The sequence below is a fragment of the Tenrec ecaudatus genome, chromosome 6 (genome assembly GCF_050624435.1).
Source record: "Tenrec ecaudatus isolate mTenEca1 chromosome 6, mTenEca1.hap1, whole genome shotgun sequence".
Classification (NCBI taxonomy): domain Eukaryota; kingdom Metazoa; phylum Chordata; class Mammalia; order Afrosoricida; family Tenrecidae; genus Tenrec; species Tenrec ecaudatus.
The window spans coordinates 136,638,547-136,782,725 of record NC_134535.1 but is presented as its reverse complement, the minus strand read 5'-3'; the positions used below and the strand labels follow the sequence as shown (position 1 = coordinate 136,782,725).

The 144,179-nt window shown below is 40.0% G+C and overlaps 1 long non-coding RNA gene across 1 annotated transcript; it reads left to right on the top strand.

Annotated features, from left to right (window-relative positions):
• Positions 1–40,078: 40,078 nt before the first annotated feature.
• LOC142451275 (uncharacterized) lies at positions 40,079–128,975 on the top strand. The gene is made up of 4 exons (XR_012784978.1): positions 40,079–40,171; positions 46,742–46,875; positions 46,979–47,034; positions 128,436–128,975. It is a non-coding gene; the product is annotated as an uncharacterized LOC142451275 (long non-coding RNA).
• Positions 128,976–144,179: the final 15,204 nt, after the last annotated feature.

Sequence of the window (144,179 nt, the reverse complement as noted above, 5' to 3'; positions counted from 1 at the left end):
CTGAGTGTTCCAGCACATTTTAAATGCGGTTTTAATGGTAAAATTAGGTGCCTTGGCTGATATTTGGGTCGGCTTATACTCGAGTATATACGGTAGGGACATTATCTGCTGTCAGTTTGGGACTTGAGAGGATTAAGAGTGAAGGGGTGGGACTAGTTTGTCAATCAGGTCATAGCCAATGAGGCCTCTGTGGGCATGGCCTTTTCCTAAGGATTCTGGGAACCCCTGTATTTCTTCCCTGGAGGCAGGAGACACACTTTCTCTCTGCTCACTCCTTTGGAGACTCTCTCTTGGCTCACTCCCTGAGAGACTCTCTGCTGTCAAGGCTGACTTCCTGTGAGACATCCCTGAGGATAAGCCACATGGACCTACTCTGATGCAGCCCTGGTGCAGGAGAACCCATGTGAAGACCCCTGCCAGCGCTGAGATGCTCACACCACCCCTGGATCCAAAGACTTTCTACCCACTGGCCTGTGATCATCCTGCATTCGGCATCATTGCATGTGTTTTGTGAGTTAGAAGAAGACTTTATAGCTTGGTTTTGGACATATGGGCTAATATCGAACTTATGGACTTTTTCCGGACAGGGCTGGGATATTTTCTCAATGTTCAATTCCTCTTGTATATAAACCTCTTTCTTATATGCATTTGAGTTTCTATGGCTTTGTCTCTCTAGTCTACCCAGACTAACACAGTCAGGTTGTAGTCTTCTGCTGATTCACACATCTGAAAGCCTACGATCAGCAGGTCAAAGAGCAGACTTTGGTCTGCAGGTGTGGACGAATCCAAGATTGAAAGGTGGATGACTGGGTACTGATTTCTCCCATAATTGTTAGGCATTACAGAAAAGCTCTGGCTCAAAACCAAAGAACTGTTTATTAATGAGCCAAAATCAGGACCCAGATCCAACAAGAACTAAGCAAACTCTCCCACGTGTCTACTTACGTTGGGTACAGGCCAGAGACTTGACATCTCTTCAGAGAGGATTTCTATTTTACTGTCAAAACACACATTCATGACCTGGCAGAGCTGATATAAAACCTTAACTGTCACACTGTGCCTAATGGTGGTTATTGAAAATCTTGAAAGCGATTTCTACAAGTTGAGATTTCTTCATACTAAGTCCCCTTCTACTACAATTCTGAAGGCCTGATCTTGATTCAACTTTAATAAGTGGTGCTTGTGATATATTTCCTGAATAACTAAAATATACCAGAATTTTCTGGATGCATTCCAAGGGGTTTAATTCTTTACTTGTTTGATTACCCATTCTTTAAGCAGCACACATTTAATCAAAGCTAGGTCAAAACCAGAAAACAAGAATTATTTCCAAATATAGAACCTGATCAGGACTCAAGCCACGTCTGTCTGGGGTGAAAGAGATAATGGATATCCTTCTTGGGCTCCAACTCAAAAATGGGTTCAAGGAGATGTCTATAGTCTAGTCAAGGATAAATCTCCAATGTATCACATAAATGGTGGGATTCAAGTAAACTAACAATTAGTGCACTGCCCTAATGACTTTTAATTATACAAAATCTATTTAATGAAAGATAGTTCATTATTTCATACAGTTAATACTTACATAAGAACAATAAAAGAGGCACACAGAGCTAGGTTGTTATAAAATTTTGAAAGTATTATTGAAAAATATTAAATAGTACCTGACAAATAATTAAATTGTAATTTAAGATATTTTCATATTGCTTCTTTAATAGCGTCCTCATTTGCAATATTCTTCACTTTTATACAACCATCATCAGCTGTGTGATTTATCCTTAACCGTCTTTTCACTGTAGAGATAGGGTTCCATTCCGTTAATGGTAGGCCAATTAGACAATAGTCGTTTTAATTGATATACTATAAACAGGCAACTTCTGTTTTCTAAACATTATGTTCATCTTCGAAAAGCTACCTGTTTCTGCTGAGCTCACAGCAATTATTGTGACAATATATTTTGCTCTGTGAACCCTTTCAGGAATTGCATAATTCCCTCACAATGTCTCATGGGAATTAGAGGTGTAACATAATGCTGAAATGAAGGACCACGTGTCGCCCTCTGGTTGGTTTGTTTCTCTTTATGCTACATGTTTGCTGAAGTAAGAAACACAAGGGAATAAAAAATGCAGCATTTTATCAAAAGCATAATGAGTTTTATACAATGAATAAACAAATGTTACAAGCATAGTTCTGTCTATTTTTTATAAGTATGGATGGAATGAGCAGAAGGAGAAAATAAATGTGTGATTTCCGCATCGAGTGACAGATTACAAGTTTTTCTCTTCGAGAGACCCCTGATCGCACATGCCATTTAAAAACCAGTTCCACAACTCAACGGCAGCAACAAATGGGGACTGGTCCTCCTGGAGTGGTGTGGACTGGCTGAATGAACTACATCCCTGGCATCACAGTCACGTCTTTTGCAGCACCATGAATCCCTATGAGATTTTAAATGGGTGACTCTTAAGACAAAATGACTTACCCAAATGTGGTAGTTATATCATCTGGTGTCAGTTTGAGACTTGAGAGGATTAAGAGTGAAGGGGTGGAGTCTAGTCTGTCCGTCAATTGGATCATAGCCAATGAGGCCTCTGTGTGGGCATGACCTTCCCCTGAGAATTCTAGGAACTCCTGTGTTTCCTTCTTGGAGGCGGGAGACTTTCTCTCGCTACTCACTCCCTTGGAGATACTCTACTGAGAAGATGCATGGTGATACACCCTGGGAATTGAAGAAGCCAAATGGACCTACCCTGATGCTGCCTTGGGAAATGGAGGAGCTACGTGGAGACCCCGCCAGCGCTGAGATGCTTGCAATGCTACTGGATTCAAAGACTTTCTATCCACTGGCCTGTGATCATCATGCATCCGACATCATTGCATGTGTTTTGTGAGTTTGAAAAGGATTTTATAGATTGGTATTGGGCAATATGGACTAATATCAGACTTATGGACTTGGACTGAACTGAGTTGGGATACTTTCTCAATGTCTAATTACCCTTTATATAAAACTCACTCTTATACACATACGAGTTTCTATGGATTTGTTTTTCTAGTCAACCCAGACTGACACACCAAAAGTCATCTTTATTCAGGCTAGTTTTGGATTCTCAAAACATGTTGTGTTTCAGACTGTAGACTGCCTCATTTTCAGATGGAAAACTCACCTGTTTCTCCTGAACAGAGGGATGACTTACTTTTCACACTATGATTTGGTATGCATGTATTGATCTTGTCCCATGTTCAGAAAAATGGCATCTTGCATGATCAGTAGGGAAGTTTTCATAGGGGATATATCTTAAAGTCATCGTTAAAACATAGCTCGTTCCAACTGTGCAGGCTTGCTGGGCAAGGAATGGATAGAGCCAATTTGAGCTGGTCCTAATAAGCCACTGTTTCACCAAACAACTTGGATAAAGTGAGTTTAAACCTATCTGAGCTGGCTTCACTGTCAAGTTGATTGCAACTGATAGCGACCTTACAGGACAGAGTAAAACTGTCCCCTAGGGTGTCCTATGCTGTAAACCTTTAGGGAAACATGATACCACCTTTTCCACCTGTGGAATAGCTGGTAGATAGGAACTTCCAACCTTTCTTTTGGTTAGCAGTCATGTGCACCAGTTCTCAGTGGCTAAATGTTAGAAGTAGATGTAAGAAGCTTGAAGGATTTTTTTCCCTAAGTCCCTAGGTATTTTTTAAATGTTACTTTAGAACTTATGCTATAGTTAAAATTTCTAGTTTATCTTCATAATTCCTACTTTATTAACTCTTGTTCTAAAAAGGCAACTATCATGGAGAGAGTATTGCTCACTTTCTTTAGGGCATAAAGATATAAATCAAAAATGATTCTCAAGAGAAAATGTTAATTCTCATACTTATTAAGGCATGGCTTAATGTTTATATCACTTGAGTATTTTGTATTAGATTTTAGTGGCAAAATATGACAAATATTTTCATGAATAAATTAAAAATATATAATATTTACTAGCGAATGCTTGCTTATATAGAATATTTACATAATAAGGTAAATGCATATTTAACATGTTTAAAAGCTTTCAATTGCATGCAGAATTTATAAGTAGATCCAATATGTTCGGTGGTTTAATGACAACATATGGTAAGTACAATGTCATTGAGGTTGTCATTTCTTAGCAGTTTTACTGCCACATAATTCACGTGTCACACAGTTTAATAATTCAATCATATTAAAGAATAGTGGTGTAATCACCACCACAATCAATTCAGAACATTTTCTTCTTTCTTGTATTCATCGTTGTTAGGCCCCACATTCCCACTGACCCTCCCGCCATGACCCTACATAATTATTAATGTAGTTACTCTCTCTATAGATTTACCTGTCCTGGGTTTTATATACAGAAAATCATACAAAATAAAAATAAAAGACAAACAATAACAAATGCAAACAACCATGACAAAAGAGGGAAAAATTTTGATCCAAAAAAGCAGAAACCATTAAAAACTGAAACAACCTTAAAATGGGTCAAAAGGGAGATCAAATGATAAAGTGTTACGTTTAACTTAACTACATCTACAATAATTGACTTTAGGTTCTATGTGTCTGATAATAAGGCTATGGTCAGCGGGTTTTCATAGAAGGCTTAATCCTTGCAAATGGATTTTGGCATCCAATGTCATCCATAATCTTCTGCAACTGGGTAGTCAGAATTTAAGCTCTTATATCTCCCTGCCTCTGGATTTCAATATTATTATTTGTAACCCTTGGATCACACAGCCTGGTGTACACCTTCCATGTGGATTTAGTTTGTCTTTCACTTAGATTTTTTGTTTTAAAACAAGCCTTTAAGACCTCAGATGCTGTTCTTTCTGATAGCTGGGCACCATTTGCTTTCTTCCTCACACTTTTCTGTAGCACCCACATCTTCAGTGATTCCTTCTTGAGGGTGGTATCCAGTAAGGCAATGTCATAAAAATGGATTGTTCTTAGATTAGGGCTAGAATTAAGAGAGAACCGCAAGTACATTCATATAACTATGGTTTATATGTATATATATCTGGTTCATTGTAGAGATATCATTTTATAATTGAGAACAATTATAAATCATCCACATGGGGCATAAAGCAATTCTATTGAAAGTGTCATTAATTTAGCCAGTGATATAGAATATAAAGCACTGTTGAGAAAGGAAATTTTACATGTACAGGCCTGCCTTTCATACCGCAATACATGAATTGTTGACTTGTACCGATTAAAAGCATGAGTTACGGGACACAACCAATAACTGTTGGATAAAGGGCAAAGTTTTCAATAACACCCATTTGCAAGAGCAGAACCCAGCCTGCCAGACTAACACATCATAAAAAAACAAAGAAAGTACAACAATAGTAAATACATGGTGATTCCAGACTGCCTTCCTGGAGCACCTTCAAAACAAGCAAGGGATCCTAACTAAAGTTCAGTGAGCAGCAATTCCAAATTCTTGAGCTAGTGGTCTGCTTCTTACACTAAGGCAGTCCAGCCTTCAACCTAGGGAGGATGTCAGGTTCTTCAATGTACTACAGGTTATTTTAAGTGAAAGCTCAGTTCGCTTAGTGGATTTCCCCATTGAGTCCTTCTGGTGTGGCCCATCAAGGATGCTGTGAGCCTGGAAAGAACAGACTCTAGAGTCCTACTTGTCTATAACATTCAACTTGGGTCTCCAAGGTTTGGAGAAAAACTAGATGGAAAGTGTCCCATTGGTTATATAATACTGGGTAAATTCTCCCCTTGGGGTTCTATATAATCATTGTTACGCATTTTTCACAATGTCAGGTGGTCCCACCCAGTCTTTGCACCAACAGAATTGTAATCACCTTCTCTGAGACAGACTTGTCCACCTCCAACATGCCTTGACTTGAATGCCAGTAATCATTCTTTTAAAAGAATTGGTGATTTGGCATAACCTCAGAATAATGTATGACAGCAACTGATTGGCATTCTCCTTCTCCCTCTACTTTGAGAAACTGACCCCCGCTGAGGCAAAATCTCCCGTGATCAAGTGATTTTTTTAAGATGTACAAATAAAGGCGGTGTACAAATAAAGATGTACAAATAAAGGGAGATTAAGATGGACAAATAAAGGGGACTTCGTGGTCAATAGGCAGGTTCCTTACTTGTTGCTTAGGAGACAGGATTAGAAGATCATACGACCTAAGACCAAAAGCCTGCCTTGGTCTTGGTGTTTATTCTTACAGTAGGGAACTCATAAGTCATTTGACATTTTGCAATTCATTGATTTCATTCAGCATAAAGGTTTCTATGTCCTTTCTTGTCACGGGGTGTTTCATTGATTTTTTTTGTTTGTATTTTTAAGGAATGCAGAGGATGCCATTGTGTGTATGTATCAGAGTTTCTTTATTCTACCGATGGGCATTTGGGATATTCCCACTTCCTTGGAAATGTAAACGGTGTTGCTATGGACCTGGGAGAGCATACATCTGTGTTGTCTTTTACCTCTTTGGAGTATATTCCCAGTAGAGGTATGGTGGTCTTCTGGTATTTCTCTTCCTAGTTGCTTTAGGTACCACTTATAATACTTTTCACAATGGTTATTTATACGTATTTGCAAGCCCACAAGAAGCAAAAAAAAGTTTCAATCCCTCTCAACCCTCCCCAGCATTTGCTGTAAAGTTTTTTGTTTTTTTTTTTTAAATTGGGCTTTCATTGTGGGTGTAAGGTGGTATTATTGTTCTGATTTGCATCATCTGGATGACTAGTGATTGTGACCATGCTCCCATGTGTCACTTTTGTGAATTGTCAATTCATGTATTTCACCTCCTTTAAATTGGATTATTTTCTTTCTTCAAGTGATGCAGAATTTTATAGATTTTAGAAATTATTCCCTTGTCTGTTTTGTCATCGCTAAAGATTTTTTTTCCCATTCTGTTGGCTCTAATTTCACTCTTTGATGAAGTCATTTGATGTGCATTTTTCCCCAATAGGTCCCAATCATCACATCTGTTTTCCGTTCTGTGTGCTGCATCTTTTATATTTAGTAGTATATGTATTCCTGCAATAGGGACCTTAAATTCATCCCAATTTTCTCACTGACAAGCCAGCCCTATAGCTCTGGGGTTAGTGTTTAGGTCTCTAATTCATCCTGAGTTCGTTTTGTGCATGGTTGAGGCATAACCCCCTTTCATTTTTATTCTGTATCATTTTCTATGTGTTTCCTTTATCCTTTAGCTCTGTTTTTTCCCAAGTAAAGTGGATTTTTTAACGTTCCAAAGAGACTAGTGAATTGATTTCTCCATCCTTTAAGGGGAAATCAGACTGACAATGAACAACTTTCTTTGGCGACATATAAAGCACCTTATAAACATTGCCTCATTAATCCTTATACCAATAATGGGGAAACATTAATGTCCCAGTATTTCAAGTGAGACAAAAATCAAGAGATCTTGTTTCAAATCACGTGCTAACTCAGCGATCAAGTCTATCATAGAATTTTGTCGTTTCTGTTGCCAACGAGCATTGCTGTCACCTGGGCATTCTGATATCAAAGTAAGAGAGAGGTCTTCGGAACAGTCACTGATTATTAAGAAGTTATCAAGGAAACACAAGGACAGTAATGCTAACTTTTGGCTTCCATGGAGTCAAAGGGACAAGACTTAACCTTGGCAAAGGAGCCCCCACAAGTAAAGAGGAAGGAACTGTAGGAGCAGATCACAGTGGCATCCAAGAGTTAATCAAACATGAGATCTTTGGGTACATTACAATAAAAATTATACAAGAAAAATACTTAGAATTATTTTGATGGAGACTTTAGGCATGAGATAAATCTGGAGAAGTGGAAAATACTCAAATATTTGACAAGATAATCATAAAGGATTGTAATGAAGTAGAGAATCTATCAGTGTTTGAAGAAATTAATGTGTCTGTTTGGAAAGCTCCCTGATGAATTTGTTTGCAAATAGATGAATTGGATATATACATATGCTGAAAAGAGATGGGGATGACCGATGATGACAGTAGAAATACTCGATGGCGTTCGTTTCACCTTAGTAGAGCTACAACCTGGCTAATATCTCATTGCACACAGTAAATTGGTTACTATTGCTACTTATATTTTAGAGATGAGACAGCTGAGCCACAGGGAAGTTAAGCAACTTAATTAATTATGTGTTAATCATGTTAGTCAAGTTAATCATATGTAGAAAGATAGTATGAACTTATGAGAACTATTTCTGAAAGATAAAGTTCAGAAGCTGTCCAGATTTTTAATAAATAAAAGAAGTACTAATAATCAAAAAGGCAAATCATGTGGAGAAAGAAGAGAAAGAGAATGGCCAAATCTTTTTGGGAAGATGGAATTAAAAAAAGGAAGTTCTTAACCTGAGCTAAGGGAATCAGCTAGATAACTGATATAAAACTAAATCCAACCTATTGTTATCTAATTTGGACTAGCCACCCTATGTCAATTTGTACAGGAATGGGCAGCTGGTTGGTTTGATCAGCTGAGCTTATCTACTTCACAGTGTCACCAGTGATCCTTAACTGTTATAAAGGACCTGGCCAATAGTGGCTCCTTAATATTTCTGTCTAACCAAACTCATCGCCATTGAGTGGATTCCAACTTAGAGACACCCCAGAAGACAAGTTGGAATTGCCCTTGTGAGTCTCCCTGATTGCCACTCTTTATGAGAGCCCTATCTTTCTCCCAGTGGAGCAGCTGGTAAGGTTTTGAACTGATGACCTTATAGATCACAACCTGAATTGTAAACACAATGCCACCAGGGGTGCTAATATTTATGTATATTTCTTTCTAAACAATTAACTCACTGCTATTGATTGATTCCAACTCATTGCAACCCTACTGGACAGAGTGGAACTACTCCTGTGGGCTTCTGTGGCTGTAAATATTTAAGAGTATGGAAAGCCTCATCTTTCTTGGGTGCAGCAGCTGGTGGGTTTGAACTGCTGTCCTTGTGGTTAGCATCCCACTGTCTAAGCCACAATGCCAGCATCCCAGTGAATTGAAGAGGATGTCACCAGCTAACATAGAAATGCTTACAAAAATAGGTAAAATTCTACAGTGTCTAAAAGACTGCCACTTTTGAATGTACTTAATTGTCCATTAGGGCCCCTGGTGGCATGGTGCTTACAATTTGGGCTGCCATCGAGCAGGCCATCAGTTCCTAGCCACCAGCTGCCCACTGGAGAAAGACAGGGCTCTCATAAAGAGTGACAACCAAGGAGACTCACAGAACGAGGGGACAAAGCTAGCTCGGGGGAAATCTTGAAAGGGAATGGTCACAGTCTCTGGAATGTGCAACCTGTTGCCATAAGCAAGTCTGATAGATTTAGGACCTTTTTAGCCAGAGCTAGGATCGCAGTCCATGCTAGGACAAAGTACATTATAGTATCAATTTTCTTTCATTCAGTGGGCTATTTATTGTCATAGATGAGGGCACTCGAATGCCTTCTTGGGCAGAGTTCAGCCCTAGAAAATGGGTCCTGAAAAGAGTCCCGCAGATTGGTTGGGTACCAGAGATTAGGGCATAGAGCCAATCAGGGACTAGCCAGGACAAAATGTATATAGCGGATTTATAGCTCAATTTCACATATACTGAGATAGATTACACATTTAAGTTATCAGATGAGGAGATCTCACTATTTAGGAGGGGAGGAAATCTCTAAAATCTCAGGCTAGGCTCTCAAACCCAATCTATGGGCTAGCCATGGCTCTGAGCCTGTGTGCTATATTAACTGGTATTCTGGGTTCTAGTACTCATTGCATGGAAGAGCTATATAGAACTCACAGATTCAAAGATTTTTTTTAAAGGATGTGACCATGCTATGTGATAAAGCAAGTGAGAAATGTCCAAGACACAAAGTCTTCCATCAGGACATGTTACAAAGTTTGTTCTGGGCTGCTGCCTCAACCCAAAAACGTTCAGCTCAAGTTCTGTGGGTCAGCCAACCCAGTCCCTGAATTAAGTATCCAGAGGCAGTCTACTCCTGTAAGCCTCAGCACAAAGGGACTCAGCTCTACTTTATTATGTCAGCAAGCCCAGCTCCCCCAAATAACAGAGACCCCCCCCCCCCACTCTACAATCCAGTCTCCTGCCCTAACCTTTGCATGCTCCATGGGCTAGGAAGTCCACCGCTCACTCGTGCTGTGGCTTCTGGCTTTGCTGCTGCTGCTGCTACTGCTACTGCTCTGCTCTGATGGTACAGCTGCCTGCTGAATCCAGAAGGTTCGCTCCACAGGGGTCTAGGGGCCAGAGGACACTGCTCTCTTGCTTCTTGCTAGTGGTGAGGTTCTCCCCTTCTCTGTCTCAGAGGGCTCATTTTATGTGCAGCAAAAAAGCATTTCAGTGCATCTGTTCACAATTACATGTGAATCCTATCGGTATCTTCCCCCGTCTTCTTTCTAGACTCATGCAGGAAAAAGTGGGAGTTAGAAACTTCGACTAAAAAAGTCACATTGAACAATTCACTGCCCCTTCATACGTAGGTAGTACACCTTCTGATATTATTCTCGAAGGAGGGCTCGAAGGCAATCCCAGGACCACTCAATGATGACTAAGGTTAGGCTACTATATTGAGTCTAGGGTAAGGTGACCAGATTTTAACATTAGTAAAGCAGGACACCATTGATGGGGGGGAGGAGGGGGGTTCTTGATTAAAAATTTAGTTTATATGGAGCAACAAAAATTTTCATAGAATGCAAAAATAGTATTGTAATATATTTTTAAAATTTCAATGTAAGTACAATTTACAAATGTAATACATTAAAATTATGTATAGTATTATTTTATTCTTTCGCATATTTCTCATTTGAGTGAATTATTTTTAGTAGATTGCTGTCGTTGTTTAAAAGGTCATGAAATTTTTCACAAGAATTTGTTAAATTATATTTAACACATAAAATAACTTTCAATGTCTCAACACTTAATTGTGATTTTTCTGATGTTTACACTTTATTTACCGTAGAAAAATGCGTTCAGTCGCAGCATTAGTTCCTGGTAAGGACAGCGTGCATTCCACAATTTTTAGTGCATTATTGTATGGCACATGGTTTGTTTCAAAATGATGAAACATTTCTAACCATTTGTTCTCTATTGTGACTTTTGCTGATGCCCCTTTTCCTTATCAATATTTTTTAAAATAATGATACCTCATTAAAAAGATCATTTTAGGAAATATTACTTTTTGGAAATTTTTTAGTAATATGATCGATTGAGTTTTTGCAAATCATTCCAATTAAGTTCTTGTTTTAATGTAACCCAATAAAAATGTTCAATATCATTGTAATGTACCATCCACTCTTCTAAATAATCTATGTAGTTACTATAGAACTTTTTAATGTGATTCATGATTTCTGCATGATTTATTGTACCTTGTTCTTCTAGCTGGCTTATACTATTATGGATAGTTAATGGAAGAAAATTATTTTCTAATTGCTCATGACACTGAAATTTTAAATTATTAACTTCATTTGCTACTTCGATTACCAAAATTTTGTCACCTTCAATAAGTTTTATTGCATTTTGAAAAAGAGCTGCTTGATTGTGTACAAACTCTAGCCAAATTTTTGAAGATTCTTTTTCAAAAAACTCTTTTAAAATTCTAGGACATTTATTCTGTGATAGAAAGTAGGATTTCGAAGGATCGTATATTTTCAAAATTCTTTTGGTGGCTGGCCAAAGAGCTAACCAGCGCGTTTTACTGTACCCAAGTATTTTCTAATATTAGACTTCCGTAGTTTCACAAAATTCTTTAAGCATTTCAACGTGCACAGTGTATATATAGAAATAAAAATATATTTTAATAACAATATTTCCCACATCTTCGGGCAACAAATCAGCCGCTGTTTGAAAAGTATTATGTATTATGTGCACTGCACAACCAACACCAAAAAAGTTTGATCAAGGTTTTTGTTTAATTTATTAAAAATATTGTTTGTACCTCTTCTTGCTTTTCCTCCAAAATTTGCATCCGTGTTGTCTGCACAATATGCAATCATTTTATGTTTAAAATTTTTTCCCAAAATATTAATAATGGAACTGAAAATTATTTCAGAAGTTTTGCCCGCCACAGAAATGAAATCTAAAATTCTAATTTTTATTCCAGTTTCTGAATAAAAAAATCGAATAATGGTTAGAAATAACTTTAAATCGTTATGATTCGATGCATCAGAATATATGGATATAAAATTAATTTTTTTCTAGATTTTTGTTTAATTCTGAAAATGCATTTGGAGAAAGCACATTACACACAATTGCTTCAGATTTTGTTCTAGCATAGGCAAACTTTTGTTGATTAACACTTTGACAACTTGTGATGTACAGTCCATAGATCTGAAGGAATAATTGTGATTAATAGCATGAAAAGACATAAGTCCTTCTGCTAATGCTAATTTCTTTTCTTTGTCTCCACAAGTTGTTTTTGAAAAAAAATTCCTGTATTTTGGAGGAAGATGCAGCAGTATTTAAATATCTTTTATCTTTCTGTTCTCCAAGTGCTTTGAAATATCATTCTTTCCGCCTGCAAAATAGAAAATTCACCATTACATTTCTCACACTCTACCATGTAATCACTTTTGGTATTTCTAATAAAAGGAAACTTACTTCTTAGATCATTGTTGAATTTGCATCCTCTTTTCTTACACATTATGTTAAAAATCTAAAAAAATAATTTAAAATTATATTAAAATTATTATATACATATTGCTTAAAAACACAGCAAGTAGGTACATAATTATATGAACATATTTTATAGTTAGTTTATGAATTAATTTGATTGTTTAAAGTAACTATATTTTAAAAATTATTTTAAATTTAATCCTATATATTCTTATTTTACCATAGGAGTGAGTTCAATTCCAGATGTAAAAGATGGCTAGGGGCTATCGTCTGGTGGGGCCCACCGGTTAATTACATAGAAATGTAAACCAGAATGCCAAATATTTGTATGGCCCAGAGGTGATACTTATGTATGTCTACATGTATTCCTTAATAATACTGACATAGATTTGTTGTTTTATACTCTCTAATATAGAGTATTTTTTACCTTGTTCATAGCTATGATTCATTATTTTTCATTCTTAAGCAACTACTTAAAATACTCCAGAGCTACTGCTGTTCAATCTCTTATATTAAATTTTTATCTCTAGAAATAGTTCCTTTTTCAGTTGGAATTTTAAGGTTCTTAGAAATAAAGATTAGAGTGTGGAAACATTGCCAATTTAAAAGTGCATCTTAAAATGGGAAGAGTTTCAAAATTGGTTAAGAAGCAGCTCGTATCCTGAAATGGAAAGGGCTATCATATATTACAACATCTACAAGTGAATTTGGCATTCCCTATACAATTCTCCAGGTCTAAGAAATAGAGGACTCTATTTCTATAATGTGTTTGATTTCTTGACCTTTCAAGTAAAGTTAAATTTACTTAGAGTGGTCATCAATGTTCTTTAGACTCTATTCCTAATCTTATTTCCAAACTTATTTTTATGAATATCTTTGAAGCTAACCTTTGCTATAGTGGAATTACACCATGTACATTTCTATAACCATAATCCTCACTTCCTTATTTCTGTACATAGACTTGAGCTGCCCCTTCCATTTGGGACATAGTCCTCTCTCAAGGTCAAAAATCTCACTCAACTCTTAAGGTAGGTGGTGTTTCTGTACCAAGGGAGATAAACAACTCTTTTTTGACAGCTACTAAACAATTTATAATCAAAGCAGTCTGGATACCACGTTTTGCAAAATACTGGTTTATGAACTTTTTCAGGCAAAGTAATAGACACCCCAAAGAGATCCCTATCCTAATCTTCAGGACTAGTGAATATGTTACACTAAATAACAGAGAAGAATTATTTTGAAAATGAAATGTTTGCTGTTGACCTGGATATAAAAAGATTACCATAGATTATCTGTTTTAAAAGATTAAGGAAAAATTCATCTCTGAAAGTTCCAGAGGGACACTGTAAAGATTTGAGAGTCAGAGAAGGACATGTGATGATGGGGCAAGTTACCAATAGACAAGATAAACACGACGTGTGTGTGTGTGTGTGTGTGTGTGTGTGTGTGTATGTGTGTGTGTGTATCTAGGGAATAAATGTCATACCTTGGCGACAGCGGGAAGGAAGGGGTTATAGAAAGGGGGAACCAATCTCGGGGATCTACATGTAACCTCCTTTCTGCAGGATGGGCAACAGGATAGTGGGTGAGGGGAGTGTAGGATAGGATAGAGTAATAATTTATAAGTTATTAAGGGTTTGTGAGGGAGGTGGGAGTGGGAAGGGAGGGGGAGGGAAAAAGGAAAATGAGGAGCTGATTCCAGGAACCCAAGCGGAAGGCGAATTTTGAGAACGATGAGGGCAACAAATGTATAAATGTGCTTTACTCAATTGATGTATGTATGGATTGTGATAAGAGTTGTATGAGCTCCAATAAAATGATTTATTAAAAAGAAACACACACACACACAACCACATCAAAGATTCTGCGTTGATGACTGGCTGGCATCTGTCTCTCTCCCAGTCCACAGGACCATCTTACAGAATTAATGTGTCTTCAAATGTCCAATTCCTGACAGGGACTGGGTACCCAGTGAAGACGGTAAGCATGGGTTTATTTGCTCACTGAAGAACTCACAGCCTGTGCTGATAGAAGCAGAAATCCGAGTGATTTGATGTGAGAAGACATAGTCCACTGGCTTGGAGTTGGAGGAAAAGGGCTATTCACCAAGAAAGGCAGGAGGCCACCCTCATTCGCTGCCACCAAAGTGGTTCCACTTGTCACCACCCTGTAGGACGACGGGGTCAACCTGCCCCGCGTGTTTGCAAGATTGTAACTCTCTGCAGGAGTAGAAAGCCTCATCTCTCTCCTGTGGACCTGCTGCCCACCAAGCCACCCGGTGGTCTCTAGAAGCTGAAAAAGGAAGGGCTTTCCCACAAAATTTATACTGAAAGCCAACCTCATTACTCCTTTAATCTCCAGACTGAAGGAAAAGGAATCTGTGAGGCTTTTAACTACGAAATTTGTAACAATTTGTTACACTCTTCATAGAAAGCTAATATATGCACTAAACAAGTACAATCGCCCTTATAAAAGTTCTTTATCTTCCCTTATTAAATTCCAGCTCCCAGTATTAATTTGTTTATACTTCTCTAATAACCACGAATCATTTGTTATAGTTTGTATTGCATTAATACTAAATTTTTGTAGCGAGGAGGCATTTTGTTCTTAGTTTTTATACCTGCTCCAATAGCCAGCAATAGCAATAGCTAATAGCCATTCAATAAATACGTAGTGAAAGAGTGTTAAATTCTTATTTAAAGACTAATTCTTTTGTAGAGCATAATTTCCTTTGTCAGAGTGTGAAGTCATTCTTTCCAAATAGTAGCTACTTTAAAACTAAAGTAAAATAGAAACAAAAAATGAAGAAAGGAAAACTTCCCTTAAAACTTAACTGAAAAGGCCTTTTACAGTAACTTTTAAAGCAACTATAAAATCTTTATTCCTATAAGAGAACTGAAGGCAATATTAGCCTTGTGTTTTACATTAAATTTGATCGTGGGTTGTGGATACTTGACAAAATAAAGGGCAATCGCATATGCATTTTGCTACTGCTATTGTGGTTAAAGAGAGCTTTCTGGCATAGTGGGTCTTGCATTGGCTTGGTAATCAAAAGGTCAGCATTTCAAATCCACCGGCCTGTGTGAACGAGAAAGATCAGGTTTTCTACTCCCCTAAAGATTTCGAGCCTCGGAACCCCCCTGGAGCAGGTCCCCTCTATTGTATGGAGCTGCTTTGAGTCGGAATGAAGTAGATGGCAGTGTGTTTAGAGCTGTTAAAACATTTTTGTCTAGACCAAGAGTGCTTTTCAAGTGTGGCCCCAAAGGGTTTCTGCCCTGTTAGCCAGCCAAACTCTTTCTCTTTTTGTTTGAAAAGCTACTATGGGCCAGCTTTGTTTTTCTGTTTGAGTTCTTCAGTTAATATATTCTTGATCAAATATGCTTAAAATATATAATGCTGTGGATTGAATTGTGTCCACCTAAAATGTGTATTAAAATCCTGATCTCTGAACCATAAGTATGACCTATTTGGAAATAGGCTTTATTTATCAAAGAGATCATACGAGAGTCATGCTGGACCTAAATCTAATCAATTTTGAGTTATATCAGAGCAGAATAAAAATAGAAAGACACACACACGTACACATATGGAAGAGGAGAAGAAGATATCCGGCTGAGCTAGGTGCATTTAAAAGTCTCGGAATCCAATGTTTGCTGGAAGCAATTAGAAACTCATATAGACCGGGAACGAACTTGTGTTAGAGTCATACCTGGAATTCAGCTGCCAGTGTCCTAAACTGTGGAAACTGAAAGTCTAGTCTTTGCAGCTACCTGACTTATGATATTCAAGGTACCACTATTGTAACTAAGACAGTTAATGCCAATAATTTTGTTTTATAGTTGTCAAATATTCTGTGGTACATTTAGATATTTTAAAGTTCTTATTTATAGCAGAATTTGAAAGATTTGTGAACCAGATTGCCTGTATGTGTGTTGGCTCCATTTAGTTTAAAATCACACTTTAAGTTATCAAATCAGTTGAGTTTCTGTAATTTATGTTCACTTTAGATTCCTCATAGTGACAACTGATGGATAGCCCTTGAATGATTTTTTATTACAAGACAAGATTGAATATGACTTGAAAATCAGTATTTTTATCAAGTCTGCACAATACCTTTTTTAAATTTGAAAATTTTGTTTAATTTTTCTATTTCTAATACCAGTTGACAGTAATTATCTTAAGGTACTTAAAGAATAAGCCATGATACTGTATCATATGATTGATGAGATCATTTAATGGACTAATTATTATTATTATTGTCATTTTTTCCCTTTACTATGGCTCTGTGACAACCATACTCATTGATGTGACTAATAACATCAACAATAAATATATATTTCCATTATATAATAGAGGCGCTGTAAAGGAGAAACAAGATACTAAGTGTTCATGCCAATAAGCATTTGTGACAGTCACTATCAATTGAGCTAGTGGTTAGGATGAAAGCTATTGTTTCTAAGGAATCTTGCTAATAGGGTGAAGTAAAAGCAATTACACAGCAGTCACATGTAGTGTGCATATTTCCTGAATAATTAAGGATACACTTGTTTTTATAGGTACAGGTAAAGTGCTATGGGTGATAACTAAATTTATTTTAGTTTGGTAAAAGAAACAGCCAGATTGGCAATATATATTCTCGCTGTTTAATACATTTTTTAACAGGCAAAATGGTAAAATATCTTCAGAAGAATGAGTACTGTTTTGAGTTTTACTGCTCTATAATTTTATAAACTGTAAATTTTAAAATCTGTGAAAGAGATTGAAGAGGAAAGTTTCAATATTTCTAGGGAAAAATACACCCATTTTAGTAGTTGTGTTAGGCAGGGTTCAATAAAGAAGCAGAACCAGTGACATAGATATATGATAGGTAGATAGATAGAAAGAAATATAGAAAGAAAAATTTATATCAAGGAAATGACTCACACAGTGTAGAAGTGGAAAATCCAGTTGACTCAAATTTGTAGACCCAATGCTAAGCTAGAGACTTTTGATTACTCATATCGTTGCAAGTGATGATGATGAACCAGGAAGTAGGAAGATGAAGTAATCACAGTCTGTTGGATGTCAGCAGGTCAGGCTTGTGCTTGCAGAGGCAAGTAAATCCAAAGTTGGTAGATCAGATAAGAGATCAAATGGCACATCACTCATAGCTCCTGGGATCATCAGGCAATATGGCAGACCCTTGCCTAAAGTCCAAAGAACCCAAGAGCAACAGATAAAATGCAAGATGTAAGCTCAGCAGAAAAAATGAATGTGCTTAGCATAGCTTCTATTTATATATCAAGTAGACTATACCCCTGAGGAAACAACATTTGGTCCTGTAACCCAAGTCAGGGGTTGCAATCTAATCTCATCTCATAGCTACTTTGCTGCTCACTGCAGATCTCATAATAGAGTTGATTACATTATGTTAGGTAACATGGAAAAGCCTTACTGCCAAAGCATGGTGCAGCCAAGTCGACACAAAACCTAACAGTAGTCATAGTTCTTGAAGATTTTCCTTGAAGATTTTCAGGACACAAGAAAACAGATGCACTACAATGTTCCAAACACTATTATAAATAATCTACATATATCATCACAATTTATTCTCACAATAATTTTTTAGGGCAGTGGGCTTTTCTTGTTACTGGATGTAATCAAGTTGGCTCTGATTTGTAAAGACCCTGTGTACTGTCAGCCCTGTGGACCAATGGGTTTTATTTCCATGAACTCTAGAAATCAGTGATCAATCACATAAAGCAAAAGAAATAAAAAGGAGGAGCAGAAAAATAAAAACAAATAAATGATCAAAACAATCCCTCAAAAGCTAAGAGGGAGTTTAAAGTTCTATGCTTATTAGTAGTAGTATTTATGCTATATTATATAAGTAAGCTAGTGATGATTTGAAGAATACAGGAAGATGTGCATGGGTTATATGTAAGCACTATGCCATTTTATATCAGGAACTTGAACAGCCACAGCTTTTTGCATCTGCAGGTATACTGTAACCAATCCATGGAGGGGGAGGACACTGAATGAGAACTGGACAACAGAAGGACACATTTCTGGGTCCTGCACTATTCCTACATCACTGCTATGTTTGACCCCATTGTTTCTGCCATTGTGACAGTCCATCTTGCTGAGGGACTACCTCTGTTTTGCTGCATCTCTACTTTACCACGCATGATACCCTTCTCCAGGGACTGGTCTCTCTTGAAAACATGTCTAGGACGAGTCAACCAGGGTGCCCTATAGCACTGAGGAAACACACAACATTCCTCTAGTGCTTTAATGCTTCCTCCCTTCCCACTGTCATGACCCCAACTCTACCTACTAATCTGGCTAGACCAGAGTGTGTTCACTGGTATAGATAAGTGTTTTCAAGACATGGAATCCAGGACAGATAAATCTCACAGAGACATTAATGGGAGTATCAATACCATGAAGCTAGGGGGAAGGTTGGGGGAGAATGGGGAGAAAGGGGAATAATCACAACAATCAACATATAACACCCCCCGGGGGTGGGGATAAACAACAGAAACATGGGTAGTAGATGGTGTAAGATATGAAAAGAATAATAATTTATAATTTATGAAAGGGTTCACCGGGGTTGAAGGTTGGGGGAGGAAGAGAAAGAAAACTAGCTGATACCAAGAGCTCAAGTAGAAAGAAAATGTTTTGAAAATGTTGATGGCAACATATGTACAAAATGCTTGATACAATTGATGTGTGGTTTGCTATAAGAGCTGTAAGAGAACCCAATAGAGTGATAAAAAAAGAAGAGTAACCTTGAAAAAAACAAAGTACATGAGACAAAGTCTAGCCATCCTTGACTCAAAGGAGCATTCTGGCTGTACTTCTTCCAAGACAGATTTATTGGTTCTTTTGGCAGTCGATGATTCTTTCAGTCTTCTTTGGTGGGGTTGGTAGTGGATCCAGGTAAAATAAAATCTATTACAATTTCCCTATTTTCTTGTGATGGTTTGTGTGCCCATCAATATTTTGCCCACATTATTTTCAATATTGCCCCTTGAGGCTTGAGTATTTTTTTCTGCTTCAGAAAATCTGAATGAATGTTTCTTTACCCTTGATTTCTATATACAGCTCTTTAACATTTTGCTATAATACTCTGCTTTTTCTTTTGTATTTTCTCTTTGGAATCTCTGTTTAGCTCATGTCCTCCAGTTAGTTTAGCGAGTCTATAGCCAGGAGCAAGTATGGAGGCATTTTCTTAACTTCCATTTGTTCTTTTCTTTCTTTGCTCGTTAGTGATTATTTCCTTCCTTTCTGTAGTATGTCCTCAATGTTTATTTGGTCATCAGTCAAGATTACTCATCATGTCAGAGTTATTTTGTGTCTGGACATGAAATTCAGGTAGGATATATTAAGGGCTCTGTTTGGTTATCTAGATTTATTTTGATTTTCATTAGCTTCAACTAGAACTTGCATGTGAACTATGTGTGGTCTCTGTTGTAGTAGGCCTTTGGCTTTGTTTGGACGGATGTATTAAGATTTTCTATGGTCTCTTGTGACAGATAGAACTGATTTTATTTTGTGTATTCCATGTGTATCTGGTGTGGTCCATATGTATGGTCATCACTCATGTATTTGAAAAGAAGTTTCCAATGTTTTATGTCATTCATTTTGAAAAAATCCTATCATGCAATTTCTGGCCTTGTTCCTACCACTAACATGATGTTTGCTATTTACTGATCTTTTTATTTCCACTTTTTCATTCCAGCCATCAATGATTATTAATGCATCTTGATTGCATGTTTGATTAATTTCAGACGGCAGAACTTGATAAAAACTTCCAACTGCTTCACCTTTAACATTAGTGGTCGGCGCATTCATTTGAGTAGTGGTATCTTACCTCATTGCCTGCAGGTGTATGAGCATTGTCCTGTGACTACCATTGCTGTACTTCAAACAGATCTTGACGTGTTCAATTTGACCATGATTGTGGTACAATTCTGCTTCAATTTTGCATCCAGGCACAGTAGACCATGAGACTGTATGATTGAAAATACTCATTATCAGTTCATTTAAGCTTAGACTATTGATCGTTAAGAATGCTCTTTTATCTTTTGACAAGTTCTAGTTTTCCCGGATTCATACATTCTATTTCCCACCTTCCAATTGCTCATGGATTTTAGAAGAGATTTTTTTGTTATTTTGAGTTGTGCCACATCAGGGAATGGCCCCAAGGCTGTCCTCCATCCTATTGTTTGTTATGTGTGGCTGAGCTGTGAGGAAGCATCTCTTCCCCAGTTACATGGTGAATGCTTTGCAACCTGAGAAATGTATCTTCTGACAAAACATCAGACAATGCTGTACTGCTTATTATATGTTTCAATTGGTCACATTTTCAGAGTAGACCATTATATCTTACTTCCTCGTCTGTCTCAGTCTAGAAGCTCTATTGAAACCTTCCACCATGTATGATCCAATTGGCAGTAGAAATAAAAGTGGCATAGCTGTCAGAATTCCAACAACAATGATATTTTGGGACTCCAAAGTGACCAAAGGAACATATTTTAAAGACGTTTTAGGAAAATAAAATATTGCATGAGCTAGCCAGACAAGCTGGATTATATGATTGGAAGATTGAAAATGAGGAGGAATTGAAGCACTTGCTGATAAAAATTAAGGACTGTAGCCTTCATTACGGATTGCAATTCAATGTAAGGCAGACCAAAATCCTCACAGCTGGATGAATTGTTAACATCATGGTAAATGGGGAAAAGGTCAAAGTTGCCGAGGATTGATTTGACTTTGATCCATAATCAGTTCTCATGGCAGCAGCAATCAAGAAATCAAAAGATGTGTTACACAAGGCAAATCTGCTACACAGACCTCTTTAGAATATTGAACAACAAGGATGTTACTTTGAGGACTGACCCAAGCCATGATTGTCCATTGCCTCATATGCATGTGAGAGTTGGACAATGAATAAGGAAGCCCATAGAAGAGCAGATGCATTTGAAATATGGTACTTAAGAATACTGCTGAAAGTGTCATGGACTCCAAGCCAGTCAAACAGATCAGTCTTGGAAGAAGTAAGGCCAGAGTGCTCCTGAGAGGCAAAGATGGCAAGTCAAGTCTTGCAAACTGTGGCCATGTTGTCAGAAGAGGTACATCCCTGGAGAAGAACATCTTTTTTAGTAAAGTAGAGGGGTGGCTAGAAAGAGGAAGACCTTTAAGAAGATGGCGTGACGCAGTGGCGGAGTCAATGCGCTCAGGCAGAGGAACAATGGTGAGGATGACGCAGGACCTTGCAGTGCCTCATTCTGTTGCTCTGGGTTGGAGCTGACTTGATGTCACCTAATGGCAACATTAGCAAGTTAAAGGCTAAACAATCTATCAGTAATTTATTTTCCAATAGCATTATTCACCTGTTCATTCTTTGTGGCTGTAAAAAGCTTTCTTGAATAATCGTTTTTTGCACTGGAAAATCTTTCGCCATATACCCTCAGCCTTGATTTTGCTCTTTCAGTCTTTTTTATTCCTCAAACTGCAGAATATTGAAAGAGAGTACAATTCAATCCTCGTGGATACTGTGGTACTAATGTTTTCTGCCATGGTGACACACCTGTGAAAAGATATGGGTAATGTCTAACCTGTCAATCAAGTCATAGACTAATGATTTCTCTTTGACAATGTGTCTTATTTATAAGAGACCCTGTGGATACCACATCCCTCTCTCTTGCCCATCTCCTTCCTGCTTTTGAGGCTGGTGGCCCATGTAAATGTTAATGTAACACTATTAGGATACAGGTTCTGTATCATTCATTTCATATATTTAAAGTGTATGATAAAATGTATTTTAGTATATCGAAAAGTTATGCAGATGTTGTCATGGTAAAGTTTATCATATTTTCAGCCAATGCAGAAGTCATTTTCCATTTTGCCCAAGCATTTTCTCCTCACCTCAGGCAACTACCTATCTGTTCCTTAATTTTTTATGAGATTTTCCCATTTTAGATATTTCATATAGACATACATTTTTGGTGTCTGACTTCTTTCATTTAACATAAAGTTTATGATTCCCCCATGTGTAGCAAGAATGAGTACTTGATTATTTTTTATTGCTAAATAATATTCTGCACTGTGGACATAGCATATTTTATCTGTCCATACCTTTGGGGATAGGTATTTTGGCTATTTCCACTCTTTTTGGTGCTATCAACGATGCTGCCTCAACACTTCTGCACACATTTTGTGTGGAAATCCATTTCTTTCTCTTGGTCTATAGCTGGAGGTCGACTTTCTGGGAAACATGATCGCTCTATCTTGAACGTTTTTTGAAGAACTCCGAGGATGTTTCTAAATTGGTTTCAACATTTTCCGTTCTCCTCAGCAGTGTATGTATGAGAGCCAAATTTCTTCCCATCTTTGCCAACACTGATTACCTACCCTTTCTATTATAGAGCTTCTGTTTAGTGGGAAAGGGTCCTGCTAACCTCAGGGTCAGTTGTTTGAAACCACCAGCTGCTTTATGAGGGAAAGATGAGGCTTTCTACTTCCGTAAAGATTTACAATCCGAGGGACCCACAGGGAAGTTTCACCCTATCCTTTAGGGTCACCATGAGTTGGAATCTCCTAGATGGCAGTGGAGGAGTTGTGAAATGGAATGTGATTTACATATATCCCTGATGACTCATGATTTGGAGAATATTTTCATGTAATTATTAACCTTTTTGTATGCTCATTTAAGAAGTACCTATTCAAATACGGTTTGTTTTAAAATTAGGTTATTTTTCATTTTTACCAAGAACTTGTAATAGTTTTGGCATACTCTAGTTACAAATTCCTTATCAGATACAGGATTTGCAAATATGTTCTTCTGTCCTGTGGGTTATATTTTCATTTATTTGGTGGCACCCTTTAAAAATAACATTTTTTTAAAGTTTGATCAGGCCTAATTTTATCTATATTTTTATTTTGTTGTTTTTGCTTTTATTACTATAGTGATAAAGCTTTGCCTAATTCAAGTACACTATTAGGATTTACTCCTTTTTTATTTTCCAAGAGATTTATACTTTTAGCTCCTACATATAATTCATTTTGAATTTTTGGTACAGACAGTCTACAAATTGTCATAAACATACAGAAAAATTTAATCCAGGGCTTTAAACTTGCTTTGTCATTGCTGTAGGAGTTAAACAGGAAAAGATCAGACTTTTTATAGCATGCATGACTAGTCAAGGTGACCAGAACAGGAAACATTACAGGTGGAAGCCCTGGAGTGGGAGACTTGGAAGAGGTATAGGTAGGCCTTCTAGAAGAGAACCACACATAGGAAGCATCACTGTCTATTGAGATCTTTGAGTAGGGCACTGCCTTGTTTGAAGCTCTGCTTCAGTGTCATGTCAATACCATCACTTTGAAATCATTGGACCAACCTCTAAGCACAGTACATTCATTACCACAATCACCTTCAGTTGCTATGAATGCAGCTTTTAAAATATTGAAAATGCTTCTAGCTTTTCCTTGCTCTAAGGTTGAATAAGAACTATATACACCTGTTTCAACTGACCTACAAATTCTAAAAGAAGCAATATTAATGGGGTTGCCTGTATACCGCGAGAAAGTGATCCAACTTCATTCTTTTGCACGTGAATATTCAGTTTTTTAAGGATTGATTTTTTTATTATTCTGTTTCCCCATTGGATTTTGCACTCTTGTTGGAAAATAAAAAAAAATATAAAAGTAAATGTGATTTTTAATTTATCCATATATATATTTGACTATCCTTTTGAGTATGCCACAGATGTGCTAATTAGTGAAACTTGGAACTACATCTCAGTTATCTACTGCTGTCATAATAAAAAATATAAGTGTGTAGCTTTAAAGAGTAGCAATTTATTTTCTCACTATTCCAGAGGTGAAAAATCTAAATTAAGTTCCTGGTTGATGACTTCTGTAGGCCTCCCTTCTGACTTCTGGTAACTGCCAGCATTCTCTGGTTTTCCTGTGTGCTTCCAATGCATCTGTGCTTCATTCCTTTCTATTTGTGCTCCTGGCTATTCTGTTTGTTATGTAAAACATGACTCCAATGTGATTAGGCTTAGGATCCATGCTATTCTGATATAATCTCACTGACGTAATAAAAGAAAACCTCCTTTTGATGATAGACAATTAGCTGGTGATCAGATTGAATGATGGAATTTTGCAAAACCATCAATTTCTTCATTTCCAGCAACTTAAATGGTTATTATTCATGTAGGCCTCACCAGATGGAATACACAGGTATCAAATTAACTACATCTGTGGGAAGAGATAATGGATTAAGCTTAATATGAACAGCCAAGATGAGAACAAGTGCTAACTGTATTTATATGTTAGCTCACATTGGCATTGAAAAAACAATGAAAACAAGTCCATGACAGCCAAAATTCAACTGTGAGTATATCCCACCTGAATTTAGGGACCATCTCTAATACAGAATTGACTCATTGAACACTAATGACCTGGTAAACTGTGGGATGGCATCAACAACATCAAACATGAAGAAAGCAAATTTCATTAAAAAGACAGGATAAAGAGAAAAGATCAAAGTGGATGTCAGAAGGGGCTCTGGGACTGGCTCCTGATAGAAGAGTCTCACTCTCAAACTCACTACCATCGAGTCAATGCTGACTCATAGCAATCCCTGTGGATTTCTGAGACTGTAACTATTTATGGGAGTAGAAAGCCCAGTCTTTTTCCTTTGGATCTGCTGGTTACTTTGAACTCTCAACCATGTAGATTACAGCCCATTGCGTAATCACTACACCACCAATGCTCCATTGATAAGAGAATACAAAGTATTATAATTAAATGAGCAAAGACAAGAAATTAGAAAACAAAATGGAAAAATATGCTTAGCATATCTCTATGAAATGGAAAAAACTCACGTCTTGAGTTTTAATATTAAAATATTCTATGGGGGGAAAAAACATCAAAAGAATGAGGAAGGCTCAAGTACTCCCTCAATGCAAGAATGCTTTGTTCTATGAAACAGGCATTTCATGATGCTCACCTTCCCAACATGACCACTAAAGACAAAGTGGTGCATAAGCAAATGTGAAGAAAGCTGATGGAGCCCAGCTATCAAAAAATATAGCATTTGGGGTCTTAAAGACTTGAAGGTAAACAAATGGCCATCTAGCTGAGAAGCAACAAAGCCCACATGGAAGAAACATACCAGTCTGTGTAATCACAAGGTGTCAAAGGGAACAGTTATCAGGCATGCATCAAAGAACAAAAAAATCAAATCATTGTGAATGTGGGGAGTGCAGTTTGGGGACCCAAGACCCATCTGTAGGCAACTGGACATCCCCTTATAGAAGGGTTGCAGGGAGGAGGCAAGCCAGTCAGGGTGCAGTGTAGCAAGGATGAAACATACAACTTTCCTTTAGTTCCTAAGTGCTTCCTTCCCCCCCTACCCTCCACTATCATGATCCCTATTCTACCTTACAAACCTGGCTAGACCAGAGGATGTACACTGGTACTGATAGGAACTGGAAACACAGGGAATCCAGGACAATGATCCCTTCAGGACCAGTAGTGAGAGTGGCTATACGGGGACGGTGGAGGGAGGGTGGGGTAGAAAGGGGGAACCAATTACAAGGTTCTATATATAACCTCCTCCCTGGGGGACAGATAACAGAAAAGTGGGTGAAGGGAGACATTGGACAGTGTAAGATAAGACAAAATAATAATAATTTATAAATTATCAAGGGTTCATGAGGGAGTGGGGAGCAGGGAGGGAGGGGAAAATGAGGAGCTGAAACCAGGGACTCAAGCAGAAACCAGATATTTTGAGAATGATGATGGCAACAAATGTACAAATGTACTTGACACAATGGATGTATGTGTGTATTGTGATAAAAGCTGTAGGATTCCCCCAATAAAATGGTTTTATAAAAAATGTGGAAGGAATACACATTTAATGTATCAAGAAGAACTGGTCAATATTAAACCATTTCAATGATACTGAAGGAAACAGTCCAAGTTCTACTGAAGGCATTAGCCAAAAACAAAGATCCAGGAATTGATGGAATATTGAAACAAATGTCTCAACAAACTAAAGAAGCACTGGAATCAATCTCTGGCCTATGCCAAGAAATCTGAAAAACAGTGTCTTAGACAAGTTATGGGAAGAGATCTGTATTTGTGTCCATTCCAAAGAAAGGTTATTTAGCAGAATGCACAAATCAGTGAACAATATCATTAACAGTTGTAGAAAAGCATTGTGAGGGAGCTACCAGAAATTCAAGTCCATTCAAAAGAGGACCTGGACTTAGGGATATCATTGCTAACAGCAGATGGATTTGATTGAATGAAGAGATCAGCAAAAATTTTAACTTATATTTTATTGACTATACAATAGTGCATCATAACAAACTGGATGGATTGTAACAATCTATGGATAATATTTCCAAGAATAGAAATTCCATAGCACTTCAACACGCTTCTGTATAATCTGCAAATTGACCAAGAGACAATTGTTTGAATAGAACAAGGATATATTATGTGTTTTAATATCAGGAAAAGTATGCGCGAGGGTTATATACTATGAGAATTTCTGTTTGCTGTTAAGTTGGCTGGGGCAGGATCCTCCCATGATGTGATAACATAATGTAATAACCTTCCTGATGGAGTCTTACGTGAACAGCCAAGCAGTTGTGGGAAGAATAAAGTAAACTCTTTCCCCATTAATTAAGCTTAAGATCTGACCCATGAGCTTGAACTGCACAGGACCTACCTGCTTCTATAACTGTATGAGCCACCTTCTTGATATAAATTTCTTTTTTTATATACACAAAAATAAGCATCATTGGTTTTGCTTCTCTGATTTATATCCCATCACTGTACCTATTCAACCAAGAAGCTGGATGATATGAAAAAGAATGAGACACCTAGATCGGAGGAACACTTATTAACAACCTTTGAGATGTAGATGACAAAACCTTGCTTGCTGAACTAAAAGAGGACTTGAAGTACTTGCTGATAAGGCTCAAGGACTGGATCCTTCAGTACAGAATTTAATTCTATGTAAATAATACCCAAATCCTCACAATGGCAGCAATAGACAATACTATGATAAAGGAGGAAAGATTGAAGCTGTCAAACATTTCCTATTGCTTGGATCTACAATCAATATCCATGAAAGCAGCACTCAGGAGATCCAATTGTGTATTGCATTGGGAAACTCTGCTGCCCAAGAGCTCTTTAAAGTGTCGAGAAGCTAGGATGTCACCTGGTGGAGTAAGGTGTACCTTCCTCAAGCCGTGGTTTTTTCGGTTGCCTCATGTGCATGTGAAATAAGAAAGGCTGAAGAAGAATTGATATATTTCAATTATGGTGGTGGTGAAGAATATTAAAGTACTATTGTCTTTCTGAAGAGCGAATAACTCTGTCTTAAATCAGAATGCTCCTTGCAATCAATGCTAAGACTCTGTCTCACATCCCGTGCACATGCTATCAGGAGAGACCAGTCCCTGGAGAAGGATGTCGTGCTGGTTACAGAGGAGGAACAGTGGGAGAAAGGAAAACCCGGGAAATGGATAGACACGGTGGCTGAAGGAATGCACTCAGATGTAGCAGCAAGTGTGAGGTTGGGGAGGACCGGATCATCGAATGCACTGTTGTATGTGGGTCATTAGAAGTTGGACAACCTCACTGCACATAACAAGCTAACGACATCATCTCCTCCCAAGAAAAGCCTGCCTATCTACTTTTGAAAAATCATTGAGGGTAAACTCTTCGACACACAATCATATATGTACTCACTAAAATGACAATGAGTCAGCACTAATTTATGGTAATTAGTTAGGTTAGGTTTATATATAATTATTTTTATGGGTTTTTTTTTCTCGGGGTTCCATAGAACTGCTCAAGCTGCCATATCAGAAATGGAATTTCTGAACTAGATTTTCAGTCCTTAATGAAAGTTTATCAATGATTCTGAATCTGATAATAGCCTGGTGTGGTAATAATTTCTTTCAGAAGAACTTACACTAGACTAGTCCAAATGAGGTGGAAATCATTGGTGTGCCTAATAGCCAACTCTTCTGAGATGCTGATCTACTCCATTTTCCTCCGCCTCCTCCTTTGAATAATTCCTTAATGTCCCTGGGGCCTCCCATTTGCTGCAATGCCCACAGAGCCTTTTAGATCTTTGAGCACGTGTCTCATGTGGTTGGTGGGTGGCATTTAGTCCAAATCTGAAGGTCAGGCAGCAGTGAGCCACAGGCAGGGTCCAGAGCCAGAAACCAAAGATGTCCAAAACTCACCACAGGTTTCTTGCTTCTACCAAAGCTCAGCCAGCAAATAAAGGTCTGATTTTGCAGGTGAGGTTATGTGTGTTATAACTGTATGATGGAACCAGTATCCCTATAACGCCGAGTGTGACATTTTCGTAACCTTTAATTAAATGTATATATATATATATATAGATAGATAGATAAACTATGAAAGTAAAGAATAAAAACAAAATTTTTTCCTGAAATTAAAAATTCTTGTGTTTTATGGTTAAATATCCAAGGAAAACAAAGGATGTTTTTAAAATCACACTCTCCATCAAGGTAGAGTAGGGCTCAAGGAAACCAAGGGCATGGCTTGATTCACCCCTTCAACAAAAAGCCAAGTCTAACTCCCACTATAGTACTGCCCCCTGGTAGAGAGAAGACCTCCAACAAGGGACCATGACCACAGGCATATAAAGTCCAGAAGTGGGAATCGTGGCTAGAAGTTACCATCTTAATTGACTACAACTCACCCTGTTTGGTGGGGACTTGGACTCAGTAACCTTATAGGTTATTTATTTCCATACTAAGGAAACCATGGGGAGAACTAGCACCCAGGCAAACAACACAACAACAACAGCAAAAGGAAGCAATATTGAACCCTACCTACCTAATTACTCTTAATCTCAGCACACCTTCACACTTTTGGGGGTACTTGCTTTCAGTTTGATGAGCTTACATGTTGCTCTTTAATTAGACAGGAATCCCTCATGAGTAGTGGAAACATGAACATTAATCTCCATGCTATGTAAAGGACTAGTATATATTTAAATATGCTTACAGGAATGCCAAGGAAACAAAAGATGTGGATTCATACCCTGTACTAAAGTCGAGTCTTTTTTTAAAGATAATTTTATTGGGGGCTCTTATAGTTCTTATAACAATCCGTACATCGATTGTATCAAGCATATTTGTACATCATTCTTTTCTAAACATTTTCTATTTGAGCCCTTGGTATGAGTTCTGCTTCGCACCCCCCACCCTTGTGACCGCTTGATAAATTATAGATTATAAGTATTTTTATACCTTACAATGACCAATATTTCCCTTCCCCACTGTTTCTGTTGTTCCTCCCGCTCTGGGGGTGGAGGGGGTGATTTTATGTCAATCATTGTGATCCATATTAATCCCACCCTTTTAGGCATGAACTGGGACCTGGAGACTTAGGGATGAAAGAGTTAGATTCTTTTTTGGCAGTAGCTGGTCATTTCCAGATGAGAATGTCTACCATTGTTATTGCTTGGCATTTTAAGACACGATGTATTTTTCAGATGAAAACACCTAAATTTTTAGCTATTGTCAGCAAACTTTAAAAAATAAATAAAACTTTCCAAATGCTTGAGGTTTAGCACAGCATGCTTGTCTTTTTGTCTGCCCAGGAGATAAGTTGAAGATGTAATTTAATAATATGTCTTCCTCAAAGGAGGGAAATCATCTTTCAGTGGGCAACAAGTGGATAGCTTGCATGAACTCAGGAAGCCTCTATAAACCGGGGTGGGAAGATAGGCTCCCTATTGGGCCACTAAGCACAAGGTCAACCGTAGAACCCACTGCTGCTAGGGGCAACCAGGAGCCTTTCTGCTCCTGTCAAGATCTGTGACCTCAGAACCCCCAGGGGCAAGTCTACTCTGTTGTTAGGGTTGCTCTGGATTGGAATTGACTTCAGGGTAGTGAGGTTTGAGGTTGTTTTGGAAACGGGTGGAAAGCTGTACAGAACTGAAGGATTGTCTTACGTTTTTCTAAATTAGGTTGTTACAGGCTTGATTTGAATACTAAAAATGAACTTTATGATACAAGTAATTCTATTGTGCTTTCTTGGACAATCATTTATAATACACTAAATTCAATATTGTGGATAAAATATCTGAATAAAAATATACTCAATGTTGAGCTTCTTTTCTTGGTCAAAATCTCCCCCATTCTACTGTTGCATTGTATATGTTTTGAATGAATTGACTAGTAGGCATTTTTTCATAGTTCTTTTGGGATGTAATATAAGAATTTATTGTTATCAGTTGTTATGAGAAAAACATATAATTCTGAACTAATGACCTGAGAGCTAAAGAATAAATGCTACATTATAAAAAACAAGTTCCCAAGGACATAATTATGTTATTACTTGCAAACAGAGAGTTTCTGGTTCATTAAGTTAGAAAGGGGAAAAAAGTATAAATGATAAAGGTGAAAAATTTATTTTTTCATTGTTCATGTCTTTTTCCCCCTTGACCAATAAAAAACAAGCAGGAGGTTTTTTACACTAAATGAAAATGTAAATGGTGAAGCTTTCTTAAAGCCAGCTTCATGTGTCTGTTCCCATAGTTTGATTATGTGGAATTTGACCTTTATTTAAAGAGCATCTCTGTTGAATGATAATTGATGGTGCTTTGAGTGAGAGTTTATGACAGTACTTCTACTTATTAAAAATATTTTCCTTAAGGTGAAGATGTTTCTTTTTAACTTTTGTCCTAGCTTAACCTTTGGAAAGATCGTGTGAGCTCAGTTGCATTTATAGATTTAATTAGCATATTGTAGGCTTTTCCTGGTCATTAATAAAGATTTGGGGGATGACTAGATTTAGTCCTAATCCTGATAACTCACAAGTTTATTTCACTTGGGAAGTCATTCATTCATCCTTTTTATCTTGCTGGGTTTGAGCTTTATTTAATTATAGTAATTCAAACCCATTAAAATTTTAAAATTTTCTTTATATAAAGGTAGTCTCCTAATTACTAATTTACCGGCATTACTTGTGACCCTATTAGAAAACGACAGTGCTTTGTTTTACTTATTCAAGCACGTACCCCCTGTTGGGTTTTGTAGTCTTATGAGGTTAAACCCAATGGTAAGATAATGACTGACTAAAAGTAATAATATAAAAAAAAAAAGATTCCAAGGCAATCAGCCCATTCTGCTGCCTATAATTTAGAACACATGAACCTTCTGTAAGGTTGAGGTGTCGATCAGCATAGTAATTTATCTAATTCTTTTGCTGTGTGACTTCTCTAAGCATATCTTATTTGATACTACACAGGCAAGAAGGGAATTTATAGTGTAGTTAACCTATCCATATGCTTCCTGTGCAGTATCAAATTAACTCTCTATTAATATCTGCTTGACTCTACCCTGAAACACACACTCCATTATCTATTTTCAAATATTTCTGAATTAAGCTTGTATACAACCTTATCTGGTTAATTCCTTAAGCCACTTGACATTGGAAGGAAGAAAGGTAGTAGAGGGAATAAAAGTCAGATTGTGCACAATTCCTCTCTACAGCCCTTAATAGCCGTAGACTTCCTAGCTGTATCCTTGCGGAAGTTGCTTAGGCTCTTTGTTCCTCTCTAAAATGGGAATTAAAATAAGAGTTGCTGTTATTTCCCATTGAGTCAAGGTATAACAGAATGATACGTAAACATGAACGATTGAAGCAGTTCCGGGTTTTATGCCATCTTCTTGATCATTGATATATCTGAGCTCATTGATTAGCAATTGTGTCAATTCTTTCTGTGTTGGTTTCCCTTGTTTCAGTGACCCTCTGTTTACCACACATGACTTCCTTTGGCAGAAACTAGTCTTTTGATATTGTTATGTCGGCAGTGAGCAAGCTATGTGCTATGTGGCCATTAGTCATTAGAGAGCTGAGAATCAAAATAATGAGATCTATCTCCCACAAGCAATTATAGCAAAGTTCAAAACGAAAAGCAACAAGTACTGGTCAGAGTACGGGGAGATTGGAGCTCCTCACAGCCTGGTGGTGAGACTATACAATGGTGCGAGCACTGTGGAAAAGGTCTGAATTTTCCTTCAAAAGAAGTAGAAATATCAGATGATCTAGCAATCTTGCCACTAGATTTATATACCGGAGACATGAATTGATATATGCATGCTAATACTCACTGTGTTATTCACAGTAGCAAAGATGGAAACAACCTAAGTGCCCCTTAATGGATGAATGGATAAACAATTGTGATACGTACACACAACTCTAAGATTGATGAATCCATGAAACACCTCATAACACACATCAACCTGGAGGACATCATTCACCAAAGGACAAATATTGTATAAGACCACTATTATAAAATTTCAGGAAAAAGTTTCTACACAGAAAGAAACGTTCTTTAATAATTACCAGGGATGGAAAAAGGAAGGAGGGAAATCACTAGAAAGTAGACATGTATTAACTTTGGTTAAGTAATAGGTGATAAATTTTGTATTGTTATACTTTGCAATTCTCAACAGAACTGGGTTTGTTTTCTATAATTAGAGTTATTATGAGAGTTAAACAAGTTAATATGAGTCAGTCACTCACTTAAAATACTGTCTAATGGAAAATAAGCACTCCATAATTATTATTGTGCCTTGTAGACTTATTCTTATGTCACATCAAAGTAGACGCTTCCCTGTTCATTTGTCACCCATTTCTCCATTGTGTCTCTCGTAGTAATTCAACTTTATTCATCATGGACAGTTTCAGGCTGTTGAAAGAGGTCTGTAATTCTACCCCTATTCTCCTACCCTCCGGACTCTCCAGGTTTAATCCAGTCATACGACTTGTCATGTAAGTGTTTCACATTATAGATTGTTGGAAAGAACTCCTTAGAAATAAGAATCCATCAAGCTTTCAACTATGATTGTCACTTTTAGGTCATTATGTGGTTTCAAAATTTGTATGGACTAACGGGATGTTGGACATCTCCACAGCTTAAATCCTAATGGATCCTTACATGCGTACTTCACAGCCTACCTCTTCTGGTTGCTTTTGGCCTTGCCACCCCTGCCTTGGATGGTACTGTATTCACTTTTCACATACATGTTTTTGAGAGTAAGCTGATATCTGACATGACTTGACTTTTTTTGTAACATTTTTTTTCCCTTTTAGAGGGGCCAGAAATACATTTACCTCTCTACAGTCATGTTAATACTGCCAACTAAGCTGTATGGAGCATCCATTATATGCTATCACATGTATCGACTTAATCTTCATAACCACTCTACAACATACATATAATGTACATATATAAAGATAATTTTAATATATATATACTATACATATACAACATAGCTACTAAATATGGGAACTAAGACATAGAGAGAGAAAGTAGCAGCAATAAGAGGTGGATTCAGTTTCCGTTCTGGGCGGCCTGACTCTAGGATCCAGAGATGCAGCTTTGTCTATTTACTTGGCACAGCTACTGGGTGCCGTTGTACCATTAGGAGGCGGTCTCATGCAGGGTTAAGTGTATCTCAGATTGTTGCTTCATGTTTGTAAGTGGGAGCAAGCAGGACATGTTACTGGCACTCCGATGTTATGCCTTCACGGCGTCGGTAAAGCACAGAAGTGTACATATGACACAGATTTAATCAAGGAACTAATAGAAATTATTTAAACCAGTAAATTATATACACTTAGTGATTGTGAAGGGGTGAGGATATTCATGGCTGTTACTAATCTCTGAAATGAGAAAAATTCAAAATGAATAAAGAAGCATCAAAATGCTATGTTATTGTTAGATATTTATACTTTACAAGAGGGCTCTGAACTTAGTAAAAAAAAATAAATGATGGCCAAATTGTATCTATTGAACAAGGGCTGTGTTATGCTGGGCTTCTTTCTCCTTGACTTTTGCGGCTATTTTGTTTAGTTTCTCAATTGGTACTGCTCCTTTCCCCAAATAACTGGCTTTACTTCTATGTAACTGAAGTTACGGCATGTCGTCATTTTGGTGGAAAGAGATAATTTGTTGTTTGGATGAAGGAGGAATAAAGCCGCTTGATAATAGCTTTTCAGATTACCTGGGAAAGGCAGTCCTCAGAATACGAACACCAACTTACTGTGCAACCTGCAGTCACTAACAGACTATAAAGCCAGTGGATTTAAATTTTTGACTTACATACAATAGTTCTTGGTGACAAATGGCCACTGCTTTGTGATGCTCATCAGAGCATTCTTTGTTTTATTAATTTACTAATATGTTCAAGATGTTGTAGTGTATCTGGAAAGTTTCTTTTGTGTTTCTATATAAGAATACAATCATTTAAAGTACTAATGTTTGATGATAAATGAACATAACTTTTATATAACTTAGACTTAAAGAGATTTAGGAGCAGAACTTGGTTCAAACAGTACATTTTTGCTCACCTCACCCCTACTCCCATAATGACTGATTTTCACTTTCCAGCAAAACCTCTTCTAATGAGTATCTCTGGATAAGACACTCCATCATTGCTGCACGCAAGGTGGTGACATCCAGCTGGACAGCTAGGATGGGGGAAATGGCAGAAGGTGTTGGAAAAGTTTGATGAAAAGTACAGCTTCCTGTTAATCCTCCTGGAGGAGAATGTCTTAAAACTCTTAAAGTGGTTTCCTGTTGCAGGTAAACTCGTAAAATGTAAGTAGCACTGGGTTTTGATTGAATGAAGACAGATGTTACAGATGCAGTCTCATTTCCAGACAACCCGCAGCTATTTCGTTCCTCTGGCTGTCAGTGGGGCAAACACAGGACATGAGTGTTAGTTAAATATCAGCCCTAACATGTAGGTATAAGCAAGATAGTAAAGCCAATGCGTGTGACCAATAGAAAGGAAAGTTATTTTCGAGGCAATGCTTGAAATTTAAAAAAAGAAGTGGGTTTGGATGAGACTCCTCCCCATGTCTTCTATTTCATTTGTGGTTTTTTTAATACACATGGGTTAAATATAGTGTTAGACATACCTAACACATTCTTGTAAATACTAATGATGTGATGGGGTGGCCCAAATAAAGCTTTAGGTCGTTTTACAGTCGTGTCTTTTTACTCTTTGACATATGTGTAGGATAGCATTCCATCCCCACAAAGATCTTGTCATTTCTGAAGTGATTGTTGGTTGCCGTTCAGCCAGTTTGGGTTCAGGGGTCTTTACATGTGGGGTAGCCCTGCTCTACGGGGTTTACCGGCTTGTCTGTGGAGGGGCCTCTAACTGGGTTTAAAGCAGGGACTAAGACTAATTTCAAATGGCCTGTTCATGACCCATGAAAATAAGGACAGTATACAGATCGCAGAGCAACCAAATCTCTCAAGGTGTCAGATTTTGACCAGAGTGGAAATGGAACGCAATGGCCCACTCAGACCTCACAACTTTGAATGTCTGGGCTGGCTCCTGTCTGAGCTGGGCAAAGCCACCTTTCTTCAGTTCAGGTCAAAGCATTGGGCACAGAGGTATTTGGCTGTTAAACAGTATGTATGCAACCCTTGTGTCTGTGAGCCTTGACCAAACTTTTCAAACTGGTTCAAAATCCTGGTTTGAGCTGCCAACCTTTGGTTAGTAGTTGAGCGCTTAATGATCGCACCACTCAGGCATGTGTCCCAAGCACATTCATTTAGGAGACCTATGGAGGTACTTCTCATCCATAATGCCTTTTTTACTGTGATTGAAGTTCTATACTCAGGCTGAGGAAGATGACTCTATCTTTGAGCCATTTTGATAAAGATCGTCAGTGATATGTGCTAAAAGCATAAAGGCTATTTCTGCTCCATAAAAATAGGACAATTAGATTAGGGCAAATCTACCCCATCCACGTGGGTTTGCAGCCTCAGGAGGATGTGCTGCTTGTTCTTCTCTACTGCGTCATTCTTCAGGCTAGTGTTTGTCTGGCTCTCACCCCCAGTAGTCTATTCAAACTGCCTGGGAAAGGCAAAATGACCAAAGACAATAATTGCTTTCTCAGTCCTATCTAACTGCATCTCTGTGCTGCATTTGGATTATTGATCCTTTCTTTATTCTTGGGATTTTATTTCCTCTGACTGCACTATCTGTCGATTCTCCCTCTACCTTTTTGATGAATGCCTGTTGGCTGGCCACTCATGGATTGTGACTCATGTTTTTGCAACAGCAAACAAAACATTGCTTTCCGTTGTTTGCCTCTTCTTATTCATTCAGTATCAGTTGTTTGCGCGCCCACGTAAAAACTTGTCTGCGGACAATAAACACAGGAGGAGCCTTTTACATTCTTCCATGTTGCAGCTCTTCATAACGCTCCTTCAGGTTCACATATTTTAAAACACTTCTTCATCTAGTCACTGATTTTATTCCTCCTGCTACTTTCATCAGAGATTTGTTTCAAACCTCAAAGCTACAAAGCTGGTCATGTTGATCTTCTGCATCATTTCTTTGCTTCCCATTGCCCCTGAAATCAAATCCAAGCTCTTTCTGTGGAAGACACTGACCCCTGTGATGAACCATGGACATTCATTCCTTCAGCCTTGGACTCTCATGCTCCTGGCTTCCAAGTCCAGACTAAGATAGCAATCGATAGCTTGTTTCCCACAAAGACTGTGCCATTTCACCCACCGTGTCCTGGTTTGCCGCATTCCATCTGCTTAGCTTAACCCATTCCAACGTTCTCCAGTGGCTCTTACTCCTGCTTCATCTGTAGAGAAACTTCCTCAAGTGCTTCTGAAAAAATCCGCCATTGAAACCCATTAAACAAGGTTCTCCAACACATGGAGTTAGTTGTCTACTCAAGGCCTGATGCTAGCTTACTCAAGCATCATCTACTACAAGAAGCCTTTGTTCCACTCTCTTACGGGGCAGAGCTCAAACTTTATGTTTTCTTATCATGCTGGACATTTTTCACTTATGTACTTCAGCTATTTGATAATCATTTGAATAACAAGCAAGGGTTTGAATAGAATATTTGCTATTTCTTTATGTTGCTTAATTCTTCAATATTTATTTGCTTTTTAGGAAGCCTTTGCTCCCTCAAACCACCTGCCCCCAAGGTTAAAAATGCAATTTCAGTTCCATAGAAAATTATCTGAAGCATGGGGCACCTCCTGGGAGTCTTGGGCGACAGGGCATTCTGTGTGTCCGCACACTCACCCTTTCCTTATGGGCCCCGCCTGCAGCAGTCTCCGGAGGGTTTCCCTGTGTGCATCAATGCTTCGTGAATGTTAGTAGCAACTCCTGGGTGTGATTTTTCTCATTCCACTTTTTAAAACGTACCAATTCTTTTCCATGTTAGTACAATCAGAATTCTTAAGAACTACTGAAGAAAGGGATATATTTTTTGAAAATTTTCTATTGTTACTTAAAATATGATATCCATATGATCAGTTAAACAGAAACAACAAGAACATAATCTAACTACACACATTAATTTTTTCTAATCACTTTTTAAAATATTACATACTACTAGAGTCTTAGACTTATTTAGAGGGTCTTTAGATGTTTTTAGTCGTATATATTGTTTGCTTTTTAATTAATATCTGTTTGGCTTCACAATTTAGATCGTCAATTCAATGTGGAAGATATACACCTATAAAGTCTTGTTCATAAAGTTAGTCTATGTCTTACAGAGAAATTGATTTGGTCTTTCATTTTACTTATACTCCACCCAGTTCCTTTCGGTCTAATTACAGAGAGTAATTAATTGAATGTCTCCAATATCTATTGTTTGCAAGTACACACAAAAAATAAACTTGTGTTTTAAATTGAAAATTAGATCCAGCATTTAGATTAGATCCAGGTACTATTGCCTCTTAACTTATTTTTCCAATTAACCAAAATAGATTAATTATCTTTGGTGAGGGATGCTGTTTAAAAAATAATAAAATAATCTGGCTGTGATGTTCCCACGGTGTGTCCATTGTCATATATTTATCACATATTTTTCATTGCATGCGTCGAGGCCTCTCTTAAGGAACATAAATTGTTTTGTTCACTAACTTCTATCCAAAGAACCAGGTTAGGCAACAATAAATTGGTTCTTTCATGATGGATTATGTGGAGTCAATTACAGTGTAACAGGGTACCTTCACATGGTTGGCACTCAGAAATGTTTCTCTGATGAAGTTCAGCTTATCATTTAAAATTCAGAATGTCAAGGATGGCCTTTTGACTTTTGATTTTGGGGATAGCAGTTGTTATGACATAATGAATTTTCCTCTTTTCCATCTGACATATTACTCTTGATGAATTCCCATGTATTAATTGTGAGTGTGAGAAATGAACTCTGTGACACGTAAAACAATTATGTGTCGAGGGACCGATTCAGCACTGCTCTTCCCAAATCTCCAGAAAGACGCCCATTTTATGATCAGTCACTCGGCGTCTCCACTGGTTCTCAGTTCTTCAGTCGCTCTCCAGTTATGAAGCTGACACAGTATAGCTTCTTATATCACAAACAAAATATATGACTTTAATACTCATTGCTCGCTTGTTGTGAAGTCTTGCCAATGACACAATGATAAAAGCAAACTAAAACAACAAGACAGGCCCACGTCAGCAAGTCCATTCTGACTCGTCATGACCCTGCATAGGGTTACTGACCCTGTAAACGTGTACAGTTGCTGATTGCCCCACTTTCCTCCCGTGGGACAGTTCTTAGCTTTGAACTTCCAGCTGTTTAGCAATAGCACAATGATTAGTTGAAGGAATCAGGTTATATTTCAAGAAAATAAAATATAATGCTTGAACGCAATGTAAAATCATCTATCATTAACTGGTTAGCCTTTCAGATTAAATAGATACTTTATGTAAACATATAGGCCTTGATTTTTATTACTATAAAAGGCAAACCTTATCAAATGTTTCTCTTTTATAACTCTGACCCACATTTGAACATTAAGTATCGGTGGTGCTTGGCCAATCCATTTGGAAATTTCATTTAAATCAGCAGGACATTAGGTGTGCCCTGTCGGGTGCATTGTGTTTATATGGATTTTAGGGGGATCTTGTCAGTCTTGTTTTATTCTCTTTGCCTGAATCACCTTATGTGTGCCATATTAACCTTATGGAAATATAATAAAATATCTCTCTGAACAGTTATAAAATAAATAAGGAGAAATTGGTGAAATGTGAATACATAAAATCACTAGTGTTTAATATTAAAACAATAGAAATGAATTATTTTAAGATTCAAATCAATATATACTGTAGTATTTAGCCACTTTTAACTCCTAATGCACACATTTTGGGTTTTTTTGGCAAAGTATATTATTAGGAGATCTCTTCTACATTGACAGAAAACTTCTGAGTGCACAGTCTTCTTGGTGAGATAGAAACAATGAATTAGAATCTACTTTGATGTCTGAGTGCTTTTTTTATTGTTGTTTTTGGTAGCTTCCCTAAAAAGCATTAATAAAAATCCCTCTGAAGATGCATGTTTTTCAAATGAACACCAATTTGTATTTTTAAAGCTACTCTTCTATTTTGCAGCTACCTGTGGCAGATTCCATTAACCATTGTGGTAGGAAATAGAAGCCATGTGTCTTCAGAAGCAATTATTTGGGTGTCTAACAAATCAGGTAAGATATATATTCTCCCCTGTGGACAATTGGTTTCAGATAATTGTTCAGCAACTTAACCTCTGGTTTCTGGGGTTATAAAAATGTGCATAAAGACAAACTAGAAAGAGAAGATGGAAGAATGATAATCACCTCTACAAGATAAGAAAGCATAAGAGGATCTCTTCGGTATAATTTCTGACTCATCCACTTTCACCCTGCCTATATAATTCTTGTTTATTTGTTCCTTTCATGGTGAAGAGAAAACATTTAAATGCTTTTGTAGATCTCATCGTAGCTGTTTTAAACTGTATAATTTCATAATCACACATTTAATTAAAATGTAAGCAGAACTCCCATTAGAGCAGTGTCTCACAAACTGAAACTGAGGCAACAGTTTTAATCCCATTCCACTGTCTTTCTTTGCATTTTCAGACTATCTCTTTTAGAGACCAGAGAAGCAATATCCTTCATGGGATTAGATAATTATAATTATTGGATTTGAAGGGAGAGGATTAGAGTTGTCCTCAAAGTGCACCCTTTGGGGGTCAAACCTCAAGGTGCAGGGAGAAGAGCCAGTTCATTGTCTTTCTACCCACAGACCCAGTGCTATCAAATAGATTCCAACTCCCAGCAGTCCTCGGACACGGGAGCACTGCCCCTTAGGGTGTCCCAGGCTGTACCTGCACACACAGGACACCGGTGTCCTCTTTCACCCCCAGAGGAGCTGTGAGACTGAACCAGGGACGCTTAGTTAGCAGCTGTTGCTCTTTGACCCCAGCACCACCAGGGCTCCTTATTGTCTGTGTAAATGGCGCCAAACAGGAGAGGGGCCTATTTGCAATCACTCACAGAAGAGTACTTGAGTCCCTTCTAAGTCCTTCATGGACAGCAGGGTCCACATGAGGGTTCCTTTTGCTCTGCTTCCCAGCGAGTTGGAGAAAAGGCGATGATCATCTTCTATTAACACTTCAGTGGCACTAAGAAGGTCACATTTTTCTACCTTTTTCCCCTTGCTGCTTTCACCAATGCTGTTAGTGTATTTTAATTCTTTATGCTATAAACATCATTTTGAGCATATATCTTTTGTTTTAAGTAAATAAACAAATGTTTGTTTCATTTCATACATGGCACAGTTAAGTACTCAAAATAGGTGCATGGCTACATATAGGCAAAATGTACTGAATCCAGAATGTAATCTGACTATCAGAAACATAAACACTTGTAATTCCCAGGGGTGAAGGTTACTCATAATTTCGTGTTAATGTAATTTTAATATGAAACTGCATATTATAAAGAGTTACAATTCCATTCACGTTTATTGCATATAAGACATTCACATGTAATGTGGTGGTACGTTGAAATGCTGACTGTAACATTTATTGGTTTCTTCTCCTTTAAAATAACTCATTACAATTTGTTCTTTTAATTGCTTTGAGTTAGCGTTTATTTCGTGATTCTGAATTCACACTTACTATCTTATTTTCCTTTATAATTCTCTTTTATCCCCATGAAGCACCTTTACTTGAATACATAATATGTTATTACATGGTGAATGAAACTAGGGAGTTGTAATTGTCCAACGATTTGAATTATGCCATCCCTCCATACATTTCTTAGAAACATGAGACATAATAATCTTCAGAAATAAACTACGACATATCCCTTTGAAATGTAGAGTGGAAATGAGAAAGTTAAAGAAATGTAGAAGTACTTACTGATTATATATTTGAATCAGCCTAAACACTCAGCTTAGAAGGTGAGGGCTATAGGGAGTCTGTTCTTACTGGAAACCTGCTGGAGAAGGTATTTCCTCTTTATCCTTTACTTTCTCCTTTTTGGGAAGACCATAAGCCTTCCCTTGACCAATACAGGTTGTACTTGAGAGATTGCTTCATCTTGAGTTATTAATCAGGATAATGACAGTCCATTCTTTCAACATGTTTGCCTTAAATATCACCAATGTTAATATGAAGAACTGCTATGAACAACTGCACAGGTATACGCTTTAAAACTCTAGGGGATGCTATTTATGAAGGGGGTATTGTGAGTGGCACATCCCCACCCCACAGTCAGGCACTGCACACATATCAGAGTGTAAGGTGTCCTTTTGTTTCAATCCCAGCAGTGTTCTCTATTTGACACGAACATGGTAACACTTAATACTTAAGGTTGCTCAATACCGTCAAGTGTTTACTCAATAGCAAGTAAGTTTTCCACATGTCACTTGAAGGCCTTATAAATGCTTTATAAATGCACAAATTGGGGTGACCGATTCCCAGTGAAGCTAAAAATAAAAGTCATCTTTCTAGTTTGCCTTTTTCAGTGTCATTTTACCTATGCACCGTCTTCTCTTGAAGTCCTGAACTTCGATGAGGCCTAGTAAAAACCTGACACCACACTATAATTAGATAAAAAGAAAAGATTGGTTAACCTCAACTTCTTTTATATGTTATCTCCTATTTTATTCAAAACAAACAACTAATGTACATGAAAAGTATCTGCATTAAGCCAGGGAGAAAAACGCATTGGTCAATTGTTATAAACACATGTAAAAAAATGCCAAATTTTAATGACAACAACCAGATCAATGTTTTGTAATTTTTCATGGTCAGTAAAGATTTTATTTCACATATATTCACACAAGGCCATAGTTAATTATAAAGTTTAAATTTGATTATCATCATCATATTTTCTTGAGAGTTAAATTTTTGAAGCCCTTTGGATAAATATATAATTATTTCTAAAGATGACATAAAACGCTACCTAAAGTATTAAGTCAATTTTTAAGTTATTAGAAACAGCCAAAATTTTTTCTCTCTTTCATTTTCAATGAGAAAATACCAACAATCTAGGCATTATAAATGTAATAGCTTGCATATTTACTGGATATTTGCTTACCCAAGAGTGGCAGGCAATACATTCAGTTACATTTTAGGAAAGAACACAGTCAGAATAGAGTAGACACTGGCTCTGAAAGGTCAGTAAACACTAAACTAGTGCTGAAGTGCTCTCACCTTTGCCTTCAGCATTGGCTTACTTGAGACTCAGAAGCCCTTAGAAGCAATATGATTTTAATCCCCATCTTCTAAATGAGTTTATTACAATTTGATGGTAACTTGGATCAAGTCCGTTGGCAAATTAGGTAAAGAGCTAGGTCTAGGGCTGTGATTTTCTTCTGTTATTTTTAATACTTCTCTCATGAGCACACCCTTATTTACCGTGGATAAAATTGTAAAGTTTTGTTAGGCTGTCTGGGCGATCTCTTAGTTATGTAACACTTTGTCATTGGGTGTATGCCAGTGACTCTTAAAGAGCTACAGAACATTATCTCATTTAATTCTCTTACAAGTTTAGGGAGGAAGTCCACCTAAGTTATCACAGAGTTTATTGTGTATTTCCAGTTTTGTTATCCTGGTTGACATTTCTTCTCATCTGCAGCCAGCCAAGTTTGTAAAGAATATATCACCTTCTTCTTTTGGTCCTGGGGTGTGTGTGTTAGGTGTGTGTGTTGGGTGTGTGTGTTGGGTGTGTGTGTTGGGTGTGTGTTGGGTGTGTGGTGGTGGTAAATGAATGATAAGAACTAAAATATTTTAAAGTATTAACTGCTCTGTGTTTTGATATGGCCTCAGACTTGTGTCATTTTGGGAACATTCCAAATAGAAATTTTAATTATTATTACCGACCCTCAAAATATAGCTTCCATAATTTTTTATGGTTCTCATCATGCACTGTACATCACGAGGCCATGGAAAAAGAACACTTTAAAATTCATTGCTTGCCATTAGTTAATTTGAAGAATATTTTAGGGATATAATTAACTAGAACTGAAAAGGTATTTAAGAATGTATTACTATATCTTGCCAGGGATTATTTCTCTACAGATTTCACTTATACCAGAGACATAAAATTATTCACGAACAGTAATAACCTTCAGGTTTTAGTTATCAGTTTAATTATGGCAAACTTAAAAGCAGGAGATGGTTGCCTTTTATTTCCTTTCCTTCTTTTTTACTGACCAGACTACATAAAAGGGGTAAGAATTGCTTTTATCATTTATACATACATATTATTTTAATTTGAGTATAGATTTAAATTTTTGAATAAAATTGATTTAAAAACAAGAGCCAATTATATCACATGAGATTTATATAAAAGATGAGCATGAAATAACTTTTAAATTATATTTAATAATTATAAATCATGACAATTTGAAACCTGTAAAACCCTAAATTATATGATCAGATATGAGGCTTGAATTTTAAATATTATCACCTATAAAGTGACTACTTAAGGAGTGGGGAGATCCAATTTATTCTGTGAATTCAGACATGATTTTAATATTTTATAAGGAATAGATCATTGTGAACTTACAGATGCATGAAAATAAAGTCAAAGTTGATCAACAGAAACAGTATCCTTAATGTTTCAATTTTATTTTTTATACTTGCCACATTTTCTTGTTAACTATATCTCTTGTCATCATTGCATCCATAAAATGGGGATGATATTCTAAAGCTTCTTTATAGCAATTGTGTGGATAAACATTGAAGTTTTGAAGAAAAGGAGATTATAAAGTCTCATAGGTAGAGAAAATCATTCATACTCTAAAATAGAACTTGATAGACTTTTCCTTCTGCATACCACTATTAAACTAGAGATCAATTGTCAGCCTAAGAGAATGTATACCATTTCTTTTCCATTGAATTGTAGCATTGAAAGGGACCTTATAGGCCATTGTTTGTCCATCAGGTTATAGGTAAAGTGGTTTTAAAAAAGGAATATGCTATCGAAGTTTAAACATTTATGTATATAGATGTATAGTCGGGCATGACTTTCTTGCCCCTATTCTAGTTTATTTTAACTGTCATATTTCTCCTTTCAAATTAAAAAGAGAGAAGGAATGTGAAAATGTGTATTTTATGATAGTAAAAGCACTATACCACGTTGTGTCAGGAGCATAGACCAGACTAGAAAGAAGCCTAGATGGTGGAAGACCTGAGATGGACTATTTTCAGCTGTGTTGGACAATTGAATTACAACTGTCTGAGCCTCGTTTGCACGGGTACTACATATAAATGTGGCCAAAGTACAGTGCTTTGAAACATTAAATATTAGATTTTTTTCAATAGTTTGGGATTATATTTTAGTGGACTGTAATAGGTGCCTCTTCATCTTGCTGGCATGTTTGGACTAAATCTTCCACTTCATTCCAGTTTTGAGCAATTAATGACCACTTTTGTCCACGATACCTTTTGTGGTAGTAGAATTATTTTCTGATGGACTCTATGTAAAGAGATTCCATTCAAAAACTATATGTTTGAATGCGTCCTTGGGGAAATAATAGGAAAACCTGATTTGGAGTCTGAGATGTAAAAACATTGACAATGGACTGAAGCTGACTCCAATGGGCTGCACATGGTCTCTGTGATACATTTTCTGGTGTGAGCTATCATGGAAATGATTTATTTTTCCCTTGGGCATGAGACACTGTTTTAGCATAAGCTCTGCTGAATCCTGGAGGCTTTGTAGATAGAGAACATGAACACATGCTATAGTAAACGGTGGCATAGCAAGCTAAGCATTTGGACTGCAAGCTGGTTCAAACTAGCCAGCTGTTCCTTCAGAGAAAGATGAGGCTAGCTGACCTCATAACCAGGAGCAGCAGTTCCGTTCTTCCCGATAGGGTCACTGTGAGTTAGAACTGACTCCATGGCAGTGGTTTTATACATGTATACGTGTACACTTACATATATTTCCTTACATTTATGCACAAAGATTAAAAATATTTTATTTAAAGAGTATGCAGGTTCTAGGACACACAAGGTCTGAAAGCATCCACAATGAAGTACAAAATCATTGGAATTGTGACCTATGGTTTGTAAATAAATAAGGAAACAATTGAAAATGAATAGCATTCTCCATATGTACCATATTTGAAGGAGTTAAATGTGTAAGAAGTTATAAGATTGTTTTTACCAGCTCGCTTTCTTTAATTGAATTACCTGGCTAATATAATCAAGTTACTATTTTCCAAGGTGATTCCAATAAGCAGAATTTATTATCTTTGTTTTTAATTATGTGTAGAAATATTAGAGTCTTAAGTAAATGCAGTTTCTTTTTCCGGCGTTATTGATGATGCTGCATCATCTGTTATTTATAGTATTTCCAAGAAAGCACAAGGAAGAGGCAAGGAACACCCATGACTCTGAAATAAATGAGCTCGATTGTTTTAATAACTTTCTTACTGAACGCGTTAAGAGAATGTAGTTCTCAAAACTTTTCCCTTCATTCTAATCATACTATATGCATATATAGTCTATGTCACACAGACACAAGTAAATGTTAGGTCACATGTATGTTGAAAAAACTACTATGTGTAGGGGATAGGGATTTTATCAGGAATAGAGGCTAGTTATAACCTACTAAACATTTACTAGTATATCCTAGATGCAAATGATTACGTGAAAGATTAGCTTTTAATTGAGCAATAATAATTATTAGTAACTTTACACTTGGTATTAAGAAAATATACTTTATATATCATTAACATCTAAATCTATTTCATCCTGAAAAACATGCTGTTTGTAGAGCACCACAGGATCACTTCTCTGGGCAAAGGAAGCTGGTTGTTGGGGAACATCAATCAAACCAGATACTTTAGGGTCAACTATGACCTAAGGAATTGGAGATTATTAATCGAACAGTTAATAAGGAACCATGAGGTAAATTCTGGATTTTCTCTTTAAGATCCGTTTTCAGATGTGAACCCTGGATTTTAATTCTAAATTTCTAACCAGGACAATATTTTTCTGGTTGGCCTCATAGGTTCTCTCAGTCAGTAACCGAGCAGGTTTGATCGACGATGCCTTCAGCCTAGCCAGGTAGGTGTGTTTTCCTATGCAACTACCCAATCAAGACTCACACTAGTGAGACTTTCTCTATTAAACTCAATCGCGTGTATGTTTTGAGTAATCTTTTGAAATAATTTGTTTCATGTGCTCTGGGGGTGGGATATGAATTATAATCATATAATCTTGATCAATAGTTAGCCATAGGGTGTTTCTGAGTCAGAAGAAGCTTGATCAATTTCTACTGAAAATTCGATTGACCACTCTGGAGATTAATAATTGCTTCACCATTTCACTAATTAACTCTACAAAATGGCCATTGCACCATATTTAATGTTTGATAGACTACACTTTTCAGTGTTAGCAGTTTTTTTCTCTTACATAGATTAGTATATCTTTTTAAAATGTGGTGCATTATGAAAAGCTATTGCTTTCAGAAACAGGTAGTTCCAAATTTTGATTAAAAATGCAGATTAAACATCTCAAGAAAAGAGTCATAACAATCTTATAGTAGCATTTTCATTGATATTTTTCATAATTTGTTATACTATTAAAGTAAATTATGCTTTGCATAATTAAATAAAATTATTTAAATTAAATAATTTGAAAATAAACCCAAGTGATTTATTCAGTTTGGAGACGAACTAGTAAAACAGCTCAGTTCTGAATTGTTTGTACTGCTTCACATGCAAATTTTAATTTACTAATTTGATTTTACAAGCTACAGATTAGGACACAGTGGTTCTCTTAACTTAAGTGTTTGTCATTATTCGTTATGTTAATTCTCCTATGATACTGTGAAAACCACCTAGAGATGTCTCGTGCATTAGGCACTGTCTCATAACGGGGCATTAAACTGCTTTCACAGTGTGCACATCCCATCACATAGCAACTTTCTTCTGCATGTTAAAAAGCATATAGTTCCCTAGAGCTTTGTATTTAATCAAAACCAATGAGTCTAAATATCGATCCCAGATAATTACTTTGATAGAGGCAAAATCAAAGCTTGGAATCAGGTTTCAGAAAACAGCACTCATTAAATAAATAATAATATATATAAGGAAAACCTCATTTAAAAAAAGGTAAAGGACTTTCAGTGGTTCTTTTAAAAGAAATTTATATCTGGCCTTTGCTGTTTCCTTGTTAAAGAAGCCAAGAACCAGTATCAATATTTTCTGTTACTTGATGTCAGTGCCTCATTTTGGGTGGAACTTCAGGTTCAAAAATAGCTGCTCACAGAATGCTAAGACTAAGGATCATTTAGCAGCAATAAAATGTCTAATACAGTTGTATTTATTCAAAACAGTTGTTTAATTAGAAGCATTTTTTGCTTACAACCAGGTAATTAAGAATTATTCCATATTACAACATCAACTTATTGGGCAAACATTTAGAAATAATAGAGATTGAGAGGATCTCCTTAGATACCGATGTGTGAAAATAATGATTAAGAGGTATTTTTTGCTTGAAAGTATGATGTAAAGACTTTAAAGTATGTTTTAGATACAGTGGAAAGATTAAGTCGACATAGAAGTTCCAAAAAATCCAGAAAGTCAATGAGCATACACTTACTCCAATATTTCACCCAGAGAAAATCAAGACAAGCAAGTAGTGCAATAGATTACCACAGAAAGTTAAAGTAGCTAGAAGAAAACTTATATCATGAACTAACAATTACCTGAAACTTAAAAGGCACCAGACACAAATCTGTGTACAGTTATTCATTTAATGAATAATTGATAAAGCCTTATGAAATATGTAGGATTGGTTGTTGCTGCTGTCGGTGCCCTTATGTCTGTTCTGACGTACAGTTACCCCATGTAAAACAGGACACAACATGCCAGTCCCGTGCCGCGCTCCCCCTCTGTTCTTATGTCCAATCCTATTGTTGCACCACAGCGTCAAGACGTCTTTGTCTCTGCTCCTCTGCTTTACCAAGTGTGCTATTCCTTTCTAGGGGCGGGTCTCCATCATGCCCATAGTAAATGAGATGAAGTTCAAGCAGCATTATGGCTGCCCATCTTCTGAGACAGATTGGTTTATTCACTTCACATGCATTGTATTCTCAATATTTTCTTGCCAGCACCATGATTCAAATGTGTTGACTCTTCTTCAGTCTTCCTTATTCAGTGTCCAACTTATCATGGTCACATGCGTGTGAGGTAATTGAAAAGACCATGGCACCTTAGTCCTCAAAGTAACATCCTTGCCTTTCAAAAGTTTGTTTTTTATATGTCGAATGATCCTGTTACTGTTTTATAAATAAGGAAGCTGAGGATCAGAGAAGTCGTTGAACCTGACCACGTAACGCTGCTAGCAATTAACAGGGCACGTGTGTACATCCAACTTGTAGGACGGTCGAACCCATACTGTTAAAAAGGACAAGAGTCTACACTTCAACAGCAATGCCATTTATTTTAATAAAAGGGAAGTTTACTTTAGAAAACTGAAGGACTTTAAAAAGACATTTCTATAAAGAGGGGGAACCCCCGCCCCCCAAATGGAGAAAAAAGCCCCACTGGGCATAACTTTCACACTATGCATTTTTCTTGGTAGGTGAGTAACTTGCTCTTAGCGCACCCAGTGGCGTCACCTGGGAAAGTTCTTTCTGGTCTCAGTGAAATTTTTTTTTTTTTTGTAGAAGTAATATCACTGGAAATCAGTTTTTCTTTTGGCCAATTTAAGAGACCAGGATGCAGTTGTGAAATTTTATTTCCTGCCTGGAAAATATGCTTCAGAAACTCAAGTGTATGAATGCTTTTCTTATTTCAAGAAAGGTAAAATGCCGATTGATGATAAAACTCATTCTAGACATCCGTCGACATCTCAAAAAGACAAAAATGTTGACTCATAATCCACTTGGAGTTCCTTCCACCAGGTCAGATTATTAATCAAGCTTTCTATTTAGAGGTTCTGAAATGATAGAGTAACTGTGCCACAAAAAAGACCTTATTTGTGGCAGATGGGACTCTGGTTCTGCCACCACAACAATGCACCTGCTCAGGTAGCCATCTCAGTGTGCCAATTTGGGGTGAAAAAACAGCATGCCCCTCTGGCCCCATGCATCTTAACTCACCTGACCTCACTCTGTGCACCTTCTTTTTATGTCCGTGAATCCAGAGGGACATGAAAGGACAGCAATTTGATGACACAGAAGGTGAAGAAAATAATGAGGGAGGTACTGTCAGCCATCCGAACAGATGACTTTTAATGTTTCCAAGAATAGAATCACAAATATGACAAATGTGTTAAGGGTAATGGAGAGTACTTTGAAGGTGATAAAGGTTGTTTTATTTAAAAATTTTAAATTTATAGTTTTGAAAAATAAATTCCATTTATTTTTTCCCTTTAGTGGGTACCTTCTCGTATTCTGAAAGTTTTAGAATGCTTATGAGAAAACAAGTAGTGATATTTTAAAGACAGAGAGCAAAAGAAAATGGAAAATATGTGAATATTTTTCACTCATTCACATTAACATGTTAATTTTAAATGTAATATTTAAAATATTTATAACCTTTGTCTGTCTGTTAGAATATTATTAGAAATATATCCCCTAATTTATATTCCTTGTTGACTGAGTCAGAACATTGCTTTCCATTTTAATTTTGGAAGTCTTAAACACTTGAAACAAACCATTTTATTCTCATTTATTAAAATTCACCAGGGAATATGCAAATGTTATTAGAGCAATAATTATGAATTTTTAAAATGATCATGAGATACCTTCATTTTAACATATGTAGTTGTAAACAAAGCCACATGGATGTAACACCCAAGAATCAAATCTCCTCAATGTGTGGAAAGGCAGATAGGGAAGCTCCGTATCCTTATCCAGAATTAGAACAAGGCAAACTATGGAACAGACCATCAATTGCTATTGTGCAAGTTCAAATTGAAACTGAAAAAGATGAGAACAAGTCTAGTAGGATAAAAATATAAGAGTATTCAGGTGAGTATATCCCACCTGAATTTAGAGAATATCTCAATAATAGCCTTGCAGCATTGCCTGATCATTAATGATAAAAGACTAGATGATTCTGGGATGACATCATGAGCATCATAGATGAAGGGAGCAAAAGGTCATTAAAAAGACAGGAAAGATAGAAGACATCAAAGTAGATGTCAGAAGGGACTCTGAACCTTGCTATTTATTGATCATAGAGCAACTAAAGCAAATGGAAAAATTAAAGACAAAGTAAAAGCTGACTTGAAAGTTTTATAGGCTCGCTCAAGAAGACAAGTGAAGCATTATGATGAATATGCATGAACATTCAGTTAGAAATCCTACACAGAACAACATGCAGCATTTTTCAAAATGAAATAAATAAGGAAAAAACTCAAGCCTTGAGCGAAAATACCAAAGGATTCTATGGAAAATATGCTTAATAATGCAGGAAGTATTAAAATAAGAATGAAAGAATCATAGTTACTGTACCCAAAAATTTGGTCACATTCAACCATTTTAGAGGTAGCATCTTAATCAAGAACCTATAGTATAACAGGAAGAAGCCCAAGCTTCACTGAAAATATTGAAGAAAAAAAAAGATTCAGGAACGGACAGAATAGCAATTGAGATATTTCAATAACTAGCCATAAGCTGGAAACACTCCCTCATCCATGTCAAGTATTATAGGAAACAGCTACCCCATCAACCAACTGGAAGAAATTCATGTATTTGCTCATTCCAAAGAAAAGTGGCCTAATATGTTGTGTAAATTATTAAAACAAAATCATAATATCACATGAAAGTAAATTTTTGCTGATAATAAGTTTAAAATAGTTATAACAATACATAGAGAAAAGACAGAAATTCAAGCTGGATTGAGAAGAGGATGTGAGATGAACTATATGATTGTAGATATCAGATGGATGCGTTTTGTTGACAATGCACAGGCATTTGATTGTGTATCCCAAAACAACCTATGGATTACTCTACGAAGAATACTTAATAGCTCTCATGCAGAGCCTATAGAAAGACCCAGAAGCAGTCACTGGGCAATCAAGGGGATGCTGAGAAAAATGATCCCAGAAGCCAGACTGCAAGAAGAATGCACCATCATGATTGTAAAAAGGCTCATAAACAACTTTCCATATGCAGATGGCACACCTTGTTTGCCAGCAGTCAAGAGGACCTGAAGCATTTACTGATTAAGATAAAAGGCTACAGCATTCAGCATGGATTGTACTTCTCCCTAAGGAAAAAATAAATCCTCACAATTCTGCCTAATGAAAAATAAATACAACTGAACTAATAGGGACATCATGATAAATGGAAGGCGGTGGTGGGGAGAATTGAAATTGTGAATCATTTTGTTTTATTTGATACCACAATTACACTCATGCAAAGAAGCAATCGAGACATCAATTAAATCTGTAAAAGGATTATTTAATATGTTAAAGAGCAAAGATGTCACTTGCAGGATTAAAGTGTGCCTTATCAAAGTCATGATATTTTCAATCTCTTCATGTGCATGAGAAAGATGGACACAGACTGGAGAATAATGAGTCATTTGAATATGGTATTGACAAAGAATATTGTATTTACCTGGGTTGCCAGAAAAAGTGACCAGACTGTCTTTGAAACAGTACAGACCAAATGCTTCTTCAAGGTAAGGCTGGTGAGACTTACGTCAAGTACTTTGAACGTGTCATCAGGAGGGGCTAGTCCACAGTTGAGAGTGAGTGAAAAAGAAAAAGGTACTCATGTGCAGAGTGAAATTACTCCATCAATATTTCAAGGCTGGTACCATTGGAAAGCAGATAGCCAGGCCTTCTTCTCAGAAAGTTCCGGATAAATTTGATCCACCAACCTTTGGGTTAGTAGCTGAACGCTTCCTATTTGCACCACTTGGGTACTTACTCTTCTACAGGTGGGAACTCCAACTGTGAAAATGAACCCAAGTTCCTGTCTGGCATCAGAGGAGCTGCTAGAACATTTCACAGTTGCCCACCGCTGAGATTATCTGGGAGAATTACTGACCTTCAATCCAAAGTAGCTAGTGCTTTGGCAGGAACAAAATGTCTCCTCCGAGGAGCCCTGGTGGCATAGTAATCACTCATCAGCCTGCTAATGGTAAAGCCAGCAGCCAGAAATCACCATCTGCTCCTGGAGTGAAAGCTAGGACTTAATACTCCCAAGAAGAATTAAAGCAGTGGTTCTCAACCTGTGGGTCGCAACTCCTGTGGGGGTGGAACGGCCCTTTCACAGAGGTCTCCTGATTCAAAACAGTAGCAAAATGACAGTGATGAAGTGGCAATGAAAATAATTCTATGAGAGGACCTGATGCAAAGGGCTTAAGTGGAGAGCAAATGCTTTGAGAATGATTGGGGCAGGGAATGTATGAATGTGCTTTATACAATTGATGTATGTATACGTATGGATTGTGATAAGAGTTGTATGAGTCCCTAATAAAATGTAAAAAAAGAAAAAAAGAAAGATCAATAAATAAAACTGAGAAAAATTTTAAAAAGAGTTGTATGAGCCCCTAATAAAATGTTGGTTTTTTTTTTTTTAAAGAAAAGAAAAGAATTCTGTGGTTGGGGGGTCACTCCCCCATGAGGAACTGTGTGACAGGATCACAGCATTAGGAAGGTGGAGCACCACTGTGTTCGAGTCTCAGAAACCTCCAGGCACGGTTCCATCTTGTCCTATAGGGTTGCTCTGAGTCGCCATCAACTCGATGGCAGTGAGTTTGGTGTGGGGTTTCATTGCCAAAATGGTTGCAATGATCCCACACAGGAAAGGTTGTAAGAGTGCGCAGTGTTTCTTTCTGTTGTGCTTGTCACTACGAGTTGGAATTAACTCTGAGGCACTAACCACAAGAAATCCAAACTCAGATTTAATTGGGGAAATGTTTTGCATTTACTTGGACTTGCAGGACATACATATTTTAGTATATGCTAGTAAATTCTCTAATTATGTTATTTAATCTATTGTCAACCTTTGGAGTCTGACTACATCCTGCTCCATTAAGCATGTTCAAAGAGACTGAGTAGAAGATAGCAAATATTCATGAAATTCTCGAAGGATCTCATTCATACTTCTCAGTAAAAGCACTTCATGAACTGGTCACTATCAAAATTGTATAGCTGAGAAATCAAGGTTAAAAGTCACTCAGCTCAGCAAAAATTGGGCAGCTCTTAAGTTAGGGATGGGGGATAACCTCAAACAATTGAGCAGCAGTTGTTCTGACCCCAAATCATAGGAATTTTGCCCAGTATTTGAAAATTCTTAAATCCCCGTTTGCTTAGTCAATTGAAGATATAAGTATTCATTTAAAAAATGGTTCTACTTAAAAAAAAAGCCTTGTCTACCCTCCCCAGCAAGAATAGGTATTTTTTTAGCAAGTCCAGTGTGTGTTTGTGTGTGTGTGTGTGTGTGTGTGTGTGTGTGTGTGTGTGTGTGAGAGAGAGAGAGAGAGAGAGAGAGAGAGAGAGAGAGAGAGAGAGAGACAGATTTGCCAATTGGAAATCCTAGGGGGTAATTCTGTATTGTTCTATATACTTCGTGTGAACTGGCAACATGCTTGGTAGAGGAGCACTGATGACATAGTGCTTACCTGTTGGTCTGAAATCTGAAAGGTCAGCAGTTTGAAATCACCAACTTCTACACAGGATTGAAAGATGAGGCTTTCAATTCCTGTCAAGAGTTACAGTCTCAGTGCTGTCCTCTGAAGTGCATTCTTCTAGCGAAGGGGTGGGGGTGTCCACATAGTTGGGTTTGGGGCTGACCCCGCACACCTGTCTATCGGTTCCCTGGTACATGCCGGTATGTTGTAGTCACATCTTGGCACATGGGGTTGAAGACTGGTCTCTCTCCTACAGCCTGGGGAGAGGGGCACATCTGATTAGAGCACACAGGAGAAAGGAAAAGGGATGGAGAGGGAGGGGAACTCATCCTGGCCCAGCAAGCCCCAAGGACGATATTTCTGCACAGATCAGACAATGCACAGAGAGGACCATAGGGCTGGCCCCACTATGAGGCACAACGTCCCTCACTGAGCCATAGCGCTAAGGGGGACAACACTGCAGACACAGTGCATGTGCCAGTCTGACCCCATCACCCTGGAGGGAAACACCGAAGGCATGCAACAGAGTAGCAAGGGGAACAAAGTGGTGAAATCTCCAGTGAATACAAAAAATAGACTTTGGAGACAGAATGTGAGACCCCATCACACTTGACTAGAAAGCACTCTTAAAGGCTAGCAAAGAGACCTTGAACTATTTAGAGGCTTTTCCACTTTTATCAGTGGCTTTCTTTTTGGTTTTGGTTATTTTATTGTTTTGTTGATTTTGACTTCCTTTGTTGTCTCTTTTGGCTTTGCCTGGTTTTTGTGCTTATTAATGTCTCTGCATGTCTTCTATCTAAATAAGATAGGTGGGATAAACAATTCGGAGAAGATAAGAATGGACTGATGATTCTGGAGGGATACTGGAGAAAGGGAGGTGGGAGAAAGGAAGGGGATGAGATACCAACCCAGGGATAAGAGAACAAGAAGTGAACTAAAATCAATGGAGAGAAAGACTTCAGATGCCTAGTGGGCCCTAACCAAGGGCAATGTAGCAGCAAGGATTACTAAACCCAAATGAAGGCCTAACATGAACATGATGGTGGGACAAGAGGAACGTAAAAGGAAATAGAGGAAAGAACCAGGAGGCGCAAAGAACATTTATAGATGTCTAAATACAGGCATGTACATATGTAAATATATAATGAGAGGGGAATAGATCTATGTACATATATCTATATGTTAAGAATTAAGGTTGTAGATGGACATCGGGCCTCGACTCAAGTACTCCCTCAATACAGGAACATTTTTTTTCTAATAATCTGGCATTCTGTGATGCTCACCTTCCCAACAAAATCACTGAAGACAAAATGAGTGCATAAGCAAATGTGGTGAAGAAAGCTGATGGTGCCCGGGTATCAAATGATATACCATCTGGGGTCTTAAAAGCTTGAAGATAAACAAGTGGTCATATAGTTGAGAAGCCACAAAGCCCACATGGAAGAAACACACCAGCCTGTGCGATCATGATGTGTCAAAAGGATCAGGTATTAGGCATCTAAGACCCAGAACAAAATTATACTCAATGTGAATGGGAGTGGGGGGTTGGGGGGAGAAGTAGAGACCCAAAGCCCGTAGGTAGACAATTGGACATCCCCTCACAGAAGGGTCACAAGGAAGAGATGAGCCAGTGCAGTAGAGCACCATTGAAACACACAACTTTCCTCTAATTCTTTAATGCTTCCTTCCCCCACACTATCATGACCTCAATTCTACCTTACAAATCGGATTAGACCAAAACATGCACAGTGCTACATATAAGAGCCTGCAACACAGGGAATCCATAAACCCCTCTGGGCCAACAATGAGAATAGAGATACCAGGAGGATAAGGGGAAGGTGAGGGGAGAAAGGAGAAATCGATCACAAGGATCAACATAAACCCCCTCCCATGGGGACAAACAACAGAAAACTGTGTGAGGGGCAACAGAGGAAGATTTAAGATATGAAAATAATAATATATAACTCATCAAGAGTTCAGGAGGGTGGTGGGTAGGGGGGGAGGGAGAAAAATGAGGAGCTGATATGAAGGGCTCAAGTAGAAAGAAAATGCTTTGAAAATGAGGATGGCAGCATCTGTGCAAATGGGCTCGACACAATAGATGATTGTATGGATTGTGATCAGAGATGTAAGAGCCCCCAATAAAAGTAATTAAAAAAAAGTTACAGTCTTTGAAACTCAAAGGGACCGTTCTACGCTGCCCTATAGACTCGCTGTGGGTCTGCATTGACTGGGTTGCAGTGGGTTAGAGTGAGTTAGATGAGTGTAGCCTTATCCTGAGGATAGTGCATTATCTCATCCTTATACTACTGCTTGCTACTCCAGTCCATAGTGCAATGTTGTATTTGTGTGTGTTGTTGAATTAATCAGTCATTGATTGTTGAAAGGATCGACTTCTATGCAACTCTTTTCAGTAAACTGCTCTAGGTATTCTTATTTATGGCTATATTAAAATATATAAGTAACCACTGAACGCTTTCTAATTGTCAAGACTAAAACAAAACATAAATATAGTATGAAAACCTTCTTTTGCTCTTGCTCCATACTCATTTAACCCTCCTCAGATGTGAAAGTACTAATACTATATGCTCATTCATTCTTTGTATTTTCACAGGGTTTAATATTTACATATGAAAGCATTCGTTCTCTACTCTCATTTGTAAAAATATGTCTGGAGAGTTTGATTCTAATTTTTCAGTACTATAATCATGACTGCAGTGAATATTTTGAACAATCTTTTATTATAAAAATGACTTATTAATTTGTTATTGTAAGTGGAATATTTGATACAAAATGTATAAACACTTTGATACATTCCAAGAGATTCTACCAGTGTAAAGGTTCATCAACCACGCACCTAAAAATTCCAATTCCCTCACAACTCAAAGCGAATACAATAGGTAGTATAAATACTTTTAAGTTTTTAACGTTTAGCAAATGTGATTATGCATCCTTCCAAATGTATTTGTGAATTTTGATTTTTATTCTGTGAAGTGTTTTCTGATTAATGAAGGATTAAAGCATAATAGAAAATCAACAAAGGGTTTTTTCTTTTATCCTACTTTATTTTCATTGTTGTGGGTATCTGGGATGTTAATCCTTTTTCCAGGCTACATTTTATTGGATGTTTTCACAGTACTATGTTGATTTCTTTATTTTAACTTTGTTGGGTAGTTTACATTCAAAGAATGTTCAAAATTGTCAAACTATTCCTTTTGTGGCTCTCTAGGTCTACTGTCCATAGAAGGCTCCCCTAAGAATTTAGAATATCTTTGTACTTCAGTTGTTACTTTAGTTTGCAATACAATTCGTCAACTCTTTCTTCTCTTTTATTATACGGGATAAAATGTAGATCTAATTTCCTTTAGCATTAACACACTCATAACCAGTTATTTTAATTAATTTTAAGCACTTTTATTTGGTAATTTTATATAATATCTTACTATTTACAGGGGATTGTCATTGGTCTGTTGGTATTCTTTTGGGCTTTGTTTTTGTTGTTGTTTGGCTCCCATACTGTGTGGTTCTCTTTACATTACTGTATAGGATGGCATCATTGGTAAGCATTTCCTGTTGCTCTTCTTTGAAACCTGACAGTTTTTCTCTTATTAGCAATTTTGTAATCAGTTTGGCATATTACATTAAAACTCTATTTTGACTTTGACTGAATATGCATGGGATGTATGAAATACTGTATGGAGAGTAACGTTCTTATTTCGATATGTTACAGAGGGAATTGTTCTCTTTACACACTTATCACAGCCCAGTTGTGCTTGCTTGTGTATAGGTAAACAATTACTCAGTTACTTCCAAATCAGATTATATTATGTCTCGATCTTTGAAATCAGTGATAAAATACCTAAATATTTTGATCATTGTTTTATTTGGTTTAGTTTCTTTTATTTTTGGAGGCAATATTTTAGATTGGGAAGGTATGCCAACGAGTAAGACAGATTCACTCTTCTCAAGACGCTCAACTCACAGTCTACTAGGGAAGATATTCAGTAGCTAAGTAGAATATTCAATATAGAAATGCTTTGGATAAGTATTACAAAATCATTGAGTAAATGTCACTTATTTCTGCACAGACAGTGATAACTTATGGCACTCTTAATGCGACGTTCTTTTAAAATACATAATATATAGTTTGGTCTGCAAAGTTTAAGGAAGATAGCATATTAAGAGAATAAAAGTTTACCATGGGGATCCATTAAAAGATTAAACACAGGTATGTGGGAGCAAACACATTTATAAAGTAGATGGCTTGTGGCAGGAGAGTGATTCATGCTATCCCTTGTGTAAAGTGGAGATTTAAAATTTCTTAGAAATGGAAGTGGTGTCTAGATAGCTGATCTAAATATAACCCCCTCCCTAGGGCATGGACAACTGAAAAAGTGAGTGAAGGGAGACATGGGACAGTGTAAGACATGAAAAAATATATATTATGAAGGGTATGGAAGGGAGAGTGGGGGGAGGGAGGCGAAAAAAACAAGAAGCTGATACCAAGGGCTCAAGTAGAAAGAAAATGTTTTGAGAATGATGATAGCAACACATGTACAAATGTGCTTGACACAATGGATGGATGGATGGATGGATGGATTCGGATAAGAGTTGTATGAGCATCCAATAAAGTGATTTATTAAAAAATATTTTTGAGCTTAGTGTTTGATAAAAACTGAAAATTAGAAGAAAATGAAATAGGAATCAGTAATAACAAAAGGGCTGGCTATTTAAACTTATTCACATGCTCTGAGCACAGTTTTCAAAAATATGTGTATATTAATGCTTCATTGACCTATGGTATTTAATAACATATTTTAAAATACATGAAAATTATTTGGAAAATTTGTTCATAGTCTAAAGCCATCCAGAGATTGCTTTTAGTTGTTGCTCGGTACAATCGAATTGCTTCCTGCTCACAGCGACACTGTGCACCAGACTCACAGTGCTTGTTAGGTTGGGACCCTTTGTTGCTGCCACTTTGTCACTCCATCGGGCTTCTCATCTTTGTCAGTGCCCTCAGACTTCACCAAATAGATGTCCTTCTCCACAAATTGGTTTATCCTGATCACGTGTTCAAAGTATGTACAATGAAGTCTGATCATGCTTGCATCTAGAGGGCATACTTTTAAGATTGATGTGTTGGTTCTCTTGGCAGTCCATCGCACTTTTCAATAGTCCTCACCAGCACTGTATTCAAATGTATCTATTCTTCTGTATTATTTATTACTGGGTAGATAACTCTCACCTGCATAAGAATCTGTTGAAATTGCCACAGCTTCAGTTAGGAACACCTTAGCCTTGAACGCGATGGCCTTGCATGTCCACCATTTTAAGGGGACTAGGGACAGGAGATTCGCCCAGTGCAGTACAATGTTTTACTTGTTTTGACTGCTGCTTCCATAAAAATTGCTGTGGATCCAAGCAAGATGAAATTCTTAACAAAATCACCATCTCTACATTTATCAGGATAATGTCTATTGGTCCAATTGTGATGGTTTGTTTTTTCTTTACATTAATTTGTCATCCACACAAAAGACTGCAGTCCTTAATCTTCATCAGCAAGTGCTCCCATCCTCCTCACTTGCAGCAAGCAAGGTTGTGTCAACCGCCGATCATAGGTTGCTAGCAAGCTTTCCTCCAATCCAAATACTTCATTCCTCTGTATGCAATCCACTTTCTCCTGTTATCTCCCAGCACGCAGATTCAACAAGGATGCTGAAAGATTACAGCCCTTGTGCTCACCTGCCCTGATTCTAAATGATTCCGTCTTCTCTCGTTCTGTTCAGATGATGGCCATTGGTCCGCGTGCGGCTTTCCCAAGAGCACAGCGACGTGCCCCGTAGTCCTCACTCGTGTTTACCTCCCCCTCCTCATGTGCAGCTCTAAGTTGAGGTGGCAGCTCTCCATCAGCTGTGTACGGATTGCCTTCTGACTTGCGGGGCTTACCTTCCTGCACTATAGCTCACCATGATCTCTTGCTGTTCATCGTTTTTCCGCATAGTTGCCAGTGTTCCATGACTGTTCATGACATTTTACGTTCCTAATAACTCTGAAGTGAATAGCCTTCACTTTGTTCTTAATTGGTCTTAGTCTGGAAGCTCCACTGAAAACTGTTCACCTTGAATGATGCTGCTGGTATGTGAACTACCCAGCCATAACTGTCAGCAGCTTTTCTTTCCTGGCTTCTTACTCACCTCCTGCTTTCTTCATGTATATTGCTTTGGGTGTCATGTATGTTGAGATGCTGGAAGATCCCGAGGTAAATCTCCCTAATTGTCTTCATTGTAATCCTCACTGTTGTTGCCATCATCATCTTCACCATGAGCAGTTAGTTTATTGATATACAGGAAGACCCTCGATTATGATCATCCAGCCTGTAAAACAACTCCTTGCCCTTTAACTACGTAAATGCCCTCATTTTGAAACGAGTAAACCAGCCCCAATTGCACTGAAATGCTTTATCTCATCGCCTTCACTTGTTGCACTGGCAGCTCTTTAATCATGAAGGAAGCTTATAACTTTCCCTTGGACAGCTAAATACAGACCGGTGCGCCTGCTCCGACTGACCTGGGAATTTTAAAGACACCATTAAGAGATGGTCTCCTTCATAACCCATGGGCTGCCAGCATTTAGTCACTGCCTAGATACATATTTCGATTATGCAGAATACATAATTTATAGCAACTTTTAATATTATAACACTTTTAGAGAGTAACAGTGATACTTTTATTGGATGTTAGAAACTCTCATTACATACATTAGTTTTCCAAGGGATAGCTGTTTTTAATTTTTTAAAATCATTTTATTAGGGGCTCATACAACTCTTTTCACAATCCGTACATACATCATTTGTGTCCAACACATTCGTACATATGTTGCCATCATCATTCTCAAAACATCTGCTTTCTAGTTGAGCCCTTGGTATCAGCTCCTCATTTTTCCCCGTCCTCCCTGCTTCCCCTCCCCCTGAACCCTTGATAATTTATAAATAATTAATAGTTTATCTTATCTTACACCATCCCACATCTCCCTCACCTAGTTCTCCGCTGTCCGTCCTCTAGGGAGGAGGTTATAGGTAGACCTTGTCATCTCTTCCCCACTTCTCCCTCATCTTCCCTTTATCCTGCCAATATTGCCACTCTTACCACTGATCCTAAGGGGGTCATCTGTCCTGGATTCCCTGTATTTTCAGTTCCTATCTGTGACAGTATACATTCTCCGATCCAGGTAAGGTAAAATTGGGATCATGATAGTGGGGGGAGGGGAAGCATTTAAGAATTAAAGGAAAATTGTATGTTTCACCTTTGCTATACTACACTCTGACTGGCTCGTCACGTCCCCACAGCCCTTCTGCTAGGAGACATCCAATCTCCCCCAGATGGGCCCTGGGTCCCCACTCTGCACTCCCCCTCATTCACAATGCTATGATTTTTTTTTTCAGCACAACGTGCTTTCTCAACTTTTGTTAGGCCATGATTAATCTTTAATCTGCAAACTTAATTAAAGATGAAGAGAACCCTCTGGTATAGTGGCTACATGTTTGGCTGCTAACCACAAAGCTATCAATTTGAAACTCCTAGCTGCTCTTCTGGAGAAAGACGAGGGCAACAGCCTTGGAAATCCAAGGAGGCAATTCTACCCCATTGTATAAGGTCATTATAAATTAAAAATGGCTCTGTGACATTGAGTTTGGTTTTGAGAGTAGTTGTTTCAGTAATAACACACAAGGACATGTGTCTAGAGATTATTCCTGCCACTCTTAGTAGTGCCCTAAATATTAGCTAGCAGTCATCAGTAGTGTTTAATACATGTTTGATGAATGTATAATTTAAAAATTAATAACTATAGTTTTATTGTCTTGTTTCATCGCTTATAAATTTGTGTCATATTAGAGAAACTGGAAATTCAGTGAATTAGACACTGACAATAAAATGGCTCATAAAGAAGCACATTTTGAGAACATTCAAAATCTGCCTTTCAGTTTTATTTTATTTTTTATCTAAATCCTGGTTTCAGGAATTGTAACAGCATTGCAAATATAGCCTTAATATTTTTGCAAACTGGATTATAATAATCTCACTGAATCTGCTTTAAATCTCCTTATTGGGTTTTTACCAACATGTATTTTATTAAAGGGTCTTCTTTGTTTTCTGATGGGTCTCCAGTCTTTGGTTTAAAGTTTGCCAGATGAAACATGTGGTGATCATCTCTTTACGTATTGCAAAAGTGAAAAGTCAGAGGATGTGCTTGAAAACACAAAACTCTGAGCCAGATCAGAGGAACAGCCACTGGTTTTAGGTTGATAGGTGACTGCTTAACTTTGTAGAAATGCTGCCCTTTCAGGAATGAAATTGAGAATAGATGGCTTAGACACATTTTGTACAAAACACTGCCAGGTCGAAATCTTTCCCAGTTTCCTCAGTTTGCAATCATTGCAGCAGACACTTCACCGCAGTTAAGTAGGATTGTCCAAAGACAACTCTGGGATTACTGCATCCTTCTGACACTTCTTAGTGCTTTGCAAATGCAAATTTTATGGAAAACATTTAATTCTGGAGTTCTCTCTTCAATCCCTACCCTTTCCTAGATGGCCAAAGCCTAAACATTATTCTTTCTTAGTTGTGTTTTCTTCTAGAATCATGAGTAGTATTAATAATAATAGAGCACTAATTCAAATGTGTTTTTTTTACCCAGTAGGCAGGAAGTGAAAGATAATTCTCTAGCTACTTGTATTGTACTCATTTGGGAGAAATATTCCTATATGATTATGCTCTTAGCTATCTTCTGTTAAGACAACAGAATGTGTGTGAAAAAGAATTAGCATTATATATTAATGAAATCCCAAAAGTGATAAAATTGTTTATTGCAAAGTAAGATTCATTGTTGGCTATATGCTTCCAGTCTTCTGCCATGGACCAAAAGTGATTAAAATTAATTTGTATCGTAGCTATCTGCTCAGCCCTGTGGCCAGTGCAGGTTGTTGGGTGCTATCAGTGGTGATTCATAGGGAGGGAGCACACACAGGAACTTCATGGCCACCCTCAAAGGCTCACAACATTTCTCACATCGTTGAGCCTGGTGATTCTAATGATCTATTTGTCATAACTGTAAATGCCTATCTTCGGATATTCAAAAGAGCCACCATGAAATCCTTTCCTTTTAAATCATTTTTCTGTATGCAATTGCTTAAGAATTCATATTCCGAAGGCTTCTAAATTAGCCTGGGTGTGTGCAACACGTTATGACAGAGAAATGTTAAAACTAGCCTGAGACACATTTTCAGGATGTTCTACTGTAAAGAGCTGTGAGCCGTTAGCTGCCTTTCTATGATAACCCAGAAAGAGCCTCGAGACTAGAATTTTCACACTGACCTGTCCCTGCAGGCATAAGCTGGCTGGTTCAAGTGCAGACAGTTAACAAGTGCCTTTCAGCTTTATTTAGAAATTTGTTGAGTGTGTTCTCCTTGAAATGAGGCTATCGCTATCGAGGGGACCACCCGACCTTCTGGCCTCCACTTTGACCTTTGTTTCTTGCCTGTCTTTTAAAAAGACTTTCTGCTTTCCTCTTGAGTGATGGTCTTGAGGTTCAACCACAGCTCACCAGGTCTGCTGTCAGTACTTGCCTTTTGTGTTGTGGAAAAAAGTACCTGCTGTGAACAAGTTGTTAGTTTTGTAAAATCCTATCATGAAATCTCCAGCTCATTTACCAACTACTGTTCTTCCACCAGTCTCCAACATTTGCATTCCAATCAACACTAATTATCAATGCATCCTGATCGCATGCGATCAATTTCCAAATGAAGTTTGTGGTAGAATTCTTCAATTTCTTCATCACTAGCTTTTGTGGTTGGTCCATACATTTGAATAATTGCTTATTGATTGGATTTCCTTGAAGCTGGATAGATATAATCCTGTAATTAACAGCATTGTACTTCATGATGGATGTAGTGAGATCCTTTCTGACAATGAATACCACACCATTCCTCTTGATTGTGTTTTTCCTGGTGTAGAAAATGAAATGACCTTCTGATTTTAAATTGCCAATACCAGTCCATTTCCATTTACTAATGCTTAGAGCATTGTTGTACATGCATTCCAGTTCATTTTTGAGCACTTCCACTTTTCTTACATTTATGCTTCACATATTCCAAGTTCCAATCATAGAAGACTGTTGCAGCTGTTTCGCTTTACCTTGAGTCCTGCGCCATGAGCAAATGAAGACAGCAAATGCTCCGCTCTTGCCGGCTTTCCTCAATTCACTTCCACGTAGTGGACTCCCCTCCAAGAAAGCAGCTCCTCTGCAGTCACATTTTGAGGGCCCTCCCACCTGAGGGGTCCATCCACATGCAGTTTATCTGACAGTGTTCTGCTTCCTTTGTTCAGGCTTTCAACATGTGAGCCTGCTTTGAAGCTCTGTCCAAGGTTTTAAGCAGCTTCTTCCTCAAGAGTGGGAGTCTAGTCCCTCCTTAGTTGTGCTTGGGGTGGCCCTGCTGGCATTTGAAACACCACAGACATAGCTTCCAGCATCACAACAACACAGAAGAGCCCACAGCATGACAAACTGGCAGACAAGTGGTGCATTTGAATTGAATTTGCATTTGAACTGGGGTGCTGGAGAAGGACAAACTGCTCTGTATTGAAATCAGTAAGACCAGAGTGCTCCTTAGAGGCAAGGATGACAAGACTTCCTCTTACATGCTCTGGACATGTAGTCACAAGACTAAAGTGGAAGGGTGGCAAAAAAGAGGAAGGGGTTCAGCCAAGTGGATTGGTTGACACCATGGCTTCATCAATGGGCTCAGGCGCAGGAACCATCGGGAGGGTGGTGCTGAACCATGCAGTGTTTTGTTCCGCTGTGCACAGGCTCACTATGTGTCACAGTGGACTGATGGCACAGAACAATACCGTCGACAACGACAGACAACAACCCCACCTTGCTTGCTGAAAGCGAGGAGAACTTGAAGCACCTGCTGATGAAGATCAAGGATGGCAGACTTCAGTATGGATTTCAATTCATTAAAAAAAACAAAAACCCAAAGTCTTAAAACTGCACTAATACATAATATCATGATAAATGGAGAAAAGATTGAAGTTATGAAGGATTTCATATTGCCCTTTTCCTTGCTTTGATCATGGAAGCCACAATCAAGATCTAAGGATATGTATTATATTAGGTCAATCTGCTGCACAAGACCTCTTTAGAGTGTTGCAAAGCAAGGGTATTATGTAGAGGCCCAAAGCATTGTCTCTTCAATCACCTCCTATGCAGTGACGTTCGACATTGAATAAGGAAGACCAAAGAAAAGTGATGCACTTGAGCCATGGTGTGGGAGAGTATTGACAGTACCAGGGACTGAAAGGACAAACACATCTGTCTTGAAGTGAGTACAGTCAGAGTTCTCCTTACAGAAGATGACGAGGCCTTGCCTCACATCCTTTGCACAGACCATCTGAGAGACCAGTCCCTGGAGAAGCACGTCATGCCTGGGACAGTGATGGGCAGTAAAAGAGGAAGGCCTCAAGGGCAGGCTGCCACAGTGCGTGCCTCAGGGAGCTCATAGGCACTCTGGTACGCACGGTGCAGGCTGGGCAATGTTACATTCTTTTGTACCCAGGGTCACAGGGCCAGAGCTGCCCCAAGGCAACTAGCCAATGCCACCCTACTAAGTAGTTCTAAAAAGTCCAACTATTTCAAGTACTCTGTGGCTTTTGAGGATGGTAAGCTCTTTTGGAGACCCATACATCATTGCTTCTCATTCTTCCTAATGCGGGGACCCTTTAATACACTTCCTCATGTTGTGGTGACCCCCTAACCTTAAAATTATTTTTGTTGTGACTTCATAACTATAATTTTGCTACTGTTTTAAATCAGGCGACCCCTGTGAAAGGGTCATTTGACCTCCAAAGGGGTTGCATCTCAGGTTGAGAACTGCTCTTGTAGGTAGTGTGGCTTCAAAGCCAGCAGATTTGTAGACTCTGCTGCCAAATGTTGACATCAGCAGTTATAAGGGTGAAATATCTTAATGTTACGTCTAAATGTGTGAGAATGGTGACATCATTTAACATCATTCTGTGAGACTGATCCACTTTCTTTGAAAAGTACCCACTTGTGTTTGTCTCCTTGGGTTTCCTAGAGACTCAGAGTGTAGTCGTTCATGATATCTAATCCATATACTCTAGCGTTCTCCTTAATGTTTTAATTCAGTGTGAACTCACAGCATATAGGTTGACCATTTTCTTAACATATCCTTGAAAGAAATGCAGACTAATCCTGTCTTCCAGTTTGACCGCAGAAATGGCAAGTACATGGTGATCAGAGCAGGAATTAATCCACTTGTAGTCTATGCTTACTTCGCATTCTCTGTGGAAAATCCATCTCTCTGATCTCTTTTTGTTCTATACCATTATATTGCATCTTTATTTAAAAGCACTGTTATGAGAATTTTCAATGTTATTATTCCTTAGTTTGGGAATTCCATAATCTTATCAATGGTCAATAGATATTTGGCAGATTGGAAAATAAATATAACTAATCATTTACTTGTGCAAGAGTATCCAAGAACTCTGCTGTTTGCCAGCCACAGTACTGAATATTAAAAAAACAATATGGTCTGTAATCCCCTAGTTATTTATTCAGCCAAAGTAGAATGAGGTAGTTGTAAAAATGTGGCTCTTAGATAAAATCTGTTTTCACTACTTCCTGGGAGAAGTTCTGCCTCTGTGTAATTCCTAGCATTCACCTGAACACCACTGCGGTCATGTCTGAACACGACTGGTTATTGCCCCAAAGAGAATGGTCATTGCAATTGGGTGCAAATTGTTTGGAATTATATAGGTTGTTTGTGATTATAAATTCTCAAATCCACTTTTGTTTCTTCATTTTACTTTAATTTTGACAGTCACTCTGTTGATCCTCACTATTTTCTAGAAGTTCACTGCTGTCTAGCTTTCCTTTTCTTTGTACAAGGAGCACTTACCTCAGTTTACTGAATGCCTTTTACTTTCCTGATTGATAAGAGCCTTGGCTATAAAGCGAGGAAGAATTGGAATTATCACTCCATGAATTGGTTTTAGGGATAAAAACAAGCCACAGCATATTGGTCTAGTCAACACCCTTCATCGGTCTCAGCACATGTTCCATGGCTGTGGTTGTTAGTATGCACGCCTGCCCAGCCTGTACTGACAGCCACTTCACAATCACTAGACATCATATTTATTTCCTGTCTATCATCTCACAATTCACCACATTCATCGATTTCTTTCACACAAGCATCCAGACACTGCGTGAAAAGTGTTGTGTTGCTAATTTGAAGGTCAGTGGGTAACACCCACCAGCCCTCCTCTGGATCCCTATAGAGCAAGGGTTCTCAAACTGGGCCGTGACCTACTTTGGGTTTGGACGATCCTTTCACAGGGGCACCCAATTCATAACAGTAGCAAAATGACAGTGATGAAGTAGCAATGAAAATGTTATGGTTGGGGGCCACCACCACACGGGGACCTGTGTGACAGGGTCTCGGCGTCAGGAAGGTGGAGAAGCGCTGCTCTTGGACCTCTTTTTCGTGATGGTTGATTTAAGAGAACAGCAGGCGGGTGTGAAATTCTGTTTCCTGCTTTGTAAAAATGCCACAGAAACTGTTGTGACGTTGAACACAGCTTCCAACGGCAGCGCTATGGGAAAAACTCAAGTGTCTGAGTGGGTTTCTCATTTCAAAGAAGGTGGAGTATTGAATGATGACAAACCCCATTCTGGATGTCTTTTAACATCCCAAATGGATGCAAATGTCGACTCCTAGTACCTTTGGAGTTCCTTCCACCAGGTCAGACTGCTAATCAAACTTTCTACTTAGAGATTCTGAAAAGGTGGCATAAAACGTAACCATAAAAGGTGACCAAAAACGGCTTTATTTGTGGCAGACGGGGGACTGGTTTTTCCACCACAACAATGCACCTGCTCATACAGTCATCTCAGTGTGCTGGTTTTGGGCAAAAACAACATGCCTCTCTTGCCCCATGCACCTAACTCACCTGACCTCACTCCCTGTGACTACTTTTTGTTTCTGAGAATTTAGAGGGACATGAAAGGACAGTGATTTGATGACATAGAAGAGGTGAGGGAACAAAAATGAGGGAAGTGCTATCAACTATCCAAACAGATGAGTTGGAAAATGTTTCCAAGAATGGAATCACAGATTTGAAAAATGTATTACGTATAATGTAGAACACTTTGAAGGTGATAAGTTTGTGTTGTGAAAAAAAAATTAAATACATAGCTTTGAAAAAAAATCACTTTGAAGGATACACAAAAAATCTCCTTTCAATTCTATTGCAATGAATTAGAAAGGCATATTTAAAATAAGGAATATATGGATATAGAAATCAATACAGGAGTTATTAAAAGTAATTATGCATTACTTTATATTGTCTTGTAATATATCTCTAGCTCAAAATGGAGATTCATAGAGCCCCTTATGATAATCATTTTCCTTAACAAACAAATATCCAATAACAACAACAAAAGGATCTACTCATAATTTTCTTCCAGAATTTATCAAATCTACTTTTGGTCTCTTATTTATCCAAGGTAGCAGTGCTATCTTGTTTAAGAGGTTCAAAGATAATTGGAACATGATCGATAATTAACAGCTTATGATAGTTTTTGCTTGCAGTGAAACTATAGAAGGTTACATTTTTCAGTTTGAAGAGGTGATGTTTTGAAGTGAGAGGAAAGGAAAACAAGGGGAGGGATCAATTCAAACTAAGCCAAACTTTGGCTTGGGTGGTAAATCTTCACATCTTGGGAGATGATTTTAAATACATCATGTACGCTGTTAATTGCATTCGATTTGGACTACCCTGTGTGGAATGCTTGAAATATTCTCATAGGGAATGGAGTGTCAGTGAAAAGGCTCTCACTGTTCTGGTGGTAAGAAAACATCAGATTAGGAAAATCGGACTGAGTGGAATTTTGCCAAAGCCTATTGGATATTGTTTAAAGATAAAAGTGCAGGCCGACTCAGGAGTTACGAAATAGCACCGTGCCCTCCAGAATCAAACCACATTTGATTAGCAGATTGGATTCTTCCTTTCTAGACTGAGACTGATCTGGAATGGAGTTGATTCAGGCATCTGAGTGAAGGGAGGCAGCGAGCCGTGGCTGCTCAGGTGCTTCACCCCATTAGAGTTTAGGATTAACGGAAGTTCGGCATCAAATTTCCATGTCACTTAGGTTGGAGTCTGGGCTGCCCAAAAGGGGGAAAATAGATTTCAGTAAGGTAGAACATATGTTAGGACTGCAGTCTTGATCGGGCAACTGCAGGCCAGGCTAATGGTCCCCGAGGAGAACCACGCTTGAGCGTCAGAAGGTGTTCCGTTTGCTCGCTGAACACACTCGCCATTAGCGGGACGTTCTTGGGAAGACTGTCAGAAATGCCAAGCAGAAAGAAAGAACAGGCGAAGATTAGTTGACTCTGCATTCCAAGTCACCAATGTATTGGAAGTTAATTGCAGACGCCTAGGGCAGATCATGAATTTTATCCATGGTCTATGGAAGAAGCTGCTCCTTCTCCTCTTTCAGTGGGTAGTGAATGCTATTACAGGCATGTGGTCACTGAGCAGAGCAACTCGCGAGCTGCATTCCCAGCCCACTCTGCTTTTACTTTCTTAAGGTGCCTGATTCCATTTTTTAAATGTTCCTGGCTTCTGTTGGATCTTGATATTAATAGATTATTATTTCTTATAAGGGTGACGAGCGGAGAAATACACATAAAAATTTGAGCTTCATTAGACCCAGGCACCTGTGGTTTTCAATAAATTATATATGTAGTGTAAATATTAGGGAGTTGGTAGGTAGGTAAGTGTGTACATATGTGGGTAGGTTTGGTAGGGAAGTAGCTGGATAGATAGATAGATGGATGATAGGTGGAATGTAGAATGATAAAAGTAGATATATAACAGAGTCATGGTATTTGAATGTAGAATGATAAAAGTAGATATATAACAGAGTCATGGTACTTAGTTCATGCCATGATGAAATTACCATATTTAGTCTCAGGAAGATTAGTTTTGACATACTGTTGTCATATGAGCACAGATAGAGAAATTTAAAATTTGAGCACAAAAGCTGATGTTTAGTACATAAATTTAAGTTGTTTTCCTAATGGAGGAAAATGTCACTGAAGATAAGTATTGAAAACATGTGAATTCTATAAATTCTGTATTAAATAATTATCACATCCAACAATATGAAGTTACAAATGTTTGAAGCAGAAATATTAAGAAATTTTCCAACTTCAACTATATGCCAAAGGTAAAGTAAAAATGTGTCCTTTATTAATCATTATGAAACTATAAAAAGCATATAAGCTAATAAAGTATTTTATATTCATGTAATTAGTCTGTATTTACTATTACCTTGTGATATATATGTATTATTCAGTTTACCAATGTAAATAGTGAGTTTGAAATAAATTGTGTATTCTCACAAATAAGTAATATGAGAGCTTCTTTACAAACAGGCAAAATGAAAATAGTGGGAAGCATTAGAAGTTCTCCAAATGGTTTTAGTGTGTTGACCTTTTTAATTTTAGTGTTTGATGCTTGTTACTAAGAATAATTTACAAATACTGAATTCTGTAATACAAAGTTCGTTAGCAGTATATTGCAACTATATGGTAGTTTTAGCCTGTACAACTGGAAATACATGCGGGTTGAAAATACATATAGGATAGGATGAAATTTTGCTTCAAAATGTTCTTTCAACAGTGTTACATTTCATATGTTCACCAAATATTTAATAAACACTATGTGCCAGAAATTAGTATAGACACAAGAGTAAATAGCAAAGAATAAAACAGCCAGTAAAACAACCAAAGTTCCTGCCCTCATAACTACTCTTGTGTTTTAATTTTTAGTTTTGAGAAATTATATTCGTGAAGAGCACAAGCTCCATAATTAAATAGGAGTATTAATTCTCAGCTCCAGTAACATGTGACTGTGAGCAAGTTATTGAATTCTTTGATCCTAAATTCCTCTGTCTATAATATATCGCTAATACAGTATCTATGCCATAAGTTTGTTTAATTCAAAACATTCACTACATCCCAGCCACTATAAGTGCTCAATCTATTTTTTTTTAGTAAAGCATATTAAGGAATATATGTATGACCAAACTACATCCTCAGTCAAGCATGGCATGCTGGGGAGGTACACCATAACACTGAGCTCAGGTTTGGAGGCCAGGTAAATAGTTAGTTCATATTATACCATTATACTTTAGTTTACTTCAGTGTAAATTTCTTAGGGTGTATTTCTTTGTAATGTATACCCATGTTTTATCATTTGAGTCCATTTTTTGCTATTTTATTGGGTTCTTGAAGAAAATTTACAAAAGAAGCTTGGTTACATTCTGAGACTTTCCACACAAATTGAGCAATGGCATTGTTTGGTCACATTCTATTTAATATGGTACCCATGTTGTCGTTAGTTGTCCTCTGGTTCTCCAATCTAGTTTCCATGTTGCATGAAGTTTTCACCCGTGCTTTGGGTGTGGTGTTTCTCTTCTGCACTCACACAAGTTATTCTTCCCCCACGAACTGGAGTCCACTTACCCTAAAATTCCTATCTAATTTTCCATGCTGCACTTGTCAGCTTGATCTCATATATGTCTCAAAAGAACACATTATTGAAAGCATAAATTATTTACTAGTCAAGGTAAACTATTGTTTAGATTTTTGTTTATTTTTCCCCAAACCATTTTATTAGTAACTAATCCAGACATTATACCATTCCATAGTTTAGTCACATCAAGCAGTATTATGCAATTGCTACCACCATCAGTTTCAAAACACTTTTGTCCTTCATGAACCTCTTGATATTTGCTTCCCCTTTACCCCAACTTCCCCACTGTTTACCCCAGGGACCCTTATTCTAATTTTGTTTCTACAGGTTCATCAATCCTGGTTTCATATACTGAAAAACATATTACAAAGGTTCCTTAAGGCTACCCATGATAACAGAATACTTCAGAGATAAACTTCAATATGCAAACAAATAAACAGAAAATATTGAAACCAGATCAAGTGATAAGGTTTTAATCATTCAAGTGAGGTTTGTCAGTTTAATCTGCTATGTCACCTCTCCAGTACTCTCTCTTTGTATCCAGTTTATTATGGTTAGAGGGAATTCACTGGAGGCTTAGTTATAGATCTCAAAAATATGTTGTCATCTGTCGCCTTCTGCAAACCTGAATCTCACAATGTAAGTTCTGATATCATTCCCTCCTTTTGCTTTGGATTATATAATTTACAGTCCTTAGGGCACGGGTGTTGGTGTGCTTCGTCCTTGTGGATTTAGTTGACATCTCACTTAGATGGCTGCTTGTTTGGAAACAAGCCTTTAAGACCCCAGATGCCATTCTAGCTGATAGCCAGGCACTATCAAATTTCTTCACCACACTTTGGTATAGCACCATATCTTCTTTGCTTTCTTCTTTAGGACAAGTATCTTACAGGGTCATGTCATGAGAACTAATTGATCTTAGATTAGAGCTAGGATTAAGGGGGAGCTCCATATCCATTCTTGGATCTATTTATGGATCATGTAGACTTTCTTCCAGGAATGACTGCTAACAAGTCACTCCAAAAGTTCGTTGGGATGTATTGTCTCCATTCCAACCAGCTAGAAGGACATCAGACACGAAGAAACATCTGGTAGTTGTTAATACAGCAGCTTAAAAGAGACTCACATGAGAACAAGCATGTGGGGTTTTTATGCTGTTGTTGTTTTAAGATCATTTTATTGGAAGCTCTCACAGCTCTTATAACAATCCGTACATGAATTGTATCAAGCATATTTGTACGTATGTTGCCATCATCATTTTCTAAACATTTAGTTTCTATTACAACCCTTGGTATCAGCTCCTCTTTTTTCCCTCCTTCCCCCTCTTCCCCTCTCATGACCCTTGATAAATTATAAATAATTATTATTTTTATATCTTACACCAATGGTTTCTGCTGTTTATTCCCCTGGGGGTGAGGGTTTATGTATCAATCATTGTGACTGGTCCCCCCTACCTCCCACCTCTCCTCATGTTCTCCCTACCACCCTGGTATCGCTACTCTCATTTCTGTCTCTGATGGTTTCATCTGACCTGGATCCAGTGTGTCATGAGGTCTTATCTGTACCTGTGTTCATGCTGTGATCTGGCCCACAGTGAAAGGCAGGACTGGGGTCATGATAGTTGGGGATAAGTAAGCCTCAAGGAACCAGAAGAATATTGTGTGTTTCACCAGTGCTCTCCTACCCCTTTGTTGACTCCTCCCTTTCTTGGGACCCTATTGTGAGGATCTGTCCTATTGTCTACAGATAGGTTTTGGGTCTCTGCTCTGACCCCCTTTGTTCTCAACACATTTTTTGTTGCTTATTTTGGGTCTTTTGATACTTGTTACCTGATCCTATTGACACCTCGTGATCACACAGGCTGGTGTGCTTTTTCCATGTGGATTGGTTACTTCTCTGCTAGATGGCTGCTTGTTTAACTTCAAGCCTTTAAGACCACAGATGCTTTATCTTTTGATAGCTGATCACCGTCAGCTTTTTTTCACCATATTTGCTTATGCACCCATTTTGACTTCAGCTTTACACCAGGAGGGTGAGCCTCACAGAATTCCAGGTTGTTAGAACAAAGTGTTCTTGTGTTGAGGCAGGGCTTGAGCAGAGACCCAAAGTCTCACATGAGAACAGTCATGTAGTTAAAACAAAACAAAAAACAATACACAGAAATCACATGGTAAAGACTCATGTAGGCAATAATCACATGGTATCATTTATTTTAAAGGAAGTTTTAAAACTGAAGTTTCATTATTTCCTCCCGATGAAAAGAGAAATGATTTTTGGTAAAGAGTCAGCTGATTCATACCAACTGAATGTGCTACCAGAATATATGAGTGTGCTAATTTTGGTACAAATTTCATAGAATTATTATTAGCTTCACTTTTAAAATATATGTAGTGGTTTGATTATTTGCCTTTTAAGGACTTCAGTTATGGGAAGTGAAATGCTACATGATTTTGTTCTCTTCTACTTACCCCATGACTCACCGTTAGTGACAAAATAAATGGAAAAGATAAAACAAATATTTTTGCTACGCTCATACACAGGCACCAAAAACTATAAGCTATCAAAACAGACCAAAAAAAGGAGAACGACTGAAAATACAGTGAATTCTAGTCAAAATGTCAAAAGGATTCTGAGAATAGATACAAGAATCTATGGGTCTCCTCTCTATAGTTTACTGAGCACCGAGGTCTCCAGGAGTAGAAGGCCTTGTGTGGAAGAATGAAATCTTGATGGACTACATGGTGAAATCTTTCTACACATGGAAGAGCAGGAAGCAGTCAAGCCTGTAAGAGATTTACAAACCCCATATTTTTACAAGAAAAAGGGTGCAAAAATGGTGGAATGTGGAAGAAGTGTGTATATGGCAATTGACTTGGCAACCATTAATTGAGACAGCTGGAGAGAAACAATTACATGCTAAATCACCACCGTGATAACCTGCAATACACAGGGTTGAACTGTGAATCACACAGCTTTCCAGCATATTCTGAAATGGGACTATGGAGCAGAAATATGCCTCTAAACAGATGGAACCGTTGATTTGATTAGAACTAGGTCTGAAATAACACCCTTGATGTAAACTGCATTGGCTTCAAACTATTCTACATGATTGCTCTTTAGCCATAATTGTTCAGCAACCACTTCTATTGAAGAAGACTTTCCCCGTCAAATACAAAGGATATTTAAGCATAAACTAGCATAAAAACCTAGCAACTATGGGGAAAATTATTAACAAGGAGAGCTAAAATCATGATTCAGCACAACTACAAATGTCATGTAGAACATGTTAAAAGTATCCCTCTCTTAATTCTAAGAGATTAAAATGAGAGTTTGTGGTGCCCAGCTATCAAAAGATATAGCGTCTGGGGTCTTAAAAGCTTGAAGGTAAACATGGGGCCATCTAGCTCAAAAGCAAAAAAAACCCACATGGAAAAGCACACCAGCCTGTGTGATCATGAGGTGCTGAAGGGATCAGGTATCAGGCATCAAAGAACAAACAATCATATCATTGTGTGCTCACCTCCATGGTACCATCGCTGAAGAAAAATGGGTACATAAGCAAATGTGGCAAGAAAGCTGATGGTGCCCAGCTATCAAAAGATATAGCATCTGGTGTCTTAAAGGCTTGAAGGTAAACAAGTGGCCATCTAGCTCAGAAGCAACAAAGCCCACATGGAAGAAGCACACCAGCCTGTGCAATCACGAGGTGTTGAAGGGATCAGGCATCATCAGAACAAAAATTTTACCATAGTGAATGAGGTGGGGAGCACGGAGTGGAGACCCAAAGCCCATTTGTCGGCCACTGGACATCCACTTGCAGAGGAGTCTGGGGGGAGGGGGGAAGACGAGCCAGTCAAGGTGTAATGTAGAACTGATGAAAAATACAACTTTCCTCTAGTTCCTAAATACTTCCTCCCTCCCTGCCCCCCCACCCCCCCCCGCCAACTATCATGATCCAAATTCTCCCTTGCAAGTCTGTCTGGCTAGACCAGAGGTTGTACACTGGCACAGATAGGAACTGGAAGCACAGGGAATTCAGGGCAAATGATCCCTGCAGGACCAGTGGTATGAGTGGTAATACTGGGACCGTAGAGGGAGGGTGGGTTGTAAAGGGGGAACCGATTTCAAGGATCTACATGTGACCTCCTCCCTGGGGGATAGACAACAGAAAAGTGGGTGAAGGGAAACGTCAGACAGGGCAAGATATGAGAAAATAATAATTTATAAATTATCAAGTGTTCATGAGGGAGGGGGTAGTGGGGAGGGTGGGAAAAGATGACCTGATGCCAGGGGCTTAAGTGGAGAGCAAATGTTTTGAGAATGATGAGGGCAATGAATGTACAAATGTGCTTTACACAATTGATGTATGTATGGATTGAGATAAGAGTTGTATGAGCCCCTAATAAAACTATTTAAAAAAGCAAAAATGAGAGTTTGAAGCAAGGATAGAAAAATTAAATACTCTGATAAGGAGAATAAAATTGATCTAGCATTAGAAGAGAATCATATAAAATCTAAGAATACTATAAGCACAAGGAACACCAAAAGGATATATAGAGTATGTCTCCGATAGTTGAGATAAATTAAGTAGGAAATAGGTAATCATCATTATGCAATGACTATGTAAACAGGCATCATTTGTGTGTGTGCAACACACTTGATAATTCTGGAAATGTCAGATGAAGAGGAGATACAAATGGTAAAGACATTTAATACCTGGAAGCTCAGTGTTCTTACAATAAGTATGTGCATATGTATATTGAAAGGGTACCAGGTGTTTTAGAAAACAAAACAAGAGGATTAAAATTAAGATATTTTCTGTTGAACACACTGGATTTTAGGATGAAGAAAAAGGAACATTCAGGCTTACTCAGATGTTTATTAGCAAAAAAATTCCAGTAGATACATGATCATACGTGTAATCACATTATCACATACCAGAAAAACTGATGGCATCCTTGAGTCATTGAATTATGAAACTCCAATTTAAAGCTTACAATGAAAATAAATTTTTAAAATTTATTTCTTTAAGTCTTTATTTATTTTTACATTTTATTAGGGGCTCATACAATTCTTATCACAATCCATAGATATACATACAATTGTATAAAGCACATCCATACATTCCCTGCCCCAATCATTCTCAAAGCATTTGCTCTCCACTTAAGCCCTTTGCATCAGGTCCTTTTTTTGTTCCCCTCCCTCCCCGCTCCCCCTTCCCTAATGTGCCCTTGGTAATTTATACATTGTTATTTTGTCATATATTGCCCTGTCCGGAGTCTCCCTTACCCCCCTTCTCTGCCGTCCCTCTCCCAGGGAGGAGGTCACATGTGGATCCTTGTAATAAGTTCCCCCTTTCCAACCCACTCACCCTCCACTCTCCCAGCATCGCCCCTCACACCCTTGGTCCTGAAGGTATCATCTACCCTGGATTCCCTGTGCCTCCAGCCCTCATATGTACCTGTGTACAACCTCTGCCCTATCCAGCCCTGCAAGGTAGAATTCAGATCATGGTAGTTGGGGGGAAGAAGCACCCAGGATCTGGGGGAAAGCTGTGTTCTTCATCGGTACTACCTCGCATCCTGATTGACCCATCTACTCTCCTAAACCCCTCTATAAGGGGATCTCCATTGGCCGACACTTGGGCCTTGGGTCTCCACTTCCCCCTTCATTCAATATGGTATGTATATACATACATACATACACACACATATATATACATATACACACACATCATTTTTTTTTTTGCATGATGCCTTAGACCTCGTCCCTTTGGCACCTCGTGATTGCACTGGCTGGTGTGCTTCTTCCATGTGGGCTTTTTTGCTTCTGAGCTAGATGGCCGCTTGTTCACCTTCAAGCCTTTAAGACCCCAGACACTATCTCTTTTGATAGCTGGGCACCATCCGCTTTCTTCACCACATTTGCTTATGCACCCATTTGTCTTCAGCGATCCTATCATGGAGGTGTGCAGCCAATGATATGATTTTTTGTTCTTTGATGCCTGTTAACTGATCCCTTGGGACCACTTGATCACACAGGCTGGTGTGTTCTTCCATGTGGACTTTGTTACTTCTGAGCTAGATGGCCGCTTGTTTATCTTCAAGCCTTTAAGACCCCAGCCACTATCTCTTTTGATAGCCGGGTACCATCAGCTTTCTTCACCACATTTACTTGTTCACCTACTTTGGCTCCAGCAGTTGTGTCGGGAGAGTGAGCATCATAGAGTTCCAATTTAATAAAAGAAAATATTCATGCATTGAGGGAGTGTTTGAGTAGAGGCCCAAGGTCCTTCCGCCACCTTAATACTTAACCTATAAATATAGACACATAGATCTATTTCCCTATCCTCCTATATATATTTGCATGTACATGTCTTTGTCTAGACCTCCATAAATGCCCTTTGACTCCTAGCTCTTTCCTCCATCTCCCTTGACTTTCCTCCTGCCCTACTACCATGCTTCGTCACCACCTGGGTTAGAGTATACCTCTTCTCTACGCAACCTTACCCTTGATCATTACCCACCAGGCCTGCCACTCCCCCCCCCCCCCCGCTACCATTTTGGGTCCCATGCTGTTCCCTTGTCCCTGTGTTTGTGAACACCACTTCCTTACCCCCCTACCCCCCTACTCCAAGTCCCCCCGGAACTGTCGGTCCCGTTGTTTTTCCTCCAGATAGTTCATCCTGCCTGTCCTATTCAGACAGACCTGTGGAGACTCTAACGTGCACGAAAACAAGAAAGAGGAAAACAGAGCAACAGTATACAACCAGACAAAACAACAAAACAAAAAAAAAAAACACTGACAAAGAACAGAACAAAACAGTTCTCAAGAGAAAAGGTTGTAGTTAGTTCAGGGATCGTTTGCTGGCCCTTAGGAGCGTTTTCCAGTCCAGTCTGTTGGGGCACCACGCCCTGGCCCCAAAGTCCACTTTCAGCATTCCCTGGGGACCTTGCCTCTCCATTCTCTTGCTGTTCTGCTGCACTCCCCCAGTGCTTTGCCTCAGTGTGGTGGGATCAGGTCAGGTGCAATTCACACACTGTGTCTCCGGTGCTGTCCCCTGTATCACCCTTGGTCACTGAGGGGCATTATGTCTCGTAGTGGGGCTAGCCATGTTGTCCTCTCTGTGGATTGGCTGCTCTACTCAGGAATATCATCCTCACGGCCTGGTGGGCCAGGCTGTGTTCCACTCTCTCCTCCTGCCCCTTCATCTGCTCCTGTGTGCTCTGATCAGATATGTGCATCTCCCGGAGCTGCAGAATCAATGCTGTCCTTTGGAACAATGAAAATAAAATTTTATACCAAGAAAGAAATTTAAAAGTCAATAAATAAAGCTCCATAAAGACAAGAGATATTATAGAAAGTGTAAATACCTGGCTTATTCATAATGCTTGTAGGATTCAGTAGATACTGGTTAAACTACTGATAAATCAGGTAAGAAAGAATAAATTGATTCTTTTATAATATTTTAATTGAGATATTTTCTTTTAGAACAAAATAACAGTGAGTCTACGTGTTATGGTTATTTTTAGCCACTTAGGTTCTATGAATTTTGCATTTTTTTCTTAAAACTATAATTTTTAATGAACTATTTTATCAGTCATCTTTTTTCTTATTACTATATGAGTCTTATAAAAATTATTGTTTTTCCAGTGTTGTGTGTTAAATAATAATGATATTGTTTTGTTTTAAATTTATATTTTAGACCTTTTATAAATATGATTCAGTTAACTTGACGGTATTTTCTCACCTTTTCAATTTCTTTTTTTTATTAATCGTTTTATTAGGGACTCATAAAATTCTTATCAAAATCCATGCATACATCAATTGGTAAAGCACATTTGTACATTCATTGCCCTCATCATTCTTAAAATATTTGCTCTCCACTTAAGCCCCTGGCATCATGTCCTCGTTTTTCCCCTCCCTCCCTACACCCCCTCATCTTTTCAATTTCATGTGACTTGCAACTTCATTAATAATCTTGAATTATATACCATTATTTCAGGAAAATATAAGATATTTTGATAATTTTAAAAAGATATATACTTATTTGGATTTTCATATTTAGAATATGAGCACATATCACTGTTGTTAGATTGTATTTTTGTCATTCTTTGTTATTTTATTGATGCTTCTACTTTAGAAAATTACCTCTTACAAATGGTAATGAGGGATAATTTTCAGATAGTAACGAAGGATGATTATTTTAATTAATGAGTGTCACTGATAGAAAATAGTAAATCCATACCATTAATGTCCTTGAATTGTTATTCATCATTGAGTTAGAACATCATAATCATTACTCTTTCCTAAACTTTATTTGAATATCATCAGCATTAAAGAAAAATCAAAGAAAGCTTATGGTTTATATTCCTAACCTAAAGATCCCCAATTTAATAAAATTTCTATATAAATAGTGTATTTTCAGAAACAAAATTGTATGTTAAATTGAGATACAGTAGAGATGTTGCCATTCCGCTGGTCAGAGAGCAATTTTCTCACCTCCATCGATGGTACAAAAACAGGTCGCCGTAGTTTTCTTCATGGCTGTGCTGAGTGGGTTGAAATATCAACCGTTAGTTTTGTAGTCTAGTGCAAACTCTTGCTAGAGAAAGCAATTTCCCTTCATCCCTCTTTGCCTGGAGAGATTTATAAATTGTCTCTTAGTTACTGTTACCTAGAAAAAAAATCTCCAGGTGATAGAGAAACTTCATGTATTTTTTGCTTAATTTGATTTGATTTAAACACTATTCCAGTGTATAATAATTCTAAGAATATAAAATGGTGAGGTATAAATACAAAGTCCTTTGCAGGTGTAAGTTCTCAAGTAACTTCATAGCATTGTTTCAGTGCAGCGTCTACTGTGTACATGTCACAGCTCAGCCATGGGTGTACCTTTACCCTTTCTCTGTACTTGAACCCCTGAAGAAAGAGAGCAAAGTGTCAAAACAAACAAAAACTACCCAGCATACCTTCCTCCTCACCGCTGAATTCAGGGTAGCCCAGCTAGCTTTTCAACAGAACCCGCCTTTTAGTTGATGTCCCGCCTCGCTCTCCCATAGAAAAAATCTTTTTTACTGCCCACATTTCATCTGCAATGGGATTGGGTGGCTTTTAACTCTAATTTGAAATAGAGTATAACATTCTGAGAGGCAGGAAAATACCTCTGTACATCATGAGGAATTATAGTCGATGTTTCATCTCTCTGTTAAGTCAAGATGAACATTCCCCCAAGACTAGAGAAGAAAATAAGGACTCGCACAAAGATGTGTCCTTCTCTGGTCCTTGTCATGTCCCTCACTGTGATTGCTTGAGAGAAGTTTATTTCTTCGACAGGCTTTTATACCTCTAGTAACAGAAATGATTCAAGTTAAAAGAAAGAGACCCGAGTGCCTATTAAGCTTCTTAATTGTAATACGCCCTCTCCCCTCCCCCTTCAATGCAGTAGAAAAATATGCAGAAGCAAACAAACAGCTTCCTGCAGCCACGTGTACAGTCGACAAGAGGCAGATGAAGGGGCTTTCTCTTGCTGACAGCTGTCTATCACCTCATTTGCATTGTTTCCACAGTGGTGCCCAACATGCTGCCAGCCTGGCTTTCCGCATCTGACGTGAACGCCTGCTTCAGGATGACGTTGGAGGGCGGTGGTACTCATGGATTTATGGGCACTTGTATGTGGGACTCTTGTCACTATAGAGCAGGCCTGTCGCTCTGGTGACAGAGCTTGTTTGACTGGTTTTGGATTTATGATGGAGATAATTCAGAACAGAGTCATAATTTTCCCATGGCAATTACACTACCATTTGGTAATTTGTCCCTAAGCAGGGAATGGATGTGCTGGGATCTACCCACGAGTTTAGTAGCTCAGTGCAGGGAACAAATCAAGGTCAGAATGCAGATGGAGAGCACATGGTCGCAGAAGTTCTAGTTCTGCTCCTTCAGCCTTAAGGCGCTGTACAGTTTATATAAGAAATACTCCTCTGTTTGTGATTTTTTAACCCTTAGAATGACCATGAGAGCGAAATATCATTTGCCCATTTTGTCAAGGAGTCAAGCAAGATTGAAATGATTGACTTTCTTGAAGATAATATTCATCAAATACTTTTAAACATATGCCTTAGGATGACATCATGATGCCTACTCCCGGCATACACAGAAAGCTTAGAACTACTTCCCACTTGACAGTCTAACATTTTATTATGAAGAATTTCAAATATATGAAAAAGCTGACAGAAGATGTAGTGAACTCTTTTGCATCCATCCCTCTGCATCAGTAATAGTTAACTCAGGTGTGCCTCCTTTAATCCACCACCCTCTGTACCCATTCCTTCTGTGTGGAAGCCCATTTGAGGCATCATTCATTCCATCAGAGCAATTTTCACTATATATATATTTCTAAAATAAATATGTACTTCATGACACCCCTACCCCATGTTTTCAGTTTGTGAGTTATGCTAAGACCCAAAATATGATCTCTGTTCATTGAACTCTTCCCCTGTTTCTCATTCCTATTTGAGTCTCACCGATTGCTAAATCTGCCCATAGAAAATTGAGAATTGGATGGCTTAAAACTGACTGCTTTGCAAATAAAACAATATGCAAAGCCATGGAGAATACAGTAGCCATGCCTTATCATTTTTACCATTTGCTTTGTCTCTAAAAATAGATCCTGACTAGTGAAACTTGTTTGTTTATTATCCAGAAGTTTCGGACACATTTTCAATGGCTCACTGTGATACTGCCATAAGTTGGCCCTTGATCAGTCAAATAGTTTGCATCATTAGAAGGAAAATGATTCCACAAGTAGGAGCCGTGTTTCTGTTCTAATGGAATCTGCGGAGGTGGCTATTTCAGATACTGAAATAGTTGCACTTTCTTCAACATTATTACTATTATTTTACTACAGCCAGGACTGTATGTAGCATTTGGAACAGATTATGATGTATTTCTATTAATAACTTTAGCACTAGCTATACTAGTCCAATGATTTGAACCCATTAAGCCTGAGTGTATAATGAAATAAATCTCTTCATTTAATTTGAAGAAGGAACTTAATTTTGGAATTGTTTTTTATATGGGTTCACAAATCCTTTTTGTTTTATATTCTGTGAACTTTTATCTTTGTACTCCACTTAGTTGTTTTCATTTCATTTACCAAGATGCTAAATTATGTTGCTTTTAAAATTTGGTTTTATCATAGCAAGTGCATTTGAATAATCAAAAATAAAGGCAATTTATTAAAAACTAGCATTTGTCAAATGCAATTTACATTTGAATTTAGGCATTAGCACAAACATTTTATTTGGAAATTGGTAGCTAAAAAAATTAAGGCCTGAGGTAGTCAAAAGAAATAGTACTTTTAAGTCACTTGGAAAGATTTCACTATTTTGTTTTGTAATGTTTGGTGGTGAGCCCTTCCCAGATATCCATGATCCTTGTTTCTTAAAATCATACTTTAAAATGTCCATATTCACTTTCTGTCCTGTGATCCTGCATCTTCTTAGTTCATTGAACCACTGCTGTTGGTTCCCAGCTGGAGCGAGGGCTGTTCTAAATACCATAGTACAATTTCAAGGGTATGCTCAACATGACGCTAAGTGTAAGTTAACTTTGTACAGGATCGGATAATGTCATGAGCCACCTGATTATAGTGCAGATGACTACCATTCTCATGTGGTCAATAAGAGCTGATTGTGAAGTTATAACTGATGGGTCCAAAATGAACCAGAAAATATAACTGTTATTGCATTCAACATTTTTTTAAATGTTAGTTTCATTTAGTCGCTCCCAGTTCCCTTCCACTCTGATGTTCTCTTTTCCCTATATCTTATCTGCTTGGCTTGCACATGTTATATGCTTTGGACATCTGCTACCCGTTTTGTTGATTCCATGAGCCTGTGCTTACACCTTTACTTATCATGTTATTTATTTCTGATCAAATCCAGTAGAGAAGTAAAGATTTCCATTAAGGAATGACTGCTGTCAGAGAAACCATGGAAGAGGGTCAACTAATAACCTGTGTATGGGAAACACATTTATGCTGATCCTAATTCTTAACGCTTACAAGTTCAGATTTCAAGGACTTCATTCCAACTCGACACACACCGAGGGTTGAATTCCTGTGGGCCATCACTGTGACTATCCCCACCGCATGATGGTGGACAAAGACTGAAAACACAAACTTAGAGATTTTTTCAGGGATCACAGAAGCCAAATGCCAATTTTCAAAACTCAACTTGGAGATTTCATGCATAGAAATTTATTTAGAACATGTAGAAGAGTAATAAAGATGCCAATAGCCCTGTTACTTTTTTTCATGGAAACTTATGTAGCCAAGATTCAATCCATGAGGGAATTTTGAACAGCTCATAGTAATGTAAAAAAATTAGGATGTTAATATGATATATAATTTTTTATATATAGTATAACAAAATCTCTATAAAAATGCAACACTCAAATGTTATACAAGGAGAAATATTCCTAGTTATTTTTAACTGGTTTGGTTTGAGTAATATCTTTCCCTCCTTTAGTTTCATGTTTTCCACACATTTCTCTATAAAGCAGTTTTTAAAAGGAAATTAAAGTCTCCTATGACTTATGGATCTTTAGGTTAATGATTTGAATCTGGATGGCATTAAACTCAACCTCCGCAAAATCCTGCTGGAATTTTTGTCCATTTTTTATCCAGGTAGCTTTGTAGAACATCAGTAAATTCACCAATAAGCAGAATTCCATCACCTTTTGCCTGGGAATAGTACACTGCATGGATAATTTCCCCAGTTTCTTTTAAATATTTTCCCATATTTAAACCATCGGATAGCTCTGCTGATTAACTAAAGGTAGAATATATAATTTTCTAAGGGTATGCTTTTAAAATATCTTCACTATTAAACAACTTCTAAGTAACCTTCTCAATATCTTGTTAGATTACACAGTTGAACAACAATAAATAATGTATAGATAAGCTTTTGGAAAATGTTTAATGTCTGCACCTTTAAAAAAAGATTTCAAAAAGATATATCATGCAATGTCTATCTTAAAATATCGTGTTCTGTGTTTTCATGACATCCACTTCATTCACTAGTTATCTATTTTTCTCATGAGCATAGTCCATATAGTGAGAGAGGAGATCAAGTTGGAATCATATTTCATTTTGCTCTCATCTTGAAAAACTGTGTGACAGACTTGAGTGTGTTTTCTGCAGCAGCCAGAGTCACCCTTCCCAGTAATAAATCTGACCATGCCCTTCTCCAACAAGACTTGCAGTGGCCTTGTGTCCCACGTAGAAAGCAAACTCGAGCCTTATTACTTAAGGTTCTTTGTTCTGTAGCCATCACCCTCTGTCCTACCTCATTCCCATTCCACCCAGGAAGGTCTTCTTGCTACTTTTCCAACTCCCGCATGTGTTCCTGCTCAGGACTTCTGAGGTTGCTGCTCTTCTCAGCCATATTCTGAGATGTGTTCTGCTATGGTTGTTCAACCTGTTCCTTAACTTAATACAGTTTTGTTTAGTGAGGATTCAAGCTATTCTCTCATAATTCTCCTTCCCTAAACTTACTTGCTTTAATTTCACAGCATCTGGAATTATGCTCTATGTTTAGTTGCGTGTGGAATAGAGTGTCGTAAGTTCTAAGACAGTGACATGTGGACAGGTGTTAGGGAATGGTACGAGTGATACTAGAGGAGGCCAGTGTGTGGGAGCTTTCTTGGCAATATTATAAGGGCTTTCTCGCCTATCCTGGCTTTCATTCTTTGACTTTTTAACAAGGCGAGTTTGGCAATTTGTTTAATTGTAATAAACCTATGTCTATTTCTAAAATTGACGTACTAGTATTAACCTTGAAGTTTCTTAAAGATAGTAGTCTGAAATGAATTAACACATCTCTAGGTAACACAATAACTATAAAATGTCGCTGTGAGGACTAAGGTGTGCTCGACCCAAGCCGTGGTGTTTTCTTTTTTGTTGTTGTTGTTTTGTTTGTTTGTTTTTGTTTTGTTTTAAACGTTTTATTAGGGGCTCATACAACTCTTATCACAGTCCATACATATACATACATCAATTGTATAAAGCACATCTGTACATTCTTTGCCCTAATCATTTTCTTTTCTTTCTTTCTTTTCCCTTTTCTTTTTTTACATTTTATTAGGGAATCATACAACTCTTATCACAATCCATACATATACATACATCAATTGTATAAAGCACATCCATACATTCCCCGCACCAATCATTCTCAAAGCATTTGCTCTCCACTTAAGCCCTTTGCATCAGGTCCTCTTTTTTTTCCCCCTCCCTCCCCACTCCCCCCTCCCTCATGTGCCCTTGGTAATTTATTCATCGTTATTTTGTCATATCTTGCTCTATCCGGAGTCTCCCTTCCCCCCCTTCTCTGCCGTCCCTCTCCCAGGGAGGAGGTCACATGTAGATCCTTGTAATTAGTTCCCCCTTTCCAACCCACTCACCCTCCACTCTCCCAGCCTCGCCCCTCACACCCCTGGTCCTGAAGGTATCATCCACCCTGGGTTCCCTGTGCCTCCAGCCCTCATATGTACCAGTGTACAACCTCTGCCCTATCCAGCCCTGCAAGGTAGAATTCGGATCATGGTAGTTGGGGGGAGGAAGCATCCAGGATCTGGGGGAAAGCTGTGCTCTTCGTCGGTACTACCTTGCACCCTGACTGACCCATCTCCTCTCCTAAGCCCCTCTATGAGGGGATCTCCAGTTAAGCCATGGTGTTTTCAATTGCCTCCTATGCGTGTAAAGTTGGACAATGAGTAAGGGGGGGAATCCATGTATTCTGACTGTGGTGTTGGTGAAGAATATTGGACGTGACATACCCTTCTCAAAAAGCAACCAGACTGATCTGTCCTGGAAGAAGTGCCGCTAGAGAGCACCTTAGAGGCAAGGCTGGCAAGACTTCATCTCATGTACCTTGGGCATGTTGTCAGGAGAGACCAGACCCTGGAGAAGGGCAGAATGCTTGGTAAAGTAGGGGGGCGGTGAAAAAGAGGAAGGCCCTTGATGAGATGTATTGACACAGTGAAGTGACTGCGGCAAAGGGCTCAAACAGAAGACCAAGTGTGAGGATGGAGCAGGATGGGAGGTGCTTTACTCTGTTATGCATAGGGATGGTGGAACCAGTGTGAGGGTACCTAACAACATAGCGGCCATACAGGGAGTAGTCAGTGGGTAGGTGCTGTTGCATCGCTTCCAGCTCCTCGTGTCATCAGGTAGAACTGAATGAAATGCTGCCCAGCAGGGCGCTCCTTTACAATCACTGCAGTGGCTCAGCCAAGTTTTGCAGCGACTGGTTCACTCCATCACCCTGAGGGTGTGTTTCCTCTACGCTGACTGTTTTATCAAGTCTGAAGTCCTTCTTTAAGGACTAGGCCCTGCTGCTAACAATTCTTTATACAATTGTAATTCTTTTAACTTCAGCCTTTTACTTTGCCATTGTTTACGGAGCAAATCAGTTTTTCATTAAAGAGTTCGTATACATTTTATGTCATTCATTGCGTTTCCCACGATCTAAGATTACTTCCTCCCTCTGTTGCCTGTTCCCATTCCTACCTCATTCCTAATCCCACTGGCTGTTGTCCTTGGGAAGATGCTGCTCTTTTAGAGTCTCAAGGTGGACGTATATCTCTAGGATTATTGTACTCCTTAAAAAAAACAGTCTCTTGCCTGGCTGAAACTTGAGCGCCATGGGAGTGAGTTCATTTCCGGATCTAACAGGTGACCGAGGGCCATGATCAGAATCACCTGTGTCTGATTAGGAAGCCTGGTGGTTTCTGTTATTTTGAGTGTTCCTCATACGTCTGCTCTATTGGGAATATTCTGATGCGACCCCTTTCAGAGCAGCCGATAGTGGTAGTAGAGCCGGCCTAGTTCTTCTGGTCTCAGCGTGACAGAGACAGGTGTTTGCGTGACCCCTAGTTCATTGATCCAATTATTCCCATATGGCTTCAAATTTCTTCCTCACTCTTCCAGAGGGGGAAAGCCAGTAGTTCACTTGGATGACCCCTCAAAAGCGTTTAAGAACAAGACACTACTCCTTTAGGTGGGATGTACAGCATTGCCTTCGTGGACTCTGGTGTGACAGTTGACCATGACCCTGAGCCCGCAGCTCTAGCAACGTCTTCCCTCAAGGTTTTTGGTTATATCTAAGAAGGTTTCAGAACTTGGCCCCTATATGCTTGACTACATTCGTGGATGTATTTTTGGCAATAGTAAACATGCCTGTACAAGTAATCAGTTTTCAAACAAGTATACTTAACGGGTATACTCCCAGTCTCCCTTCCACACCTTACAGCCGTCATGCTTATCCTGAATCTACTTGGAAATCATCCTAATTGCAAGGTTGGGTATTAACAGTATTTACACCTGCTCACTTTGGCTGTGGGACTCCGGCTAGCGTTCGTCATTTTTGCTCTCCCTGCTCTTATGCATTGCCTTCCTCTCTACTGTAGTTAATATGCCTGCCTCTGGTCCGTAATCTACCTTCCCTTGCCCTCAACCTCTGATCATTATCAAAGAATATTTCTTTCAATGTGGTTTTTTTTTTACTTTTTAGAGTAGTGGTTTCATACTTTACCTGCCCTGTTACAACTGATTAATTTTACTCAGCAAAATATCCTCTAGGTTTATTCATGCTCCAGGTGCTTTACAAGTTCACGGTTTAGTTTGTGTAGTATTCAACTGTGCGCATGTACCTTAGAGAAGCCTTTCTCCCGTTGCTGACCATTAGATTGTCTCCATCGCTTTTGCTATTTTGAAGAGGGCTACAGGAACACGAGTGTGCATGTATCTGTGTGTGTCACAGCTCTTATTGTGTGACAGCTTTTATTTTCCAAGGAGATGGCTTGCTGGGTGGCATGGTATTTCTATTTCCACATTTAAGGAAGTGCTACGCCATTTTTCACAGTGACAGCATCACTTTACCGTGCCACCAGATTTATATGGAGTCTTGCTAGCCTTTTTTGTATGCTGTTTTACATTTTTTTTTCTATAAACTTTGCTATTAATGCTGAAGTATAGTCATCCCTTTGTTGTGTTGATTTAATTTCTTAAATATCTTATAATCATAAGAATTACTTCATATGGTTGTTGGCCTCCTGGTTGACATTATGAAATTCCGTTTATGGTTTCTTAATTTTTATTGGATTATTTATCTTTTTCTTGTGTTCAAGTTCTCCATAAATTCTATAGATCAGTTCCCTTGCTGCGTTGGTACTGGCAAACACATTTCCCCGGGCTGTGGCTTCCCTTTCCATGTTTGGGTGGCACCTTGGGTGCACAGCAGTGCCTGCTCTTAGGAAGACCCCAGTGATCCAGCGTGTCTCCTGCTCTTGAAGTGTTCTCACTTACATTTGATCGTGTATTTAGCTCTGTGTTACGGCTCTCATGTGTGTCCCTGTGGTATCAGTGATAACCTCTCTAGCTCTAGGTTTCACATCTGTAATTCATCTTGAATTTCTTTTATGTATGATATGAGATATATACCCAGTTTAATTTTTCTATAAATGAGTATACAGCATGGTCAGTACCACTTTAATATTATTTTTTCCTAGATAATGCATTTTGACCCTTTACAAGGACCAGCTATCCATAGTCGGATGGATTTACCTCTGGATTTTTTTATTCCATTCCATTGATTATGAGTCTATTGAAACACTAAAAGGCTTTTTCTTTTCTTCTTCCCCTTCTGTTTTTTTTTCCACTCCAGTGGCTGTTCAGTAGGTTTTGAGATTGAGAAGTATAATGTATCCTACCTTGTTTTTCCTTAGTATTGTTCTTACTCTAGAGTGTCTCTTTTCTTTCCATATAAAGCTGGTAATTGGTTTTTACCTCTCTTTAAAGAGTTATATTGGAAACTAGGTCAGGTTTGCATTATATCTATTGATCTTTTGGGGTGTTATTGATATTTCCACAATGCTGTGTCTTTCTGTATAATGAACATGGTGCACTCTATCATTTATTTATTTTTCTTTGGGTTGATTTTATTTGTGTTCTTAGTTTTCTTTGTATAGGCCTTTTGCTTCTCTGGTTAGATTTACTCTTAAGTATTTCCTTTGAGTAGTTCTTGTAAATGGTTGTAGCCTCTCACTGTACTGGTGCAGTCCGTATGCTAAGGAAAGAATCAGAGAGGCTGGCTTTTATGAAGGAGAATGTAGCATCAGGTTTGGAGGTAGGCTTATTAACAACCTAGTGTATGAAGATGACACAACCTTGCTTGGTGAAGATGAGGAGGTCTCGATGCACTTGAAGAACAAGGATTGCGGTCTTCATTCTGGATTATGAGTCAATTCAAGACAACGAAAATCTTCACAACTGGACCATCGTGGTAAAGGGAGAAAAGATTGAATTTGTCAAAAATCTGTCTTGCTTTGATCCACAATTAATGCTCATGGAAGCTGCTGTCAAGAGATCAGAAGGCATAATACTTTGGGTAAATTTGTTGCACGAGGCTTCTGGAGTTTTGAAAGGCTTTGATGTTACAAGCCATAGTATTTTCAGTTGCCTTACAAACATATGACTGTTGGACACTGAATAAGGATGAACGAAGAAGAATTAATCCAAATGAGTTGTGGTACTAAAGAAAAATATTGAAAGTACTGATGACTGGTACAATGAAAAACTGGTACAATGATGACTGCAGCTGATGACTGACTAGTACAATGAAAGAAGTTTAGCCAGAGCGCTTCTTCTAGACAAGGATGGCAAGACTTTGTCTCTCATACTTTGGACGTATTATCAGGAGAGACCAGTCCTTGAAGAAGGACATCATTCTTGGTAAAATGGAAGACCAGCAAACAAGAAGGCACATCAACGAGTCATTGGCACGTGTCTACAAGAATGGGCTCAGGCATGGGGACACTTGTAAGGACGGCGCAGGACTCTCAGGGTTTCGTTCTGTTGTGCGTCGGCTCCCTATGTGTCAGAATGGTCTCAGAGCAACGAAGAACAGCATTGTAAATGATCAGTGTTTTCCTGAGTTTCTTTTCAGATTTCTGCTTATTGGTGGAAACGAATCTTGACTTATTGTTGCAAATTGATAATAACATCTGAAAATAGAGTTTATTTATACTTTTTCAATTTGGATGATTTAAATTTTCCCTTTTTTGCACCGGAGCTCTAACTAAGACTCCCAGCACAACAGTGAATAGAAGTGACCCTTCAGGGCATTCTTGTGCAGTACCTGTGCACAGTGTGATACTTACAGTGATTCTTCATTGTGACTAATGTTGGCCATTGATTTGTATATGTGTCCTAGATTTTGATGGGAATTACCCATCTATTACTATTTTATCAAGAGTGTGTGTTATATTTAGGAAAATTAATTTTCTGGAAATTAAAATTTTTTAATGTAGTTATTGAACTGATTTCCCCCCCTAATATTGAACCATTCTTAAATAAACATTATGGATCCCACTTGGTCTTGATGTATTTTTAAATATGTTCTTGTGTACTGTTGAATAAACTTTGTTGAGAATGTTAATATCTATGCTTATCAAGGATATGTGTCTATGATTTTCCCTCTTTAGTGATGCTTTTGCCTGGTTTTAATATCATGGGTATGTTTGCTTCATTAAGTGTGTTTGCAAGTATTTCATCTTTTTCTGTACTCTGGAATAGCCCAAGTAGGATTAGAGTCAGCTCTTCTTTGAAGAGTTGGTAAGATTCTACAATGAAACTTTGTGTGCACAGACTTTTGTTCTGCTGCTGTTGTGAGTTTAATAATAGGATTCATTTCTGCTTAATGATGGCTCTGTTCAAAATATCTACTTCATTCTTTATTACTTTAGGTAAGTTGTGTGTTTCTATAAATATGTACATTTTATAGTTTAAAACATTTTTGGAGCACAGTTGTGCATATTTTGGGTATCCCTTTTATTTTACCTGACTCTTGTGGTGTTATCCATTTCACTAGTCTTTTTCCTTCTTTTTCTTTGTTACATTTCCAATGATTTGTGTATCTTTTCAAAGAAACAAGGTCTACATTGTTGAGTCTATTATTTTAATGTTTCATTAGTATCTGCTCTGATCTGTTGCTTCTTTTCTTCTGTTGATTGTAGGCCTTTTATAGAGCTCCTTTTCTAATTATTAGAGATGTTGGGTTAAAGTGGTGATTGGGTTCTTTGTTATTTTTTTTGTGTGTGTGTGTGTGTGTGTGTGTGTGTGTGTTTATTGCTAGATTGTTTTTCTGAGCAGTACTTTTTCTGTGAGTATTGAGGTTTTATTCTTGTTTGCTTTAAGGAGTTTTAAAAAATATCTATTATTTGATAGTTGTTTATTTAAAGCTATTATTTAACTTTGGTGTAGTTGATTGTTTATTGATCTTTCTATTGCTGATTTCTAATTTTAGAGCACTTTGCTCTTAAAAGATGCATTATAGTATTTGATGTTTTTCTTAAATTATTGTGATTTAGCTTTGTGGCCTAGCATGTGATCTATTCTGTAGAATGATCCATATGTGTTGGAAAAGAATGTATAGTATGTTGTTGAGTGAAGTGATCTGTATGTGTGTATGAAATCATGTTGATTGATGCATTCAGTTTTGTTGCGTCTTTGTTGAGTTCCTATGTAGCTGTTCTAGTCTTCATTAAAAGTGGTGTATTAAAGTCTCTTGCTACTATTTGCAAGTTTTCTGTTTATCTCTTCAATTCTGTTAGAGTTTGATTTATGTCTCTTGAGGCTTTTTCATTGACTTTTTTATGACCTAGACAATTATTATGACAATATCTTCTTGTTCAATTGATTCTTTCATCATCATACAATCAATGGCTTGCCTCTTATGCTGCTTTGTCCCTTGTATGTTTTATCAGAAATTAATATTGCCCATCCCCTGTTCTTTTTTATTCTTATTAGCTTGAAATTTTTTATCTCTTGATTTTTAATCTATTTTTGTCTTTGTATCCAACGTGTGTTCCTTGAAGACAGTATCTGATAGGCCCCGTTTTCTTATCTATTTAGTTACTCTTTATCCCTTACATATTGCATTTAATCTATTTCTGTAGAGTGTAATTAACAATGGGTGTTAATTTATTGCTGTTATTGTGTGTATGTGATGCTACTAGTTTCTTGCATATAATTTTCTGGACTTTGTTAATTTTTAAATTGTTGATCTTTCTTCACTTCTATTGTTATGGTTTTCCTTTTGCCATTGTTTTGAGGAAGTTTATTAATTTTTATTAATTTTCTTTATGTTATCTTGTTATTAATTAATTTTTCCAAGTTTAGAGCAATATAATTTAAAATAGACATGCCATCTCCAGTTGGACTTTCTATAAGTACAAAATATATTCCTTCTCTTTTACTTTATAATTCTCTCATTTAAATTGATACCCAGGGCTCCCTAATTTTAGTCTTGGCTGTTTGCCTTACCCAGGACACTCCTGTATTGCCCTGCGGGTATGCTGACTTGTGTGCTGACATCCAGTCGTTGCCTGGCATGGTTAGCTCTTTCCAAAGAAGTCCCTTTAGTATTTCCTGTAAAATGGGTTTTGCACATTCTTTTCATTTCTGTTTTTCTGTAAGTGTCCCAGTTTTGCTGTTGTATTTGAAATTATTGGTTGGCAATTTGATTTTTTTTCTTTTAAAGTTTTATATACATTATAGCAATGCCTTCATGCTTGTGCAGTATCTACCAAGAAATCAGAGCTTAATTTCATGATTTTTCTTTTAGTTAAGTTTTCAGTTCCCCTGAGTTTCTTTCCAGATTCTTTCCTTATCTTTGGTTTAACCAAGTGTGATTATAATATATTTGGTAATTTTATTTAGCAGTAGGTTTGGCATTCAGACAGCATTATCTACGTTTATATCTGGGTTCTAATATTTGTTGCAGTGGCTACACAGGACTCACAAAACTTTTTCATGATTAAAGGGTATATAATGCAAGTTAACAGGTTGCAATACAAGAAATGTTCAGGAGAGAGTTGTTCATCAGGACACATTACACAGTTCTTTCAGGTCTTCTAATAAATACCCCAAAGGCACGCTACTCTCCTGTAAGCCTCAACTCACAGGCCTTCAGCTCAATTCCCTGGTTCAGCAAATCCACCTTCCCACATTAAGGACCCAGAGGGAACCCACTTCACAACCAGGCTCCAGCCTCAAAGCCTTCAGTGTTAGTTTCTCCGGGGCCTGGGAAATCTGCCACGCTGCTCTATGCTCTAGCTTCTGGTGGTACTGCTTCTCCTCGATGGGACAACCTCCTTCTGAAACAAGGAGCTTCACTATGCAGAGATCCCGGCGTCCAGAGGGCACTCCACTCCCGGCTCTTACAGCTAATGAGTTCCCCTTTCCTGCTTGACCTAAGGGGTCATATCTTATACCCAACAGGATGGTTAGCGAAAGTATCCTTTCAGCAGTTTCTCAAAGATGCATCCACTCAGTGCATCCCCCTTTTCTGACCCAGTCCAAGGCAGGGAAAGGTTTTAGGGGAGGTACAATAGCTTTCATTAGAAAAGTCATGTTAAGAAATTCACTGGCCCTGCAGCAATCTATCTGATTGGAGTTCAGTCAGCTTCTTGAAGGCATACCTTTTTGTTCTCTCAGCTACTGGGGACATTTTCTTCCCATAACTCTTTAACACTTTTCTCTGTGCTTTTTGTTGTATCTGCTTGCTCTGAAATTCTGATCTTACAAAGTTATTCCTTTTGATGGTATCCTGCATAATTCTTTGGCTTTCTTTAGTTTTTTTCTTTCTACTTTCTTTTTCTTCTCTATTTTTCTAACATATTAGTATGGAGAAATGTTTATTTATGCTTACAAATACAGCCTTCTATTGCTGCATCTTACTTATCCTTTCAGTCTACTTTTTCAGAAATCATAATGCAATTCTCAATTTCCATTTACTATTTTCGTATGTTTGCTCACTTTTTATATTTTTCAAGTTTGATTTTGTGTTTTCCTGCATTCTTCTAATATTTTATGTTTTATTTGATTTCTTCTTCAGCTTTATTGATTTTTTTCCCCTCAAGCCTTTGTAAATACCTAAATGTCATGTTATTTGAATTCCTTCTTAGTTAGCTTCATTGACAGTTCTTCTTAGAAATGTTCCTTAGTTCTATATTTTGGGCACATATTTAAGCTATTTTTGTTTTGTTTTGTTTGCTTAAGCTATTTAATATTGTGAATTGAAAGAATGTGTTTGTCTTGTTGTTGTTTGCTTTTGAGAAATTGTGATGCTGGTGTCCGCCTATTTAACTGGTGATTGTGTGCTAGTGTGCTCTTAAGCACTCAGCACCAGTATCTCTGTGGGAATAACAGATAATAGGAATGTGTCCAGGCCCCTCTGTTTTCTGCTTGTATATCACAGCTGATGGTGGATTTGGCTGGTGTGGGTCATTGTTAAACTAGGGAAGGTAGGAAAAAGAAAATAGAATAGTAAAGAAAAGTAAGGGGAAAAGAAAATAGAAGTAGAAAAGAAGAAAAAATAAAATGAAAGCATAAAGAAGAAAAGCACAAAGAAGAAACACTACCATGAGGCAAAGGTCAAACAAGCATCCACTCTCCATCTTTACAATTCGTTTCTCTAGTACCCCACTCCTGGTACCATAATGTGTTAGTCTGGGTTGACTAGAGAAACAAATCCATGGACACTCATATAGAGGTAAGAAAGAGCTTTATATAATAGAGTAATTATATATTAAGAAAACATCCCATCCCAGTCCAGATCAAGTCCATACGTCCAATATTAGCCTATATTTCCAATACCAGTCTATAAATTCCTCTTCTGACTCATGCGACACATGCACTGACACCAAATGAAGGAAGGTCACAGGTCAGTAGGTGGGAAGTCTTGTGGATCCAGTGGCAGTGGAAGCATCTCAATGCTGGTGTGGGCCTCCACATGGTTACTGCAGCTCCAGGGCTATGGCTGCATCAGTGTAGCTCCATCTGGCTTGCCAACAGGCATGTCTCGCCAGGAGTGTGGGTCCTCCTCCATGGAGCTATTTATCTCCATAGCGCCTTCAAATGAGGTCATCAAGATGTGACCTGTTTGACAGGCTAAACTCCACCCCTTCACGCTTAAGAGTCTAAAGTTGACACTAAATTATGTAACCACCAAATGAAGAAAGTAAAAAATTTGATGAAACGTGAGGGAAAAAAGGAGAAAATTAGATGGGCAAAAACTCCAAGGAGAAGACTGTTGGAGGTAGAGCAACTGACACTATTCTTGCCTTCTAGTATCAAAGGAAACCACAGTATTACTTTTAGGTAGGTCTTTTACCAGTCAGAGAATAAAGAACAGAGATGTTTGCATAATGTCGCTACTATCTTACTCACTTTACAACTATTTCTTTTTGGCAGCCACCTGGCTATTCAAAACTATTGATTACGCAGCATTAACCTTTTCTTTTACACTCTGATGAATAAATGAAATTAGAAAAAATGTTATGAATATAGCTCTAATAATTTTTTTCAATCCTGCTGTTGTCTTTTCACCTTACAAAATGCTCAACATTTTAAAAAGTCATTATTTCTATGTTTAATATACCTAGCAAATGTACTTTGTTTTAAAATAACTTTGAGATTATATCCACAGTTTAATTTAGATTGAAACCCATGCATGAGGTGCCTATTTTGTGCTAGATTCTGCTTTAAACTTTGAGGATAAAGAGATAAAGTTTGCATCATTCTCTTCAAGACCCTGCATCCAATGAGGTGGAAAGTTAATATTATGATAGAATTATGATTGTTAAACATCATGAGTAAATGTGTTATAAAGTTATTATCTGAGTCCATAAAAGAAGCACCAAGTCTGTTTCTCCATAAAATGTTTCTGGAGGAGAAACAAACGAAAAGAAATGGGGAGGCCCAATAGTGGAGGAGAAAGAGGGGAAGCTGCGTGGCCTCTGCAGCGTGCACGCGGCCAGCTTCAGGGGACAGGAGCCTTTGACAGCTCAGCACTGCCGGTCAGATTCTTCTTTATCTAGAAAATTGCCGTGTGGATGGCTGGCAACAATACATCCTTGCTGTATTTTCTTTTTTGTTCTATGGTTTTCAGAGAACTATTTGGGTTTCCATCCTATAGCGTAGTATTTTTCCATAAAGAACCTATAAATAGCTTTTAATAATGAATAGTAACGATTTACAGATAAAAGTTGGTAAGCCTTTAATTAAACATTTAGCAAATGCTTAAAAAAAAAGCTGTACCCTAAGGGACAATGATAATGTTTTCTGCATATATTGTACAATATTTAATAGGATGTTCATTAGTTTTTAAATGTACAATCAATTAATGAAAACTGGAAAGAGTCTGGTCAGAAAAGTATAAGGATTATTATTTTTCTCCCCAAGTTTCATGCACTCAGAAATCAATTGTTTAAAAAATAGTACAGAAAATATACTTATTTGTTTATAAGCCGTGGATCTCAGGAGATTCAAGTGTTCACATTTGCAGAATTTCATAATGGTTTTAAAACAGTGGTTTGGGATCTGAGATGAAAACAAAGCTCATAAAATTAATGTATTTCAATATCAGCATATATCATCTAATTTAAATCATCTTTTGAAATATATATATTTTAACCATTAAATATATATTTCTTTGCAAGTTCTGGTGAATTAGGGAAGAAAGAAGGTAAGTGATGGAACATTGGCTTGGGAAGAGATACAGTTGTATTTGACAGTTTTTCTCTGTTTCTTTAACAGTCTACATTTGCTTCCCTTCATTATTGTATTTTCTTTAATTCCTAAATAATTCTTCTGCTCATCCCACCTGAATAGTATACAAAATAGGAGATATCATCTACAACCTTTTCATAATATATTAATAACACATTTAATAGTACATGAAATATTCTTTAAGTTTGTTGTTTGTTTGTTTTTCATTTTGTTAGCAACGTTTTCCTGTAATGATGAAACTTTAGGAAAACTGCATTTCCACATCCGGACCTTAAGTGTACTCCCTACCGTGCTAATGACTTGAGCTAATGGAGTGCTCCATTCAGTGGAACCCACAGTTTGCTTATATTGATTACATTATCAGTAGTAGTAATCACAGATACCATTACCAACCAATTACACATACACATATCTAAGCTAGGTGACTTATTCACTAACATAATCTCTTACGATTCTTAATTTTGTAATGAAGCTGATCATCTCCTTGTCCAATTAAGTGTAACTACATAGTTTCATCAAGTAGGCTTAAATGCAAGTATATTGAATTATGTAGTGGGTAATTACTTGCATATGTTTGTAACAAGGCCAAATGAGGGCAATTTGAGTGTAATCTGTTTCTGATTCTATTTGAGAACTGCACTCGGGAAGGTTAACTGCTTTTAAAAATAGACCCAAACATGTATGTGGAGCAAACATCACAGAACTATATGTCCCGCTCTCATAGCAGAATGGAGTGTACTAACTGGTACTCGGCCATGCAACCAGGACCCAAGGCAGTAGACTCCCTGGAACCTTCGAGATAAAATTTCCAAGGTCACCGTGGAAGGTTCATTCCAGGGAAAAACAACTTAGAGACACTCTTGAAGTTTTCTATGAGATAAACTAGGGGTAAGGCACAGTTATGTTCTACTTGCTAAATCTTCGACATGAGACCACACATGACTACCAGGGGCCATCACCTGTCAGTTGCCCTGCTTTGATGACTTGTACATTGTTACAAAGCTAGAAGCTATGTCACCACCATTTCAAACACCAAAAGGAATATATGAGCATGACAGGTTTGGACAGATCTTTCAGGCTAAGACAATAAAGAAAGACCTGGAAATCTTAATATTGGCCAATTAAAACCTCTGGGTAACAGTAGAATTTATCATTATGTTATACATTAGGGCTGTAGGGAGACTTATTAATAACCTGCAATACACAGATGTCACAATCTTGCTTGCTGAAAGTGAGGAGGACTTGAAGCACTTCCTGATGAAGAAGGATTGCAATCTCCATTGTGGATTACAATTCATTATAAAGGAAACCCAAATCCTAACAACCTGACCAAGAAATAACATCATGAGAAATGAAGGAAAGATTGAAGTTGTCAAAGATTTCCATCTTGTTTGGATCCAAAATCCATTCTCATCTTAGCAGCAGTTAAGGTATTGCTTTGGGTAACTCTGCTGCACAAGACATCTTTAAAGTGTTGAAAATCAAGGATGTTACTTTCAGGACTAAGGTCGGTCTCACCTAACCTATGGTATTTTCTGTTACGTCATATCCATGTGAAAGTTGCACACGGAATAAAAAACACCGAAGAAATCGATGCATTGGAATTATGGTGTTGGTGAAGAATACTGAGAGTTTCACGGATGGCCAAAAAGAGAAGCCAGTCTGTCTTGGAGGAAGGAAAGCTAGAATGCGTATTAGAGCCAAGGCTGGCAAGGCTTTGCCTCACATACTTTAGACTATTTTAAGCAGAGGCTTGCCCCCGCAGGAGGAGCGCATGCTCGGTAAAGGAGAAGACCCTTAGTAGGATGGAATGACACAATGGATGCAGCATGAGGTTAAACAAAGCAACAACCATTAGACTAGCACAGGTCCGGGAGGTGTTTTGTTCTGATGGACAGAGGGTCGTGATCTGTCAAAACCAACTCAAGTGCAAGTACTAACAACAAACAACGAGCTTGTGTGTCCTCAGAATTTCTCAGCCTACTACATTATAGATATGATGTTGTTAGGTGCCGTCAGTCTAGCTCTGACGCATAGCAACCCTACGCACAACACAACGAAGCACTGCACGGTCCTGCACCCGCCGCCCAGTTGTTCCTGTGCCTGAGCCCATGGGAGCAGGCACTGTGTCAGTCCATCTACTTGAGGGCCTTCCTCCTTTTGCTGCCCTTGCACCTTACCAAGCATGATGTCCTTCTCCGGGGCTAGGTCTGTCCTGACAAAATGTTCGACGTATGTAAAGCGAAGTCTTGCCCTCGGTGCTCCCAAGGCCCACTCTGGCTGTCTTGCAGTACAGATCGGTTTGTGCTTCTAGCAGCACTTGGTACTTTCAATATTCTTCTCCAGCTCCACAACTCAAGTGCAGCGTGTCTTCTTCTTTCTTCCTTACTCAACGTCCAACTTTGACATGCAAATGATGCCATGGAGAATGCCATATCTCGGCTTAGATGTACCTTTGACCTCAAAGTAACATCCACATTTGTGAGTACTCTAAGGAGGTCTGTGCCGCAGATTTACCGAATGCAATATGTCTTTTGATCTCTTGACTGCTGCTTCCAGGAGTATTCATTGTGGATCCAAGTAAGACAAAATCCTTGACCACTTCAATCTTTTCTGCCTTTATCATGATGCTCTCTGTGGGTCCAGCGATGAGGATTTGGGGCTTGCTTCCATAGAGGGTGAAGACTGCACTCCTCGCTCTTTCTCCACACGTGTTCCAAGTCCTTTCCACTGTCAGCAAGGTTGTGATGGCTACATACCCCCGGGTGTTAGTACCTTCCTCCACTCTTGATGCCACACTCTTCTTCAGATTGTCCAGTTTGGCTATCAGCGTGTCATATCGAGGTGGTGCTTGGGTTGCTGTGATGTTGGGTGCTGTGTCACTGGCATTTCAGATGCCAGCAATCACTCAATGGGAAAGGGTTTCAGAGGAACTTCCAGACCAAGAACAGACAACAAAGAACTGCTCATCTCCCCACAGATTCGAAGCACTGTCACATGAATATGTTACTTAGAGGAAAATGGGGAAGCCAAAAGGATATCTTGCAGTTCTATATTCTTATTTCAATCTTAACAAAAATTAGGATGCGATTTATTTGTTTTATTTTACAGAGTATAGGTGGGAGATGTGGTCTATACTCTTCAAGTGAATGTTTCTTTTTGTACAGGATTTATGCACTTTTGATTTGTGGTTATATTTCCCACAGAGCATAAGTTATTAAACACTGTGAATCTGTTTATAGAAATGATGCAAAACCAATGAAATATAATTGACATAACACCAGATAAATAAAAAAGTATTCCTACAAGGAATTAGCCCATATATGCCTGAGTTTATTCCAAACAGCACACATTTCTGTAATCGGTGGAGAGCTGCAGACAAGTTCTCTCAGTAATGCACTTGCGATAGTTTTATTAGTGTCTTCAAAAATAGGAGACAGATGCCATGGAAAGTCATGACTTTGAAATCGACTAATAGCAAATATTTAATAAAGTTTATATAGATATCTTCCCAAATCATTGAATCCGTGCAACACATTCGTGGGAATGAACCCCGACAAAAACAATTTTTTCACATGGATCAATCATTTTTAGGAATATCAAGAAGACCTCAAAATCCACCAATAGTTCATGAAGATCATTGAACAGTGTGATCCAGAGAGCAAGATCCGGTGAAAGCAGTGGCTTCCCAGGGGATCTGTTGAGCCCGTTAACTTCAAGTCAGTGTAGTCAGCTCCATAGGAAATCACTGCTACTTTGGCAGTCCTAAAGGATTGTTTTGATAAGCTTTCCCAAAACATGCAGGATAAGCATAGGTACTTATTATGAAGATAGTCCAAAATGATGAAAAACTTAATTGATAAGAAAACATCCAAGAAAAAGGTGCACGAAGTAATTTTTTTCCGTGTCAGTAATATTATTATTGTTTGTTTTCAATGACATCAGGGTCTGCCCTATGTGAATTTCATCTGGGAGCCCTTACCCTATCCACTCTATAGGCCTGATCTTGATATTTTAGATTTCATTTTATTTCCAAAACTCAGAGAACTTTGAAAAGGAATACAAATTGAGTCCCTCAAAATTACCAAAACTGCCAGTTTGATATTGTGTAAAGCAGAGTGCAGAATTCTTTCAGGAAGTGTTATAGCGATAGGAACATTTCTTTCAGGAGTGTATAGACCTAGATGGAAGATATGTGGGATAAGATAAATGGGAGACAGGTTTTTTTTAATCCCTGTAGATCTAAAGCAATTTGCTGACTAAGAGTCTGATAGTTTAAGTTTCCTTGTATTAAAGCAACTGACCCGACTGCAGCTAATCCCATAATCCCAAGCCCTGTTACCAGTGGGACCAATACTGGGGCTCTTTGAACTCATCCGGAAATTCCAAAGTTATCCCTACACCTCCTTCACCAGAACACAGGTACACTTGAGGACTAACATGCACTAGCACACAAATACCCGGGTCCGCTACTAATACTGGGGAAAAGAGACAGGGTGTTCGTCCTGTGGAACAAGTAAAAAAAGTACTCATTGGAGCAGATAACAAATTAGGATCAACATTTGGTTCAATGGGAACAGCTTGAAGGCAAAAATCTCGATATCTTGATATATTAAAGGGATACTTAGATGAATAAAAACACAGTCCTTGCCCTTGCAAATCTTTTAAAGTGAGCTTAGACTTGAGTCCATACTAACATCACCTATAGACTGCTGCTTCGTGTAATCCTTTTCACTAACATTTCTAATTGGATTACACTCTGTACCAATAGTGCTATTTGTACCTGTGCCTACATAGTAAGGGGAAGCTGGGTTCAGACAAAGCCAACAATCAGCTGTGAGGTGAGGATTTGAGTTCATAAATTGGAATATAGCATCCCGAGAATCAAACACAGAACCTTGAGGTGGCTCCTGAATGAGAAGGGCCCTGTGAGTTGGGCTGGCAGTAAACGGGAAAGTTACTGGAGAGTCTGGAGGGTGCGGCAAAGGAATCTTAATGACACCAGCTGTGGCTCTTCAGGATTTATCCCGAGGTTTGGGCCTTTGTACGGATGGCAGGTTGCCATATTTTACTTTGCTGGATAGAAAAGGTTGTCCCGGGATCTCTGTCATTTACATAATGTTGAATTCCCCATGTTTTCCCAGTGAACCCAATAACGCTTGAATCCAATTCTTATTGGGCTACATTTGGAAACCATACACGTAGTGGGATCAAACCCTTCCGACTTGAGTCTCATTCTTGTAAAAATAATAGGGTCATCTTTAACAAGTTTCCACCCTGAAAATGATAGTTTCACAACCCCAAGCTGCACAATGGTAATGTCCCTCCCCTTGGCAGTTAGGGAGTCCTTGAGCCGGGCATATATAGACATGGTTTGTTTGGAGCCTTCTTTCTATAGAGGGTATTCCGCACCCATAGGACGGGATTCCAGTATAGGTCCCATTGTGCCCTTTACCTTTAAAGGATCCAGAATGCCAATTCTTTCCTAGCAAATCAAACAAATCAAAATGAAAACAGGGGGTCATACCCAGTATAAGAGGTTACATATTCACTGCTGGAGGTTAGAATAGCAGTCCACAGATGTGTTTGTACTTGGGGGAAACACTGGGTGCTATCAGCAATACTCGGAGAAAAACAATTAAGTTCTGTAAAGCCTTAATTTTGAGGGATTTTCCGTCTTTCTGGGTGTCCATCTTTTCAGGATATGCTCAGGGAGGGCTTTTTTTTTTTAACTTATGACTGATGAATCCACGGCCCCCTCCCCACTATTTTAACAGCAGTTGGTGTTGTAAGTATCACCTGGTATGGGTCAGTCCACCTAGGTTCTAAGGTGTCAGGTTGGTGCTTCTTTACCCATGTCCAGTTTCCTGGTTGCACGTTGTTGGCTGCCTGTTCCCTTTCCCTTGGTTAGGCCCAAAATGAAGGTGTCAGAGCAGATGATTTGTCTCTCACCTGTTGCACAGCCTGCAGGCACTCGATGAGGGAACGATTAGTGACTTCCATTATTTCTACTTCCTTCAATGTTGGGAGGATTTGGGGAAGGTCTGCCAAACATAAATTCAAATGGGGACATGCTTTTCACATAGGGAGTGCTTCAGACTTGAAGTAGGGCAAAAGGTAAAGTAAGGATCAACCCAGTTCTCGCCAGGTCCTAAATGCAACTTAACGAACAATTCCTTTAGGGTTCTGTTTATTTTTTTCTACTTGCCCTGAAGAGCATTGCTAAGACTTTAGTAATTTGAGCAATAAATGTTGGGCCATTGTTGGACCCCAAGGTGGTGGGAAGGCCAAATCTAGGGACGAGTTTAGTTACTAATAATTTACACACAGTGGCAGCAGTTTCCTTCTTGGTTGGGAAGGCTTCCACCCATCCAGAATAGGTGTCTACGAACACCAGCAAATATCGGTAGCCATACTTTCTAAGTTTGATATCCATAAAGTCCACCTCCCAGAATTCTCCAGGACTACTACCTCGAGCTCGTGGTTGGGGTTGCTTCTTTTCTTTCTGGGGTTGTGCAATCAACGGTGGGTGACATCTGCCACCCAGTGTCCAAGCCTGGGTATGTAAAAGTGCCTGAGAAGCAACTGAGACAGTTTAGAGAATATCCCAAATGCATACCTTCATGTAGTCCTTGAATCAGATCTCTCCCAGAGCTTCTGGCATGAATCTTCTTCCATCAGGATGGAGCAGCCACCCTGGATGCTCCCAGTCTTTTTGGCAGGCCAGCTCTTGGCTTATCTTTAGATCATTTTCTGAGTATGTAGGTTGTGGCTGTAACACTGGGGATGGCATGGTCACAGCCACTACCTTGGGGATTTGTGGCATAGTCCTGGCATTCGAGATCCACCGGTCCGGGGGACTGGTTAGGAGTGGTTCAACCATAGGTCCCCCTACCACAGCAATATCCTGTCCCAGTGTAAGCTTCCTAGCTTCTATGACTAGGATGGCCGTGCAGCCTCAGCTCGCATGCAGCTCAGCCATCCTGCAGCTACAGAGTCCAGTTTCTTTGAAAGATAGGCCACAGGTCTCTTCCATGGCCGCAAGTTCTCAGTTAGCACTTCTTTTGCTGTGCCTCTGGCCTCACATAGACAATTGGAAGGGCTTTACTATGTCTAGTAGGGCAAGAGAGGTTGCCCATATGAGCGAATTTTTAAAGGATTCAAACGCTTGTTGTTCTACTTCAGTCCATTTAAGTTCTTTTTCCTTTCCCCAGTACTTGCATATAGGGGTTTCGTTGTTTTTGCAAATCCCAAATTCCACAATGGACAGTACCCCACAGCTCCTAGAAACTCTTGCAACTGCCTCTTAGTCTCAGGGACTGGGATTTTGAGGATCGCCTCAGTGCGGCTGGGGGACAAGGTCCGTTTTACCTCCTCCAGTTGGTAGCCTAGGTATACAGCTTTATGGACACACAGTTGAGCCTTTCTTGCAGATACCCTGTACCCCAATGGGCCAAGGACTATTATCAGGTCCTTGGTAGCCCGTTGGCATTCCTCCAGGGTTTCGGAGGCCAGGAGGAGGTTATCTGCATACTGGAGCAAAGTGGTTTGGGGGTGTATCTCCTTGTGTCCCTGTAAGTCTTCACTGGGTTGATGTGCAGGGGACACGGGTATGGAGAACAAAGCATCATTTAAGTCCAAAACAGTATAACAAATTCAGTTTGACGGAATAGTACTCAGGAGGGTCTCGGGGTTTGGCACGTGGGGTGGCCAGTTTCTATCCTCTCATTTGCCTCTCTGAGAACCTGCACCGGTTGAAAGTCCTCAGTTCCCGGCTTCTGCATGGGCAGCAGGGGAGCATTCCATGTGGACTTGCAGAGGACCCAAATGCCTGTCCTCTTTAGTCTGCAAATGGGAACAGAAATACCCACCTTTGCTATCCAGGGAGTAGGGTTAGCTTGACACACCAGTGTAGCTGAGCTCAGAAGTTGTACGACCCCAGGCACCTGAAGTTCAGAAAGGTCTGGCAGGTTGTTCTCTGCCCAAATAAAAGGAATATCTTTTAGCGATTTATCAAGAAGTTCCTTTGAGGAGGTCTCTTCTGCTCCTTGATAAAACACATATCACTCTGACATTGGAGCGGTGAGCAAAACTTTTGGCTTTTCAAGTTCAAGTGTTAAGGTGGTTGTAGCAGATGAGAAAGTAATTATGGCTGCCATTTTTCATAATAAGTAACGATCAATTAGGGGAAAGAGGCATTGAGGCATTACCAGGAAGGAGAGTGTGTGTAACTGTCTCTTGTGTTAAATCTGTTATTCTGGCCGTTGTCCATGGGTGTGCTTGGGTCTGCCCTGGGGCCCCTGTAATGGCCTTTCCTTTTGACAAGGCACCTGTAGTCTTTTCTGAAACCAAGAAGGTGACCCCTTTGTCCACCTAGAAATTTACTGGCTGGCTCCCTACATGGAGAGTGAGCATGGGCTCTTTGGGGTCAAGTGAAACAGAGCCTGGACACCTTTATTCAGCTTCGAGCATTATTGTCTGTAGCTTCGATTTTTCTAGGCAAGGACTAGGCCCGTTCTCTCTAGTGGTGGCTCCTCTGCCTCTCCTGGGCTTCTCAAGGCACTGATTTTTCCAATGTCACTGTTTTGTACAGTAGGTACCTGGATACTTCCTCAGGACTAGGTGAGAGAGAAGCAGGATATTAGGGTTAGCCATTCTTAGTTGAACCAAAACTGCTCTGGTCGTTCTCACAAGCCTTCTGAACACCCATTTCCTTCATGACATTCCCTTGGGCGACGTCTGCACAGCCTACCTCCCCAATATCAGCTAGTTCATTTACACCTCCTAGCTACTTTATTTTCTTTTCATGGTGGCTTCTGTCAGCCCCAAATGGCTTCACTCTTGTCAAAGCTGTTTCAGCTTTTCCCAGAGATCCTACACAGTCGCCATTGTAGCCGAGAGGTAACAGGATCTGTGACCATGGCCAAGATGGCACCCACCAGTCCAAACATGTGGAAGGGCGCTGCCTAGGGAGCTGGGTGAAGAGGCCTGGGAGTTAGCCCTGCCTGGTCCCGGGAGCCAAAAGTTTCCCTTTTCCCCTCCATTCCCTTTGCCTTTCTCCTGGTTTTTCAAACAAGCTGCTCTAGCCCTATAACGCCAAGCACAAAATTGTCATAATTCTTAATGAAAACGTATCTGGTACCCAAATTATAAATGTGACAATTTGGTCACATTTCAAAAACACTGAAAATTTTATGCTTTTAAAATATATTTTGAATGCCATATATATTGATAACTATGAAAGTAAAGAATAAAAACCAAAAAAAATTACTTCCTAAATTTAAAACTTGAGGCGTTATAGGGCTAGTGTTCTTCCAGATTTGGTTTGTTCCTTCTTATAGGCTGGTTTTCCGTGGCCCAGGCTTAGGCCAATGGCGTTCGGAAGCCTAGGTGGAGTCACTGTTACCTTTAGGCTTTCAGCTATGCTGCTTCAGGCACTTTTGGGGACAGCTCTTACTTAATACACAGCTCCTCTGCCATGATGTTCCAGCCAGAAATTCCAATTTCCCTTACGGTTCCCTGAGCTGCCACGTGTCCCTTCCCTTCAGAGATTTGAGCATCAGCCCCGCCAGCAGGCGTCTTGGAGGGCCTTGGGGCCATCCCAAGCAGTGGTCCTCCTAGCCTGTTGTCCAGAAAAATGGTTGGACCTAAAGGTCGCCCTTGGCGACTAGTCCTTGACGCCTTCCCTCGGGCTGAGGCATGAGATTCAGGGCAACCCAGGGGTGCGCTCTCAAGTGGGGGTTATTAACCTGGAGGCAGCAAGCTGTCAATCGCCTCCTTGTTTTGTGCTTTCTAGATGGGACTTAGCAGCTTGATGCTCAGGAATTGCCCCCTTGCATGAATCGTGTGCAATTGGGATAGAGTTGATACAGAGAGGCTGGGCAAACAAAAGCTGATAGATTCACTTTGCAACTCTATTTGGCCACAGTATCATTTTGAGAAAGGAGAATGGTGGGCAGAGAATGGTACGCTTTCCCTTCCAACCGTGATTCACTGGGAACAGTTCGGTAGAGTGCCGGGAAAGTGGGCGGAGATGCCAGGACTTAGAGCATTTCTCCTCTCGAGGAGCAGTAGGTGACCTTCATCCCCAGTGCACCCAGGAACCCCTAAGGCAGGCGTCCTCAAACTATGGTCCATGGGGCACATGTGGCGCGATGCCATTTATCCCACCCTCGGGGTGTTTTTGCTGCCACTGCCTGTCCTGCTTAGCAGCCGACTCGTGCAGTGTGCATAGGAATTTGACCATAGGTTTTTTGAAAACCATAGTCTGGCCCTCCAACGGTCGGAGAGACAATGAACTGGCCCCCTGTGTAAACAATTTGAGGACCCCTGCCCTAAGGGATCCTGGACTTCAGGTCACTATTGTCCCAGCCCTGAACCCTCCCTGAACATTGTACCCCTAGTAGAGGCACCAGGGGCATTTGGTCCCCGGGTAACTTACAAGCCTTTTACTCAAATGGAACCCGAGAAAATTAAAAACGACACAGGCAGTTACTCTACTTTTGATCCCTGTTGAATCCGCCTGTAGCATACCATAAACTGGTACTGGCAGTTAGTAAATCGTCTGGATTTGTCAGAAATTTCTGCTACAAGTAAGACCACTGGACTTACACTGAATATGTAAGCAACGTGCTCAGTGCGAGGCCAGGTTGGAATTCAGTGGAATGCCTCTGAGGTAGTGGTTCTCAGCCTTCCTCATGCCGCGACCCTTTAATACAGGTCCTCATGTTGTGGTGATCTCCAACCACAACATTATTTTCGTTGCTACTTCATCACTTATTTTTCTTCTGTTATGAATCATAATGTAAATATCTGATATGCAGGATGTATTTTCATGGGTAAAAATTGAATATAATTAAAGCATAGTGATAATCACAAAACAATATGTAATTATAGATTGTGAAATATTTAATTCTAATAACAATTAAATGAAACTTTGTCGTGAAGCATGGTGTAGCATGGGTAACAGTCTATGCGGGCGGACCTGCCTGGAGACAGAGGAGCTGTGTCTCAGTTCCTATAACCATGTGTTTTCTGATGGTCTTGAGCGACCTCTGTGAAAGGGTTGTTTGACCCCCAAAGGGGTCACGACCCACAGGTTGAGAACTGCTGCTCCAAGTCCTTCCCCTGGATTAAAAGCTCAAGATTTGAATCAACCAAAAGGATAGTGAAACTGTCTTTCCTCGGGTTTGTCTTCGCTGGCGACTTCTATTTCAGTTCCAGCTCTTTAGAAGCCTGGTAAAGCTTGACAAGCCATCACCCCTGTCTCTCCTGCTCATTATTCCTCATGGCTGTCTCCTCCTGTATGTTTTCCAGGAGCTTCTAAGCTTGGTCCCTCAACCCAGAAATGTTTTAAGCTTTATGGTTGTGCCTTCCCAGGGACAGCTACTCCGTGTCACCACTGCAGGGCACCCACCATTTATTCCATCCCCTCACCTTTCACCTGCTATTCGTACATATGAGCAGCCTTCCAAGAGTTGGTGGACAATTTCTTTGGTCTTTCAATTTCGTGTGTCTGTGAACGTCCTGAAGCACCCTCATCTACGGAATGGCTGCAGCTCCCAGAGATGTGCACGTGTGAGGGACAGGGACGGGGACAGGGACGGGGACAGGGACAGAGAGTGGGTGCATGCGGGGAGAGCAGAACACCCAACCTCACTGCCATCAAGTCCATGCTAGCTCCGGGGAGCAGGAGAAGGAAGCACTGCCTTTCTGCCCTGGGGCCATTGGTGGTTTTGAACTATCGACCAAAGGGCTAGCAGCCCAGGGTGTAACCAGTATGCGGCCGGGGCTCCTGAACGAGTGCAGGTGGGGAGAACTACATTGCTCCCTGGAAAGTACTAGCAGTCTCCAAAAGTGAAATACCTTCGCTAGAGTATGGAGACAGTCAGAACCCTAGTGACAAGACCCCAGCTTATATTTTTTCATGTATTTCCATGACTAATTCAATCAAAAAGGATGGAGGGGAAGATGGGAAATAAATCCAACGCCCAGCAAAGACAGAGTAGATGACCCAGTTTTTGAGCAGCGGCTCTCAACCTGTGGGTTGTGATGAAGTAGCAATGAAAATAATTGTATGGTTGCGGGGTCACCACAACAGGAGGAACTAGGAAAGGGCCGCAGCATTAGGAAGGTTGAGAACCACTCTTTTAGATGGCGGAGGTTGGGTCAGTGGCCTTACACCTTGTGCTAATAGCCCCTGAGAAATCCTTGCTGATGTGATATGATAGCTATCCTTATTGTCTCCATTGAGTTGAGCCGAGTTTTCTGTTCACTGTCTTCAGTGACAGTTTAGCAGAAGAAAGATAATTATAACAGTTGCAAAATTAAAATTGGAGCTGTGAAGGAGGGAGCCAGCACAACGCATAATCGAAAAAACCGAGACGTTCTTGAAACGTGTCAAGGAGAAGACAGCCATGAGGGATGTTGAGAGACAGTGCCCTGGGTGTGCCAAGGTGCACAGGAGCCCCTGAAGCTCGAGCTGAAATAGAAGCGGTCATCAAAGACATGCCGGAGGAAAGCCTTTCTGAGTTGCGCCTGGAATTAGGGGCACACATAGAACAGCTGCATTGTGCTTCCAAGCAGGTCTGTGAAAACAGCACCTCACCTCTGGGGAAAAGTTTTTAATGAGCAAGACAAAGAAAAATGTATTCATTCTGGTTTAAAATCTGCCCTCCACCTAAGCCCCTGGCATCAGCTCCTCATTTTTTCCCCTCTCTCCTTCATGAACCCTTGATAATTTAGAAATTATTATTTTGTCATATCTTGCCCTGTCCAACACCTCCCTTCACCTAATTTCCTGTTGTCCATCCCCCAGGGAGGAGGTTATATGTAGATGCTTGTAATCGGTTCCTCCTTTCCACCCCACCCTCCCTCCACTCTCCCAGTATCGCCACTCACACCACTGGTCCTGAAGGGATCATCTGCCCTGGATTCCCTGTGTTTCCAGTTCCTATCTGTGCCAGTGTACATCCTCTGGTCTAGCCAGATTTGTAAGGCAGAATTGGGATCATGATAGTGGGAGGAAGAGGGAGGAAGCATTTAGGAACTAGAGGAAAGTTGTATGTTCCATCATTGCTACACGACACCCTGACTGGCTCATCTCCTCCCCAAGATCCTTCTGTAAGGGGATGTCCAGTGGCCTACAAATGGGCTTTCTTCTTGAGGAGTTCTTGACCTCCTTGCTCTCCTGCTACCGCTTTCCACCCACATTCAAATTCAACTCTGAAAGTGCATGAGGACAGGGCCTGTCCAATGTTACCTAATATTTATCGAGCTTTCAATTATATGCGAGGTACTGTGCTGAGTGTTGTTTAGGTATTATTTTCATTCCCATGTAAACCTGAGGTAGGCGCTGTTGCCTCTACCCTCATTTGGTATGTGAGGAAACAGAAGCACAGAGAGGCTGAGAAACTAGAACCAGATAAAGGATGCATGGTTGAGACCAAGTAGGACTCTAGAAAGCACCATGCCATGTTGCTCTTTCTTTCTGCATTCCAAGGAAGGCCGTTCATAGCTCAATAGCCTCTGGGGCTGGTCAGTGGGAGGGACTTAGCCATGTAGATTGAAAACACTTACTTCAGCCCAGGAGGGGACAGACTAAAGGTAATGGAAGGAAGGATGTGAATGGAAGGCCAATTCCTAGTTTCAGAGTTAGGCCACCTAGGGAAGTCCACTCAGAGATGCTGTCATATGACAAAGGAAAAGTCAAGGAAAAGGCCATATGTGAAAATCCACATGGACCACCAACAGAGAGGTCTGGAAAGACCTATGAGCAAAGCAAAAGCCCTTAGAAGAACTAGACTGACAGGCAGATTATTGACACTAAATTTCAGTTGTTATGGATGTGAAGCCCCAAACTAATTCCTTATTTACCACCTGAGCTTGAATTTCCTTGTGAGACAGATAGAAATCAGGCAGATAGTTTAAAATATAGTTTAATAGAGATAGAAGAATAAGCCTTCGCTCTGCAGATGAAGCTTTCTAATAGTGAAACCTAGAATAAGGCAGGTGTACCCCGTAGTCATAGCAGTCCTGGGCCACCATCGGCCTCTTCCAGGGGGAGAGGGACAGTTTGGTGTAAGTAAGAAAGTGGAGCAGAAATCCTATTGTCTTCAGGCAGGGGGCTCCCAAGAACTGACAGAGAGCTGAGGTAGGTAGGTTCAGAGGTATATTATCCCCAAAGAAGTTACCCACGTCCCTAAAGTGGAGCTTGTCCACATACGACGAGCAGCAGAAATGAGGCGGAAACTTTCCTTCTTCCTGCTCCTGATAACACAGGACACTGGGGCACAAGGTGGAGAGAAAATTGCTGAGACCAAGAAGCACAGTTAGGGGTAAGCAAGGAGACAAGCAGGAGGTCCAGTTACGGGAACTGGAACAAAAGACAGGAAGTTAATGACAGTGGTGCAAGGTAAGTTTCTCCTAGTAGGCTAAATTCCCAATCAGGAAAAACCACCGATTGCAACAGTCTCTTACTTGGTTGTTCCTTTTCCACTCTTGCCCCATGACAGTGCGTTTGCCACACGGCTGCTGGAAGATCTTTCAAAGTTCAGATAATATCCACTATCGATTTAGAAGGTTTCACTGGCCATTCTCTGCATGGGCCCCCCAGCACCACACAACAGACCCTTACTCAACTCTCTTCGTTCATCTCCTCTCTTCTCTGCTCATTTATCAAAGCACCAGCTTTTAATGATGACCCAATTTTGGTCTCTTGAACACTCTACACTCATTTCCTATCTCATTTTGCACCGATCCTTTTCTTGGACTGTTTTCTAGTATTCCATGGTTGCACATCATTCAATGCCTTAACATTGAATGGCTTCAAACAGCAACCCTTTTACCATCCGTCAGTGTTGTAGGTCAGTGTGATGGATTGCTTGTGTTCTCCCTAAAGATATGTTGAAGTCGAAGTCCCTGAGCCCGTGATTGTGATCCTGTTTTGAAAGTGGGGGTTTCTTTGGCTAAACAGCTAAGTCAAATGAGATCCTATCAAAGTTGGGTGGGATTTGCTTCATGATGAGCATCTTATAAAAAGAAGAGGACGAACAGAAAGTCACACTCCGCATGAGGACAGCATGGCACATCCTTCTAAAGCCAAGGGATGCCGATGGTTGCTCAGAGTCACCAGGAACTAAGGGAGACACAGGAAACAACTCTTCTCTCAAACGTCTCAGGAGACAGCATGGCAGACACTCTGAATTGTACTTTTAGCCTCCGGAACTGTGAGGAATACATTTCTGTGCTATCTTGTTATCACAGCCCTGGAAGACTAAGTCAGGCAGAACTCAACTATACATCTTTTGTTCCAAATGGCATTGACTAGGGTCACATGCTGGTATGCACTTGACAGCTAGTCTGGAGGGTCTACGACGGTTTTGCTAAATGTTCCTCATTGCCAAAGATGATGAGAAGGTTGGGCTCAGCTGGGCGCCTCTCCCTGTCTGTGTGTTCTCAAGGCTTCTCCACATGGGCTCTGCAGCAGGGCACACAGGCTTCTTACCTGGCAGTTAAAAGTTCTGAGTGAGGACTCTTCAGAGTCAGGAAGTGGAAGCAGCCAGTTTCTTACAGACTGGATACGGGCACTGTGTCAACTCTGCTGTATTCTATTGATCAAGGCCCTCAGGGAGGCCAGCTACTTCAAAGTGCTTAGATTCCTTCCAGCTCTCACTGGGAAGGAAGGCAACTAATTTCCGAGCCTCTTTTAGTTTGCTGCATCCTGAAATGTCCTTCCCCGAGATCTTGCCTCCAACATTCAGGCCTCAGCTCAGATGATTTTCACATGGTCCGCCATCAATCCTCTTAGGCTGTCTTCTTCAGAATTCTCATCAACATTTGAAATTAGTCTACTTGTCTTTTCCCACTGAAATCGAAGCTCTTTGTTCGGTCTACTGTTTCATCCAAGGACCTAGAACAGTGTCTGTCATGTTGTTGTTGTTAATTGCCCCTCGTCATCACCAACTTATGGTGCCTGAGATAGTTAACATTTATTGTGCCGACCTGGCTGATTAACACATGTGCGGTTAATTGAAGAGCAGAGGGATAAATAGTTCCGTGTGCCTGGCGTTTCTAGTTCTCGGGTCTCTTGCTTTCTGATGGTTGGAGCAGGGTGCAGCTGCCTTAACTAGCTCCCTGTTCACCTAGCCGGGCTCACTTCCTTCAAGACATTGCTGAGGAGAAGCCGTATGGACCTACCCCGATGCAGCCCTGGGTGCTGGAGCAGCCGCGTGGTGACCCCTGCCAGCGCTGAGATGCTTACACGCTCACTGATTCAACTTTCCTCCTGCAGTCGGCCACATAGGTGTGTTTTGTGAAATCGAGGAGGACTTTGTGGATTGTTGTTGGACATATGGGTTAATGTTGAACTTACAGGCTTGGGCAGCACTGAGTTGGGATTGTTTTCTTGATGTGCACTTACCCTTTATATAAAACTCTCTCTTATATCCTTTATATAAAACTCCCCCTCTCTCTGGATTTGTTTCTCTAATGTGCCCAGATTAACACATAATGGTACCTTGGGAGTGGGGTACTGGAGAAACAAATCCTAAGATAGAGAGTAGATGTTTGACCTCTCCCTCATGGTAGTTCTTCTTCCTTGTCTAGCCAGAGGCCAGACAAAGCCACCCTTTACTCGGTTGTTTTCTGGGGAAAATATGGGAAGTATGAAAATAGAAAGTTTGTAAGTCCACTTGATTTGAGCCATTAAAATTTGATCTTTAGGTAGATTTAGCCCATGCCTGTAAAGAAAACTTTGAAAATATATGCCCCACCCAGTGCTTTGGAGGATTCAGGAACCAATGGTTTTTGTTAGAAGCTGGATAAAATCTGGAGCCATGAAGAAAACTCCTCTCTGGGACAGAATGTTAAAGGGAGCCTGAGAGAAGGCCGAAAGGCTTGCTAGGGGACCAGCTGAATCTACTAGTTGAGTGGAAGTGGGAGAAAGGCAGCAATAAAGAGACGGGTTGAGTTTGACCACTGACACCTGTGGACTCGGTTTACAGGAAAAAGGGGAGAAGAGAACGGGTTGACTGGTCTAAAGTTCATGACCTAGCACGAGGGGGCTAGGCTTGCTGAGTATTGGTGAGAGCCTATGGTCTTAAAGACAGAATGACCATATGGGCCCCCTGTGGAGGCGGAGTGAGGCAGCCACACGGAGTTGACCTTGTGGTTAGCAGCCCAGTGCTTGCTTGACAGCACCAGCTCCGGGGACAGTTTTCTGTGCTTCCCATTGGTTCTCAAACCTATCAAGAGACCACCTACACTAGAACAATTTAGTGTGCTTCATAAGAATACAGATTGTTAACTCAATCCTGAGCAGTGAATCTGAATCATTTGGGTCAGAGGTCAGTTAACTAGGACTTGTGGTTGTCCTGTGAACTGAGAACTCCTGCCTCAGGTGCACTGTGAACATTAATAGTCTATATTAAACTATGTCAGTGGATAGATTATATCACCATATTAAAGCTCCCTAAAGTAAGGGGTTATGTCTAGATGATTTTGATTCTCTGATTTATACTGAAAATCATTTCCTTCAGTCAATAACTCATAGGTTTTACTTATAATTTGCATACTTGTCTAAAAATAGGGATTATAAAACTCAGTTATGTAATTCCCTGACAAAGTATATGATTGTTATCTGAAAATATATTCGTATCCCAAAAAGTTACCAGAATATTTTTATCCAAATGATTTTGTATTCTCAAGAAATTTTTGAGGGGAACTGATAGCAACGATGGATGTTTCCACCCCACCTCGGATGGGGGCAAATAATGGAAATGCGGGTGAAGGGGATACAGTGGATGGTGTAAGATATGGAAACAAAAAAGGGAGAAATTCACCTTTTCTGTTTGTAGTGGAGCTGTTATTCTTGTGGGATGGCAAACGGTGTCTACTACCTGTGTTAAATGTCATGCCACTCTGCTTCTGCACCTCCGCGGTCGGCAGCTTATTCCCCACCAGGTGCCACTCCTTTACCAAAGCACCAGGCTGTCTCTCCCCACTCCTCAGGCCCCACACCTCAAATCGGGAAAGAGTACACAGGGGCCTATCAATTGCATTGGTTTATTGTTCTGAAATTGGTTCTTATTGTATGTCCATGTATTAATGTGGAAATAATCTGAACCTCTCAGATTTCTTTGAAATTTGTTTAGTGAAATAATACTTTATTGGGTTTATGTGAAAGTTTACAAAGTAAATTAGGTTCCCAGTTAATATTTTTAATGCAAATTGTTCCATAACATTGGTTATATTTTTCACAAAATATCAACATTTTTGTTATTTCTATTCTGTTTGTTCTTTTTCAATTAATTGAACTTCCTTGCGTCTTCCTACCATCTGATTTTTGCTTTAGGGTAAATGTTTATCATTTGGTTGATTACGTACGGGAGCTCAGCACTCAGGGGTGAGATTGTTTGTTATTAGAGAATGTATTGATTGATGAAACGTGGCCTCCAGGAGTGACTTCTGCTTCAAGGTCAAATGGAGTTCCTTTAGGCGATCAGTCCAATAAAGGAATTTGAATTTTGTTCTTCCTTTTTCTCCCGTTTTATATGACATCTACTTGGATGGAACGGTAGGTCAGTATAAGGCATCATTTAGTTCTGAGCTCAGGATAAATGAAGTGATGGTTCCTGTGGACAATTAGACTGTGGACTAGTTTCTTCTTTGAGTCTTTGGTTTCTTTAATTCTCTGGTGTCTTGAGTTGGATTCTTGGAAGCTTTTAAAGGACAGGTGCTACTCACCAAACTAGGAGGGAGACAATTAACTTCAAGAACTATGTATGTCAATTGACTAAGTTTGTCCCACAGAACTATGGTCCCATAGTTTTTTAAATCGCTTTATTAGGGGCTCATACAACTCTTATCATAATCCACACATACATCAGTTTTGTAAAACACATCTGTATATTCATTGCCCTCATCATTCTCAAAACATGTGATCTCTACTTAAGCTCCTGGCATCAGGTCCTCATTTTCCCCCTCCCTCCCTGCTTCCCCTCCCCCTCCCTCATGAACCCTTGATAATTTATAAATTATTATTTTGTTATATCTTGCCCTGTCCGACGTCTCCCAAGTTCACCCACTTTTCTGTTGTCCATCCCCCAGGGAGGAGGTCACATGTAGATCCTTGTAATCGGTCCCGTAGTTTTTAACTGAACAATTTAACCAAGGATTTGTTCAATTCTGAAAGGTGTGTGGAGATGCCTAGACAATGTCTGTAACAGTGCCTGCGCTTTTTCCTTCTAAATTGTGTTTATGGTTTTGTGGTTCTTGAGAAGACACACAGCAAACCATATACTGTTGGGTTTCTACATGTATGACAGTTTCTACATGTATGAGAGCCTCTACATGTAGAGAAACTGATGACATGCTTCCAGCTGTGGGAGCATTAGCACCCTTCTTTTCTGAGTTGTTCCTTCCTTAGTAATACACACCCACTCCCCTCGAACTTTTCTACTTAATCTTTGTAGTTACTGTTCGCAATGTGATTCCATATAGGTCGTTCTCAAAAGAGCATCATGCTCAAGTTCATGAAGCTCACTACAAGGAGATTTTAAGATGGTGCTCGGGGATACTTTGGTTTCAGTCTTTAAAATTATCTCAGGGCAATGGTTCCAGAGCTTTATCCCTCTTCTTGGCTCCAGAAAGACTAGACTCTAGGAGAGTTTGAAATTCTGCTTGGTTTTTGTTTTGTTTTATTGAGTTGTAGGACAGGATTCTTCTATAAAATCCATGACCAAATTGTGCAGTAATGAGAGGGGGGCACCAGCCCAGTTTCTGGCCTCAAAGGGAGGCAGTTGTTTAGAGAGGTAATTAGCCAGACCCTTCATATCAGCCTACGTCCAGTTCTTTCTCTCCCTCTGTTTCTCTGGGTCAATAGAGCTACATTATCGTGCCTTGGATGACTGCTTGCAAGCTTTAAAGAGTCCAGAGGGTATTCAGTGAAGCGGGAAGTAAATCAGTAGCTCTGCACACTTTACCAGGCAAAATGAACAACAACAACTACTGGGATGTTCCATGAAACCATGTCCCTAAACCTCCAAACTAAGGAACCAAATATCAGTTTTGATTGAATATAAGCAGGGTCAGCAGCTACTCTTATTTAACTTGTTATTGTAAACATACTTCTTGTACAACGTTTGCCAATTCTACTTTTACAGCTATATAAATCATTGACAGCAATTACAATAATTGGGTGTGCAACGTACCCGTAATCAATTCTATTGTTTTATTCAATCCTTCCCCCCTCCTTCCTGCCTCTGGTAGCCACTAGTAAACTTTGGTGTTTATATATTTGCCTTTTCTTTCTTGTAAGTGAAGTCATACAGTATTTATCCTGTAATTGGCTTATTTTGCTCAGCTTAGTTCCTCAAGTTCCACGCATACGTAGCATGTATTAAGACTTCTCCTAAAGGCTGAGTAGTATTCCTGTATGAGGGGGTACAAAAAGTACATCACAGGAAAAAGCTCCTCTGGGCAGACCTTTCGTAGTAGGCTTTTCCCCTTGCTAGGACAGCATCTACTTGTTCTGAGTTAGTGCACCCAGTAGCATCTCTTGGGAAGCTTCTCTCTGATCACAGTGAATTTTTTTCATAAAGCTGTTTTGCTCTAATCTCGTTTTCTTTCTTTTTTTTGTGTGATGGCTGGTTTAAGAGAACAGTGTGTGGCTGTGAAATTTGTTTCCTCCTTGGGGAAAAATGCGGCAGACACTGTTGTGATGTTGCACACAGCTTATACGGAGAGCACTATGGGAAAAACTCGTGTACAAGTGGTTTGCTCGTTTCAAAAAAGGTGAAATGTTGACTGATGACAAACCTTGTTCTGCATGTCCATCAACTTCTGAAAGAGACAAAAATGCCAAATTGTGGGGCATTTGGTGTTCGTTTCACCAGCTCACACTGTTGACTAAGCTTTCTATTTAGAGGTTCTGAAAAGATTGCATAACAGTGTGCAACAAAAAAGGCCTGATTTGTGGCAGATGGGGGATGGGTTTTGCCACCACGATAATGTACCTGCTCATGCAGCCATCTCAGTGCACCAGTTTTTAGCTAAAAGAGCATGCCTCTCTCGCCCCATGCACCTGGCTCACCTGACCTCACTCTGAGGGACTTCTTTTCATTTCCACGAATGAAAAGGGGCATGAAAGGCCAGCAATTTGATGATGTAGAAGAAATGAAGAAAAAACTAAGGAAGTGCTGTCAGCCACCCAAATAGGAGTTTGAAAAGGGTTTCCAAGGAAGGAATGGCAGATTTGTCAAATGTATTAAGTATAATGGAAAGTACTTTGAAAGTGATAGGTGTCTTGTCAAAAAATTAAGTACACAGCTTTGGAAAATTTTTGTTTCTTTATGGGGGTTCTATATATATGCATGCATTTATATGTGTATATATACATACACAGCACGTTCTTGATATAAATCTGTGTGTGTGTGTGTGTGTGTACATACATAACAGAGCTCATACAGCTGTAGAAGTAGGTAAGGACAGTGTGGCTTTAAGTCAGCCAGTCAGATTTTAAACTGGAAGCTTCTCCTGACTTGAGTAGCTTCAGCTTCTATACCACAGGCTGTAGAAGTAGATGAATCTCGGGTCAGCAAATCAGGCTGTGACAGGAGAGAGAAACGAAGTCAAGGTTGGCAGGTCAGATAGCAGGTTGCTGATTGCTCTATGGATCGGCAGCCATTATGGCAGGCCGCTGGTTCAAGTACAAAGAATAAGAGACAGACAAGTCAGATACAGGACTCAGACGCAAAAAAGCCAGCAAGTGTCTCCTCAACCTCCGCTTAAATATGAATTAGGCCCCACTCTGAGTAAACTTCCTCTCAGGTGTATTGGTGCTATTACCTGAGTAAGAGGATTGTACTCCACCTTAATCTGATTAGCTGATCACAGCAGATCCCATTATGGGATACATTGTGTTATACAACATCATAGGGATTACTAGGCCTCAGTTACCAACCCCCTGAGAATTCTGATCTGGTCAAGGTGATACAAAACCTAACTATGACAGTTAGTTCTCTATTTTTGGTTGTTTTCTTTGTCACTAGCTAGAGTTTTGTTATTCTTAATGATTGTTTCAAAGAAACAACTTCTGATTTTATTGGTTCTATTATCTTTCTGTTTTTAATTTTATTTCTGAGTGATCTTTGCTATTTCCCTTTTTCTGGTACATTAAGGCTTCTTTTTGGTCTCCTCTTTCTAGTTTCTAGAATTATCCAGTTAGGCTGTTAATTGGAGATCCCTTCACCCTCTCCTTCCTGTTTATTGCTGTAAGTTTCCCTCTGCACACTGTCTTCTCTGAATATTGTATGTTGTGCTTTCATTTTCATCAGATTTTTAAAATGTGTGATTTCTCTTTTGATATTTACCGTGACCCACTATTAGTTTCATAGTATGTTAATTAATTTCCATATTTTCAGGGTTTTTTCTGTTACTGATTTCTGGTTTCACTCACTTGTGATCAGAGAAAATACTTCATATGATTTCAATTTTTAAAAATTTATCAAGACTTGCTTGGATTTGACTCAATGGCAATGGGGTAGAACAAGATCTCTCAATTTTATCTTAGTCAGTAAAATTGCTGGCATTACCCTTAATGAAGACTCTCTTTAGGATACCTGGTCATTCATTCTCCAGGAGACCTTTTGTTTCTCATCAACCTTTCCTCTTCCACTTCCAGAATTATATTTTTCCTTTCTCCTGAGGCCTGTTTTTGAGCCCATCATTTGCATATTTACTCAGTTTATGAGTGGTGTCATTGACTACTTCATTTCCGTGCAGTTTGTTATTTCTAGCTTCCAGCTACTGGATCTAATAGTTTACACACCCAGATCTGTGCCTAAATTGTGAGTAATATCCACAACAGTATCCCCAACATTCCACTCATGAGGAGGAGTCCAGGGTCCCAGCACGAGCTCCCAGATACAGTCTACCTGGTTCCCAGGGTTGGACCAATCCTCACCACTGGGATCCTGTTTGGCCTCACTTTTCACCGTTTTTCCACCTGCTATTTGCCAAGGGTTCTGCCTCCCTCCCTCCCTCGTTCTTGCTGCGTCCTCTTCTGTGGTGGGAAAGCAATAAAAGGCTGGATCATCTTCACGTGCTGGTGATCTGGTGCTTCACAGCAGATCTCCCAGAATGACCACAGTGTTCTCCTTGCATCTCCATTATTGCCCAACACGTTCACTTCCATGTGTTGCTACATAATACCCAGGCTTTCTTAATCATGCCGTGTTTTTATTTTTAAACTTCCTTGCCCCTTTATCTGAGCGTTCTCTGTTGCTGTTGATGCTTGTTTAGTTCAGTTTACATAAAAGCTCCAGCGGGTCAGTTTTGCTTTGTGTTATGTATGTGTTTTGGTGGTTCCTAAGGCTTAATAAACCAATACTAGGGAGTATCTTACAACATATAAAGAAAGATTAGCATTGAGGGTCTCAGAAACAGACCAAAACTCAACTTCAGAAAAGCTCCCTGCTTGAGCAAATCTCCCAGAATTTGGTGAATTCTTCTGTACTTGCTGAGGATTATTTGAAAACCAGCACATTGTTAGGCTCTCTCTTTTCTGGTGCTTTTGCGTAGTCAATAAAACACAAATAAGCATCTCTCTGCCATTTTATAGTTTCATCCACCATCTATCTCATGTCAGCAAGAATTCTCTTTGTATCATATCTGCTTCTGAATCCAGCTTGAATTTCTGGCAGCTCACCGTTGATGTCCTGTTGTAACCATTTTTGAAATATTTTCATCAAAATTTTACCGGCATGTGTTATCAGTGAAAATTTTATCATTTCCATTCTGTTGCATCACTTCATTTTTCTTTGGAATGGCCAGAAGTATGGATTTCTTCCAGTGGGTTGACCGGGCAGCTGTCTTCCAGATTTCTTGGTGAGTGAGTGTTTCCTGTATTTTGTCAGTTCCCAGAGCCTGGTGTTTCTCTAGTGCCTTTAATGCAGCTTGGGCTTCTTCCTTCAGTACTATTGGTTCTTGGTCCGATGCCACCTCTGGAAATGGTTGAATGTCAACCTATTCTTTTGATACCATAACTCTGTGTATTCTTTCCATCTTTATTTAAATGATTTTATTGGGGGCTCATACAACTCTTATCACAATCCATACATAAATCTATTGTTTCAAGCACATTTTTATGTTTGTTTCCTTCATCAATCTCAAAACATGTTCTTTCTACTTGAGCCTATGGTATCTGCTCCACATGTTTTCCCTCCCTCCCGCCACACCCTCCCTCATGAACACTTGATAATTTAGCACTGTCCAACATCTATCTGCCTTCACTGACTTTTCTCTTGTCCATCCTGCAGGGAGGGGTGTTATATGTAGATTCTTGTTACTGGTTCCCCCTTTTTACCCCATCTTCCTTCTACCCTCCTGGTTTTGCCACTCTCATCACTGGTCCTGAAGGGATTCCCTGTGTTTCCAGTTCCTGTCTGTATCAGTGTATATCCTGTGGGTCTAGCTGGATTTGTAAGGTAGAATTGGAATCATGATAGTGGGGGTGGGGGTTGGGGAGAGGAAGCATTTAAGAACTAGAGGAAAGTTGTATGTTTCATCGTTGACTGGCTCTTCTCCTCCCTGTGACCCTTCTGTAAGGCGTTCCCAATCTGTACTCCGCCTCATTCACAATGATTTGATTTTTTGTTCTTTGATACCTTAAACCTGATCACACAGGCTGCTGTGCTTTTTCCATGTGGGCTTTGTTGTTTCTGAGCTACAGGGCCACTTGTATACCTTCAAGACTTTATGACTTCAGATGCTATATCTTTTGATAGTCGAGCACTATCAGCTTTCTTCACCACATTTGCTTATGCACACATTTTTCTTCAGTGATCATGTCAGGAAGGTGAGCATCATGGAATGCCAATTTAACAGAACAAAATGTTCTTGCATTGAAGGAGTACTTGAGTGGAAGCCCAATGTCCATTTGCTAACTTAATACTAAACCTATAATATGTGCACATAGATCTATTTTCCCATTGTCATATATAAATATATTTACATATGTCCATGCCTGTATTTAGACCTCTGTAAGTGCCCTTTGCCTCCTGGACACCCCCTTACTGAAGGGTTGTGGAAAGTAGATGAGCCAGTCTGGGTTCAGGGTAGCAACGATGAAACATATAACTTTCCTCTAGTTCTTAATGCTTCCTTCCCACAATATCATAATCCCAATCCCACCTTACAAAGCTGGCTAGACCAGAGGATGTACATTGGTACAGATAGAAACTGGAAACACAGGGAATCAAGGGTAGATGACCCCTTCAGGACCAATGGTGAGAGTGGCGATGCCTGGAGGGTAGAAGGAATGTGGGGTGGAAAGGGGGAACCGACTACAAGAATCTACGAATAGCCTCCTCCCTTGGGGATGGACAGCAGAGAAGTGGGCAGGGGGAGATGTCAGACAGTGTAACATATGACATAATAATTTATGAATTATGAAGGATTCATGAGGGAGGGGAAGGAGGCAGGAGGGGCACAAAAGGAGGAGCCAATATTAAGGACTGAAGTAGAAGGCAAATTTTTTGAGAATGATGATGGCAACAAATGTACATATGTGCTTGACACAATGGATGGATGTATAGATTGTGATAAGAATTGTATGAGCTCCCAGTAAAATGATTAAAAAAAAGATTAAGTGACTGGTCACTACACATACACTGGGAATAGGATAAAATTTTCAATAACATTCATTCACAAAGCCAGGACTATACCTTCCAGATTAACATATGTGACAAAAAAGCAAAGAGAGAATACAAACAGTAACTATATGATAGTCCTGGGACACCATTCACAGGGTATTCCCAAAGCAAGAGATCCAGACTGAAATCCAACAAACTCAAATTCCAGAGTATTAAGATAGCAGTCATCTGCATCTTTGGACACTAGAGCACTTTGCCCTAAGTCCAAGGGAGTATGTTTTAAAGCACTTTCTTAAACCTGTTTCAGGCGAATCTAAGGTAAATCCCACTGATTTGGAAAGCCACTAAGGAGCTAATAAGGTCTAGGGGGCTTTATCTTATCAGCTCCTTAGTGACTTTCCAAATCGGATCCTTCTGATGTGGCCCATGGAGGATGTTGTGAGCCTGGAAAGAACAGAGTCTAAAATCCTAGATGACTACAGCATCCAGTCTGGATCACCAAGGACTGGATAGAAACCAGGTCAAAAGTGTCCAGTTAGGAATGTAATACCAGGCGTATTCTCTCCTTGGGTTCTATAAGTACCGTTAAGCATGTTTCCCCCCAGATGGCATCTTGCTCTACCCAGTTTATCCATCAACGAAAGTGTAATTGCCTTTTCCAAGACAGACCCGTCTCCCCCTCATGTCTTGACTTGAGTTTCCAGGATGGTTTGCTAATCACTCTCGTAGGAGTATCTATTGAATTTGGGTGACCGTAGGACAATGTTGTATGGCAGCAACTGATTGGTCGTCTCCCTCCTTCCTCCCTTCCCATCTTGAGAAATTGATCCCAGTGGAGGGGACGTGTCTTCCGTTGAAGTGGTTTGTAAGATGCAAATGTAAAGAGGGCAATATATAGTGCACGGGTACTATACTGGCTCACTACCTTGTTTGGGAGGCCAGATTTCATGACAAAAAGATGATTACATGACCCAAGAGCAGAATTCTGCCTTTATCTTGGTGTTTATCCTTATAGTAGTGTGCCAGTCTTTTTGTGATTGACTAACTTTACGAAGCATAATCATTTCCAGGCCCATCTATGTAATGGGGTGTTTCATGGTTTCATCACTGTTTTTCAGGGGCACATAATTTCAATGTGTACCAGAGTTTCTTCCTCCATTCTTTTACTGATGGGCATTTGGGCTCTTTCCAGCCTCTTGCTATTGTGAACAGTGCTACGGTGAATGTAGGAGAACACATGTCTGGGGTCTGTCTCTTACTTCTTTGGGGTATATGACAAGCAGAGGTGTTGCTGGGTCTAATGCTACTTGCTTCAGGTAGTCTCATAGCGTTCCCCACTGGTTGTAAATGTTTACAAGACTACCAGCCATGTATAAGAGTTCCAAATGCTCCACGCCCTCTCTAGCATTTGTCATTCTCTGTTGTGTGTTTCAATTGCTATTGTGAGGAGTGTACGGTAATAACTCATTGTTGTTTTGATTTGCATTTCCTGGGTGGCTAGGAAATGGTGAGCATATCTTCATGTATGTGTTAGTCATTCACAAGCCAGCTTTGGTGAATGTCTATTTTATGTCCTTTGCCCACCTTTCAATTGGACTAATTTTTTTCTTAGAAAAATTCCATAGATTTTGGTAACAAGTCTCTCGTTAGTTGTGTCATTGTTACCCCACCACCCCAATCTGTGAGTTCTCATTTTACTATTTTGATGAAATTTTTTGAGGTGCATAAGTGTTTTATTTTAGTAGGTCCCAGGCATCTGTGTTGTCTTTTGCTCTGTGTGCTTCCTTTATTAGATTTGCTAGTCCATGTATGCCCTGCAATAGACCCCTTAAGTTTCTAATTGATGATCCTGATAGTTCTGGGGTTTACATTTAGGTCTGTAATCCAGTTTAAGTTTGTTTTTGTACATGGAGTGAGGTATGGGTCCTGTTTCATTCTTCTGCAGATGGAGATCCAAGTTTTCACCCACTTTCCTGTTGCCCATCCTCCAGGGAGGAGGTTATATGTAGATCACTGAGGGGTCTACGGGGCCATCCCCAATCAAAGCCAAACTGACAACCCCGCCTCCATTTCCCCTAGAAGTATGCGCTACAGAGGACAACACTTAGCCTACAGGTTGGGGAGAGGGGCTGGCCCGCCATGCCCATATGGAAGTGTAAACCCAAAGGAAAAAGGGAGTGAGGGTTTAGACTGGATACTGGCACACCAAGTCCTGAGGAGGACGGCCCTGCATGCTGCTGCTAAGGCACAGAGAGGACTGTAGGGCTGACAACAGCTTGAGACATGGTGTCCCCTCACTGGAACATATTGTGAATGAGGACAATACTCGGGACACCCAGCAGGGAGTGAGTCGGGCCTGACCATCCCCACAATGGGATGAACCAGGAAGGAAACAGAACAGATCAGCAATGGGAGCATTGCCAAGCCACGAAGCCCTTGAAGTGTCCCCACAATAGATTTCAGGCTAGGAGGGGCAGTTCTCAGAACCCCTCTAGACTGGTGGGGAGATAATCATAAAGGTCAGCAGACAGATTTGGAATTTTGTATGTGTTTTCAGGGGGGTTTTCTAGGTTTCCCCCCTTTTTTTGTTTTCCCTTTTTATTCAGTCTTTTGTTTTCTTTTTGCTTTGTCTCTTTTATTGCTTTGCCTACCAATATAAGATAGGTTTGGGAAGAAAGCCCAAGGAGAAAGTAAAGGGACCGGCATTTCTGGAGGCACTTGGGAGAGGAGACAGTGGGAGGAAAGGAGTGGTGAGCAAACGATGCCATAGACAGGAAACAACTAGGGAATTAAAAGGAACAACAAGGAGGACATAGAGATCCTGGTGGTGGTGGTGGAGCAACGGCAATCTAGCTGAGAGAAGAAGGGCACGCATGATGTTGGGAAAGGAGGAAGGTAAAAAGAAAACAGGAACGATCTAGGAAGCAAATCTAAGGATACAGGAATAAACATAGGTGTGCACTTATGAAAATATATTAATAAAAATCGAGGTATTGGCCTATGTACATATATTTACATAGCGATAAATTAAGGAAGTGGATGGACTTTGGGCCTCTGCTTAAGCCCTCCCTCAACACAAGAACACTTTGTTCTAACAACCCAGCATTCAGTGATGCTCACCCTCCCAGCATAATAGCTGAAGGCAAAATGAATGCATAAGCAAATGAGGTAAAGAAAGCTGATGATGCCCAGCTATAAAAAGATAAAACATCTGGGTTCTTAAAAAACTGATGGTAAACTTGCAGCCATCTAGCAAAGAAGCAACAAATCCCATATGAAAGGGCCCTAGCCTGTAAGATCATGAGGTGTTGACAGAATCAGGTAGGCACCAGAAGACTGCAAACAAACAAAAACCCCCATATTGTTTAGGATAAAGGGGTTGGAGCAGAGCCCCAAAACCCATCTGTAGACGGGAGGACATACCCTCACAGAAGGGTCACAACAAAAGGATGAGGCAACCAGAGCACAGTATAACACTAATGAAATGTACAACATACCTCTGTATCTTTAAGGCTTCCTCACCCCCCTCTATCATGATCCCAGTTCTGCCAATCAGTTGTGCGTAGGCAAGAGCATGTATACAGGTACAGATAAAGGATCATGACACACAGAATCAAGGTCAGACCAACCTCTCAGGAACAGAAACCGAAGGGTACCAGGAGGGTAGATGGAAGGTAGGGGTAGAAAGGGGAAACGGATCACAATGATTGCTGTATAATACTGCTCCCCAGGGGGGTAAACAACATAAATGTGGTGAAGGGACACAGCACTCAGTATAAGATAGGAAATCAAGGGGTCACGAGAGTGGGAGTGTAGGAAAAGAGAAGAATTGAACCAAGAGTTCAAAAAGAAAGTAACTGTTTAGAAAATGATGGCAACAAATGATAGTGGTATAAATGAGCTTGATACAATTGATGTCATGGACTGTTAGAAGAGCTGTGAGGTAGTTAGTTTGCTGTGACAAGCTGGCCGATAAACACATGTGGGGCGAATTGAAAGGGAGAGGGATAAGTGGTTCAGGGATCCACGCCTTTCTAATGCTGGGGTGCCTTGCTTTATGATGGTCAGATCCGGATGCAGCTCCCTTAGCCAGTTCCCTGCTTTAGCTCCCAAGAATAATTTCCTGAAAGACATCCCTGAGGAGAAGCCACATGGACCTAGTAGACACGATGCCGGTGCAGAGATGCTTACACATTCACTGAATCGGCTTTCCTCCTCCAGTCAACATCATGGTGTCTGGTTTGTGAGATGGAGGAGGACTTTGTGGTTTGATACTGGATAAAGGGGTTGAGGGATTAATTTTGGACTTGTGGGTTTTGGCAGGACAGGTTTGGGATTTTTGCTTGATGCACACTATATATAAACTATATAAAGCACTTTATATAAACTATATAAAACTCTCCCTTAGACATGAGTTTCACTGTAGTTCTTTCCCTAAAGTACCCTGACTAACACATTGTGGTACCTTAGCAGTGGTGTACTGGAGAAACTAGCCATAAGATGGAGAGTAGATGTTTGTCTGACCTCTCCCTCATGGTAGTTTTCCTTCTCTGTCTAGCCAGTGGTCAGACAAAGCCACCCTATATTCAATAGATTACTGGGGAAACTATGGGAAGTATGAGAGCAGAAAGTTTGTAAGCCCACTTGCTTTGAGCCAACAAAATTTGATCTTTACATGGGCTTAGGAAACACCTTAGAAGACAGCTATGCAGAGAATTGATTTATATGCGAAACAGTGCTTTCCTGTACTCAGGAACCACAAGTCTTTGCCAACACTAAAAAAATCTGGGAGTACAAAGAAAATACCTCCCAGGGAATGGGTGTAAAAGGGAGCTTATGAGCAGGCTGACGGTTTGCAAGGTGACCACGTGAATCTACTTGCTCAGTAGAAGTTGGAGAAATGTAGTAATAAAAACACTAATTGAGTTTGGCCTCTGACACTTGTGTATTTGGTTTACAGGAGAAATGGAGAATATGAGAGTGAATCAACAAAAATTCATGATCTAGCATGAGTAACCCAAGCTTCTTGAATATTGGAGAGAGCTCATGGTCTACAAGCAAGGTGATCGGTGGACACCGTAGAGCTGAGGAAGGCATGGGTTGACCAGAACCCTAACAGATGGCGGATTTTCGAGGCTGTGAACTGGTGTGGATCATGGCTGACTTTATGAATGGCTTCTTCGGTTTTGACTTTGTTGATGGACGCAAAATTCAATAGGTTCCTATTGGAATGAAGATTTATTCAGGTCGAAAATGATTTTTTCCTCTGAGAAAAGGTTTGATCTAAGAGGGCCGTAGATTAAGCAAACAGCGAAAATATGAGGTACAAGTGCACGGAGTAGATGGCTTAAAAACATTCCAGAGGGAGGAACATAATCAGAGGCTTATAGAATTAAGTTATTGGTGTCACGTAATTTCAATTCTGAATGGGTGCCAGGATGGCAAGTTTGGATATAGTTCGTGGATTGTGCCAACCTGGGCGATACACACGTGCGGTTAAATGAAGGGCGGAGGGATCAATGGCTCCTTGAGCATTGCCATTCTAGTTGGGTCTCTTCATTTCTGAATGTGGGAGCAGGGTGCAGCTGCCTCAGCTTCTTACCTGCTTTAGCTGTCAAGGCTCCTTTCCGGCAAGACGTCCCTGAGCCGAAGACACATGGACCTACCCAGAGGAAGCCCGGGCTGTTGGAGTAGCCGTGCAGATATGCTGACATATCCAATGCCCACGCTGCTCTGCTTACACATTCAATGCCTCAGCTCTCCTCCCTCAGCCAGCAACATATCGTCTGTTTTGAAAGATGGAGGAGGACATTGCAATTGGTGTTGGACATGTGGGTTAATGGGTTATTGTCGGACTTGTGGGTTTGGACCACACTGCTTTCGGATGTCTGCTTGATGAACACTTAACCTTGATATATGAGTCTCACTTAGACATGAGTTTCTGTGCCCCTGTTTCTCTACGAGAGCCAGAGTCACAAATAGGATACCTAGCAGTGCGGCAATGGAAAAACTCATCTTAAGATGGAGAGTAGCTATTTGTTTGACCTTGCCCTCATGGTAATTCTTCTTCTTTGTCTATGTAGAGGTCAGACAAAGCTACCCTTTAGTCGGTTGTTTTCTGGGGAAAATATGGGAAGTAGGAAAAATGAAAGTTTGTAAGCCCACATGCATAGAGCCACCAAAATTGGGTGATCTTTAGCTGGGTTAAGCTACCTCTGGGAAGACTGCTGTGCAGTGAATTAGATGCCCACCAGTGCTTTCGTGTACTCAGGAACCATAAGCCTTTGCCAGAAGTTAAAATGAAATCTGAGGGTAGGGAGAAAACATCTCCCTGGACTGTGTGTTAAAGAGAGCCTGTGAGCAGGCGGAATTGCTAGCTGGGTGACCATATGGATCTTCATATGGAGTGGAGGTCGGAGAACTGCAGCAATAAAAGGACTGCTTGTGTATGGGCCCAGATACCTGTGGATTTGGTTTACCTGAAAAGGAGAAAAAGAGGGTGATTTGACTAAAGTTCACCACGTCGCATCAGGAGCCCAGGCTTGTTGAACATTAGCGAGAGCCCATGGTCTACAAGCAAGGAGACCGGTGGACACCCCGTGGAGGCTGAGTGAGGTAGCTGGCACGGGTCGACCAGAAGCCCACTATAGGGCGATTTTGGAGACAGTGAACTGGTGCCTAAGAGTGCTGACTTTATGCACGGCCTGTCCGGCTTTGATTTTGCCGATGGACACAGACTTTGAAAGGTTCCTATTGGAATGAAGATTTCTTCATAGCGAGCAATGATTGTTTCCTCTGAGCACTGGTTTTATATTAGTGGGCCATAGATAAAGTGGATAGCTAAAATTTGGCGTATAAAGACACAGAGTAGTTGGCTTACAAACTTTCCGAGTGGGGGAACATTCCATAAGTTTTAGAATTAAGGTCTGATGTAACTTAATTCCATGTTGGGTTTAAAGAATTTGAAACGGGTGCCTGGTTCGCAAATGTGAATTTAGTTCGTGGATTGTGCCAACCTGGGCGATACACACGTGCGGTTAAATGAAGGGCGGAGTGATCAATGGCTCCTTGATCATTGCCATTCTAGTTGGGTCTCTTCATTTCTGAATGTGGGAGCAGGGTGCAGCTGACTCAGCTTGTTCCCTGCTTTAGCTGTCAAGGCTCCTTTCTGGCAAGACGTCCCAGAGCCGAAGACACATGGACCTACCAAGAGGAAACCCGGGCTGCTGGAGTAGCCATGCAGAGATATGCTGACATATCCACTGCCTAGGCTGCTCTGCTTACACATTCACTGCCTGGGCTCTCCTCCTTCAGCCAGCAACATGTCCAATGTTTTGAAAGATGGAGGAGGACATTGCAATTGGTGTTGGACATGTGGGTTAATGGGTTATTGTCGGACTTGTGGGTTTGGACCACACTGCTTTCGGATGTCTGCTTGATGAACACTTAACCTTGATATATGAGTCTCACTTAGACATCAGTTTCTGTGCCCCTGTTTCTCTACGAGAGCCAGAGTCACAAATAGTATACCTAGCAGTGGGGCAATGGAAAAACTCATCTTAAGATGGAGAGTAGCTATTTGTTTGACCTTGCCTCATGGTAATTCTACTTCCTTGTCTATCCAGAAGTCAGACAAAGCTACCCTGTACTCGGTTGTTTTCTGGGGAAACTATGGAAAGGTGGAATAATGAAAGTTTGTAAGCCCACTTGCTTTGAACCACTAAAATGGGGTTATCTTTAGCTGGGTTTAGACCACCTCTGGGTAGACAGCTATGCAGTGAAATAGATGCCCACCAGTGTTTTCTTGAACTCAGGAACCATAAGCCTTTGCCAGAAGTTAAAAAAACATCTGGGAGTAGAGAGAAAACATCTCGCAGGGACTGTGTGTTAAAGAGAGACTGTGAGCAGGCTGAATTGCTTTCTGGGTGACCTCGGGGATCTACATATGGAGTGGAGGTCGGAGAAATGCAGCAATAAAAGGACTGCTTGCGTATGGGCACGGATACCTGTGGATTTGGTTTACCTGAAAAGGAGAACACGAGGGTGACTCGAGTAAAGTTCACCATGTGCATCAGGACCCCAGGCTTGTTGAATAGAGCGAGAGCCCATGGTCTACAAGCAAGGTGACCGGTGGATACCCCATGAAGGCTGAGCGAGGTCCCCGGTACGGGTCGACAAGAAGCACACCAGAGGACGATATTGGAGACTGTGAACTGGTGCCTAAGAGTGCTGACTTTATGCACGGCGTGTCCGGCTTTGATTTTGCCGATGGACACAGACTTTGAATGGTTCCTATTGGAATGAAGATTTCTTCATGGCGAGCAATGAAATTTCCTCTGAGCACTTGTTTTATATTTTGGGCCATAGATAAAGTGAATAGCTAAAATTTGGCGTATGATGGCACAGAGTAGTTGGCTTACAATCTTTCTGAGTGGGGAAACATTCCATAAGTTTTAGAATTAAGGTCCTGGTGTTACTTAATTCCATGTTGTGGTTAAAGAATTTTGAACGGGTGTCAGGTTCGCAAATGTGGATTTAGTTCGTGGATTGTGCCCACCTGGGCGATACACACGTGCGGTTAAATCAAGGGGGGAGGGATCAATGGCTCCTTGAGCATTGCCATTCTTGTTGGGTCTCTTCATTTCTGAACATGGGAGCAGGGTGCAGCTGCCTCACCTTGTTCCCTGCTTTAGCTGACAAGGCTCCTTTCCGGCATGACGTCCCTGAGCCGAAGACACATGGACCTACTCAGAGGAAGCCCGGGCTGTTGGAGTAGCCGTGTAGAGATATGCTGACATATCCACTGCCCACGCTCTTCTGCTTACACATTCACTGCCTCGTCTCTCCTCCTTCAGCCAGCAACATGTCATCTGTTTTGAAAGATGGAGGAGGACACTGCAATTGTTGTTAGACATGTGGGTTAATGGGTTAATGTCGGACTTGGGGGTTTGGACCACACTGCTTTCGGATGTCTGCTTGATGAACACTTAACCTTGATATATGAGTCTCACTTAGACATGAGTTTCTGTGCCCCTGTTTCTCTACGAGAGCCAGAGTCACAAATAGGATACCTAGCAGTGGGGCAATGGAAAAACTCATCTTCAGATGGAGAGTAACTATATGTTTGACCTTGCCCTCATGGTAATTCTTCTTCCTTGTCGATCCAGAGGTCAGACAAAGCCACCCTGTACTCGGTTGTTTTCTGGGGAAACTAGGGTAAGGGGGAAAAATGAAAGTTTGTAAGCCCATTTGCTTGAGCCACCAAAATGGGGTGATCTTTAGCTGGGTTTTGACCACCTCTGGGAAGACAGGTATGCAGTGAAATAGATGCCCACCAGTTCTTTGGTGTACTCAGGAATCATAAGACTTGGCCAGAAGTAAAAAAAAAAATCTGGGAGTAGGGAGAAAACATCTCCCTGGGAGTGTGTGTTAAAGAGAGCCTGTGAGCAGGCTGAATTGCTTGCTGGGTGTCCACGTGGATCTACATATGGTGTGGAAGTCGGAGAAATGCAGCAGTAACAGGATTGCTTGCGTATGGGCACGGATACCTGTGGATTTGTTTACCTGTAAAGGGGAACACAAGGGTGACTCGAGGAATGTTCACCACGTCGCATCAGGAGCCCAACTTGTTGAATAGTGGTGAGAGGCCATGGTCTACAAGCAAGGTGACCGGTGGACACCCCGTGGAGGCTGAGTGAGGTAGCCGGCACCGGTCGTCCAGAAGCCCACCAGAGGGCGATATTGGAGACTGTGAACTGGTGCCTAAGAGGGCTGACTTTATGCACGGCCTGTCCGGCTTTGATTTTGCCGATGGACACAGACTGTGAAAGGTTCCTATTAGAATCAAGATTTCTTCATGGCGAGCAATGATTGTTTCCTCTGAGCACTGGTTTTATATTAGTGGGCCATACATAAAGTGAATAGCTAAAATTAGGGGTATAAAGGCACAGAGCAGTTGGCTTACAAACTTTCTGAGTGGGGGAACATTCCATAAGGCTTTGAATTAAGGTCCTGATGTTACTTAATTCCATGTTGGGGTTAAAGAATTTTGAACGGGTGCCAGGTTCACAAATGTGGATTTAGTTCGTGGATTGTGCCAACCTGGGTGATACACACGTGCAGTTAAATGAAGGGCGGAGAGATCAATGGCTCCTTGAGCATTGCCATTCTAGTTGGGTCTCTTTATTTCTGAACGTGGGAGCAGCGTGCAGCTGCCTCAGCTTGTTCCCTGCTTTAGCTGTCAAGGCTCCTTTCCGGCAAGACGTCCCTGAGCCGAAGACACATGTACTTACCCAATGGAAGCCCGGGTTGTTGGAGTAGCCGTGCAGAGATATGCTGATATATCCACAGACCACGCGGCTCTGCTTACACATTCACTGTCTCGGCCCCCCTCCTTCACCCTGCAACATGTCGTCTGTTTTGAAAGATGGAGGAGGACATTGCAATTGGTTTCGACATGTGGGTTAATGGGTTAATGTCGGACTTGTGGGTTTGGACCACACTGCTTTCAGATGTCTGCTTGATGAACACTTAACCTTTATATATGAGTCTCACTTAGACATGAGTTTCTGTGCCCCTGTTTCTCTACGAGAGCCAGAGTCACAAATAGGATACCTAGCAGTGGGACAATGGAAAAACTCATCTTAAGATGGAGAGTAGCTATTTGTTTGACTTTGCCCTCATGGTAATTCTTCTTCCTTGTCTATCCAGAGGTCAGACAAAGCCACCCTTTACTCGGTTGTTTTCTGGGGAAAATATGGGAAGTGGGAAAAATGAAAGTTTGTAAGCCCACATGCTTACAGCCACCAAAATTGGGTGATCTTTAGCTGGGTTAAGCTACCTCTGGGAAGACTGCTGTGCAGTGAATTAGATGTCCACCAGTGCTTTCGTGTACTCAGGAACCATAAGCCTTTGCCAGAAGTTAAAATAAAATCTGAGAGTAGGGAGAAAACATCTCCCTGGACTGTGTGTTAAAGAGAGCCTGTGGCAGGCTGAATTGCTTGCTGGGTGACCACATGGATCTTCATATGGAGTGGAGGTCAAAGAACTGCAGCAATAAAAGGATTGCTAGTGTATGGGCCCAGATACCTGTGGATTTGGTTTACCTGAAAAGGAGAAAAAGAGGGTGATTTGACTAAAGTTCACCACGTCGCATCAGGAGCCCAGGTTTGTTGAACATTAGCGAGAGCCCATGGTCTACAAGCAAGGAGACCGGTGGACACCCCGTGGAGGCTGAGTGAGGTAGTTGGCACGGGTCAACCAGAAGCCCACCATAGGGCGATATTGGAGACTGAACTGGTGCCTAAGAGTGCTGACTTTATGCACGGCCTGTCCGGCTTTGATTTTGCCGATTGACACAGACTTTGAAAGGTTCCTATTGGAATGAAGATTTCTTCATAGCGAGCAATGATTGTTTCCTCTGAGCACTGGTTTTATATTAGTGGGCCATAGATAAAGTGGATAGCTAAAATTTGGCGTTTAAAGGCACAGAGTAGTTGGCTTACAAACATTCCGAGTGGGGGAACATTCCATAAGTTTTAGAATTAAGGTCTGATGTAACTTAATTCCATGTTGGGGTTAAAGAATTTTGGACGAGTTCCTGGTTCACAAATGTGGATTTAGTTCGTGGATTTGCCAACCTGGGCGATACACACGTGCGGTTAAATGAAGGGCGGAGAGATCAATGGCTCCTTGATCATTACCATTCTAGTTGGGTCTCTTTATTTCTGAATGTGGGAGCAGGGTGCAGCTGACTCAGCTTGTTCCCTGCTTTAGCTGTCAAGGCTCCTTTCTGGCAAGACGTCCCTGAGCCGAAGACACATGGACCTACCAAGAGGAAACCCGGGCTGCTGGAGTAGCCATGCAGAGATTTGCTGACATATCCACTGCCCATGCTGCTCTGCTTACACATTCACTGCCTAGGCTCTCCTCCTTCAGCCAGCAACATGTCGAATGTTTTGAAAGATGGAGGAGGACATTGCAATTGGTGTTGGGCATGTGGGTTAATGGGTTATTGTCGGAATTGTGGGTTTGGACCACACTGCTTTCAGATGTCTGCTTGATGAACACTTAACCTTGATATATGAGTCTCACTGAGACATGAGTTTCTGTGTCCCTGTTTTTCTACGAGAGCCAGAGTCACAAATAGTATACCTAGCAGTGGGGCAATGGAAAAACTCATCTTAAGATGGAGAGTAGCTATTTGTTTGACCTTGCCCTCATGGTAATTCTTCTTTCTTGTCTATCGAGAGGTCAGACAAAGCCACCATTTACTCGGTTCTTTTCTGGGGAAACTATGGGAAGTGGTGAAAATGAAAGTTTGTAAGCCCACTTGCTTTGAGCCACCAAAATGGGGTGATCTTCAGCTGGGTTTAGACCACCTCTGGGAAGACAGCTATGCAGTGAAATTGATGCCCACCAGTGCTTTCCTGTACTCTGGAACCATATGTCTTTGCCTGAAGTTAAAAAAATCTGGGAGTATGGAGAAAACATCTCCCTGGGACTGTGTGTTAAAGAGAGCCTGTGAGCAGGCTGAATTGCTTCCTGAGTGTCCACGTGGATCTACATGTGGTGTGGAGGTCGGAGAAATGCAGCAATAAAAGGACTGCTTGCGTGTGGGCACGGATACCTGTGGATTTGGTTTACCTGAAAAGGAGAACACGAGGGTGACTCGAGTAAAGTTCACCACATCGCATCGGGAGCCCAACTTGTTGAATAGTGGCTAGAGCCCATGGTCTACAAGCAAGGTGACCGGTGGATACCCCGTGAAGGCTGAGCGAGGTAACTGGCACGGGTCGACCCGAACCCACCAGAGGACGATATCGGAGACTGTGAACTGGTGCCTAAGAGTGCTGAGTTTATGCACGGCCTGTCCAGCTTTGATTTTGCCGATGGGAGACAGACTTTGAATGGTTCCTATTGGAATGAAGATTTCTTCATAGTGAGCAATAATTGTTTCCTCTGAGCACTTGTTTTATATTTTGGGCCATAGATAAAGTGAATAGCTAAATTTTGGCGTATAATGGCACAGAGTAGTTGGCTTACAAACTTTCTGAGTGGGGGAACATTCCATAAGTTTTAGAATTAAGGTCCTGATGTTACTTAATTCCATGTTGGGGTTAAAGAATTTTGATCGGGTGCCAGGTTCGCAAATGTGGATTAGGTTCGTGGATTGTGCCAACCTGGGCGATACACACGTGCGGTTAAATGAAGGGCGGAGTGACAATGGCTCCTTGAGCATTGCCATTCTAGTTGGGTCTCTTCATTTCTGAACGTGGGAGCAGGGTGCAGCTGCCTCAGCTTGTTCCCTGCTTTAGCTGTCAAGGCTGCTTTCCGGCAAGACGTCCCTGAGCCGAAGACACATATACTTACCCAAAGGAAGGCGGGTTGTTGGAGTAGCCATGCAGAGATATGCTGATATATCCACAGACCACGCAGCTCTGCTTACACATTCACTGTCTCGGCCCCCCTCCTTCAGCCTGCAACATGTCGTCTGTTTTGAAAGATGGAGGAGGACATTGCAATTGGTCTTGGACATGTGGGTTAATGGGTTAATGTCGGACTTGGGGGTTTGGACCACACTGCTTTCAGATGTCTGCTTGATGAACACTTAACCTTTATATATGAGTCTCACTTAGACATGAGTTTCTGTGCCCCTGTTTCTCTACGAGAGCCAGAGTCACAAATAGGATACCTAGCAGTGGGGCAATGGAAAAACTCATCTTAAGATGGAGAGTAGCTATTTGTTTGACCTTGCCATTGTGGTAATTCTTCTTCCTTGTCTATCCAGAGATCAGACAAAGCCACCCTTTACGCGGTTGTTTTCTAGGGAAAATATGGGAAGTGGGAAAAATGAAAGTTTGTAAGCCCACATGCTTAGAGCCACCAAAATTGGGTGATCTTAAGCTGGGTTAAGCTACCTCTGGGAAGACTGCTGTGCAGTGAATTAGATGCCCACCTGTGTTTTCGTGTACTCAGGAACCATAAGCCTTTGCCAGAAGTTAAAATAAAATCTGAGAGTAGGGAGAAAACATCTCCCTGGACTGTGTGTTAAAGAGAGCCTGTGAGCAGGCTGAATTGCTTGCTGGGTGACCACGTGGATCTTCATATGGAGTGGAAGTCGGAGAACCGCAGCAATAAAAGGACTGCTTGTGTATGGGCCCAGATACCTGTGGATTTGGTTTACCTGAAAAGGAGAAAAAGGGTGATTCGACTAAAGTTCACCACGTTGCATCAGGAGCCCAGGTTTGTTGAACATTAGCGAGAGCCCATGGTCTACAAGCAAGGAGACCGGTGGACACCCCTTGGAGGCTGAGTGAGGTAGCTGGCACGGGTCGACCAGAAGCCCACCATAGGGCGATATTGGAGACTGAACTGGTGCCTAAGAGTGCTGACTTTATGCACGGCCTGTCCGGCTTTGATTTTGCCGATGTACACTGACTTTGAAAGGTTCCTATTGGAATGAAGATTTCTTCATAGCGAGCAATGATTGTTTCCTCTGAGCACTGGTTTTATATTAGTGGGCCATAGATAAAGTGGATAGCTAAAATTTGGCGTATAAAGGCACAGAGTAGTTGGCTTACAAACTTTCCGAGTGGGGGAACATTCCATAAGTTTTAGAATTAAGGTCTGATGTAACTTAATTCCATGTTGGGTTTAAAGAATTTTGAACGGGTGCCTGGTTCGCAAATGTGAATTTAGTTCGTGGATTGTGCCAACCTGGGCGATACACAGGTGCGGTTAAATGAAGGGCGGAGTGATCAATGGCTCCTTGATCATTGCCATTCTAGTTGGGTCTCTTCATTTCTGAATGTGGGAGCAGGGTGCAGCTGACTCAGCTTGTTCCCTGCTTTAGCTATCAAGGCTCCTTTCTGGCAAGACGTCCAAGAGCCGAAGACACATGGACCTACCAAGAGGAAACCCGGGCTGCTGGAGTAGCCATGCAGAGATATGCTGACATATCCACTGCCCAGGCTGCTCTGCTTACACATTCACTGCCTGAGCTCTCCTCCTCCAGCCAGCAACATGTCGAATGTTTTGAAAGATGGAGGAGGACATTGCAATTGGTATTGGACATGTGGGTTAATGGGTTATTGTCGGACTTGTGGGTTTGGACCACACTGCTTTCGGATGTCTGCTTGATGAACACTTAACCTTGATATATGAGTCTCACTTAGAAACTCATGTCTGTGTCCCTGTTTCTCTATGAGAGCCAGAGTCACAAATAGGATACCTAGCAGTGGGGCAATGGAAAAACTCATCTTAAGATGGAGAGTAGCTATTTGTTTGACCTTGCCTCATGGTAATTCTACTTCCTTGTCTATCCAGAAGTCAGACAAAGCTACCATGTACTCGGTTGTTTTCTGGGGAAACTATGGAAAGGTGGCAAAATGAAAGTTTGTAAGCCCACTTGCTTTGAACCACTAAAATGGGGTTATCTTTAGCTGGGTTTAGAACACCTCTGGGTAGACAGCTATGCAGTGAAATAGATGCCCACCAGTGCTTTCGTGAACTCAGGAACCATAAGCCTTTGCCAGAAGTTAAAAAAATATCTGGGAGTAGGGAGAAAACATCTCCCAGGGACTGTGTGTTAAAGAGAGACTGTGAGCAGGCTGAATTGCTTTCTGGGTGACCTCGGGGATCTACATATGGAGTGGAGGTCGGAGAAATGCAGCAATAAAAGGACTACTTGCGTATGGGCACGGATACCTGTGGATTTGGTTTACCTGAAAAGGAGAACACGAGGGTGACTCGAGTAAAGTTCACCATGTGCATCAGGACCCCAGGCTTGTTGAATAGAGCGAGAGCCCATGGTCTACAAGCAAGGTGACCGGTGGATACCCCATGAAGGCTGAGCGAGGTCCCTGGTACGGGTCGACAAGAAGCACACCAGAGGACGATATTGGAGACTCTGAACTGGTGCCTAAGAGTGCTGACTTTATGCACGTTCTGTCCGGCTTTGATTTTGCCCATGGACACAGACTTTGAATGGTTGCTATTGGAATGAAGATTTCTTCATGGCGAGCAATAATTGTTTCCTCTGAGCACTTGTTTTATATTTTGGGCCATAGATAAAGTGAATAGCTAAAATAGCTAAAAGTTGGCTTACAATCTTTCTGAGTGGGGAAACATTCCATAAGTTTTAGAATTAAGGTCCTGGTGTTACTTAATTCCATGTTGTGGTTAAAGAATTTTGAACGGGTGCCATTTTCGCAAATGTGGATTTAGTTCGTGGATTGTGCCCACCTGGGCGATACACACGTGCGGTTAAATCAAGGGCGGAGGGCTCAATGGCTCCTTGAGCATTGCCATTCTTGTTGGGTCTCTTCATTTCTGAACATGGGAGCAGGGTGCAGCTGCCTCATCTTGTTCCCTGCTTTAGCTGACAAGGCTCCTTTCTGGCAAGACGTCCCTGAGCTGAAGACACATGCACCTACCAAGAGGAAGCCCGGGCTGTTGGAGTAGCCGTGTAGAGATATGCTTACATATCCACTGCCCACGCTGCTCTGCTTACACATTCACTGCCTCGTCTCTCCTCCTTCAGCCAGCAACATGTCATCTGTTTTGAAAGATGGAGGAGGACACTGCAATTGTTGTTAGACATGTGGGTTAATGGGTTAATGTCGGACTTGGGGGTTTGGACCACACTGCTTTCGGATGTCTGCTTGATGAACACTTAACCTTTATATATGAGTCTCACTTAGACATGAGTTTCTGTGCCCCTGTTTCTCTACGAGAGCCAGAGTCACAAATAGGATACCTAGCAGTGGGGCAATGGAAAAACTCATCTTAAGATGGAGAGTAACTATATGTTTGACCTTGCCCTCATGGTAATTCTTCTTCATTGTCGATCCAGAGGTCAGACAAAGCCACCCTGTACTCGGTTGTTTTCTGGGGAAACTAGGGTAAGGGGGAAAAATGAAAGTTTGTAAGCCCATTTGCTTGAGCCACCAAAATGGGGTGATCTTTAGCTGGGTTTTGACCACCTCTGGGAAGACAGGTATGCAGTGAAATAGATGCCCACCAGTTCTTTGGTGTACTCAGGAATCATAAGACTTGGCCAGAAGTAAAAAAAAAAATCTGGGAGTAGGGAGAAAACATCTCCCTGGGAGTGTGTGTTAAAGAGAGCCTGTGAGCAGGCTGAATTGCTTGCTGGGTGTCCACGTGGATCTACATATGGTGTGGAAGTCGGAGAAATGCAGCAGTAACAGGATTGCTTGCGTATGGGCACGGATACCTGTGGATTTGTTTACCTGTAAAGGGGAACACAAGGGTGACTCGAGGAATATTCACCACGTCGCATCAGGAGCCCAACTTGTTGAATAGTGGCGAGAGCCCATTGTCTACAAGCAATATGACCGGTGGACACCCCGTGGAGGCTGAGTGAGGTAGCCGGCAGGGGTCGACCAGAAGCCCACCAGTGGGCGATATTGGAGACTGTGAATTGGTGCCTAAGAGTGCTGACTTTATGCACGGCCTGTCCGGCTTTGATTTTGCCGATGGACACAGACTGTGAAAGGTTCCTATTAGAATGAAGATTTCTTCATGGCGAGCAATGATTGTTTCCTCTGAGCACTGGTTTTATATTAGTGGGCCATACATAAAGTGAATAGCTATAATTAGGGGTATAAAGGCACAGAGCAGTTGGCTTACAAAATTTCTGAGTGGGGGAACATTCCATAAGGCTTTGAATTAAGGTCCTGATGTTACTTAATTCCATGTTGGGGTTAAAGAATTTTGAACGGGTGCCAGGTTCACAAATGTGGATTTAGTTCGTGGATTGTGCCCACCTGGGTGATACACACGTGCAGTTAAATGAAGGGCGGAGGGATCAATGGCTTCTTGAGCATTGCCATTCTAGTTGGGTCTCTTCTTTTCTGAACGTGGGAGCAGGGTGCAGCTGCCTCAGCTTGTTCCCTGCTTCAGCTGTCAAGGCTCCTTTCCGGCAAGACGTCCCTGAGCCGAAGACACATGTACTTCCCAAAGGAAGCCCGGGTTGTTGGAGTAGCCGTGCAGAGATATGCTGATATATCCACAGATCACGCGGCTCTGCTTACACATTCACTGTCTCGGCGCCCCTCCTTCAGCCTGCAACATGTCGTCTGTTTTTAAAGATGGAGGAGGACATTTCAATTGGTGTCGACATGTGGGTTAATGGGTTAATGTCGGACTTGTGGGTTTGGACCACACTGCTTTCAGATGTCTGCTTGATGAACACTTAACCTTTATATATGAGTCTCACTTAGACATAAGTTTCTGTGCCCCTGTTTCTCTACAAGAGCCAGAGTCACAAATAGGATACCTAGCAGTGGGGCAATGGAAAAACTCATCTTAAGATGGAGAGTAGCTATTTGTTTGACTTTGCCCTCATGGTAATTCTTCTTCCTTGTCTATCCAGAGGTCAGACAAAGCCACCCTTTACTCGGTTGTTTTCTGGGGAAAATATGGGAAGTGTGAAAAATGAAAGTTTGTAAGCCGACATGCTTACAGCCACCAAAATTGGGTGATCTTTAGCTGGGTTAAGCTTCCTCTGGGAAGACTGCTGTGCAGTGAATTAGATGCCCACCAGTGCTTTCGTATACTCAGGAACCAAAAGCCTTTGCCAGAAGTTAAAATAAAATCTGAGTGTAGGGAGAAAACATCTCCCTGGACTGTGTGTTAAAGAGAGCCTGTGGCAGGATGAATTGCTTGCTGGGTGACCACATGGATCTTCAGATGGAGTGGACGTCGGAGAACTGCAGCAATAAAAGTACTGCTTTTGTATGGGCCCAGATACCTGTGGATTTGGTTTACCTGAAAAGGAGAACACGAGGGTGACTCGAGTAAAGTTCACCACGTCGCATCAGGAGCCCAGACTTGTTGAACATTGGCGAGAGCCCATGGTCTACAAGCAAGGAGACCGGTGGACACCCCATGGAGGCTGAGTGAGGTAGGTGGCACGGGTCGACCAGAAGCAGACCATAGGGCGATATTGGAGACTGTGAACTGGTGCCTAAGAATGCTGACTTTATGCACGGCCTGTCCGGCTTTCATTTTGCCGATTGACACAGACTTTGAAAGGTTCCTATTGGAATGAAGATTTCTTCATAGCGAGCAATGATTGTTTCCTCTGAGCACTGGTTTTATATTAGTGGGCCATAGATAAAGTGGATAGCTAAAATTTGGCGTTTACAGACCCAGAGTATTTGGCTTACAAACTTTCCGAGTGGGGGAACATTCCATAAGTTTTAGAATTAAGGTCTGATATAACTTAATTCCATGTTGGGGTTAAAGAATTTTGGACGGGTGCCTGGTTCACAAATGTGGATTTAGTTCGTGGACTGTGCCAACCTGGGCGATACACACGTGCGGTTAAATGAAGGGCGGAGGGATCAATGGCTCCTTGATCATTGCCATTCTAGTTGGGTCTCTTCATTTCTGAATGTGGGAGCAGGGTGCAGCTGACTCAGCTTGTTCCCTGCTTTAGCTGTCAAAGCTCCTTTCTGGCAAGACGTCCCTGAGCCGAAGACACATGGACCTACCAAGAGGAAACCCGGGCTGCTGGAGTAGCCATGCAGAGATTTGCTGACATATCCACTGCCCATGCTGCTCTGCTTAAACATTCACTGCCTGGGCTCTCCTCCTTCAGCCAGCAACATGTCGAATGTTTTGAAAGATGGAGGAGGAAATTGCAATTGGTGTTGGGCATGTGGGTTAATGGGTTATTGTTGGACTTGTGGGTTTGGACCACACTGCTTTCGGATGTCTGCTTGATGAACACTTAACCTTGATATATGAGTCTCACTTAGACATGAGTTTCTGTGTCCCTGTTTCTCTATGAGAGCCAGAGTCACAAATAGGATACCTAGCAGTTGGGCAATGGAAAAACTCATCTTAAGATGGAGAGTAGCTATTTGTTTGACCTTGCCTCATGGTAATTCTACTTCCTTGTCTATCCAGAAGTCAAACAAAGCCACCCTGTACTCGGTTGTTTTCTGGGGAAACTATGGAAAGGTGGAAAAATGAAAGTATGTAAGCCCACTGGCTTTGAACCACTAAAATGGGGTTATCTTTAGATGGGTTTAGACCACCTCTGGGTAGACAGCTATGCAGTGAAATAGATGCCCACCAGTGCTTTCGTGCACTCAGGAACCATAAGTCTTTGCCAGAAGTTAAAAAAAATCTGGGAGTAGGGAGAAAACATCTTCATAGGACGGTGTGTTAAAGAGAGCCTGTGAGCAGGCTGAATTGCTCTCTGGGTGACCACGGGGATCTACATATGGAGTGGAGGTCGGAGAAATGCAGCAATAAAAGGACTGCTTGTGTATGGGCCCGGATACCTGTGGATTTGGTTTACCTAACAAGGAGAAGAACACGAGGGTAACTCGATTAAAGTTCACCAGGCCGCATCAGGAGCCCAGTCTTGTTGAACATTGGCGAGAGCCCATGGTCTACAAGCAAGGAGACCGGTGGACACCCCGTGGAGGCTGAGTGAGATAGCTGGCACCGGTCGACCTGAAGCCCACCAAAGGACGATATTGGACACTGTGAACTGGTGCCTAAGAGTGCTGACTTTATGCACGGCCTGTACGGGTTTGATTTTGCCGATGGACACAGACTTTGAAAGGTTCCTATTGGAATGAAGATTTCTTCATAGCGAGCAATGATTGTTTCCTCTGAGCACTGGTTTTATATTAGTGGGCCATAGATAAAGTGAATAGCTAAA